Here is a 144,179-nt window from a genome sequence, read left to right on the forward strand (position 1 = left end):
CCCGCATGTATACGGCACCCCCGAGGGGGAGGACATCGCCCCTGGGGTGAGCCATCACCCCAGAGTCCAGCGACCAGTAAGGGGCTCACCGGTTCGGCGAGGCCTCGTCCATACAGCGGGCCCGGTCGGGCCGCATCGGGCCGGGCAGTCCGTTTTTTGTAAATTTCTGCAACTTTCGTCCAACTTTGAAAAGTCATATCTCCCTCGTTATAACTCTGATTTAGGTGATTCAAAAGCCATATTGAATCTTGATAAGTCTAGTTTATATAAAAATAAGTGAAAAATATAATAAAATAATTAATATAGTTAAATATAGGTCGTTGTGACAACTATCTGAAAATCATTAGTTTGGACAGCTGCTGCTTCTGGAATTATTAGACTTTTTTTACGACACGAAATCTAATAAAATTTGGTAGAGATGAATTGGACTTAATGATGAACTATTGAAAAAATAATTAAAATAATATACCAACTAAAAGTGTCAGAAATGGGCGTAGAACTACCCTAGGACCTTATTCTATCGTAATTAGGGCACGATTTAGTTAAGTGATAAACTGAACAATCAATGGAATTAGCTCAAACTACTTTAAATACGAATTACAAGACTCAAAATATATAGAATCATTAATGCTACATTATCTTGAAACTTAGGATCCATATCAAAACCCACTTGCTCTCGGGAACACCTTGAAACTCCGTATCGGACCTAGACCGCACGTCGAAAGTCCGATAACCGCAAAACTATATGGATATGACCGCATTATTAGACTTGAAAACTCCGTTGGAAATCAAGTCTTAATTGTGTCTAGAAATGCACAACTTGAGCCCGGAGCGAAGAGTGTGAGAAACGTGAAAATATTTAGAATAAAAATCTGAATTTAAGTCATTTGAGTCGTGTCGCTTGCGGCCAAATATAAGGATTCAGACCGTCAGAATCTGACCCAAATATTTAGAATCGGATCAGGAGAAATGTCTCACCCATGTCGATGTACTTGTGGCCCTGATCCAGTGACCGTGACCATTGAACTGAAACTAGTCCACCACGGATAATCTGTAAATCCGATCGGAATGAAAACTCAGTCTGACCTAGATCCATGGTCAGAGAGCTTAAGTCCAACCGCTCATAGAAAAGGGGCCACCAGAAGTGCTCCGTTGGACCGGAACGATTCGTATTTGGATATAACCTAAGTATACCTTGGCCCTAGGGCTATTCCCATCAAACCTGGGCCTATATAAGGACCTTAAACACTCCCTCTCTTATGTCATACGAATTTTGCAAACCCTAAGAGAAAGAAGAGAGAAAAGAGAAGAAGAAAGTGAGGAAGAGAGAGAGAGAGTGAGAGATAGATGTTGGGATCTTTCTTTGACGCTCCATGTGCTTAGCCACTACTCCTGTGTCGCTATACGGGCGATACCAATCCCGTTCTTAGGTAAGAAAACCTAACCCTAATCTGTTTTAAGGTTTCAGATGGTGTAAGTTATGAAATAGCTAACCTAATTTATGTTATAAGTTACCAATCTGCCGTAGACAAAGACTTAGCTTTAAAACTGAGTTTGTTACGAGTCTACCAGTGAAAGGTGCGGACTATAAACATATAGGTTATGGTTTTCAAGGCTTTCAATGTCGATTAATGGTTTATTACTGATGTGGGTGCAATTTCACATGGCAAATGCGATGTTTGTATCGCGTTTCTGATATATATGAACTATATTAAGTTTAGAGTATTCCATGTATAAGTAAAAAGTATCGTATACGTATAGAATTTGAACATGTGTTTACCATGATTAATTGTCGTATGTTTATGCTAGTTGTATGTGTAACAACTCCCTGGCGAAAGGATTTGCCCTAATACGTGCTATCACCAACATACGTCATATATGTTGAAATATGTAGTTTAAGTGTTTGTAGAAATGTCTGAATGAACAAGTGTGTAATAAATTGTACTTTATATGGGTGTTAAGAAGAGATTCTCAACCATCTTAACGATGTGTATGATTTCCTCCATGTAACTTACATTCTTTGTCTGTTTTACTTAGACACTGCCTATGTGTGAATTCATGTTTAAGTTGAAATCCATCAAATGCTCACATGTTTATATGATTGGAATTGTTGATCCATTACTATTCTGATTAGCTTGTTTGATTATCTGTTATAATTGAATGCGTTTGGGACTACGGAATAGTCCAGACAATCGGTAACAGGCTTGGAATAGGTGGTTGAGGTTGTCTCGCCACATAGGACGTGATCGATGAATCTGAGCTGTACTTGGGATGTTGGCAGTGGGTAGGCCACACAAAGTGCTTACGCACTTCATGTCGATTAACTCAACGTGCGCTCGTACTAGTCGAGCTCGTCAAGTAACCCGATTGACCCGATGTATGTTCACCTTGTATGGACGTTACTGCTTGAATCTAAGGTACCAAACTCACCAGTGAAAACCCTTTTAAACCTTGGTACCTCGATCCGCTAAGACTCATGAGCCGAGCATGGTGGTATGGGACACCATGATTAAGCTGTCGGCCTATGCTGGGGTGAGGAGCCTCCTCATAGTGACCAGTGAGCAACACAGTCTCATGAGTCGAATACGGTGGTATGAGACACTGTATTCGAGCTGTCGGCCTACACTGATAAGGTGACGAACCCTTAGTAGTGACCTCGAGCGTACGCTAAGATTGGGTAGAGGCGACGAGCTCTTACGTAGCAACAAGAGTACACTAGGCCTGCACTGATAAGGTGATGAGCCCTTTGTAGCGACCTAGAACTGCAATATCGTATAGGAATTGTTAGGACTGACGATCCTAGAATGGATCATTGTTTGGGAATTGATATAAGGGAGGTACCTTAGATTCTCAAACCTGCTGTATGAAAGGGACTAATAATAACTTGGTAATCACGCTCATTACATCACACTGCATATGCCCCGGGTTGAAGAGTACGGAGGGAAGAAAGCATGCCGCGACCGTAAGATGGTGTCGCACGAGGGAGTGTAGGCGAGGGCATGCATCATGCTTACATTTCATCCTTGTATTAATAAGAGTATCTAGGAATGTCTGATATATCTGTTTTATCATTACTGCTCAATTGAATTGATAACATGTTACCTTTGCTCTATGGTTCCACTGAGATGATCACTCACTCCCACGTTACGAGATGGTGTTTTAAATACCAACTAGACTCTGTCTTAGTTGCAGATGGAGACCCGACTGGCGAGGTAGAGGTAGATTTCGAAGACGAGGAAGATGTTTTCTTATATATGCAGCTATCAGGCGTGTCTATGTAGACCGTGTTCTGATCGACGGGGCTTACAGGGATACTGACTAAATATCATTACACTCGTTATGATTGTATTTTAGAGCACACATGTATATTCTTTTTATATATTTTGGGAGTATACATGTATATGTTTAACCTAGTAACCGGATCATACTTCGGAGACTTACTACAGTTCATATATCTCATACATCTAATACAGTCTTCCACTTACAAAATTCACTTGTCTTTAGAGTATGATGTACTGTTTTGGTATAATCTCACTCATGTTTAATGCACTAATATCAATAACATTCAATCATCATTATCTATGCTGCATAAGTAATGCGTTGGAACTCGGGAGTTGAGCTTCTGCTCGACCCCTGATTTTCAGGGCGTTACAAGGAGTATGACTCCATATGGGTGATCATGGACTAGTTGACGAAATCGGCTCATTTTCTCCCTATTAGAGTTTCGAACTCAGCAGACGATTTGACCAAGCTGTACATCAAGGAGATAGTACGCCTGTATGGAGTTACTATGGAGATCGTGTCGGACTGAGACATGCGATTCACATCTATCTTCTGGACTTATATCCAGGAAGCAATGGGTGTGAAACTGAAGTTCAGTACTGTGTTCCACTCACAGACTGACGGGCAGATGGAGCGGGTAAATTAGGTGTTGGAAGACATGCTGCGAGCTTTTGTACTTGATTTTAAGGACATTTGGGATAACTGTCTTCCTCATGCCGAGTTCACTTATAACAATAGTTTTCAGGCGAGTATTGGCATGGCTCCCTATGAGGCTTTGTATGGGCGTCCCTATCGAGCACTGCATTGCTGGGCAGAGGTTGGCGAGAAGAATTTAATTGGTCCTAGTATAGGCGACCTCAGAGAAGATCGACATTATCAAGCGTCGACTTCTTGCAGCGCAGAGCAGACAGAAGAGTTACGCCGATACGAGATGACGACCACTAGAATTTGAGGTAGGGGACCATGTGCTTCTAAAAGTTTCCCCCACGAAGGAAGTCACTCGATTTAAAAAGAAGAGAAAGCGTACGCCAAGATTCATTGGCCCATTCCAAATACTAGACCGAGTGGGTGTGATGGCCTACCGCCTTGCTTTGCCCACACCACTATAGGCGTACATAACGTATTGCTTGTATCTATGCTGAAGAAATACGTTCTTGAGCCTTCCCACATTATCAAATGGGAGTAAGTACAATTGAGTGAGGACGCTACTTATGTACTGCGACTGACGCGTATCTTAGACAGGAAGGAGCAGGTGTTGCACAGTAAGGTTATTCCGCTGGTGAAAGTATTATGGACGCATCACACTGAGGAAGAGTCTACTTGGGAGATAAAGGCCAAGGTTCATAAGAACTACCCTCAGATTCTTGAGGAGTACGAAAAGGTACTAATTTTGAGGATAAAATTTTTTCTTTAAGGGGGATAGATTATAACGCCTCAAAAAAATCCGTACCAAGACCCGAGTAACACCTCAGGCAGAAATCACTCAGGACCAAATCCTTTAGAAATTAGACGTGAATTAATTAAGTGTTAAATGAGATTATCTGTAAAATTAGCTTAAATTACTTTAAATATGATCTACAAGACCCAAAACTTGTAGAGTCATTTAGGCTATATTACTCTGAAATCTAGGATTAACCTCTAAACTCAGTTGCTCTCGGGAGCACATTGAAACTTCGTATCGGACCTGGACCGCGCGTCGAAAGTCCGACAACCGTGAAACTGTATGGTTATGATCGCCTTATTGGGCTTGAAGGCTATCTCGAAAATCAAGTCCTAATAGTATCCAGAAGCGCACAACTTGAACCCGGAGCGAAGTGTGTGAGAAACGCGAACATCTTTAGAAAATGAATTGAAACTTAAGCGAACTGAGTCGTTTGCTTATAGGAAAAATCTAAGGTTTCAGACCGTCAGATTCTGACCCAACTACACCCTCGGATCAGAAAAAATTTCTAACACATGTCAGTGTACTTGTGGTCCTGATCGAGTACCGGTGACCGTTGAACTGAAATTGGTCCTCCGCGGTCAATCTGTAAATCCGATCGGACCAAAAACTTAACTTGACCTGGATCCCATGTCAGGGAACTTATTCCTAACCGGATGTAAAATAAGGACCTCTAAATGTGCTCTGTTGGACCGAAACAGCCGAATTTTGGCTATAACCTAAGTATACCATGGCCCTGGGGCCAATCTCATCAGTTCTGGGCCTATATAAGCACCTAAACCCACCCCTCTCTCACTCCATACGAATTTGTAAACCCTAGGAGAGAGAAGAGAGCAAAGAGAGAAGGAAAGAGAGAGAAATTGTGTGAGAAAGTGGGGATCGTTCCTAGAATTTTTCCCTGCCACTCCACATGCTTAACCAACGTTACCATATCGCTATTTTCGGTGATTCTGATTCCATTCTTGGGTAAGAAATCCTAACCCTAATCTATTTTAGGGATTCAAGTAGAGAAAAGGGTGAAACAGCTAACCTATTTCATACTATAGGTTGCCGTTGTGCCGTAGACGACGAGTTAGTGTTCGAACTGAGTTCGTTACGAGTCTACCGGCGTAAGGTGCGGGCTATAAACATTTAGGTTATGGTTTTCAAGGCTTTCAATGTCAGCAATGATTTATGTCTGACTTGATTGCTATCACATATGCCTAGATATAATGTTTTCCGTATATCTCACATATATGTAAACTATGTTTATTTTAAATGCAGTCTATGTGTCTGGTGAAATGTCTGAATGGATATGGAATTATGATTTATGCTTGTTGTGATGGACGTTTGGGAACACATGATGGCTATACGTGTGACAACTCCAATGTGGAAGGATTTACTATAATGTGTTTTAACTAACTTATTACATGTATATAATATGTGTAGTCTAATGTTTGATAAAATGCCTGAATGAGAAAATGCTTTTTGTGATGTATTTAATGAGGGTGCGGAGATAGGTTTCTCAACTCCCTCATCTATAGTTACAGTTTCCTTTATGTAATCTATCTTGCTACTACGTGATTTATGTATGGAATGCCTAAATATGATAACATATATTCTATGTGTTTGTTAAAATGCTTATATGAGATTTATATCTGAATTGGTTGTCACGTGTTACCTTTGACGATCCTATGTGAATGTCATTGCTTGAAGTGTGATTGGGGTTACAATGTAGTCCAGGCAATCGGTAATGGTTCACTGTTGGTGGCCAAACTATTTTAGCCACGACGGATACGTCCGATGAATCTAAGTCATACGGTGATTACCGACAGTGGTTAGGCCACGAGGGGTGCATATGCGCTCCATGTCGACTAATTCAACGTATGCTCGTACTAGTCGAGCTTGTCAAGTAACCCGATTTGTCCAATGTATGTTCACAATGTATGGATGCTACTGCATGAATCTAAGGTACCAAACTTACCAGTGAAGAGCCCGTTTAACCTTAGTTCCTCGATCCGTTAGGACTCATGAGTCGGGCATGATGGTATGGGACACCGTGGTCGAGCTGTCGACCTACGTTTGGGCGACGAGCCTCCCCGTAGTGACGAGTGAGCAACCCAAACTCGTGAGTCGAATACGGTGGTATGGGACACTGTATTCGAGCTGTCGACCTACAATCAGGTGATGAGCCTGTAATGACCTCGAGTTTATACTAGGACTACGTTAAGGCGACGAGCCTTTCCATAATAATCCTTGAGTATAAATTAGGCCTGTGTTGATGGTGACGATCCTCTCTGTAGCGACCTAAAACTGCTATCGTATGTGATTTAACTAGGATTGATGACCCTAGATGGATCATTGTATGAGTAAATGATATAAATGGAGGTGCCTTAGCTTCCCAATCCTGCTGTATGAATATGCTTAATTAAGTATTAGCTAATATAATCATGCACCGCATTGCATGTGCTTTGGCAAGGAAGCGCATGTTTCGGGAGGATGCCATGCACAAACGTGAGATGAAGTCACTGAGGGAGTGTAGGCGAGGGCATGCATCATTATCATATACCATGCTTGCATTAACAAAAGTAATATAGGACATGATTGTTGTATTGCGTTATCATTACTGCTTGATTAAATTGATAACATGTTAACATTTGCCTTATAGCTCCACTGAGTTTATCAATCACTCCCACGTTTTGGGACGGTGTTTTAAAACACCAACTAGACTCTGTCTTAGTTGCAGATGATGCCGCAGCTTATGAAGCGGAGCCTGATTTTGATGTCGATGAGGAGTTCTCGTATATGCAGTATCCAGGCGGGTTCATGTAGGTCGCATTCTGATTGTCGAGGCTACATGGATTTCATGATGTAGACGGACCTACACATTTTGATATTTTGTAATTTGCATGTAATTGTTTAACCTGTAACATGATTATACTCTGGAGATGCACTACCACTTATATGCTTTATATATATCTATCACAGTCTTCCGCTTGCGAAATTTAACTGTCTCTGGAGTATGATATGCTATTTTGGTATAATCACACTCATGTCTAATGCACTAATACGGACAACATTAAATCATTCATTTCCATGTTGCATAAGTGATTCGTTGGAACTCGGGAGTTAGGCTCCTACGCGACCCCCCGATTTTTAGGGTGTTACAAGTTGGTATTAAAGAATGATTTAGATTAAACTGGACCTGGGTTATAGTAACATCCCATGCTTAAAGTGAGTCGCGTGGGCAACGCTCACTGGCTTTGCCTGGTCCATCCCATGCTTGATCAGCACCTTTTCAAGGTATTGTCTGTAATAATTAAAGCTGCTCCTCTTCATATTTTCGTGAATATCTATGCTGAGATTTCTCTTTGCAGCCTCCAGATCTTTCATCTCGAATGTCCCAGATAACTGAGTCTTCTGTACGTTGATTTCAGACATATTATGACTGGCGATCAACATATCATCAACATACAATATTAGGATCGTAAATTTTCCATCACTTAGTATCTTGTAATAGACATAGTGATCGTATTCACTCCGAGTAAATTTCTAACTCACCGTGAAAGAATCAAATTTTTTATACCACTGCCTTGGTAATTGTTTCAGGTCGTACAGTGACCTTATTAACCTACAAACTTTTTTCTCTACCCCTTTAAATTCGTAGCTCTCTGGTTGCTTCATGTAGATCTGCTTTTCCAACTCCCCGTGCAGAAATACAGTCTTGACATCCATTTGTTCAAACTCGAGATCATATTAGGCAACCATTGCTAACACAAATCTAATAGACACCTGCTTAATCACCGACGCGAATATCTCTATGAAGTTGATTCATTCTCTCTGAGCATAACCCTTCACCACCAATTTAGCTTTGTATTTATCTTATTTTCTTTTAAATATCCACTTGTATCCGATCGCTTTTCAGCCCACTGGAAGATCCACCAACTCCCATGTGTGATTCTTGTGCAACGAGTCCATCTCATCATACATAGCCGCCTTCTACTTTTCTACTTCAGGCTCATGAGAGCCTCCTAAATAGTGGACGGGTTCCCCTCATCTGTAATGAGGGCATATGCAATATTAGAATCGCCCATGTATCTTGCCAGTAACTTGTGATCACGCGGTGGGTTTCTGCTCAAAGGTGACTGCTCCACCCGATCCTGTCTCTGCCTGAGTATCATCTGTGTTAATATGGATGTCTATGATCAACTTTTCTAGTTCCTCTTACTCCTCTTGATCATTCTTGTAGAATAGGGAGCTTTCATCGAACCTGACGTCACGGCTAATGATGACCTTGCGTGTGACCTTGTCATATAACCTGTAATCTTTCACATCAACACCATAGTTAACAAAAATATACTTTTTGGCTCTATAGTCTAGCTTATCTCTCTCAACTGATGATACATGAGAGTAAGTCTCACAACCAAATATGCGCAAATCTGAGTAGTTCAGCTTATGACCACTCCATACTTCCTCTATAATTTTACATTCAATTACTATAAAAGGAGACCGGTTCACCAAATAGCAAGTTGTGTTAACAGCTTCAGTGCATAAGTCCTTGCCCAACGCAACACTACTAACATGCATCAGGCCTTCTCCAAGAGAGTTTGATTCATGCTCAGCCACACTATTTTGTTCGGGCATGTGGCGGATGTGTTGTGCTTAATGATCCATTCATCTTTACACTATTCATTAAAACTCTTATTCTTTGCCTTAACTACTTTTCGACCATTACCTTCTATTATTTGAATATAGTGAAAACTTCAGATTTACGTTTCATAAAGTAAACTCAAACTTTCTTATAGTAGTTGTCAATGAATGAAACAAACCATGACAACCCTCTAACGGAAATCTCTAGTGATGGCCCTCATACGTCAGAGTGCAGATAATCAAGCACTCCCTTATATGCATGTTTTCCATTTTTAAAAGATAATCTAAATTGTTTACCATATATACAATGCTTGCATATATCTAAATCAGAATTTTTAAAAGTTGGAATCAAACAACGATTAGATACTACCTTAATACCTCGCTCACTCATGTGGCCCAGACGAGCATGCCACATACGTGCAGGCATAGAATCTGTAACATTCATTGCCACTCTACCCTTTAAAGTGCTTCTGATCAACCTGTAAGGGTTTCCGTACCTTTGCGCTCTCATAACAAGTGCCCCTTTTGAAACTTTAAGGACTATCAATACCAGTGAACTTGAACCCTATAACCTCAAGTGCACCGAGAGAAATCAGACTTTTCTTCATATCAAGAATGTGTCTGACATTTGTCAAAGTACGCTCCATCACATCAAATATCTTGATGCTCACCGTACCAATAGCCACAACATTATAGGTATTGTCATTGCCCATAAGGACCTGTCCACCATCACATTCTTTGTAACTGGCGAACTAAGTCTAATGAGGAGTCATGTGATATAATGCTCATGTGTTGAGGATCCACTCATCTCCATGATTGTCGTGTAAGTGTCCGATCATGGACACAAACAATACGTCACCACAACTTGTCTCCTCATCAGATGTGACAACATTGGCCTCCTTAGAAGAAGCTACTGAATTTTCTTTTTTCACTTTAGGATTGGTACAATCCTTCTTCATGTGTCCAAACATCCCACAGTTCCAGCACTTTAGTTTTCTTTTGCCCTTGTCCTTGGATTTATATATAGGTCTTGAAGATTTTGTACCTCGCTTAGAATTTTTGCCATTCGTAATCAGTGCATTAGAAGATGTCTCTATGTCATCGTTTAACTTTCTCATGGCCTTTCTTTGAAAAACTGAGATAATAGCATGATACTCAGGGTTTTATTTATGCTGCACATTTTGTCATTAAATGACTCATGCAATGTCGGAAGAGAATTCAACAACATATATGCTTGTTCCTCATCTTTGATCACTTCCTCCATATCCAACAATTTGCAAACTAATTTATTAAAGTTGTTGATGTGAGCCTCTAGATCTCTACCCTCTACCATTTTGAAGTTATACCACTATTGCTTCAAGTGTAGGCGATTTTTAGAGAATTTTTTCGCATAGATATCTTCTAACTTTACCCATAAACTAACAACAGTTTTCTCCCTCAAAACATTATAAAAAACCTCATCCATGAGACATAAACGGACTGAGGATAAAGCTTTCTTATTAAGGCTATTTCATTCATCACTGGTCATAGTAGATTTTTCACCTCAAGAGCACTATCCTCGCCTTGCTTGGTTAAGGAGCTGATCATCTTAATCTTTTATAACTCAAAGTTATTTTCGCTTGAGTACTTCTCAATATCATACTTAATACTTCCCATTAATGTTAATCCTGCAAATTCAAATATGTGCCCCAACGTTAGCTCTAATACCACTTGTTAGAATTTGTGCTACGGAATCACACAAATATAGATCTAGTATAGCAATCCAGGAGCACCAAGCAATCACAAGAGAACATAAAAAATTTAACGTGGAAAACCCTTTTAGGAAAAAACCACAGCATAAAGTGACAGAAATCTACTATGAAAGCATAAATTACGAAGAGAAAAGACTTACCCAATTCAAACAACCTCGAATCGCACCCTTGCTATACCCTTTGCAAACCCTATAACCCTTTTAAGAATACTTAAAATACCTTTAGAAAGCCTTAGGATATCTTAAAATAGCCCTAGGGCCTCCTATTTATAGTTTAGGAAACCCTATTTACGCACCGACTTTGAATAATTCGAAAACCGCCTCAAATTTACGCAGTTTGCGTAGGCTTCGACTAGTCGAGACAAGGCTTCAACTAGTAGAAGGGCACCTTCGACTGGTTGAAGATAATGGGAATTCCTTACTGGACCTCGAGTCAAACTTTCCCTGGGCTAGTCAAACTTTGCAGATTTAAGACATCTTTTTAACTACAATTGGAGATAAATCTTCACGTAAAATTGACTTGTCTAAGGAAACATTGCAATTTCAGTTTGTTCCTTGGCAGGTGAGCATCTATGAATACTCGAGCCTTATTTTAGTCCACCTCGATCCCTTGCTGATGTACAAGGAATCCTATAAAAATATTGGTCGATACCTTAAAGGTGCATTTAAGGGGTTTCATTTTTAACTTGTGAAGCCTTATTCGCTCAAACGACTAACATAAATGAGCAAAATGGTCATTTACGTTAGCCAACTTAACTACTATGCCATCGATATAAACTTACATGAATTGGTCAATCATATCATAAAATATAGCATTCATTGCCCCTTGATACATAACCCCATGCGTTCTTAAGCCCAAACGGCATAACGACTCAACAATAGGTTCCCAAAGGCCTAGGGCACCTAAATGTCATTTTCAGCACATCATCGAGCGCAATGCATATCTGGTTATACCTAAGTCATTGTCCATGAAGGAAACCATCTGATGTTCAGCCGCTTAGTCGATCAACTTATCAGATACGGACATCAAATATTCATCATTGGGTGTGGCCAGATTTAAATTTCTAAAATAGATGCATACCCGTAACTTGCTGTTCGTTTTTATTATTGGGACCACTTTTGAGATCCATTTGGCGTTCTTAATAAGCCTGGTGAAACTAACCTTTAGTAACCACTCGATCTCTTTCTTTATTTTCTAAGTGACATTTGTTGTTATTCGCCTGTGTTGATGCTTGTACAGTTGACACCCTTCCTTTACTGGCAACATGTGCTCAACTAGGCTTCAATCTAGTTCTAGCATCTCATGATAGTCCAATGCAAAGCAATCAACAATTTCTCTAAGCAAACTAGTGAGTTTAGCTTTATTTCGTGGCTTCAACAATCCCTTGATAAAGGCTGACTTAGGGTCATGTTCGATTCCTAGGTTTACTTCGACCAAGGGTTCCTAAACTTGAGCCTGATGATCTTCTAACTTATTAGGGTCTTCTTTTAAGTCCACGTCTATTTTATCTCCATTTATTTTATCAGTCAGTTCAATCATATCGACAAAATTTACAAAACAACCATTGTCAACATCCTTTAAGCTCTCTTCGAGCCTCTTCATTCTGGCCATGAAGTCAGCCATTCGTTTCTCATCTATCGGTGTACTAGTCTTGGAGTTTCTTCAATGGTGTAGCATGGAACCGACTAAGAAGGTACAATGTCCCTCGGCATGTTATTAACTGGATGAATTACATCAATAATATCCTGCACAACACCGTCTTAATTCTTCTTGACAAATATCCCAGTTGGATATCTATGCTTGTTTCTTTCGTTGAAGTGAATTGGTCCTACTTCATTCCTGTAGTAGTAGGCATCATTTGCATTTGATGCAACCAATAATGGCTTGTTATCGACCAATAACGATTTGACTTTATCCTGGTTCTAAAATATTATGAATTGATGCAAGGACGATGAGATACATGCAAAAGAGTGGATCCAATCTCTTATGAGCAAAGCATTATAGCTAGACAAAGTATCGACTACGAAGAAAGGAGCCAATACTCTTTTACTTCCCACGGTCAAGTCGACCGGTAACACACCGTATGTATTGGTGACATGTCCAGCAAAGTTAGTGACTGTAACCTTGAATGAGATCAAATCAGCTGGGTTTTTTTTCCCCAATTTTAGCATTATTCTTATTGGGAGAAGATTAATGGCAACTCCCATTGTCGACCAAGATTGTAGTGACTATGCAACCCTTAAAGTAGGTGGATATATACAGATGTTTAAGTGCTGAGTCATATCATGAGTAGGCCTTTCTATGACTACTTTCTTAGATGATGCCATTGACTCCATGGTAATAGTATTTACATGTGGTGTTTTGCTCACTCTCGATATCCTTCAATTGCATCTTCTAGGGGAAAGAAGTGTGTTGTATCACTACAGGAGGACTGAGTTCCTCTATGTCACACACCATATAACTAGGCTGAGATGCTTGGCTTGAAAATTGGATGGGAGAGTAAATACCATATTGCAATTAAACACCACAGGTGGCAATGATCCAAAAACAATCTCTGAACCCAAACATTGCCCCCCCAAGTGTTTCCGAATCGTGTTGCTCATCAGAACCTACACCGGAACATTCGGTGTCCTTATTAGTCATTGAAGTCGCCCTTATCTGCTTGAAAGCTGGTGAGGAAACTTTTAATGCTTCTATTGTTGCCATTAGATCTTCAATCAACAAATCGTCACCTAAGAACCACTCACGCTGAGATAATCGAACAAGTTGTCCCAATTGTCAATGTTGCCCAATTCTATTGCATTATTAGGTTGGGTACCATCTTCCATGACTTAATCATATATGATGGGTTTCAAAATTGCTTCGAATGTGTTTACGGTCAATTGTTCCTCTGGTTCAGAAATTCTCCAGAATTGATGTGCTTGCACGTCTCCTGATCGAGATGCATTATCGGTATCTGCCAATTCTCTTCTTCTAACTGCTTGATGTTGCCGCAAATGGTGTTTCTGGGTTCCAGGCATTGCTTTAGGGGCGGTGGGGACTTTAGGATGCCTAAACCATTTCTAAACTTCTTATTGAGTTGGCGGAGGCTTGACCATTCTTTGACTTATAATGCTTCACTGAGGCTGGCGGTCATGAGATGAGAACGCTTTTCACTGTTGATAGGGCTCTCTCTTGTCAGTCCCTCTCGGGGTTGCATGTTTGGCCCGCATTGCTGGGTGTGGCGGAGCTTCTAACTCTTAATCATCTTGGCACATCAGTCGCATAATTGCGAGTCTCGGCCACTATGCTATATTACTCCAAATTATTATACAAAACACGAGGTCATTGCATAGGACTGATATTGTCCTAACCTCGATCGTCGTAATGCGCCATGTCAATTACCAGGACCAATATCAACCCTTTACATTGGTCAATCCAATTTTCATAGATTCACTGTGGCCATGTTGACGTCCAGATTAGGCGGGAACGGATCAATATCAACCGCCATTGCTTCTTTGTCATTCTCAAGGAATTTTAACAATTCATGATCAATGTTATCTTGGATGATGTTCTTGAATACAACGTACTTGTTAGTAGAATAAGAATGCATCCCATGCCATTTGCAATACTAAACTTTTTTCAATTCATCTACCGTGGGTATTTTGTGGTTATTGAAAACTTTAATAAACTTACTTGCTAGTAGTATTTCGAATATCTCATTGACTCGGGTAATATCAAAAGTATGTCTTACGAGCCTTTTACGTGATCAGTGTAGTTGTTTCAGCCTTGAGGAGCGCTGTACATATGAGTGGTTTTTTCGCTACTACTTCGACAATTGCAACCTCATAGTTATGGTCATGATAATATGCCTTAATTTTAGAGTTATTTTAGTTGACTCCTTCTTGAAGAAACTCCTCGTATATGGAAACTTTATTGGTTAGATCATACAAATCCACAAACTTTATTCTAATGAATTTCTTTTGGAGTTTGTATTATAGGCCGTCTTGTGAAAGTTGCAATAATTCAGCCTTAGTCGTGATGACTTTGCACCGACTCTTCACTCTTTTAAATTGGGTAATGTAACTCTTGCAAGATTCCCCTAATAATTGTTAGAAGCATGCGAGATCAGTCATGGTCATCTCCATATCCTTATAAAATAATTGAGCATGAAATTTTTCCTCAATCTCTTGCCAAGTATGAATTAAATTTGGTAGTAAGTTGTAGTACAACATTAAGGTCGATGCCATTAGTGAATGATTAAATAGTTGCAACTTGTGATGGTCATTGTTAGCCATTTCACTACACTGCATAGTGAATTGATTTAGGTGTTCGATGGTTAATTGACCAGTCTCGCCCGAGAATATGGTAAAATTCGGTCAATAATTCCTTAGCAACAGGTGTTGTCGGTCAATCTATTCGGGATATGGTTTATGGTAGACCGGGGTGGTATTGTGGCCGAGGACTTGGCCTGCTACTTCTTTGGATTATTTGCATGATCTGGTCATGATCCACTCATTGAGGTTCAATCATCAGCAGTGGATCAGGACATACCTGGTTATATCCCCTCACGAAACAAGGGGTTAATGGGAAAATGCTTGAAATATTGTCTTCCCTGCACACCCTGATTTTGAACTTAAATGAAAAAATTCCCAACCTCCTGCTTTGGTCGCTTGAACTTAGTGGACGGCATAACATTCCACCCATCCTAGATCAGAACAGGATGGGTGTTTCACTGCAAGGGAGGTATCGATGGCGATGGAGCCATGTTACCGACAAAACTTCCTTCGACACTATACTGAGTTGTCGTGGGTACTCTTTTGGTGATGACGACCATCAATTGATGCATGACTTCAGTCTGGTTAACCATCCATCTATTAACATTCTCATTTTGACACACAAAATTGTTTGGCTTGGGCGTGTGTCAACTATGCCTGAGCTCTTTCATATTCCTGAACATGTTGAATACTCAGTCTCATATCTCAAAGTTCAATTGTTCTCTTCAAGAGAAGCGGTCCGAAAGGTCGATGCCCCTTCCTGGTTGACGGGACTGAGTGTTAGACTGAAGTTTAAATTCAACAATTCGTGGACTGCTTGAACTTGCATGTCCTCGGTTGGAGGTGGTGCAGTTGGTGTTGAGGGTTTAACCCTAGCAATTCGATTGCTTCTTCTATTCCTACTTATGATTGGTTAATTGGCAATGTCACGCTGATAAGTAAACTATAGAAAGGGTCCCATCGGGAGTGACAAAATATGTGTCGTCCTTTTTATTTTTTTACCATATTAATTTCGATCACATGATTTGTGCGGCGTGCAAGAATAAAATGTGTGGCTCAATTCAAACCAAACTATGACTCTAAGTGCCAAGATAGACATATACGTCGGAAATTGACTGTATGTGGCCGAGATATAATAAGATTGATTACCTATTCAGCCACTTGCACAGTGTTGCTTAAGATGATTAAGCGATTATTAAATGGTGAGATTCGTCCACTGAAAATGGGTTATACCTTTGCCTTTCGTACAAAAGAACATTTTTTTTCTTTCAATACAGATAAAATAAAAAGGAAATTCTTATAGTTGAATGCAGAAAACAACTGTAGAGCACCTTTCTGCATGTCAAATCTGCTTGGTACTTGAATTAAATCCGGTGTATAAGCGTATACTTGAATATACAACTAAAGTTAACAACTATTTTATTATTGTTACGGATTACAATAAGAAATGTAAATGATAAATAATACTAAAGATCATAAGCTAATTGAAAGATAGATTTGATGTGAATTGGTTGGTATGAAACGTCTTCTTTTGATGAATTCCCTTATTGTTTACAGGATGCTTCCCACGTTTTGACGATTGCTACAACAATTTCACCATTATTGATCTTTTGGAGCCATCATTCCAATATTGCCATCCGTTCTATAACCACTCCAAGCTTTCTTATGGAATGTACCATGTTTCGCTTAGCCACCCTCACTTTGTGGCTGATGTGGTATCACTTGTACAGAATCCTCTTTGGATATCTCTGCATATCTCAAATGCGGATGCCTATTTCCTGCGAAAGCCATGCACGAAAACTTCCTACGCAAGGATGCCGGGTGGGGCCCACGGATATGTTTGTGTGAAATCCACCACGTCCATATGTTTTGAGAGCTCATTTTATAATGTGCTATCAAAAATTAGGTGTATCCAATACTTAAGTGGCCACATGAGAGGAAATAGTGGGCACTCAGTGGGTTTTTTCACTTAAACCCATTTGGAATAACCTTATAAACGGTTTTGACGGCTTATAAACATCAAGGTTGAGCCTAAGAAGGTTTTAATGGTGGAAATTTATTTCCCCAATTTTCCCTCGTATGACCCCCTTAGTTTTGTATCCGCCTTATTTTTTTTGTCTCACGTCCTGAAATTGGCTAGAAGAAAAACGGATGGACGGAATGAATCTCACCCATATATTTCAGTGAGCCCCACCCAGCATCCTCGGGCGGCTTTCGCAGGAAATCCGCGTCCCTCAAATCCGCGTCCCTCGAATACAACCCGTAACCCTCTTATAAAAGTACACCTGTCTTTCTTTGACTGGCTCGTGCAGGAATAAACAAAAATAAGGTACAACATATTTCTAATCATGATATCACAACCATATGATATTCTAATTTTCTTTTACGCCACTAACTTATTTTCACTACTTATCATCTATGCAAAGAATACTATACCATAGGGCTATGATATTCCAAAATCGATTATCAGGCAACGAAACCCATATCCACCGAAGGCGCATCGTATGAACGGTTTGGATCACTTAACATGGCCCTCACATTTACCAACCGAGCAACCGCAACCATTCCATAGATTTTGAGCAGCATCCCATAATCGCCACGTCACCGATCTGAAGTTACATGCAAGGCTGTTCCCTGGATACTTGTCCATCTGCTCGTCCCTTCTGCCCCACGATCTGATGATAGAGACAATCCATCTACGAGTCCCCACTTTAGATGCTCTATGTGGAAAAAAAGCAAAATCCAACTGTTCGTAGATCTCTCCATCTACAGAGAGTGAGTTCAAAAGAGCCGTCCAAAAGAACGAGTTTCTGTCTCGGCTTAGCATCAACGGTGATGATCCCCGATCAATGGGAATCGTTCCGTGTCGACCATTTACTGGAGGGGGACAGGACACGGTAGACCCGTAAGGACCCGAATGCAGATCTATCCATCATCAGTACACGTGGAAGAGATGCACAATCAGATCCGTCCGTTCATCAACTGGTCCCTTGCACGGATGGCATATATTTTAAAAAATCACATCCATTATCTTTCTGATGAGTGGAGTGAGGGATAGGGTGTTTAACAGGGCAGATCTTTGAAACACAAGCCGTCTATCATATGGCCCTGAAGGAAAAGGGACCCGGTTGATACATACTGCAGTTCTCACGGATCCACCTCCGCATCATCTGCCTTCGTATGGGACCTTCTGGATGAACGGTGTGGATCATCACGGGGTGGAGGTGTAGAAGGGGCGAGCAGATTGGGCAAGCCTCCTTTCGACATATCCCTCGCCCCACCCCTCCGACGAAGAGAGACGCCGTAATAAAGAGAGAATCCGCCGCTTGCCTTGCCTCGAGTACACTGAAGTAATCAGCAGCCGCAGCAGCACCATCTAACTTTGGTGCTCCGCTCTTCCTCCTTCCGTCTTATATATATCCATATATCCCCAAACCTGCACGAGGACAGACAGTTCTCTCTCTCTCTCTGTCTGTCCGTCTCTTTCTCCCGTTTGCTCTCTGTCACAGCAGCAGAAGCATCAGCAAACTTGAAGATGGCAGCAGCAACAGCAGCAGCGTCGCTGTGGCAGCCTCAGGAAGAGGGTCTGCGCGAGATCTGCGGGCTGCTGGAGCAGCACATCTCGCCCACATCCGATCAGGCGCGGATTTGGCAGCAGCTCCAGCACTACAGCCGCTTCCCCGATTTCAACAACTACCTTGCTTTCATTCTCGCCCGGGCAGACGTACGCTCTCTCTTTCTCTCTCTCACTTACATCGCCGATCTTGCTCAGTTTGATATTGTGATTTCTCATGAATATGATGGATTGTTCATATCGTTCATGGTCTTGACGTTTGCTCCAAAAAAGAAGAAGAAAGAATCCTTTCAATTTGTACTTGATTTTGGTTTATTTTCCATTTTGTAGGCCTTTTCAATCATATTCACGGTTAGTCAAATGCCCGCCAAGTGTTTGCTTCATGTTGTTGTGAATTATATTCGTTTTTATGTCTTTTTAATTGGAGAAACTATAAAATAGGAGTTGAAACGAGGAATTAGTTAGGACGGTAGACCAAGAAGTTTCCCAAAATGACTGCTTTCAATACATTTGGTTGATAATTCATGTGAGTGGAGAGATTGAGAAGGATGTTACCCATAGAATTCAAGCAGGGTGGAAGTAATGGAGATGTGCCTCAGAGTTTTATGTGATCGCTGTGTGCCAATCAAACTGAAAGGAAAACTTTATAGGATAGCTATAAGACCAACCATGCTTTATGGGATAGAATGTTGGGCAGTTAAGGAACAACTCTTCATAGGACGAGTGTAGCTGAAATGAGGATGTTGAGATGGATGAGTGGCAAGACAAGAAAGGATATAATTGTAAATGAATGCTCGGGGCAACTTAGGAGAAGCAACAATAGGTTATAAGATGAGAGAAAGTAGAATTAAATGACTTGTCATGTGCAACGGAGACCAAATGCTGATTTAGAGTTGGTACAAGTTGAAGGCTCTAAAAGGGCAAGGGGAAGGTCCAAAAGGACGGGGGTGGAGGCATTAAGAAAAGAGTCGATGACCTATGGTCTAATTGAAGTTATGGTCCTTGATAGAGTGGAATGGCAGAATAAGATTCATGTAGCCGATCTCAATTAGTTGGAATAAGGCTTAGATGATGATGATGATATAAACCATGACACGCTGGAAATAACTTCAAAAGATCTTGTTACATTAAAAAAAAAGGGGTATCTAAGTGTTGTTTTTAAGTATACCAAAGATACTGAAACCTTCTTTCACACTTTTATTTTTCAGGTTTTATATGTATAGAACATACCTTTGGAACTGATTTAGATGGTCTGGTCATGCTCTCTGAAAACTGGAAATGGACTTGGAAGTGGTGGAGTGTATATGTGTTTCAGTGTTTGTGTTGGTGGGGGTGTGAAAAAAGAAGAGCAATAATCTTCTCGTTCTCTCCGCTTCAAGTTGAGTGCTTAGAGGGAGTTACAAAAGCTTGCTTATGATAGTTTGATGGTGGATGGTGGCTTTTGTGTAGATATCAGGTAGCTGGTCATAGGATGATACACGAAGAAGAAAAATTTCCTGATCTTCATCCTCTTGTCTGATGAAATGATGAAAGCTCAAAATGCTCTGTGTCAGCTTGAAAGACGTCATCAAGGGAAAAATTCATGGCCCTCTTTTATACAAAGGGCATGAAGATAGACAGACCAATTTCTCCGTGATGGACTATTTCTTTTTCCTGCTTCACTCATAAACATCTTGATCTTCAATACTCAATATTTCTAATAATGATGAAACAAAATCTACTTTGCCCACAAAAGAAAAAGATCTTCAATAGTGTTGGTTTGTTTTTATTTATACCAGTTGTTGGGCATGGCCTTATATGGATAGATAAACTACTTGTTACTATGATAGCATTCCTACATTCTGAGTTAGCACCTGACTTCTGCTCTTAAAACAGGGAAAACCAGTGGAAATTCGACAAGCAGCTGGGCTACTTCTGAAAAATAATCTAAGAAGTGCTTTCAATTCTATGGCTCCTCCATACCAGCAATTTATAAAAGCAGAGTTGTTGCCCTGTTTAGGGGCTGCAGATAGACATATCAGGTCTACAGTTGGAACAGTTATCAGTGTGGTTGTTCAGCAGGGGCGAGTTTTTGGTTGGCCCGAGCTGTTGCAAGCCCTTGTCCATTGCTTGGATAGTAATGACCTGAATCATATGGAAGGTGCAATGGATGCTTTATCTAAGGTACGCACTGGTCTCTTTGGATCATTTAACTTGTTATTTTTTCAAATCTCTGTTCAATGAAATAGCTATTAACAACAAGGTATTCTATAATAATAACAGTGGCCGTAACGGCCAGCACCGTTACCTTTACGATACAGGCTGTAATGACCATTATGGCCTCTGTAACAGCCGTTATGGCTTTTACGACCCCGTAATGTGTAATGGTTGCCATTGTTACCCTTATGTAACGGCCTTTATGGCCTTGTAACGGCTGTTACGGCCCACCATGATTTATAATGACTACAAAGATCTATTCATGTGCTATGAATGCTTTATCCATGGTTTGCATTAACTAAAGGATGTTTCTTATTTTTATGTTTTCATTTTTTCATCTTGTTTGTTTGTTTGTTTTTTTTTTTTTTTTGGGCAAGATTCATACATATACACCTCAAGACCTATGTAATTTGAACCTTAGTTGCACAATCCTTCTAACTAACTATTGCTCCCACTTTGGACTAGCTCCTACTTCTGGCTAGCTTCTGCGAGTTATACTTGCTAACATTTTGAAATAGATACTTCCCTACTTCCGTACGTGAAGTTACTGTTGCTTTGACTTCGTGTACGATAATTTGAACATAGACAACACTTTATTAGAGACAAAATCATGTAAGAGATAAGATTTACAACCTCATTTTGTGTTTCATTATTCATTTATTTACTATTTGTGTATAGAAGTAAGCTTATAATCACAATTATTAATTGTCAAAAACCATAACCTACATAATTATATTAGTGGTATCTTTTCTTTGATTTAATAAAGTCTTTGTTGTTATTAAAAATGTGGTATTTTTATAGCTCATAAGTTGGTGCAAGAATTTTCCAACTCTATAGCTCATAAGTTGGTGCTCATAAGTGGTTTTGGTGAACTTCATTAGTTTGTCTCAAAAGGTATCTTAGTTTTCTCATCCTTGCATCTTCTTCCGCCCACCTTCTCCCTTCTTCCTTCTTGTTCTCCATAAACATTGAGAACTCTGACCTTCACACCTTACCTATACCTAAACCAACCTATAAATCTTTAAAATTTCCAAGAATCCTAATTGTGCAATGTAGGCATAGAATTGCACTTGTCGAAGGAGTCAGTTGAAGTCGAATGCTCTAAAGGGACAAGGGAAAGGCCCAAAAAGATGTGGGTGGAGGTAGTAAGAAAAGACTTGATGACCTATGTTTTAATTGAGGATATGGTCCCTGATAGAGTGGAATGGCGGAACAAGATTTGTGTAGCTAAACCTAGTTGGTGTAAGGCTTAGATGATGATGATGATACCACCTGAAACCCTAAGCTTTTCTGAAAATCCTAAGCACCAATCTTCTTCTTCTTCTTCAAGTTACAGTGCTCCTAGTTGCATTTGTCAACTTGGAGTTGGACAATACAATCAATAGTTCTGAACTGTCCATTAAGTACAAAACACATTTCATAGGCTCTTCTTCTTCTTCAATTTATAGTGCTCCTACTTGCATTTGTCAACTTGGACTGTACAATCAATAGTTCTGAAATGTTCATTAAGTAAAGAACACATTTCATAGGCTCCAATGAAATAATCACACTGATTTGATGATCCAGTCCATCCTTGATATGACTTATTTTATAGTTATTCTATACAGAACATATTTCATAGGCTCCCATGCATAATCGCACCGATCTGATAATCACGTCCATCCTCGTTGTGGACTTATTTTATAGCCATTCTATTTCGAATCCATGGATGGATGGTTATGATTGCATGACTACCTTAGAATCACAAGCAATCGATGATGATGATGGGCCCTAACAAATAGATGGATCAAATTGTTGATTGGACCTCTTTCTTTCTTTCTTTTTAATTGTAAATGGTCTTCGTCGTCCATATTAAAGGCCATTGATCAAATGGTTAATATTTGTGAGATTGAGTGATGCTTACATGGTAGCCCCTGAAATATGTGCTAGACCTAATAAACATTCTAGATTAATGGATTGGACGAAGTCCCTAGTGCAACTAGGAGCACTATGACTTGTGGTGCATTGAGAGTCACTAGAGCATTTCTCAAAAAGTAATGGTTTACCCCTTCTTCCTATATTTACCCCTTCATATATTTTCCAAAATAGTCGACTTTGCTTCGATTAATTGAATCCTACTTGAATTTTGTGTTTTGATACTCAATATAGGCCAAAATTTTATTTATAATAAGTTTCTAACTTTATTGATGGTTGAAATGAAGAATGAAGTGGAAAAACAAAAGAAATTGGAAATAAAAGTTTTCAAAATAGGCCCTTTAAGGCCGTATCTGCCCCGCATCGGTGCATATACAAGGCCCATAAGCTGTATCTGTTGTTATGGCCCATTTCTTTTCTACAGACTGATTCACCCTCGTATCACGTAATGGGGGTGACTGTTTTCTTTATGTATCAGGTGATATGTAACTTTTTCTGAATACCATGATCATCTATGTGCAAGGTCAGAGAACAAAATGGTTATTGTAGATTTCATCGAAGATAAACACCATTCACAATAGTTAAGAATGAATGCTGATTGGTTGCTCAACACATGAGATTGCTTGAATCTCTTAATACAATAAGGCCCTTTGAAAATGATGGGGTGAAGATGTTCAACCCCTTGTGGAGATCCGTAGTTTCCACTTAATAGTTTGACTTGTGATGCAAATCCTTGTCTATTCGCTATTAGAGACACTTTCATGGACCTTTCTTTCCTTTCCTTTTTCTCCTGAGTGACAACACTTCTTTTGAAAAGTAAGAAGGAAAACATCAAGGAAGCTGGATCTGATTCCCAATGACAAGACACTTCCTGCCTAGCTTCTTTTGTTAGTTATTGGAAATATGATTCAACTTTGTTCAAACTTGGGTGAATGAAGCGTTAATCCTAGAAGTGAAATTCTAAATTTTATTGGAAATAAGCACCAATTTCTACAGTTTGGAGTACAACATAACTGGAATCTCCTATGATGAGGCTCCTTGAAAATGATTAAGAGAGGATCCTCAATCCTTTCAGAGAACCTTGGCTTCCACTTCTTTGGAGTCTTCTCAGTTCTCACCCATCTGGTATGGAAATTGTTAAATTGGCTTCTCGTTTGCTGTCCTTAGTAATGCCACCTACCTAGGTTGGGCCCTTGTTACGCATTGAAGATTTATCAATTTTCAAGTTCCACTTAACTCGATTGGAGGACATTGACCTTCTTTTTCTAATTTTAAGCTCATAGATATTGACCTCCATTTGATACGTTGTGTAATTATTTCCTTACAGGCCCAATTAATGACTATATTTTTGATGATTTCAACAATCTTTCCTGCTGTGTCACTTTTCACTAAACATGAGATTGTTTTATCTTTCCTACTCCTCCAAAAAGATGCTAACGAAAGCATATTCTAAAGGTACCCTAACCCTTCCGCAACTTGTTTTGACTCACTAATGAGTAATGTCTTCTCTAAATGTCCAGGAGATTGTGAAGAGCCTTGGGCCTTGTTTGGATTCATGGAAAGCATAGGAAAGGAAATAGTGTTTCTTGGGTAACCTTATTTCTAGGAAATTGCAGGGAAGGAAACATTGTTTTCCTTGTTTGTTTTTTAATAAGATTTTCTTAGAAATTTAGGATCTATTTTAAAATTTGTTGTTTGGCAAAACAAAAATTTTTCTTGGATTTTTTTTTTTTTTTTTGTAGACAGTCACCAGCATGTAACAAATTAGCACATGTAGGATGCTCGGAGAGGGATAGTGGCATATGGGACATATGCAACATATGGGGGCACTTGAAGCTAAATTATGGCTTATGTGGTACATGTGAGGTGCTTGAAGCTGTACAATGGCACATGTGGCACAAGACATGCATTAGCACGTTTGACACATGGGCACTTGCGGCTAGATGCTAACAATTATGCACATTGGCACATTTGGCATATTTGGAGTGATTGAAGATGGACGATGGTGCATGTTGAGTGCTTTGCACGTGTAGAGTGGAAGAGAAGATGAATGGTGGTATATGTGGCATGTGTGGGGGGCACAACCGAACAAGAGAAGATATATGATGTCAGATGTGTCACATTAGCACATGTGGGACACTACATATGTGAGGCGCAAATGAAGATTGATGGTGGCACATGTGGGACATAACCGAAGATGGACAATGGCTCATTTGACACATTGGCACATGTGGCACATGTGAAGTGGTTGAAGATGGATGGCGGCGCATTTGGGCTTAACCCTTGAGAAATCTATTTTCCTTCCATTGTGGGAAAATGCCGTTCTTAGGGGTGAAGGTGGGAAAATAGATTTGTCTATTTTCTAACGAAGATAAAAAGTGGAAATGGTTTTTCCCACAAATTCCTACAAAGAAAGGTTTGACAAACAACGGAAAGTAAGTTTCATGGGAACCAATGTTTCCTTTCCTTTTCATGAATCCAAACAGGCCCTTAGAAAGTGATTTCCAATCTTAATGCAAGCATATGTGGTTAACTGTTTCTTTTGGCTATCATGCAGAAAGCATATCTTGGGGATGTTGTTCATGTTGGAACTAGCTGTCCAATTTGGAATTTTTTTTGCCATTGTTGACTAACAAAACACTTTCAACCTTGATATAATAGATTCCCCACAAACGTGAGCACAAAGATGGATTTTAGCTCTCTTGGCCATTAAGGCTTGGAAAAAAGATTTAGAGAAGAAGTTTCTTTTAGGGGGTGTTTGGTGCATTGTATTAGGACAGATTATAGATGGGATAGACTTTCTAATCCCACGTTTTGAGCCGAAGCTTGTGTTTGGTTAGGCAGTCCATCAGTGACAATTTGAAGCATTGGAAACTGTGCCAAAGCATTGAGGATTGATCAGCTATATCTATTTTGGATTTGCAATATCCAGCAACGGACGTTCAAAAAGAATTTCCGTGATGTATTGCATGGTGTGCTACCATGACGAATGTGTTATATCCATACCGTTCATCCATTTTACGAGATCATTTTAGGCCATGGGCCCAAAAAAGAGATAGATTCAATGCTCAAGTGGATCACACCTCAAAAGGCAGTGGGGATTGAACGTTTACCATTGAAACTGTCTTGGGGGCACAGAAGGTTTGGAATAATATGATATTTGTTTTTTCCCCCCTTCATCCATGTCTATGTGACCTCATGAACAAGTTGGATGACAAATAAACATCATGGTGGGACCTATTAAGGTTTCAACGGTAAGAATCGTTGTTCCAACTGTTTTTTTGTGGTTTGGTCCACTTGAGCTTTGGATCTGCCTCATTTTTGTGCTCATGACCTAAACTGATATCGTCAAATGGATGGACGGTGTATATATGACACAGATCATGGTGGGCCCTGTAGAACTTGGTGACGTAAACACACCACGGAGGTTGGTGGTGTGTGGCACTCCACGCAATCCGCTTTCAAAAGCTTCCTCTCTGTGAATGAAACATCCAAACATGTATTCCTATTATCCCTGGATCACGGCTTTGAAACTATACATTCCAAACACGGAGATGAGATTTGGTATATCACTCCTAATCCACTGACAATACCGGACACTCCATAATCATTACACTATGCCAAGTACAAAACACCCCCTTAGGAACCTCTTTCCAAATACTTCTATTGAAATTGGGTTATGAAATTTGATGAAACAAAGCCCAAGAGCATTTAACAAGAAAGTGCTACCCCATTACAACATCAAAGCCGATCACTTACCCAAAAAACATCTTACTTAACCCTTGGAATTTCTTTATCTTACTTAACCCTAGAAATTTCTTTAAAGCCAAAGCCAAGATCTAACGAAATGTCTAACTCTTTAAATTTGGGGAACCCTTTCAACTATGTTATTACCTTGTTCTCCATATGGCCCAAAGGGTAGCTAGGAAGCACATATTTAACATGAGCTTATGCTTTTAGCCCCTCAGATCAAGCTCCCAAGCCAACAAGAATGCCTCAGTAGAACTTGGCATCATCCAAAGCAATCCTAATTGACCAAAACACCAAAACGAACCAGATGCCGTGAGTAGGTAATGGATGAATACATGAGGCATGCTTTCAGTGTCTTTCAAACACATGCAATATCCTTTCTCTATAATTGATTCTTGCTTTTAAGACGATCAATAGTAAGATCTTTCTATTGACCTACTAGCCATCCAAAAGTAGCAACCCTAGGAGGAGATTTCGCTTTACCCCTGTTCCCCTCCAACTTCCAGTACAGGGGGACTTCACTGAAAATTTATGTGAGGGATCTCATTTCCACAAAAGCTTGTCCTAGAAATTACCGACCTTTAAGTCTTCCAACATCCTCATTAAGCTTCAAAGTCTCCTTTTTTCTTGTCTTTTAAGTTCCTCCTAAAAATGCTGTTCCCCACTAACTTCTTGCCCAGAAGCTCACAACATTCACAAGCATATTCGCCATTAAGATTTTCCTTTTCATGAGGCCAACCACTTCTCCAACTGATTTATCAAGATAGAGAAACACATGATGGGTAGATATTCCTTAATCCACCCGCTCTAGCTCTTCTTAAACCTGTTACTGTAACTAATATTTTAGTTCGCAGTATCCCACTCAACGTGGTTGCAAGACGTTTCCATGTCAATCTTGTGAAGAAGATTGGGTGTTGGATTCCTAAACGTGGACTGCATGCATTCATTCACAACTGAACAACATCATGGATTTGGCAATCATTGACAAAGGCACCTCGAATGACAAAAAAGATGACCTTGGCATCCTGATTCGGTTTCTCAAAAGCTTTGCAATAATTTAGTGAGCTGTTCTTGCGAGACTTATGAGTATTCAATTTTGATTGGTTCTTCCTTTTGTCTATAATAGTGAAGTGTAGCATAACGAATATTCTTTATTTAGTTCTGTGCTTCAAGAAGAGTGGGATGTTTGAAGACTGAAAAGTCTGTTCCAATTGTGCCCCTAGATAAGAGGAGATGGATTCCAGCGTATGTGGCATCTTATGGATGAAGTTGCCACAAAGGTATAAAAGAATGTGGTAATTTGGAGGGATGGCCATTGGTAAAATTTTCTAGGGTTTTCGGACAAGCAGGGCTTGTTATGGTGGTGGTAATCCCTCGCGACCGGAAGTCGGCGGCATCATGTGCTTTTGTGTTCTCTCGCATGAGCTCCAACGAAGAGGTGATTGATGGTGGCAGTGAAGTTGCTCCATGGGAAAAGCTTCGGTGGTAAGAAGCTAATGGTGCAAAAAGCTAGATTCAGCCTTGAAGTCAAAAACAAAGACAAAGGTAGAAAGTTGATTAGAAACAATGATGCTGATCGTCTACGTAAAACTTGTCAACTACAGTAAGGGGGAAGAGGCATAACTTAGCTTTTGAGGGGCTCTCCTTTAGAGATGCTGCAATGGGGCGTCAGGATCATCATCATCAACAAGAGGATAAGGAGCTCGGGATGTCTTAGGAGTGTCACGAGATGATTGGAAACTCGAAGGGGGAGCAGTAAGAAGAGCATAGCTCAGAGGGATAGAAATGGATTTGGGTAGAGTATATCAATGGTGTACGAGTGGTTTGATAGGCCACAGCTAATTTAGAAGGCATGGGAATCTCTCCAATATGTTGATGATACTTTGCTTTTCTGCGAAGCAGAGGTGAGATCGATTGATAATCTTCGGAAAATATTGTTTGCTTTGAGGTCGTGTCAGGGCTGAATGTTAATGTGTCAAAGTCAGAAATGCTGGGTATTCATATGGATTCTAAGGACCTCGATATGTTGGCATCCATCTTTGGTTGTAAGGTGGGATCGTTTCTGTCGACCTATTTGGGTTTGCCCCTTTGCATTGGGAAACCGACTGGACATCTTTGGGACAGAGTTGTTGAGAGAATTGAAAATAAGTTAGTTGGTTGGAGACATTGATATTTATCTTTGGGCAGTCGCATAACCCTCATCAAAGCTGCTTTCTCTAATATGTTGCTGTACTTTCTATCTTTATTAAAATGCCTTAAATATGTTTTGAATAGATTGGAAAAGATGAGAAGAGATTTTCTTTGGCAATGATTGAAGGAGAAACATAAGTTCCATCTTCTAAAATGGGATGAAGTTTGCAAGCCAATTTCTCAAGGTTGTGAGGGAGTTAGGAATCTTGGTCTTATGAACTTGGCTTTGCTTGGGAAATGGTTATGGCACTTTTCCACTGAAGAGGGAAGTTTGTGGAGAAGGATTATTGCTTGTAAGTATGGCGTGATCGTGAGGGGTTGAGAAGTGAAGGAGTCTTCATTATATCGTGCTTCAAATGTGTGGAAAATGATTTCGACGATCAGGCATCTTTTCATTAGTGCTATTTCCTTTTCCCTAGGTGGTGGGGATTAAATTTGTTTATGGACAGATGTTTGGTATGGTGATCGCCCTCTCCAAGAAGATTTTCCTTCCTTGGTTGGAGTTGACTTGGATAGATTTGTCTCTGTAGCAGGTTGCTACTCCATGGTTGGGAGGAATGTGGTGTGGGCTCCTCCATATCGTTGCAACCTTTTTGAAGGGGAGATGTGCAGCTTGTGGAGTTGTTGTCTCGTCTGGAGGAAGGTACTCCATTGGTTCAATTTGACGATTCTATGCTATGGAAAACTCACCCTTCGGGCCGATTCTCAGTTTGTTCCTTCTTTGATTTAATATCCAAATCCTCTCAACCCCACCTTTTCCCTTCCCACTTCGGGGCTGTTTGTTTTTTGAATTCTGGGAGTAAATACATGCAAACAAGTCATCATTACTTACACTGCAAATGAGAGTAAGATGTCAGATGAAATTGACTTCCCCGAATCTTGTTTGATTTTTTCACCATTTGGTGAAAAAGTAATAATTACTTGTTCTTCTGTTGTTTCCAGAATGCATATGTCAAGTCATAAATACACCACAACAGATGAGAGCCTGACATCTGACGAGTACAGGATGGCTGGTCCCACATAAAAAACACATATCTTCAATTGCCCCAAACAAGAACCGTGCATGCCACATGTGTGGGATCTGGATCATTCGTCACACACTCCCCATGCCACTGCATTTCTCAGGGGATCGGTGTGGCCACCAAGATGTATATATTTTATCCAAACCGTCCATCCATTTTGATGGATCTTTTTTGGGGACGTGGGTTGGCTATTGACGTTGCCACTAGTCATGTGGCTAGTGGTCGATGCTCTGTGGGCCTACCATGATGTATGTGTTTTATCCACACCATCCATCCATCTTTACAGATTATTTTAGGGATTAATCCCAAAAATGAGGCAGATCTTAATCTCAGGTGGACCACACCGTGGGAAAACAGTAATGATTGAATGTCCACCATTAAAAACCTCCTAGGGTCCACTGTAATGTTTATTTGACATCTAACCTGTTGATAAGGTCATAGAGACCTAGATGAAGGGAAAAAACAATTAGAAGCTCGATCTAAAACTCTTGTGGCCCCTAAGAAGTTGTTAATGGTGGGAATTTAATCACTAATGTGTGGTACACTTGAGATTTAGATCTACCTCATTTTTTTGGCTAATACCATAAAATGATCTGGAAAAATGAATGGACGGAAAGCATGGATGAAACATATACATCATGGTGGGGCCCATAGAGCAAATGGCCAGTGGCAAGGTCACTAGCCAACCAGTTTCCCATTTGGGCATGAGTAGAATCGGGTAGATTGAAGGAAATAAGGGTAGATTGAAGGCTCAACTGGTCCACATCACATGAAGCAGTGAGGATTGAATTCCTACTGTTGAAAACTTCCTATGACCCCCAGTGATGTTTATTTCACAGAATGATGTATAAATTGGATCCGTTCATCTAGTTATCTGATAGGGTCACATGAATGCCATGTGTCCACAATGTGTGCCCGGAATCATGTGGCACCCCAGCTGTGACTGTGAGGGCCCATCCTGATATCATCTTGATCCACTCCATCCATTAGTTGAGTCTTGTTTGGAGGTGATCCATGAATTAGGCCAATCCAATATTCTCCGTGAGCTGATTCCATCATTTGAGATTTTCCGCGTACAATTAATATGTTGTAGATGAACTGATAGACAGTGTGGATTTCACACATACAATGAGTATCCCCGTTGTCCATCCTTTCTCCAATATTATTTCTGAACATGATATACATCAGCACTTGAAGGCTATGCATTGAGGAAAATGTTGGTGCAGGTGTCACCCAACAACAAAATAGGACAAACAACACCCATCCACATAAAGCAAAATAATCCAAAAAGCTTACAAAAAAGCCAAACATTCTATCAATACATCCATATGTGTAGCCAAATAACCCAAAACCCCAAAAAACATGATTGAGATAAGCAGGTCAAAGGATACTGCCAGGGTGAAGTCGGTGTGTGGCTCCATTCATCCAAGCTTATTTGCAACGGTATAGCACCATGAGCTGGAAGGTCATCATCAGAACGACAACACCGACCACAAATAGCAACATTATTGTTGAGTCACAATAAGATTTGCGACATATTGTAGCGCAGTGGGGAGCCCTTACGTGTGGTGGTGCTGATCCTATGAAATATGGCGTACTAGAGGCAATTCAAAGGCATGGTCGGCGACTTCATCAATAGGCGGAATGATGAACCTGTTTATGTTGTCATTAGCAGAATTGGTCATGTGTAGATTTCGATCCAGGATCACACCCGTGAATGCTTCCCATGCTTTATTGGCCTTGTTTGCAGACTTGAAACTCTTGAAGTTTGCATGGCTGAATCCATCAACTTGTGCATGGCATTCCTCCCATATATAATATATTCCTGGTTCTTTTCCGTTGAATATTACGTATACCTTACTCATCTATACAAAAAAAAGCTATTACACAATAAGGACTACACCATAATCATAATTTCAATCGTCCACAAAGAAAGTAGTAAAGGCCAATATTATACATTCACGGATTGCGATAGTTAAGCTACAATTGTGACAGGAGATCACCTGTAATCGATTTATTAGTTATGTAAAACTGTTTGTAGGTCAGGAAGGACTACATCCTGTGAATAAGCTATTAAGGTGCAATATAGGATACTAGATACCAACTTCCCAACATATAATATTGTTTCAAGGGTCATTAGCATGTTCACCTGCAAGAAGTTACAAAAACATCCAACAAAATGACAACTACAATATTTAATATTTATCACCAATTTAATAGTTATCAAAGGTCTGATGGTCAGTCGACAATGGGAACATGGTATTGCGGAATTTTCACACTACTCGACGTTCCAATCTTTCTTTCACCACCATAAAATTTGGGAAGTAAATATTCCATACCTTTGGAACAACCCTACCCACTATATATAGGTGGGTCGACCCAAACCAAATGAAGATCGGTATGCCTGCCAAAATGTTGTGTGTCCAAACATACAAAAAGCTCATAACACAAACATGTAAAAAAAGGCAGAAGTTTTTAACCACAACAATCGAATGGTTGTGCCTTGTGCATACGTCCCCAAAAAAATAATATTGTAAACCACAACCTTCGCATGGTCCCAACCAGGACCTCCTAACCATTCATATTGACTGAGATCAATGAATGTCCCAGCTCCGATCTGCAACATCCTCATGACTTGAAGTTTCTTCTCTTTCGAAATATTAAGGCAACTCTATATGCTTCTTCTTTAGAAAGTAACTTTATTGCCCGCAACACCTCATCCCTGTCAGCCCATATAATTCCTCCAATGCTGGAATAATTTGAGACATCCGCCGAAAATCTTTACCTTGGTTGATCGTTTTTGCAATCGATTTCATCGTGTCGCTTATGTCGACCATTCCACTGCCCTTGAGTTCAACCGATCATACCATTTTCACTCTCTTCCTAGAATTAACTGTGTTGTTTGTGTTCCTATAAGCGTTTCCATTCTGGATGCGATATATTTTTCCCTTTATGACTGTCATATGACTAGTGGATATTTGACGCTGTGTCCCCGAGCTCATCAGATGAGAGAACGAAGGTGTCATCATTAAGATCGGCAATGTGATTTGTGGAATCCTCTGTATCTCTCCACCTCATAGTACTTGATCTTGGAGGTAGATTACCTGTTGCACGTGATCTACCTGTAGCCCTGTCGTTCCCAAATACGTACTCCAGATTGTCATACCTTGGCTAAGGTTTTCCGCGAAACCGTGTGGCATTCGGATGGGACTATTAAAGAGCATAAAAAAGCAATCCGTCATGTTTATAGATAAACACATAATCAAACAATATTAATATAGAATGTAAGCATAAATACTAGAAGTGAATCTCACCCTAATATAGTCATCCCATACTTCATCAGGAGCAATGACGATCTTTAAATCATCACCCTAGCCAAATCCTGAAGCATTACGCAAATCTCTCACAATGAAGTAAATTTTTTTTAAAAAAAAAAAAAAAAAAAAAAACTGTGCAAAGCTTGTTTGTAACATTGGTGGTGCTGATCACTAGCCCTAGTTTACTTAACATTTTCTCCACGATTGGCATATATGATTCTTTCTTAAATCTGGCCCCACTCATTCGTCTAGATATTGCTAACTCCATTAGACCATCGATTAAGATGTTATCCATGTCATCCGTCCAACGAAGTATACCTCCCAATGATGGGGCGTCGCCAACTGTCTTTGAGGTATACTTTCTCGGAGTTCTTCTTGGGGTAAATATTGCTTTGTAGTGGAATTACGGTTCAATCTAGAATTCCGAAAAGTGTGGACAATGATGAAGTGTGTAGATTGATTGATAACCAAAAAATTGCAACAAATGAGCAATTTACAGAAGGAACCCACCAAACAAAAACTCAACAGTTAAAAAGAAAAGAGAACATACACACACACACACACAAGCCAACAAGTATTTGTGATTCACTAAAGTGAACAAATAGAGATATGTTCCATAAACGTGTTCATGGGGTTTTTGGTTTCCAAGACCCACTGAAAATCTGCTCTAAAAACTCATAAAGTTTTTTCTTGGAAAAAGAAAGAGAATATACTTTGACCAAAATCTTATTTGGAAAAATAATCCTCAGTCTCCAAAATGTCCCCACTAAACATATTTTTTGGAAATAAGTCATGGACCATCTTTAACAGAAAATTTCCTTAAAAACATAACCTAGATGTGTTCCCGAACTACACGTTTTTATGGAAATGGCCAGTATGTCCTTCAATGAGAAAACTCAAATATTTCGAAATCGACACATTAGAATCCTTGATCATCCATAGTTTTGTCAAACATATAGATGCACATCCAACGGCCTATAGGAAAAAAAAAAAATCCAATCGTTACCCCCTTGTGAAGATGACCTAATGGAAGAAGCTCTCATTGTTACCCCCTTTTGCGTTGAGAAAATGTGTGACATCCCCGACCCTTTTTCTGATTGACGTGTGGAATCGGACCACTCTTCATGTTATAAAATTGGCAAACCTTTTAGAATCTCTGACGAGCAACTTAAATGGACCAAAGATGTTTTAGAGAGGGAAGTGGGGCAGTTGGGTATGTCATATGGGACCCGAGCTGAAGATGCATATGAATTCTTCCAATTTGTTTGGGCTAAGGCAGTTTGGGGATTGCAAGTCGATCTTAAGGCGAAATCCAGGAAATCCCCTAGAGGCTGGAGGGAGCTGGTGAATATGGAATGTACCATTAATTATGATTTGGTGATTAGAGTAGGTGGCTCTTCAAGGGTTAGATCGGGAAAGTGTTGTTCAATGATTATTCTATCATGGAATGTCAGAGGGCTGGGGAATGCATCAAAGAGGGCCATGTGAAGAAGATTGCAGAAGATCGAAGGTTGACATCATTGCCATCCACAAATCCAAGTTGTAGTCAACGAATAGAGGTACACTTGCTTCTATCTGGGGGGTAAAATCATCTGATTGGGCAGTTCTTGATGATGTGGGTACAACAGAGGGTATTTTGGTTGCATGGAAGTCACAAAGATGGAGGCAGATAGATTCTTCGTCTCCATCCTTCTTTGGGAGATATGTTCAGGGTTTCTATGGGTTTTTTCTACTGCTCACGATCCATGTTATTGCAATATGAGAGATCAGTCTTGGGCTGAACTCGACTACGTTAGATAGAGATGAGATGCCCCTTGGTATGTTGCGTAGGGGATTTTGATGTTGTCCTTTTTTCCTTTGAGAAATCTTGTGGCGGTAGGGTTACCAAGAGCATGTCCTCCTTCGATTGGGTGGCCCAACATGATCTGGTGGCCTGCCTTTGGGGGGGGGCAGGTTCACTTGGTCTAATGTTTAGGAAATCCCTATCATGTCGTGGTTGGACATATTTTTACTTTCAGTGGATTGGCTTGAACGAGTCCCATTGGCTATTCAACGTGCTCTCCCGAAGGTAGTATCTGATCATAGGCCTATTATTTTAAAAGTTGGTAATGATAATTGGGGACCTAGTCCATTTTAGGTTTGAATTAGCTTGGATGGAAGTGGACGGATTTGATCAGCTCGTTGCAGATTGGTGGGCCTCAATTGTAGTTGACAGTTTTGCTGTCTTCAGAATTAGTAGAAAACTCAAGATGCTAAAAGAGAAATTAAAGTTGTGGAAGAAAAAGGTTTTGGCCGGTGGAGAACAAAAGTTTGATAAAATGACGGAAGAAATTCCTTAGCTCGACCCCTTAGAAGAAAACATCTCTCTTTCCCCAGAAGGTAGATTGAAGAGGGTTGACTAGTCAAACTTGCATGCTAGCAAGGCCAGAGAGGAAGAAACTAAATGGCGGTAGAGATCGAGAGCGGTTTGGCTCAAGGAAGGTGATAAGAATACTTGCTTTTTTCACAACATCGCTAGTGCTCGAGCTCGGGGTGATAGAATTTCCTCTCTGGTGGTTAACAGGGTTAGTGTTACGAATAAGCACAAGATATGTGAGTCTATTGTTGCCTTCTACCAAAATATGCTTTCGAGTGAGAGATGGGGGCGTCTGAGATTGGATACCTCCAATTCTGTTAACTTTCTTCTGAGGATGTTGCCTGTTTAGAAAGACCTTTCTTGGAGGAAGAGGTGAAATTGGCCCTAGACTCCATGTGCAACGACAAGGCTCTGGGCCTCGATGTCTTTCCCATGGTCTTTCTAAAGAAATTTTGGCATATAGGGAAGAAAGACATCATGGACTTTATTGTGGAATTCTTAGAGTGGGGGCGCTTATGTAAGGTGCTTGGAGCTATGTTTATTGCACTAATTCTAAAAGTGGAAGGAGCTGAAATGTTAATTGACTTATGGCCATTTAGCCTCATTGGGGGCCCCAATAAGTTGCTTGCTAAAATTCTTGCCACCGGATTTAGTGTGGTTCTTTCCAAGGTGATCTCAGAAAATCAGGGTGCTTTCTTGGTAGGAAGACAGATATTGGACAATGTCATATAGCACATGAATGCATTGGTACTAAGCATAGAGAGAAGAAGAGCGGGCTAGTCTACAAGCTCGACGTCGAAAAGGCTTATGATCATGTTGAATGAGATTTTTTAGACTACATGCTTCACAGATTGGGGTACGGCCACAAGTGGAGGGCTTGGATAGGTGCCTGTCTGCAATATGCTCCCTTCTCAATACTCGTCAATGGATTGCCTAGAGGATTCTTCAGCGCAACTCGAGGTCTTAGGAAGGGTGACCCGATCTCCCCATGCCTATTTGTTGTAGTTGGGGAAGCCCTGAGTATGATGCTTCAAAAAGGTGAGGAGAACAGACTATTTAGTGGTTTTCAAGGCGCTAGAGAAGGGTAGTACTTAAGCCATCTTCAATATGCGGATGGCACGTTTTGTGACACGAAGGCACATTCTATGGACAACCTGCAGAAAATATTAGTGTTGTTTTCAAGCGGCTTCAGGATTGAAGATTAATGTGGCTAAATCGGAGATGTTGGGACTTGGGAGTGCATGATGAAAGGGAGGAATTGAGCCATTTTGTAGGCATTTTTGGTTGTCAATCAGGATCTTTTCCGTCATCATATCTTGGCCTTTCGCTTGTATTGGGAAGCGGCCCAAACACTTATGGGACAAAATTATCGAGAGGATTGAGTGGAAAGTCATCTTGTGGAAATGCCGATACTTTTCTTTGGGAGGCCGTCTCACTCTCATAAAGATTGCGTTTCCAACATGGCTGTGTGTTTTATGTTTCTCTTAAAGTATTTGGCAGCGGTGATGAAAATGCATGAAAAGCTAAGAATATGCTTTCTTTGGAAAGACAATAACGAGGGGAGGAAATTTCATCATCTAAAGTGGGAGGAGGCGTGTAGGCCGATCAAAGATGGTGGTGCCAGTTTGAAACCCCTAAACCGTGTTTTTTTTCCAATTCACCAAGGTAAATCTCAGTAAATGGGTAATAATTACTTACCAAGGTAATTCCCACACACTTTTCGATGCTGACATTGATGGTTTACTTTTTGAACACTAAAACTGAGGAATGAGTGAATTTCGTGTGCGGCCCACTATGATGTATGTGGCTTATCCACCCTGTCCATCCGTTTTGCGGGTTGATTTTATGGCGTGAGCCCAAAATTGAGGTAGATCCAAAGGTCAAGTGGACCACACCACACGAAACAGTGGGTTGAACTCCTACTGTTAAAAACCTTTTACGACCACGATTTCCTATGGTGTGGGCCACTTGAGCTTCAGATTTGCCTCATTTTTGGGCTCATGTCCTAAAATGTTCCGGTAAAATAGATGTATGGCTCGGATATGTTATAGATTTCATAGTGGGGCCCGTGAATGGACGTCGATCCTTTTCAAATGGCTTTTACAATGAGGAAAGTAGCATGTATTTACATTCTCCATCCAACAACTAACATTTGCAATAATTACTCATTGACGCCCTTTTACATGCATTTACAACAAAACAAACACGGCCCTATCAGTCATGAATTTGGCCTTATTAGGTAAATGGACCTGGAGATTTGGGACTGAAGAGGGCAGGAGGTGGAGGGACTTGGTAGCTCACAAATATGACACTTAGGGAGTAGTTTGGTCTGTCAGAACTTCTACTCTGTATAGAGCTCGGGGGTCTTGGAAAGCGATTGCGGCCATCGAGCATATCGTGCGTAGAGGCATTCTACTTGTTTTGGGAAGCAATAATTGTATTTGTTTTTAGGTCGATAAGTGGTGTGGAGACGGGACATTTCATGATTTGTTCCCTAGGGTTGCCCACTTGGGGCCCTACCGCGTTGTTGCTATTACAGATTATTATTCCGTTGATGGGAGGGATTGGCGGACAAGGAGAGATGTTTTTGTTAGTTTGCTGGACTTCCTAAAGAATTTCTTACCTAATTTTCGATTCGAGGATCGGTTCATATGGGGCAAACATCGATCTGGGAAGTTTTCCATCAAGTCTTTATGTAGCCTATTCGAAGAACTTGTTTGCGACCCGTCCATATCTCACCCTTTCACCACTGGTTCTACGATGCCCTTCCCAGGGTGGCGGTGTCTGTGTGGCTCGTGTGCAAGAAAATAATTCTAACTATCAATAATCTCCAGAGGAGCTCTAGGTCTTCCCAACGTCTGCTTGATGTGTTTGGCAAGAGGAGATGATTGACCACCTTTTTATCCATTGCTCGTCTGTAGCCAAAGTGTGGGATTTTTTCTTCTTCTTTCAACATTGATTGGGTGATGCCGGCATCGGTAGAAAATTTAACTTTGGGCATGGCACGACGGAGGAGTTGGTAGAGGGATTAAAGTGGTTTGGAGGCTGACTATCATGGCTATCTTTTGGGTCATTTGGGGGTCTAGAAATGGGCTTTGTTTTCAAAATGAGCAAGAGGGTCATGTAGAAGTCATAGATAGAGTTGAGGGCTTGGTGTCAAGCTGGGCAATGTACGTTAAATAAGCGACGTCGGCCTATCTTTGTTTTTGTAGTTTTCTCTCTTGTATGCTTTCTCTTTGCGTTTTGAGAGTTTCTAATAAATTGTTATCTTTCGAAAAAAATAAAAGTAAAAATCCAATCATTGCCTAATTCCCTATTTTGCCTTTGTTGTTGTTTATGTCAGTCAACGACCTTATCCCTTGATTTTTGCAGAAAAACTCAGAATGCCTTATAGAGTGCTTTTAGAAACTTTTCATATATCATGACCCATTTGACTCTCCTAGAGTTATTTGATCGCTATTGACTGGGTTGGACCATGGTTAATTGTTGCTTGCTTTTACTGTTTTTTTTTCTCCGAAAATTGCTTCGATACCCAGTGTTAACTAGTCTTGGGATTTTTCAAGATTGAAGTTGTCATCATCATCATCAGAGCCTTATCCCAACTAACTGAGGTCAACTACATGAATCCTATTAGGCCATTCCACTCTATCACGGAACACTTCTTCATGACCCATTTGACTCTCCTAGAGTTATTTGATCACTATTGATTGGGTTGGACCATGGTTAACTGTTGCTCACTTTTACTTTTTTTTTTTTTTGCTCCAAACAGTGCTTTGATACCCAGTGTTGACTAGTCTTGGGATTTTTCAAGATTAAAGTTGTCACCATCATCATTAGAGCATTATCCCAACTAATTGGGGTCAACTACATGTATCCTATTAGGCCATTCCACTATCATGGAACACTTCCTCATTTAAACCATAGGTCTTCAAGTCTTTTCTTATTACCTCCACTCACATCCTTCTGGGCCTTCTTTTGCCCTATTAGAGCCTTCAAGTTGAACTGACTCACTCCTAACTGGTGCAGTTCGTTGTCTCTATTGCACATGGCCAAACCATCTATGTCTAATTATAGTTGCACGAAGCATGAAATGCGGCGGCAATAGATTCGCGTGTAGAAGTGGGGAAGTGTTTGTTTCGAAATGTAAACAAATAGGTGGGGAAGAGGGAGCATGAGTGTGTCTGAAGCACGGTCCAAAGCAGGAGGGCACCTGGTTGGAAGGATCCTACAGCTAAGCTTTCCCCATCTTATCACCTATTGGTGCTACTCCTAAGTTTATCCTTCCTTTTCTTGTCACGTATCTCTCAACATCCTCATTTCCGATATGCTTATTTCATTCTATGAACGTGTTGTTCCTTTACTGTTCACATAAAACATGGTTGGTCTTATAGCTATCTAGAAAATTTCACCTCGAGTTTCATTTGTATGTTGCAATCACATAAAACTCTAGAGGCACGTGTCCACTTCATTCACCTAGGTCTAATTGTATGAGCAACATCCATTCAATCTCTCCGCTCTCTTGAAGTATTGATCGAAGACATTAAAAATGGTAATTTTCGAGTACCTCTTGGTCAACAATCTTAATGAATTCCTCATTTTCACTCGTTTTGTTATTAAAATTGTGCTGCATATACTTTGTTTTTGTCCGACTAATTTTGAAACCTTTAGATTGTAAAGCATCCTTCCATAGTTTATCCTTACTTTTCTTTCACTCATCTATCTCAGCATCCTCATTTCCGCAACGCTTATCTAATTCAATGAAAGTGCTGTTCCTTGACTGTTCCTGACATGTTGTTCCTTGACGGTTCACGTAAAACATGTCTGGTCTTACAACTATCTTGTAAAATTTCACCTTCAGCTTCATTTGTATGTTGCAACTTGCAATCACATAAAACTTGAGAGGTACATCTTCACTTCATTCAACTAGGTCTAATTCTATGAGCAACATCCATTTAATCTCTTTGATCTCTTGAATTATTGATCCAAGATATTGAAAATGGTCATTTTTGGGCACCTCTTGGTCAACAATCTTAACGAATTCCTCATTTTCACTCATTCTGTTACTAAAATTGCGTTGCATGTACTCTGCTTTTGTCCAGCTAATTTTGAAACCTTTAGATTCTAAAGCATCCTTCCATAGTTCTAGGCCCCGCCGGCCACACACACAAGCATCTCGTTAACCAAACTATGTCATCTGCAAACAATATACACCAAGGGATCTCTTCTTGTAGATGCTTATTTACCTCTCCCAAAAGGTACAGTCTCAATGCTGGACCCCTGTTGCATGACTACAGTAATTGGAAACTCACCTGTCTCTATTAGTCCTCACATTTGTTACTGCTCCCTCATACATATCGTTAGTTATGTCAATATATCCTCTTGAAACTCCTTTCCCAACACCCTCCAGATTAACTCTCTAGGGACTGTCAAATTGTCAGTATTCATGGTAAAAGTTGTGACAAAAGTTTTACGCCGACTGCCAACCTGACGGTACCTTCCTCCTTAATTTGGGCTTGGGACTGGCAATGAGAGCACAAAACTCCCACAGGAACTATGCAATAGACAAATACATAGATTGATTAAAATCAATGAATTTTCTTTGAGTTTGAAGTCCCATTTTTCTAAAAAATATAAATATAAAATTCTCAGAGACTAGATAATTTTGTGGCAAAGAGAATCTAAGTATTTTGCTTTAGAACTGTCCTGGGACATCAAGGCCATATTTTGATCTCTCTTCCAAGGAGAATGCTATATGATCTGGCTTCATTATTGTTGGACAACTTTGACCATGGCCTTGGTGATTTTTGTGTGTGTGTCTGCAGTGGTCTTTTTGTGAATCTGATTGGGCTTCCCTATCCTCTTTATCGTTATCAAAGTCCTTATTCACAATATCGTTGTCTTGACTTCAGCAGATGATTGCTTATCTTTCAAAATGCTCAAAAACTGTAAATACACATAATTTGAGATTTGTTCGATGGTGCAATATTGTTTTTTGTTTGATAATGCATAATTATCCAATGGACTTCTTGTGTAGCAAAAATTTGCTATTACTTGTATTTTAGAAATCTGGGCCATGTTTCATGATATGTATTTTAAGATGCTTGATGAATTGATTGCAACTGAATTGATCGAGCGGCATACTGTAGATTTGTGAGGACATTCCAGAAGAGCTCGATTCGGATGTGCCAGGATTAGCTGAACGTCCAATCAATGTATTCTTGCCCAGGCTCTTCCAGGTGAATAAGTTCTTAATTGCTAAAATTGCATTGTCAATTTCTGTGCTACCCTGGTTGATTTGAGGGCTGTATTGTTAGTCTTTGGAGATGAATTGTTATCTTAAGTTTTTATTTGTCTTTCTTGTTCAGTTTTTCCAGTCACCACATCCATCGCTCAGAAAACTTTCCTTGGGTTCTGTAAATCAGTTCATTGTGGTGATGCCAACGGTAAGTATATTTAGGATTCTATTGTCCTTTTACACAGACATTCTAAAGTTTGTTAGTGTTTTTAGGTGGAGGTGTTAGTTATCATATTACCATGATGCAGGCTTTACTGCTATCAATGGATCAATACCTCCAGGGTTTGTTTGTTCTCGCTCATGACCCGTCTGCAGATGTGCGAAAATTGGTAAGTAGCTTCTCAACGACTATTGGTACCTGGGCATGATATGAGATTTATATAAGTATATGACATAATTCTTTGTATCATGTTTCCCATGAACTGATGTCTAGATGAATGTTCCAAATAGATTCTTTGATATTTTTGTCTGCCAAAAAGATTTTCCAGGCATGTTATTTTTGTCTGCCAAAAAGATTTTCTAGGCATACTTAGCTAGTTTAGTTCTCCTATTTGAGTCTTAGAAACATTGTATTCGTTTCAGAAACTCATCTGAGATTTGAAAAGGGTTCTCTAGTTCCTAGTTTGATTGATTCAAGTTAATGAAAAACTCACCAAGATAATAAAATATCAGGCAACTCTTTTCTTTTCTTTTTTCTTTTTTGTTAAGCATGTAAAACAAAGTTGTGAAAGTTGATCCTTCACTCAACTGATATTTTATAAGATTATGGGTGGGAAGCTATACATGAGCCCGGTTGCCTAACTGAGTTTCATTTAGTTCTTGCAAATTCCATTTTGTTGTACAGTCCATGTTCAGTTTATCACTTGTCTACTGAATCACACATTTATTTTAGCTTGTGGTGTATTCTAATATTATGCGGTCTCTATTTCACTTGCAAGCGGTGTTTCTGTTATTTGTAGGAGTGTGATGCTAGAATTATGTTCAGGCTGTACACTTCTCATCTTTATCTATGATTAACACCCATCAGGTTATCAAGCTAACCTTCACATTTATATTTAATTCTTGAGTTGTGAACTAACTCCTTTATGGGGATCCAGGGACATTGTTGATTCTGAACTTAGGTTTCAGCTTGTGCTCATTTATCATTTTGGAATCAGACTCAACACTAGCTTGATGGATAGTTATACTTTCCTTTCAACAAAATCTAATTGTTGCTGATAAGAACAAAAGACTCGATGTTCACTTATTTTATTCGATCAGCAGCAAGAAATCTTATTAAGAAGTGGAAAGAAGAAACAGAGGTAGAGAAGAATGCATAGTGTGGAGTCAATCAAAGAGCTGGGAAACATTCATGACATTTTTTTGCCTACAGAAAATAAGATCCTGTTTGGATGCTTGCATCCGTCAATCTTGGAGTCATTAATCTAAGGATTTGCCTCAGATCCAATGTTTGGGGCCTCCAGGGTTTGACAAATCTCGGGATAGGTGCTGCTACCACTTTGAATCATGCTTCCAACTTCTCCTGCTTCTTCATTGTTTATACTTGCTAACATTTGAAATGGATGGTTCCCTGCTTCTACACTCAAATTTGTGCCACTTCCTTGAAATGAAAGAAAACAATAAAAAAAAAGGGAACCTAAAAAGAACATTCACATTGATCCTGTTAGGACCTACTACTAGTAGTCTACACTGACAAATAATTGATTGACAAAACATAAACAATCATGCAAGAATCATCTTGAGGCATAGTAATTTGTATCAGTATAACTGGCTTTCTTTAAAAAAAAAAAGAAAAGAAGATAAACATTCACATTGGTCTTACAAGGACCTATTACTAGTAGTGTAAACTGAAACAATTGATTAACAAAACCTAAACAATCATGCAAATTTTTTTTTTAGGAAGTAGTTTATTCGATTATGTATCTCCAATAGTTATACATCATTAAGATTTTTGGAAGATCTGAAACAAGTATGAACGACATTAGAACTCCGCCCCCCCAAATCTTCTTGAGGTGTAGCTGTTTGTGTTAATATCACTTGCTTTCTTAAAAATAAATAAATTATATAACCCCAATGAAATATCAGAGAAGCAAAAAGAACAAGCTAAAATCTAGAATGTGAGAGGAGTCCTGAATAGTGTGTCTAGGAGTCCCCAAGTGTCAGCATGACAAAAACCCAGAAAGTAGAAGTGTCTAGGTAACACTGATTTCATGTCCTGGTTGTCTACCAAACAACATATCTGTCAATTCCAGGATCAACAAATCCAGGATTGACTTTCCGAGGATTTGTAACTCCACCAAGACTAACAGCTTTAGATCTGAATGCCCTAATATGAAAGATGAGTTCTTGAATTGAGTGCCATCTTCTTCTTCATCTTTTTCCTTTCTTTTTTTTATGGGTATTAAGAAAAATTTTTAAGAAAGAAAAGGGGAAAAAACAGAGCCTCATGAGAAGGGAGCCAAACAAACAAGGATGCCTCAGAAAAACAGAAATAAAACTAAGCAGAATTCATGCAGTGAGAAGTTGCTTGAAACTAAAGATCTGCTCTCGGCAATGCGAAGATTTCTCTGGGACATGCCACCTTCCCTACGGTATGGACTCAAGAGAAAGTGACGTCATGACCAGCACATACATCACGTGCTTCCTCAGTGAGATTAGCCACTCTCCAAGGACAAGACGGATCACTGGCCCATGAAGTAGCATTGCCAGTGTTGCCTTTGATGATTACTGGCCCATGTACAAGCTTAGGAGCCAGCTTGCACGCTTTCAACAATGCTGTAGCTTCCACGCGATTCGAATTATGAATGCCAACTGCCCTCAAGAACTCAACCAAAATGTTCTCTCTGCTAACCTGAAGAATACCCCTGATACCAGCAGGCATGGGAATTTGCGATGAGCACCTGTCAAAGCACCTGTCAAAATTCATCTTATAGTATCTGGATGGATTCTTCTTCTTTCGACATGTCGTCAGATCTGGATGCAACATTTGCTGAGACAATACCCAAAAATTCTTCTTTCAACATGTTGCAGATCTGGAATTTTCTTCTTTCGACATGTTGTCAGGCATGGGAATTTGCAATGAGCACCTGTCAGGCTTTCACGCTTGAATCTTTCATGGAATCCAGCCTGTGAGCTGAGTTTCATGTGGATGTTAATAGCCAAAAATTGTTTAGGATTGCTTGCTGGATTGTTTCATATGGAGTAGATTTCTAAATTTTGGCTATCTTGTCTTTTCTGTCCATGTGATGAACAGGTTTGCACTGCACTGGTTCAGTTAATCGAAGTCCGTCCTTCCTTCCTGGAGGTATGCATCTCTTTATCATATTTGATGTATACTGATACACATTCCATGCCTGGTCCGTTGTAAACTATTCTTCTGTTTTCTGATATCGATTTTTCATGTATGTATTTGATAATTCTGTCTTGCATATTTGTCCATTGTTTGGGTTAGTGAATGAAACACCCTGTTGAAAATGATAATGATATATTATACAATGCTTGGGCCAAAATTTTCTTACAGTTTCAGTATTCAGTTTGTACAACTATGGCCAATAGTTCAGTGATCCTAAATGTTTGTGTTAGGGCTCACTGGTGATGGTCTATTCATCAAAATCCCCCAGTTTGGAAGATCCAAGCTGTAGAATTTTTGCTTTTTATGGGTTGAATGGGAAGCATTGCCATATTCCCTTATTAATAATTTCTGTGGCTGCTCATTCAAAGGTTCAGGATATTTCCATCTGCGAGATTTCTATACATGGACCATTGATGGAGTGACCGATTTTATTGTTTGGAGACCACTGAACAATGGACCCCACTTTTACAACTGAAAACCCAAACTGTACTGGCAATGCTCGGCCTGAGCATTGTATAACGTCTTAAGGATTATACCTTTTGTTCAAATACTAAACCTACACTGGTTAATAAGTACATTCTGAATATTTCATTTCTGCCCTCTAAATCGGAGAACTTTTTTTTTTTTTTAAAAATCTGTTTTCATTTTTTATCCCCTTCTTACTTTTCGTGGAAATTTGGCATCTTTATAAATAAAAGCTTATTTTGGCTCATTTCTAAAAAAAAAGCTTTAAGATTGTTTGGTAAATGTCTAAAATAAGCTCTAGTTTCATGAGCTGGGGAGGGTTTAGTGTTTTTTTTTTAAGAGCTTATTGAGCTTAAGCGGGTAGAGGTTAAGGCTTTTATTAATTTTAAAAATGCCAAAAATACCCTCATATATCTCTTTGCAGTCTCCCCCTCTCCCTCTCTCTCAAGTGGCCCACATGATGAATGACCCATAAGGAAGGAGGGGCCCCACAGGATGAATGGTCCACATCCAAGTGGGCCCACATAATGGATGCTTAACATTAAAGGGGGGCCCAACATGATGGATGGCTCGCATCAAAGTGGCTCTGCTTGATGGATGATCCATATCAAGTGGACCCCACCTGATGGACAGTCCACATCAAAGGTGGGATCCGCATGATGGATGGTGGACACTGAAGGTGGGAGTGCATGATGGAAAGTTGACATCAAAGGTGGCCCACATGATGGAAAGTTGACATCAAAAGTGGGCCCACATGATGAACGATGCATATTGAAGGTGGGGCCCCCATGATGAATGGTCGACATCAAGGTGAGCCCACACAATGCATGGTTGACATCAAAGGTGGGCCCCACATGATGGATGACCCACATCAAAGTGTGCCCCACATGATGGACAATCCACATCAAAGGTGGTACCCACATGATGAACGGTTGACATCGAAGGTGGGCCCATGTGATGAACAACCCATATAGGTGGGGCCCCACATGATGAATGGCCCACATTAAGGTGAGCCCACATAATGGACGGAGTGAACCTCACATAATGGATGGGCCACATCAAAGTGTGGCCCTGTGTGATAGAAGGTCCACATCAAGTGGGCCGCACCTGATTGTTGGTCCACATCTAAGGTCTTGCATGATGGACAACCCATATCCAAAGTAGTCTACTATGATGGATAATCCACATAGAAGGTGCGCCATACATGACGGGTGGTGGACATCAAAGGTGGGCCCCACATGATGTATGGCTCACATCAAAGGTGGGCCCCACACAATGGATGGCCCACATCAAAGTGTGGCCCCACATGATGGACAGCCCACATCAAGTGGGCCCCACCTGATGGACGACCCACATCATGTATGACCCCACATGAAGGGCAACTAACATTGAAGGTTGACCCCACACGATGGACGACCTACATCAAGGTGGGCCCCGCATAATGGACGGTCCACTGTCCACATCAAAGGTCGGTCGCTAATGATGAATGGTCCACATCCAATGTGGGCCTTGCATGATGGATGGCCCACTTCAAATGTTTGACCCACATGGACAGTCCACATCAAAGGTGGGCAGTGGGCTCCACATGATGTGTCCACATCCAATGTCCAACATGATGGACGGCCAACATCCAATGTGAGAGGCATGAAGGGGCGTGCTTATTTGAGATGGAGTTGTTGCAAATTTTAAAAATGACAGCAACTACCCCTGAAAAGGGCTCTTATTCCAATGTTTTACGAAACGTGCTTATTTTAAATATGAGCTTTTTTCAGGTCTGAAAAAGTGGTTTTACCAGGCGAGCTTATTGTACAATAAAGCTAGCACAAAAAGTCTTATTAGAGTAGCTCTTATTTGAAAAGCTCTTATTGGATTAGATAAGAGATGCCAAATGGGCCCTTCATTTCCAACTGCCATCAACATATGTATCTATTACTGCATGGCTGTCCTGCAAAGATGATTCTTTGCAACATAGTGAAGTAAAACCCCCAAAGGAGACCAAAACATCAAACATTTATTTCTAAACCTTTGTGTTTGAACTCAAGAAACTCCCACTTCTAGTATCTGTTGCTGCTTTTTTCCACAGAAGTAGATTGAAAGCTCTAATATTGCAACTTGAAAAATCTAACCATGAACAGTTTGCTGCCAATTTTATGTGGTGTATTTTCAGAACTCAAATAAGAAATAGAAGCTTTTCATTCTCTATAATGATATCCAGAACTCAAAATGGCAGAAATTTCCTATCTAGGATGGATTCCGATGGAACTAGTGGCTAGCTGAGCTATTTGGTTTATCCATGGGTGAAGGTCATTATTTAACAAAGAATGGAGCTAATGACCAGCTGTGATAATGGGATGGGGTAAAGGCATGTTTCGTTTTGGAGGTAATGTTATTTGGAAGATAGAAACCTCACTAGGGGGATCTGGAAAAATAGAAACCTCAGAATATTCAAGGTTAAAGAAGCTTTGCTGACATGGTTAATGTGGGAAATTCAATTCATGGCTAATTGAGAATTTAAGAGGGATTTCTTTTCTCAAGCTTATGTGGTACGGACATTCTACTGTGTTAGGGGGTGGTTAGGATGTATTGGTGCCTGGCTTGGTTTTCAGGTTTTTCTGTGTATGAAGGCTTGTTCCCTTTGTCATTTTTTTAAAAACTTTTTTGGGATGATGTCTTGTCTTTCTCCCTATTGTTTTGCTCTTGCTTTCAATAAAGTTGTTGAAAGCGATCATGTTTACGGAAAACTGTGTAATCGAAGAAAACGAATCCCACAAATGCAAAAAACAAGGAAAACCATATAATAATTCTTAGAAAGGATTTAGATTTATGGGAAAAGGGTTATGTATTTCCCATATACTTTATCAACCCATGTTTGTCTTCTATTATGTAAGCATATTTTTTATTATCAAATGGAGAGTTTAACTCATTTAGCTGCGTGGTTTCCCTGGGTACCATTAAATTTGTTGCATAATATGTTCTGCATATTTTTTAATGTTCTACACATTCCTGTTCTAAAGCAATGTTTAATGTGATGCTGAAGCCACATCTGGGAAATGTCATTGAATACATGTTGCAAGCCAATAAGGACACAGATGATGAAGTCTCGCTTGAAGCTTGTGAATTTTGGTAGGTTCTCCATTACCCAACTTCCGCTATATTTAAATGTTCATTGGCGTAACATGCTAGGTGTTAGAACATGATTACTCCATGTATTTGTCAAGAACATCATGTTATTAGGGCCAGTCTACCATGTTATGGAAATAATAGTTGAGAAATTTATTTGTTGTGTCCTCATCATTGTCATCATCATCTAAGCCTTATCTCAACTAATTGGGTCAGCCACATGAATCTTGTTCAACCGTTTCTCTATCACAGACAACATCCTCAGTTAAACCATAGTCCTCAATTCTTTTCTTACCACCTCCACCCACATCCTTTTGGGCCTTCCCTTTGCCCTTTTAGAGCCTTCAACGTGAACCAACTCACTCTTCTTATTACCTATGGATGCTAACTGTAAGTTTCCCTAGAATGCATTCATTTCTAACTCTGCCCTTCCTTGTCTTGCCACTCATCCATCTCAACATCCTCATTTCAGCACATGAGGATAGTGTTCATCTTATTTATCTGCATTGCTATATCCTATAAACCCCATTTGGGATCAATAATAGTGTTACTATTCCTCTTCTTGTTCCCCTGTTGACATATTTGAAGTAATTATCTAATGAAAATGTTGATATCATGGATGTGATTGTTGTGCCCTGCTCAAACTGAAAGGGAAATTTTATTGGATTGCTATAAGACTGGCCATGCTTTGTGGAACAGAATGTTGAGCAGTTAAGGACACCATGTTCATAGGATGAGTGTAGCTGAAATGAGGATGTTGAGATGGATATGTGGCAGGATGAGGAAGGATAGAATTAGAAATGAATGCATTCGAGGTAACTTAGGAGTAGCACCAATAGGTAGGTTAAGTAGACTTAGATGTTTGGTCATGTGCAATGGAGATTGAAGGCTCTAAAAGAGCAAGGGGAAGGCCCAAATGGACGTGGATGGATGTAGTAAGAAAAGACTTGACGCTGTATGGGCTAACTGAAGATCTGGCCCTTGATAGACTGGAATAGTGGAATGGGATTTATGTAGCCTACCCCAGTTAATTGGGATAAGCTTTAGATAATGATGATGATGGCAATTATTTTCTCGATAACATCTTCAATTATTCACAAAGATTTCATTTCAAAGATTTGAATAAATTACAAACTACACGATGCGTGATAAAAAAAATACAGATCATATTGTTCCTACTATCACATTTGCAATCATGGTTTTAAGACGTGGCAACTCAGCGTCTGATATTAAAAAATGATACCTAGGCTAAAGATAAAATCTAGTTAATATGTTGCCTAAAAATACTATAAATATCAATTTGTTGTGCTGAGTTGCATCTGATTCATAAATCTAATGTAATTCTATCTAATAGAGTCATAAAATGATCAAACATGAACCCAAGTGATAAGCAAATTGTTCAAAAAACAAGTTCATACTCATGAATCACCAGCTGCCAGTCATCACCAGAAGCTACGTGCCCACTTGTTGGCTGGTCAACAATTTGATCATGATCATTATCATCGTTACGGTAAGGCTGCCATGCAACATCACCACATAATGTAACATTCCAATAGCCAATGGGAAGTAACATAATAATGGACAAGGATGACTGATCATTTCTCTAGATCTGCTGTGTGACTATGTCAAATAGCCAGTAGTGTTAGAAACCCAGACTCTTTCTCATACTGTGAATGAGTTGGATTCTGTTATCCTTCATGTGATTCATACTATTGTCCCAGACTAGTCCAGCAAGGAAGTTCCTCAGCCCCAAGCATCTCTTGCCCATAATAATCATAGGGACCGTAATAATATCCATTAGTCATCTCAGCAACAGTTCTAGTGCCAATGCTAGTGGATGAGCCATCGGGTTGTGCAGCTCCCGCTCATCCAGCTTGACTTTGAGCCATGATGCTCCTGCTCCTGCTGGTATCATGACTCCTTATAGTCATATGAATCCCTTTTCCTTGTGTCTGATAGTTTCTGTGCTCACATTGCATCAAGGGTGGCACTTTATCCTGATTCATTGAGTGACTGACTGACCGTCAGTGCCACCACTACTACCATCACAATCAGACAGTCTAACTACAGCCATCACATTGACTGTTAACATACCAAACAGTCGGTTTGTCTGGTAGCCCTGACCATAAAGTGCATTGTTGCTAGCCTCCCTCTCACTTCACATGGGTCTACTTTGTTAAGATATCATATATAGCAGTGTTAAGCTCCTCATTCTACATCATTGGCTCTTCTGTCTCAACGAGCCATGGATCAAGTGGGTCTTCACCTTCAAAAATATAATCCAAATTTATTGGATCATATTCATGATCACCATTTGTATTTGATTGGGGACAATGGATAGATGATTTCAATATGGAAAACATAAATCTATAGCTAGACAATTTTTAACAAATAAAGAAAATTGCGGGTTTTTCAGAAAGGCCAAAATTTCTTTAAAAAACCCACTTTGATCTGCAAAATTTCTTCAAAAACCATTTTGATCGGTAAATATGTTGGATTTTTTTGATTGATGACAATGGAAGCTCCGAAATTGTCTCATAAGCCTTTAGTGAGCTAGATCTAACATTTGGGGGTGAAAAATGGCGAAAATTGGAAAAATGGGGCAAGGGTTGAGGGCAAGTTGCACAGGTTAACTCAGCCTGACTGCGCTGTATTGCCCGAGTTTGTACTCTGCAGTAACTTGGGCCAGTCGTAAAACCATGTTTGCAAGTTTTAGTTTTAGGTATGGAGTTTTGTCAATCAATCTTCAGAAAAAAAAGAAAAAAGAAAAGAAAAAGAAAACAAAGAAAAAAGAAGAAAAAAGAAGAAAAAGGAAAAAAAGAAGAAGAAGAAAGAAAAAGAAAGGAGTTTTGTTGATCAGGTCTGCACAAATTCCAAACAATAGCGGTTTGTGATGGTATAATGGTTTGGAATCAATCATTCAAAAAAAAAAAAGGTTTGGAATCAGATGCAACTTGTTATGTTGTATTCCATCTACGCAATGTTCTGCAGGCTGCCATTTTTCATCCTTTCAATGAAGTGGTCTCCCATTTGATGGAAGAAAGTTTCATTTTGGTAGTAGCAGTCAAAATGTAGTGTTTTTTGGCGGCTATGCCTTTCGTATCCAGGATACGTTTTCTGTTCACTGTAGGTTTATAGGCTTTGCTGAACCAAAATGACTTTGCTGAGTTGATTCTGTTTCAATTACTACAATATGAGTGATGTAACCTAGGAGGGACCATGCCAAAGTGTTAATGGAAGTCCAAAGGGTCCCATTATATGTCATAAATACGTTTTTCAAAGAAAAAGAGGAGATGCAAGAAAAAATTATCTAATTTTTAGTGGTTGTATCCAGTGAGTTAAATATCAATAACAACCACCAGTGATTTAAATATCGATATTATCGGCCAATACTATCGGTGTTGCATGCTGTCAATACAAAACCTGGGAGAGTTGTAAGACTCCCCCGCATGGCCCAATATATCACAATATATCGGAATGTATCAAAGATATATCGATACATTGCGATATTTTAAATATCTCCCAGTATAAGAGTCCTTGATTTCGTTGATACGTCCTATATGTATTGACGATATCAATAGAAACAACCATTTTTCAATAAAAACGAAAAATCAGAAAAAAGAAGGAAAATCCTCTCTTAAATTTTTTTTTTTTGGATCACATTCCTTTAAGGATTTTTGATGCAGGACAACTAACCACTTGCTCTAAAAGCTCGAACTGATAGAGCATGGCGAATTAATCCCTTTATCTCATAGCCCAAGCCCCACATCCCGTGGGTTAGGACCTAAGCCGAACCCCCCTTGTGGGCCCCACATCACATGGGTACCGCCTCACATGAGCCACCCGCCTCACATGGGTGGAGCTCACTTCACATGGGCCGCCCACCCCGAGTGTGCCCTTGCATCTCACAGGCGACCCCACTCGAGCCCGGTGTGAAAACACCCCTGCATTAATTTTGACCAGCCGTTTTGAGTTTTCGGGAGAATATGATTTGGGTGGGGAAATTGAGATCAGAGAGCGGAGACGGGCCGAAACACAATTTGTGGTTTTTTTTTTTAAAATAAAAATATAAAGTGTTTTTTCTTGTGTAAATTGCTTAAAATAAGTGGAACTAACTTAATAATCTACGATTTTGCATGTTTTGCATTCTCAATCACGGATTTTAGCTCCGATTTTTTTATTCCGGGGAAAATGTGTGAATTTGGAGAAAATTCAAAATTTTCCTGATTTCACCAATTTAACATGCATTTAGAGTGTGGAAAAATCACGTGAGAGTGCTTATAAGCTAATTTAATTGATGGAAGTTTGGATTTTTTGAAAAAAAGATTAATTAAAAATATTTCAAAAATAAATAAGAAAGTATTTTTCTTTTTTTAAAAATTACATTGACCGACCAAAATTTGTGTATTGATGAGTGTATATTTATGCGTGAGTGGCAAGAAATAGTGCTTGGAGCGTGTCTCAGCCGGGGAGTCCATAGAAGGTTAGTCCTGACAGTTTCTTCAAGAGGGAGGTGTGAGTAGGATGGTGGGGAATGAAGCTGGGGGGAGACAATCAATTGTAGAAAATTGGACCCGGAGAAGGTTGGTAGGAAGGCGAGCTTGTCCGAGTATTTGACACTATCATTGAAGGATTCCCGGATGGTTGCTTTTCGATTAATTTCTCCAAGGTGTTTGGGAGAGCAGAGGCTGTGATGGAGGTAGTGCTACCTAAGGATAGATATAAGACGGCTTAACAAGGTTTCACCTTTGTTCGGATGAGCTCGGAATGAGTTAGCTCGAGTAGTGAAGATGCTTCATTTGGGGGTGCTTTGGCCTCAAGGCTCAACGAGGTGTGGATCCGTTTGTTTGGAGGTCTGGCGCGGTTGAAGCAGGATGCGATAGGCAAGTCTTGGGAATGGGAATTACTTTAACACTTTGTTGTAGCGGTTACGAAGGAAGACTTTACCATTCCCCAAATTAGGAAATGGCTGGATGATTGTTGTCGTTTGTTGCCAGAAATGTATTTGATTAGACTGATTAGGCTCAACGAGGTGTGGATCCGTTTGTTTGGAGGTATGGCCCGGTTGAAGCAGGATGCGATAGGCAAGTCTTGGGAATGAGAATTACTTTACTATGTTGTAGCGGTTACGAAGGAAGACTTTACCGTTCCCCAAATTAGGAAATGGCTGGATGATTGTTGCCGTCTGCTGCCAGAAATGTATTTCGATTAAACCGATTAGGCTTAATGAGGTGTGGATCCGTTTGTTTGGAGGTGAACATGGATCCTTTTATTTATTTATTTATTTATGGCCAGAGCATTGAATAGGGACAAACCTATAGTTCACGCAGGGGGGGGGGGGGGGAGGGAATGATAGGGGGAGAGAGGGTTGGTAAAGGGAGGGCGTCCTTAGAGGTGATACACGTGGTGTTGTTTGGGCAGTGGGAGCTCCTTTCAACTCTTGCTCGAGCTTGAGCTTGGTTAGTGAAGGAGGCTTGAGAGACAAACTTCTTCGGGTTAGCTTTTCAGTGCCAAAACTAGTTTTCTTTTTCCCTTTCACTAGAGTATACTAAATACCTTGGAGGATGGCTTCAAGAATATCTCTTTCTTCCACGGAATCACTAGCACTCGGGCCAAGTATGTTTAGCAGTGGACTTCTATTTTAAACTTCTTTCAAGCAACGGTGGAACATATCACTATTGGATAATCCGTCCTTTCCTAGGCTCTTGACTGAGGAAGTGGAGTCATTGGATAAATCTATTGTGGAAGAAGTTTTGTGTGCCATCAACTCATTGGGGAGGGACAGGCCCAAGGCCTGATGGCTTTGCTATAGCTTTTTTTCAAGTTTTCTGGGACACGATTAGACCAGACATTGTGGAATTTGTTCAAGATTTCAGTGAAAAAGGCAGACTTGCCAAGGGTTTGGGGGCCTCTTCATAGCCTTAATTCCAAAGAAAGAGGGAACAGAATCACTCACACACTTTCAACCCATTAGCCTTATTGTAAGTCCCTACAAGATTTTGACAAAGGTGTTGGCTAATAGATTTAGACAGGTGCTCCTGTTGGTCATAACGGAATATCAGGGAGCCATTGCTGCAAATAGACAGATTCTGGACAGTGCATTACTTGCCTATGAATGCATTGATTCTAGACAGAGGTAAAGAAGTTAGGGTGTGGTTTGCAAACTGGACATAGAAAAGGCAAATGACTACGTCAAATGGGATTTCTTGGAATAGATGTTGAGTAGAATGGGTTGTAGTAGCAAATGGATTAGTTGGATGCGTGAATGTGTCTCGTTGGCCTCCTTTTTCGTATTGGTTAACAGTTCACCCAAAGTTTCTTTCAAGTCTCAAGGGGCTTAAGGCAGGGGGACCCACTAACTCCGTCTCTATTTATAGTGGTTGTGCTAGTTAAGGGGCATGAGGTGGGCCTCATATCAGGTTTTACCAGGGCAAGGAATGGGGTTATGATCACTTATCTACAATTTGTGAATGAGTCAAAAGCTCCTCCCACTACTGTCCATCGGGAACATGGAAGACTATCATTTCAATAGCTCCCCTAGCGAAATCTAATATGTCCTTCACTCTCTGCAATGACGTTCATATCCGGTTTTGGGAAGACTCATGGTGCGGTGATAGACCTCTGAAGTTGGAATTTCCATCTCTAGCTTTGTTGTCTCCCTTGTCGAATATATCGACTCAGCAACATCCATACAAAGAAGACATAAAAACTAAGAAAAACAAATAGGAACATTATGAATTGGCAGTCAGATCTTGCCTTGTAGATTTAAGTGTTGCACAATCAGTTTTGGGGGTGTAATAGTGGCTTTGGTTTGTTAAATTATTTGCTGCTTTGTATTTTTTCAAACAGTTCTTTAATAAAATATATTGTCCTTAAAAAAAAAAGGTTGGGTCGCATGTTGTGAGGAGGATGCTTCAGAATCCTTGCCTTGTTCTTTGCAATGACTTTTGAATTGGAATGGTTGGATGATGACCGGTGTCTGGAAGAGAATCACATCGGTGCAGATGAAGGGCCCCTTTGCGATACATGTGCGGATTTAAACTTGGATGATTCAACTATCATCCTTTCTAATTCTCCGGCATGTGTGATCAACTTAGGTGCCGTTTGGTAAACTGAAAAATAAGGTCTGAAAATTAATATAAGTTCTAAAAACTTGGAGTGTTGAATTTTAGTACTTATAAGTACTGAAAAATCTGTTTGGTAATTTGTCTGAAAAAAGTCATGATATATGAAATTAAGCACTTTTTTCATAAAAAAAAATAGCTTGGTAAATAGAGATCATAAATGTCCGAAAATTGACAATTTGTTATATTTGCCCCTATTGTCTCAATTTCCATATTCTTTAGAGTATGAGGCAAAACGTGTTATTGCCATGCCACCAAATTTGGCACACCCATGCCCAATTCATATACATCTCTCAAACGTAATCTTTCGATTGATGGACCATATATTATGTTCTTCTTAATAAAATAATCAAAACCCTTCGACTGGTGTACTTGAATTGGACAACTAAACATCTAATATTTAACTGATAAAGGCTGATTTGAAGGTTAAGATCATCTAATATTTATTTATTTATTTATTTATTTTTTTTATTACTATTTTTGCATAGTCCATCCATTGTGGGCCCCATGTTGACAGCATTGTTGTTCACGAAACCAATGGGCTCACCTGTATGAACAAAACCTGAGATTGACCCATACTTAGGTGGAGCATCATATAACTCTCGTTGTCGAGAGATGACTCACAACGCATGATGACGTGCCACATTAGCAGATATTGGGTCATTCATCTCTAGGGTCCCACTTACAATGCCTTTGGTTCGATGACCTTGAAAAAATGCTTTAGTTCGAAAAAAAAATTCCTTGTCCCGTCAAATAAGTGAGCCACACATGTACAAATATTTACCTGATGTGTGTCATGCTACTAATTTTTTTTTATCATCCATCATTTAACAACTACCAGGTTAGGCAATCATAACCATCCCATCGATGACGTTCAATTACCACTTTTCTTGTGTTGTGGTCCACCTAAGATTTGGATCAACCTCTTTTTTTGTCTCATGCCCAAAAATAAGTTGACACAATGGATGGACGTCATGGATAAAAGACATACATCATGGTGGGGTCCGCAGAACACTGTCATGTACAATCCATGTAACGTACGTGAGCATGTCATTCCCTCGGACATAGAAAAAAGATGGTCCACCTTGATTTCTATGTGAATTCCGTGTCATCCCACCATTTTGCCAACTTAATTTAGGGGATGGGCCTAAAAATGAGGTAGATCCAAATCTCGGGTGGATGGACGACGTGAATAAAATGGATGTATAGCGCGAATAAAGACATTATTGTGGGGCCCACAGAGCACTGCCATATTCAATCCATGTAATCTACATGTGTCATCCCCTCAAGATGCTTGTAGATTATATATGCCTCCTAGGCCAATCCAAAAGAATGAGATGACCCACCTTGATGTCTACTAGAAATCGACGCTGTCCCACCAATTTTTTAGCTTAATTCAGGGCATGAGCCCAAAAATGAAGTAGATCCAAATCCTAGGTGGACCATACCACAAGAAACAATGGTGATTGAATGCTCAATCATTGAAAACTACCTAGGGCCCACCGTATTATTTTCCATCCAACCTGTTGATTAGGTCAAACAGACCTGGATTAAGGTATAATACAAAAATCAGATTGATCCGAATTTTTTATGGCCCACAATGAGTTTTTAATGGTCAATTACCACATTTTTCAGTAGTGTGGTCCCCCTGAGATTTGGATCTGCTTAAGTTTTGGGATCAAGTTCTAAAATGAAATGTAAAAGCGGATGAACAACGTGGATATACAACACATTCAACAAGGTGGGCCCCATGTACTCAGGGTAACACCCACAAACGTGTTACCTAGGTAACACCTAATCTGCTACCCCCTCTTGCATTCCTCTTTTAGCTCACTATTGAGTTAACGTGGCAAAGTTCTGTGGGTACCACCATGATGTATGTTTTAGATCCACACTATCCATCTACTTATTCATGTCATTTTAGGTCTTGTGCTAAAAAATAGGCGGATCCAAAGCTCCATGGTAGGCAAAATGGTTCAATGGTATACATTTTTTTCCCCTACTTTTCCCTTTTGTATGGCCCACTTGAGTTTTGGATCAGCCTCATTTTTGGACTCATGTCTTAAAATGAGCTGTAAAAATGGATGAACGGAGTGGATTTCTCACAAACATCATGGTGGGCCCCACCTAGCTTCCTAGTGCAGGAACCCGCTGCGGGAGCCTTCAACATGCAATCCGCATCAACAATGTGTCAGAACGTGTTGGCTTGGGAAAGTGCTGTAGGCCCCACCATGATGTTTGTGTTATATCCACACCACCCATCCATTTTTTTAGATCATTTTAGATCATGTACTCAAAAATGAAGCATATCCAAAGCTCATGTGGACCATACCATAGGAAACAGTGGGGATTGAATGCCTAACATTGAAAACTTCTTGGGGGCCCCAAAAGTTTTAGATCAAGCTGATATTTTTGTTTTCCCATCATCTAGGTCTGTGTGACCTTATGAATAGATGTGATGGCAAATAAACATCATGGTGGACCCTAGGAAGGTTTCAACGGTGGGTGTCATCATCCCCACAGTTTTTGTGGTATGGTTCACTTGAGCTCTGGGTTTACCTCATTTTTTTGCTCTTGCCCTAAAATGATTTGAAAAAAATGGATGGACGGTGTAGATATAACACATACAACATGATGTGGCCCAAGAACTTGCGAAAGTGTATATATAACACATGCAACATGATGTGGCCTAAGAACTGTGGGAGATCTCTTCCGACTTCTAGTGGGTGTTCACTGCTGCATATGGTTCCTGTATATACAGCATGTGAGAGTAGTTTTGGTTGGAATTAGATAGCGTCAAGCAAAGGTGGGAGGCTCCCTGATTCATTGGCAGGGATTTCAACATTGTGCGTTTTTCTTTTGAAAAATAAGGAGGTAGGGTGACTAAGAGCATGCTAAGATTTTGTGGATCAGTGGGCCGCTACGATATGGTGGACCTTTCCTTTTGGGGGCATGGTCCAACGGTCAATAAAATGCAACTCTGTCATGTTTGGACAAATTCTTGGTTTCCATGGTCTAGCTCAAAAGATTTCCCTTGGTTAATCAGCATGGCCTTCCGAAGGTTGTATTTGAGCATCGACACATCGTTTTAGAAATAGATTAAGAAAACTGGGGGACCTCATCCTTTTAGGTTTGAATTGGCTTGGTTGGAGGTTGACGGTTTTGATCAGTTAATAGTAGATTGGTGGTCTTCCTTCTCGGTGGATGGTTATGCTAGCTTCACAATCAGTAGAAAGCTAAGGCTGTTGAAAGAAAAGCCCAAGTGGTGGAAGAAAGAGGTCCCGGGCAAGGGGGGTGGAAGAGTTCGATTAAATGGCAGAAGTGATTCATGAGCTTGATTTATTAGGAGAAGGTGAGGTCTGTCAGTGGAAGATAGATTGAAAAGGGTGAACTTAATTGTCAATTATGCCAACCGGGCTAAGGAAGAGGAAATTAAATGGCACCAAAGATCGAGAGTAGTGTGACTTAAAAAAGGGGACAAGAATACTTGCCTTTTCCACAACATTGCTAGTGTTCGAGCTTGAGGTAATAGAATCTCGCTAGAACTCCGGTCAAGAATAAGGTTTGTGATTCAATATTTGTATTTTACCAAAAGCTACTTTCTAGTTAAAAATGGGGGCCGAGGCTGGATGACCTTGAGTTCCATCATCTCTCCTTTGAGGATGCTTCCTCGCTTGAAAGGCCTGTTTTAGAGGAAGAAGTGAAAGCATCCTTAGGCTCTATGTTCGGGTATAAGGCCTCGGGTCTTGACGGATTTCCTATTGTATTTTATCAGAAGTTTTTCCATTTTGTGAAAAAGGTTGTTATTGATTACGTTGTGGAATTTTCAGGGCAGAGTTCTCAAGTGAACTTGGAGCCTCATAGGGGGTTCATTTAAAATATTGGCGAAGATTCTTGCCTTGAGATTTAGGGAGGTCCTCTCAAGGAGTTTTTGTGGTGGGTAGATAGAACTTGGACAACGCTCTCGTAGTTGACAAATGTATTAACATCAGGCACTGAGAGGAAAAGCGATTTAGTTTGCAAGTTGGTTATCAAGAAGGCTTATGATCGCGTCGATTAAGACTTTTTAGATTATATGCTCGATGGGTTGTGTTGTGACCGCAGTGGAGGGAGTGGATTAGATCCTGTGTGCAATCTTCGTCCTTTTCTATTTTGGTCAATGGGTTGCCTAAAGGGTATTTTAAAGCATCTAGAGGCCTTAGATAGGGGCCCACTCTCTCCTTATTTGTTTGTTGTCAATGGAGAGGCCCTTAGCATGATGCTTTGGAAAGGCGAGGACAATGGGCTGTTTAATAGGTTTTAAGGGTGCAGGGGACGAGAATCATATTAGCCATCTTCAGTATACGGATAATACGTTGCTCTTTTGCGAGGTAGTGGCAGAGTCACTGGACAATCTTCGGAAGATTACAGTTTGTTTCGAAGTGGCTTTGGGGTTGAAGATCAATGCGGCTAAATCTGAAATGTTGGAAGTTCGTGTTGAGGCAGGTGATGTTAACCGTTAATTGAGTATATTCGGATACAAGGCTGGGTCTTTTTCGTCGTCATATCTTGGGCTTCCTCTTTGTATTGGGGAGCCGGCCAAGCACCTTTGGGACAGGGTTATTGTGAGGATCGAACGGAAACTGGCTTCTTTGAAGTGTCACTATCTTTCTTTGGGAGGGTGCTTGACTCTTATCAAGGTGGCTTTTTCCAACATTCTGGTGTATTTCATGTCTTTGTTCAAATGCCCTTTGTCAATGCTGAATAGGCTTGAAAAGCTATGTGATTTCCTATGGAAAGGAGCTAGCAAAGGAATAAAATTTCATCTCCTTAAGTCACACCAAGAGTGTAAGCCAATTGGGGGGGTATGGATTTGGATCAGAAGGGACAGTTTGCGGAGGGAGTTGATTGCTTCCTAGTATGGAACGGGGGAAGGGGTTTGGTTTGTGAGGACCTCCTCTCTATAAAGCTTCTGGTGTTTGAAAAGTGATGGCAGCCACTAAGCATTTGGTTCATAGGGGTTTTTCCTTCGTGCTTGGAAACGGTTATTGTGTACATCTTTCGGTGGGCGCGTGGGGTAGAGACTGTGCACTTGAGGATTTGATTTAGAGAGTTGCCCCCCTTGCTCCTGTTCGCCATGTTTCTGTGATGGACTCTCTTTGTGAGGATCTCTTTTGTGGGCTTGGCATGGGGGAGGGATTGGAAAATCGGGTAAAGCATGGTGACGGCTGATCATCATGGTTGTGTTTTGGGCTCTTTGGGGAATTTGCATCGGTTTGTGGTTTCAGAATGAGTGCGCATTAGTTTCAGAGGTTATTAGGAAAAGTGAAGGGTCTCGTTCTAGGATGGGCTGTTTATGTAATGGTAGCTTTGACTGCTTCTCCTCTTTTCTCTTTTTTCTTTTTGTGTCAGTTGCATTATTTAGCGGGCTTCTTAATAAATTTTTGTCCCCCCCCACCACAAAAAAAAAAAAGAAAAAAAGAAAAAAAAAAAAAGAGAAGTCCTATTTAAATCCATAAATGTAATGTCCATGCATGACTAAGTGATAGCAGAGAGTACTTCTATTTTGCGCATCCAAATAATATCCCATATACGCATGTGCAAGGCAAAAGTATATACACTTGCGTTCTCTCTCTCTCTCTAAGATGATTATTGAAACAATTGTTACATAAACAAGTAGATTATCTTTCTTTATTTTCTTAAATAAAATTGCCCACTTTCTTCCCAAATTTGCTCATGGACTCAACACAAGGACACATGGATAGTTGAATTAGTGTAGGTGATGGCTGAGTCAGCCAACAACACCGTGCCTATAATTGGGGGGGTTGCAAAATGACCTTATCTTAAATGACTTGCCAAATACCCTTTCCTTTGTAATTAATTGCGTGGATACTTGACCCGACTTTATGATTCTTTAGTATCACTAATTGGGTTATAGCACTTACATTTTACTCTTGATTATGGTTGTTAGGTCGGCATATTGCGAAGCTCATTTACCACCTGAAAGCTTAAGAGAGTTCTTGCCACGCCTAATTCCAGTACCGCCATACCTATGCTTATGAATTTGAATTGTTCCCATTTATTTTTTGTTGGTTTCGAGAGAGGTCTTTGTTCTTTCTTCTTGGTAAGCAAGAACTCTTTGATATCATACTGTACCTCAAATGCTGTAGGTTTTGTTGTCAAACATGGTCTATGCTGAGGATGATGAGTCACTTGTTGATGCTGAGGTAAAAACTCCTGTTGATTGTTTTCATATTTGCTACATTTTGCTGAAGTGTAGTAAGAATCTTGATTACTTATTTTCATTACTTCACATTTTGGCATATGCCTGCAGGATGACGAGTCTTTTCCAGACAGGGAACAGGTTTTAATTTCCCATTGCTGTTTTCCTTGGTGGCTCTACTTCTCTCTATAAAAGTTAAAGTTTGTAATTTTTTTGGGATTGATATTTTTGTTACAGGATATAAAGCCTCGTTTCCATACATCACGATTTCATGGAGCAGATAATGCTGAAGAAGATGTATGTTCTGAATCCTATCATCTTGGTGCCCTTTGTGTTCTCTTTACCTTTCATTTCTTGCTCATAATTTTATCTTGCTATTGAACTTGCTTAACCTAGAAATGTTGCGGTTATGATGATTTCTTGGCTTTCTAACTTTGTAAAAAACTAACCTATTGGGATAAATTATGATAATCTTAGCCTTCTCCCAGCAATTTGGAGTGGGGTCAGCTTTTCATTGGTAGATTGGCAAAATATTAACAACTGGCTGCCTGCCAAACATCAACCTTCCCCCTTTACCTGGGCTCTGGAACTGACAATTGCAAAGGCTCACATGCCCATGTTTTATGATGGGCTGTGTTGCATGGACACCTGGCATGGGTGCCAAGTGTTGGAGTTTTGTAAAGTGTTCGTCATGGAAAACTCAACAGAACAAGGGTACAAAGACTTCTGTACACAAGTACACAATTTACTTTTGACAAATAAATAAATTGGGGATAAGGTAAAACCAGTGTTTTAAATGTCAACGATATCGGCCGATATATCCCACGATATATATCTTGTATCCCATCAGTGCGATACGAAATGCACAAGTAGTGCGATATATCCCACATGTTCGATCTGGTGAGCATTTTTGTATTTCAGTCCTTTTATTTTCTGTAAATCATGTTAAATTAGTGTCAAATTGTTACAAATCCATGATTTTTCATGTTTTGCATGAAAAATCATGGATTGGGAGCTTCGATTTCGAGATTTGGAGGAGATGGGCTGAGTTGCGGAAAATTGAAAAAAAAATCAAAATTTCCTAATTTCTTGCAAATCGTTTGCAATCTTTGTGTCCAAACATCAAATCAAACATGTATGTAACCTAATCTAGAGATTCTTCTTTTGCTTTTGAGTGTATTGCTTGTGTTTCCACACGTCTTTTTACATTTATAAATTATATGAATAGACATTGAATATACTTGCATCAATTCAGTTAGACAACGCATAGATTAGGACCCTAATACAAAGAAAACCTATTATATATACTTGTTTTTTGTAATGCTTTAATTTATAAATGTGTATTGATGTCTCCGAAGTTTCATTGAAAAATTCGACCAATTTCCCAATGTTTCCCCATGTTTCCAACAACAACGATACATTCCATGATACAACCGATATATCCCATGCGATAACCGATACGTATCCGTATCCCAAGAATGTGATATGTAACGTGATACCGATATTTCGAACACTGGGTAAAACAACTGAAGTAAAGTATCATAAGGAAATTTAAAATGAATATTCATATTTCATAGAATTCCAATCAAAATCAATTGGTAAAAGTGTAAACTGACAAAGAATCTATGAATATAATAGAAAAAATCGATAATCATTTCAAAAATAAATTGCTTATACGAACACTTCTGCGGACAACAATTGCTATATTAAAAACTGATAGAGAATTCAATTCATAAACAAAAAGCAAAATGAATAATGGGGCTTATGATTCTTTGCTATATTGGTTATAGGCTCATGTAATGTAGGGCCATTTTCACACTGGGCTCGAGTGGGGTAGCCTGTGGGATGTGGGGATACACTCGGGGTGGGTGACCCATGTGATTTGGGGCCCACGGGGGAGGTCTCCTGTTCGAGACTCCTCACCAGGGGTGATTAATGCGCATTTCACACCGGGCTCAAGTGGGATAGCCCATGGGATGCGGGGACACGCTGAAGGTGGGCGGCCCATGTGATTTGGGGCTCATGAGGGGGGTTCGGCCGAGGTCCTAACCCATGTGATGTGAGGCCTGGGCTATGAGATAAATGATTAATTCGCCATACTCTAACAGTTTGAGCTTTTAGAGCAAGTGGTTAATTGTCCTGCATCATCATGACATCTATAATGGAAAAATAAAAGAACTTGCAGCATGGGAAGTAGTACTTTTAATTAGTTTCTTCAACTATTTTTCCAAGTCAATTAATTTTGTTCAGCTTGGGGTTACTTACTGTGGGGGTATTGTAATTAACAGGATGATGACATCGTCAACGTTTGGAATTTAAGGAAATGCAGTGCAGCTGCTCTAGATATCCTTTCAAATGTATTTGGGGATGAGATTCTTCCAACCTTGATGCCTTTAATTCAGGTAATTATGCAATCGACTTATGAGTCATTATGACCATTGCAGAAGATATTTTTGCCTTCTCTTCTTTGGGATAAGCTGTTTTGCAACAATAATTTGTGGCACAATGTTTTTTTTTTTTTCCACTTATACAAACATTTGATTATTTTGTTTATTTATTTATTTACTTATTTTAATCAATGTTATATATATATATATATATATATTTGTGGTTTCATGTCTTTTTTTTTTTTTTCCTTCCTGTTTAACATAATGGATTTTATAATTGAGCATTTAATGGTTTAATGGTTTACCTATATTTGGTTGGGAACAAATGATACCTCCTTTAAAGATAGTTATCCACCTTACATAATTGCCTGCTGTTCAAACACCTTTTTGGTTCTTGTGGTCATTTGTTGCATAATAGCAATGGTTTGCCACTCTTGGTGACTTATCTATGTTGATGATATAATTGATTCACCTGAAGGTCATGATGAATTGCCGACGGCCATAATTCGGACTAGTATGCCTTCAAAACAGGTGTGAAGTTCTGTCTGATATTTGAGTATAAAGGACAGAACAGAGTAGTAACTCTCTGCAATCATCTTGTTCAACATACTATCTAGACATAATCAATTGCACTTGCAAATCATGTGCAGTTTCGATCGAGATGGAGTTATAAAAACTTTAGTTCTGCTGTTATTTATTAATCCTTATGTTGCATCAAGCAGAAGGGGTCATCCAGGATACTGGAACTCATTTTTGGTGAAGGTTCCTGTATTGTGTTCTTTAAGTTTGCAAACGTTTGGTTGTTTCCTTGCCTTTTCCTTGATGATCAGGATCGGCATCCACTTTAGTCCTTAATGCGGTTGAAGTTATTTGTAATCAGTTCTGTACCCTTGATTGGTGTAAAACTGAACATTACTTGATGCTATTTACTGGTTAGTTTCTAAAGCAGCAGTATGTTTCTATGTTGTTCCAATTGTTGCAGACCCAGCTGGCGACCACTGACGACAATGCCTGGAAGGAAAGGGAAGCTGCTGTTTTAGCATTTGGTGCCATAGCAGAGGGCTGCATTAGTGGTCTCTACCCTCATTTGCCTGAGGTATTCCTTTGATGCTTTCATTTTCTGTTGAAGAGTAAACACGTGTTTCCCAAATCTTTACAAGCGAAACTTACCTGTAGACCGACTGTAGTATGCCATTCCTTCTCTTTTTTAGCTGTTCCATCCAATGGCTCCTCTTAACCGAGGTCGATGGCTTGTGGAATTAGTGTCAACATCACGAGACACTGCACTACTCTCGTGTGATTATGGAAAACGTACCTGCATTCTTCTCCTTCAAAGTTTATATCAAGTTACAATCAGTGTAGTAAAAGGCTAGTAGGTGCACCACAGGCAAAAGGCCCAGTCATACCCGGGATGCACTGATATGCCTAGATAGAATGCCTGGAAACTCCAGGAACAAAATTTTAACGTATTTTATGTGTGATAAGTGATGCGTATAACAAAATTTTTTTCATTTATTTTTTTCGGTCTAGAACTAATTTCAACACGGCGAAATGGAACAAAATTTTAAGTTATTGTGGTGTTTGACACTAAGACTCCCATCTCCTGGAACTCATATCCATCAAATGTTCTAATGAACCAATTAATCATTCCAACTAACGCTACAAATTCGATGAAACCAATTGAAGGGAAATCAGGATTCAAAATCATTGAAATAACCTAATCATGATTAGGAGTCTATGGCCGTTCAATTGAATCAAATCTTTTTTTTTTTTGTTTTGTTTTTGAATGGTATCCAAAATTTGAGTAAAAGCAAAAACAGTACAAGATAATCCCACGACGATGAACTTTGAGGAAAAGATAATTAGATACTATCAAACCACTACAAAGAGAGCCCCTTCCTCCAACTTTCTTCAATTTGTTCTTGGCAAACTTCAATTTGTTCTTGGCACACCCCACAAAAGCTGATCCACAGTCCAGTTAACCACTCTACCTCTAGCCTTTATGAAGGTATCAATATATGATTCTGACTGGTTGCAGAACATCTTATTATTATGTTCCTTCCTAATTGACATGAACAGGCTGGAAAATTGAGGTGCTGCTAAATATTCTACCTCTTTCAGATACAACCTCCTTGTTATGCTTGAACCATGGCCTCGATATTCCCAAACACCACCTGGGCCATCCTAAATAGATCAAAGAATTCCCCCTGAACAGCCCTCATCCGAGAAACCACAATGCAAAAACAAGTGGTCCACTGGTTCCTTATTCCTAAGACAGAATACAAACGTTTCTACTGATCTTCCTGGTGCTTAAGATGACCGATAATGAGCACTTTATCCTTTACAACATGCCAACAAAAAGCGATCCCCAAGGTGGCCCTGGGTACTTTCAGATTTGGGCTGTTGAAGCTGTCTCCACCCCGCTACTATCCTCTGATATCAATATGTAAAATGATTTCGTAGAGGAAGTTCCCTCCTTTCCAACTTACCCCGTCCCAAGGGCACTGGCTTCCACCTATTTAAGAGTTCTAAAGCACTAGGGAGCTCAGTGAGCTCATCTTCAAAGGGTTTGTCATCAAGTGATCATACCACCTGCTTCCCAATAATGTTATAGCATTGAAAAACAGTAACCTCTCTCACAGGCATTACTTGGAGCAGATGCAAAGGCACATTGATATGACAGAGAGCCCTATTATCACACTACACGTCTTCTCAGGATTGCGTGTGTGAGCCATTGTTAATTTTATAGGCAAGACCATGTCCACTCTGAATACCGCTCTCCATGACCCTGGTGCCCCCATATCGGGACGATTCTTTGGTAAACCACCCCCTGCATGTACCCAATATTTCATCCCAATGACTTCTTTTTACCACATACTCCTTCCTTGACTTGGAAACATCCAGAGCCAGTTCCCTAATGATGCTATGTTCATAATTTCATCGATTCATCCCTGCCCTCTCTGATCTTCGAGCTTGCATACCTCTCCACAATTCTCAAGGTGAGACTTATGCCATTCTTCTCCACCTTGCCAAAGAAAGTCTCTTTTGGACTCTCTCCAGCCTGTGTTATGCTTGTCAGGCAATGAAACAGAGTCATCAAACAAATTGGCGTGTTTGATCACTGATTTAATCAGCATAGTTAGGGCTGTCTGTGGGCCAGGACTGGGCCCAAAATTCTAGCACGTTTATTAAAAGGGCTGGGCTTGGGTTGTGTGTAAAAACCCATCAGCTTGGCTTTGTCCATTTAGGGTTTCTAGGGCCTTATGTAATATACTGCACATATATGTAAAAGAATATGGTAACCTTCGGATCTATGATCGACGGTGTAGATTTAAGGGCTGGTTAATAAGAGGTTTTTATGCCTCCAAAAGGGTTGTTTGTCCGATTTCAAAAGGGAGGCACCTGTGTTGCTTGTTGTATGGTCTCTTGATTTCTCCTGAATTGAGCTTTGTTGAAGAAACCCCTACGAGAAAGAGATGGTTGTTTTTGGCATTCAAAACTCTAGCTATGAAGAAGAAACGCAATTTTCTTCATTGTCTTCGGAAGACTCTTTTGTGCCCTTACATAAGATTGAGATTGAACTGTGAATTTTTGAGATGGGTGTGGAAGGAAATGAGAGTGAGGAACAGAATGCATGGAATTTCAGCCTTGAAGTGGGGTGGACTTTCTTTTTATTTCTTTTGGGGTAGATTCCTGTGTTAATTTTGTACCATTTAAAAATAGTGGTAACTCTTTAAACGTATACATGACATAGTTGTATGCAATGATTTAAACACTGATAGTATTGGCCGATATATTTCCTGATACTATCAGTATTGCATGCCGTTGATACGAAACCAGGGGGGAGTTGTATAACTCCCCCGCATTGCCGAAAGTTTTACAAAGTGGTGGAATGTATCGACGATATGTCGATACATTGCAGTTTTTTCAATATCTCGCATTATAGAAAGTCTTTGATATCATTGATATGTATCAAAGATATCGATAGAAACAACCCTTGGTAAAAAAAGAAAAAATAGAAAAAAAAAAATCTTTCCTCTCAAATTTTTTTTTGGGGATTATTGGATTTCAACCAGTCTTTTTTGAGTCGTTTGGAAAGAAAAAGAGGATTTGGGTGGGAAATAGAGATCAGTGATTTTTTTTTTTTTTTAAAAATTGTAAAGTTTTGTTCCTTTTTAAATTGCTTAGAATTGGTGGAACCAACTCAGTAATCCATGGTTTTGCATGTTTTGCATGCTCAATCATGAATTTTGACCTTTGATTTTTTATTTTAGGGAAATGAGGGAGTTTGGAGAAAATATAAAAATTTCCCAATTTCGCACATTTTAAGTTGCAATTAGAGTGGAAAAATCATGTTAGAGTGATTTAAGGATGATCTACATATTGATGGAAGTTTTTTGGATTTTTTGAAAAAACTATTTTTAATTACAAATATTGAAAAAATAATAAAAGTATATATTTTTTAAAATAATTACACTGATCAACCAACATTTGTTCATAATATTTTTGATTGATGAGTGTATGCTGATCTTGATATCAACCACACTCATGCATTTATTTTCAAAAGTAGATTTATTTTTATTTTTAATTTTATATTTAAAAAATATATTTTTAATAAATCCACCATTATTGTAGGACAAATTTACTTCAACTAACTAATAAATTCATTGTGCTAATAAATTATCTGCATTTTTTTGAATATAATTGCATCACTTTTGTTATATAGTGCATTGTTTAGGACCTTATACAAAGGAAACTTATTTTGTGTACTTCTTTTTGTTATCTTTTGAGTTCTAAGTGTGTAATAATGTATTTTTTTTAACATCCCCGGAAGTTTCATTGAAAAATTCGATCAAATTTTCAATGTTTCCCAGTGTTTTCCAAAAACAACAATACATTCGGTGATGCATGTGATGTTTCCCATATGATATTGTATCCGTATCCCAAAGGTATGATACATGCATTGATACTAATATTTAAATCACAGCCGTTTATGAACATTTAGAACTAAAAATGAAATATGGTGGTTTCACTCAAGGATGTGGGTGTGGTACATATCGAGTCTACGTGTCAACTAGCATTAGAACCTACATGCAACTTTATGTAACAATGCTTATTTCTTAAGTCTAGGTACTTCTCAACTACTTTGGGACATCCTCTGAAAATGCCTTAGGTTTTCTTCATTTGGAATTGCTTTGTTTATATTTAGAATAATAATTTGTGGTTTTGTTCCTCTAGTTAATTCTTTAACATTGTATAGCTTGCAGAGATTCTGGTTATGTTTGACTCATGGACAATGGTTCAATATTGCTATGTGCAGATTGTAGCATTCCTCATACCACTTTTAGATGATAAATTTCCTCTTATAAGGAGTATTACTTGTTGGACGCTTTCACGTTATAGCAAATTCGTTGTTCAGGTATTATTATGTACTTTAGCTTGAAACTTCTAGTAATGGGGAAGTATTGCTATCATTATCTTTATGCTTGTTCCTTGTTTATGGGTAACTCGATGATATTTAATGAAATTACGTGCTACCCGCAAGTAGGGCTGAAAGTCGGATGGGTTCAACCCGACCGACCCGTGACCGACCCGACATTGGGTTGGGCTTGGGCAGGATGTATCGGGTTCGGTTTTGGGCTTGGGCTATAAAAACACCAACCCGATAAAACTTGGGTCGAGCTTGGGTTGAGGTCTCGGGTTGCCTGACCCAACCCGAACCCGATCAATATATAAGTTATAAATTATAATTGAATGCAGATAGTATGTGTTTAAGGCACAGGAAATTCTTGTGCCATTAGGTCTCATTGGTCCAAGTCATTTCCGATGACTCAAGCTAACAGGATACATTAGATTTCTCTCTCCCAGATAGATTGTGTGCTACACAACACGACTTTGAAAGGAGTAATTGTCCTATATATTTATCTTGTTTGTTTAGAAAAAATGAAATTCTTTACAATAAATAACTACATATATAATTAATAAAATCATAGGTACAAAAAATTAGATGTGTATTGAAATATAATAGACAATGTAATAACGAAAATATTAGCATATATCCACCCGACCAACCCAACCAACCCCGCTTGGGTTGGGCTTGGCTTGGGTTTGGGTTGAGGTATAGGAACCTTGGGTTGGGCTAGGGTTGAGCACCAACCCGACCCAACCCGCCCGACTTTCAGCGCTACCTGCAAGTAAAAAGTGCATAGACAGAATGAATTGTGCACAACAGAAACAATAAAGCATTTATATGTACAAATGGGAACTCAAGGATCTGGATGAGAATTGCATTGGAGATTTTTTTTTTTTGCATTGGATGAGAATTGTCTTTTTTATTTTTAGTAGTTGCATTTCATGGAGTGCTTACCACCCACCCTCTCACAATGTTGCCATCCAATATTCTCACTTCTTGGTTGGGTGGCTATTTTCTCTTGCATAGAATTCACAAATGAACACAACAACAAAAGTCCACAAGGACCACAACTCACAAGTCACTAGACTCACTACTCACTACAAGTCTATAGCAGTACAACTCCAATCCCCAAACTACTCTATAGTCTTAAAGTCTATAGTCTAAAAGAATCAAGCTCCTTGCCAAAATATAAACATATAATCATTATACATGAATTCCAAGTTCCAACTTTAAGACAGAATTTAAAAAAAAAACAGCAAAATTTACTCATATTTGTTTACAGTTTCTATTCATTCAAAATTAAAAAGTTCAGAAAAAAAAAAAAAAAAACATTAAAAGGAGTGATCTAAACAAGCATTTGTAGATTTTAATCATCCCACATGTATTCCAACCATCCACAATCAAAGTAAAATAAAAAGTAACAATTTATGCTCATTTTTTCATAGTCACTATTCATCCAAAATTAAAAATCCAAAAATTTTAAAAAATACATTAAAAAGAGTGATCTAAGGCATTCATCCATAGATTAAATCATCCTACATGTAAAAGGAAAAACAATTTTTTGTGATTTTTCTGCACTAGTAAGTATTCATACGAAATTAAAATATAAAAATACATAGTGATCTAAGGCATGCATATGTGGATTAAATCATTCTATATGTATTCCAACCATCCACACTCAAATGTTAAAGAAAAACAACAATATTTGGTGATTTTTCTTCACAGTGATTATTTGTCAGAAATAAAAAATAAAAAATTACAAAAATACATTAGATAGTGTGATCTAAGGCAGGCATTTCTAGATTAAATAATCCTAGTGTATTCCAACCATCCACACTCAATATTAAAGAAGAAACAACATGTTTCGGTGATTTTTCTTCACAGTCACTATTCATCCGAAACTAAAAATTCAAAATTAAAAAAAATACATTGGTGTGATCTAAGGCATGCATTGTAGGTTTATTCATTATTTTATGTATTTCAATCATCCACACTCAATATTAAACAAAAACAAAAACAATTTTGATTATTTTTCTTTACAGTCGCTATTCGTCCAGAATTCAGCCGAAAATTGAAAAAATTCATAAAAAAGGGGATTAGAAAGAGTGATGTAAGGCATGCATCTGTAGATCTATTCATTGTACATGTATTCCAACCAGCCACATTCAAAATCTAAAAAAAATGATTTTTTTTTTTTCTTCTGATTTTTATGTTAAAAAAGCATCATTATAAAAAATTGACAAATTCTAAAAACAACACCAAAGTGACCATGAACCTAGCAGGATATGGCCGATTTGGTGTTGTAATCTTGAAACTGGTTGTTTCCAGCAAGTTAATTTTTTTTTTTTGAAGACTTGCCTCTTTTTGTTTTTTCCAAATTTCCCCATAATGGCTTACCAGAGCTTCAGTTCGTCCAAATAGCTTCAATCTTGTGTTTTAATCCACATAATGTAGAGGACATGTCAAAATTGGTTTCCCCCCCCCCCCCCCTTCCCAACCAAAAAAAAACAGAGAAGAAAATGGGAAGAAAGGTGGAAAAAGAGCTCATGTGAGCTGCTCCAAAAAAATAGCTGTTTTATGACTGTTACGGTCAAAATTTTTTGGATACTCGTTATGCCTCCGTATTGGTGTAACGGGTACCCTTTATACCGTCATGTAACCGTTTCGGAACATCTTGGCAGGCATAGTCAGGTCATGGAGGACTCGTTGCCAGGTCAAAGGCTTAACACGAAGCACCTAAACAGATGAAAGGTCATGCTCAAATAGTTAGCTTAGCTGCATAAAATGGAAACTACTGGTACGTGAATGCCTATGTGATTCACGTGCCAACACGAACAGGCCCCACATTGTACCTTAGCACAACCATTGTGTGCTACCCACAAAGGGGAATGTGCGACAATCGATATCTAGAGCTTCCAGTGCTAGACGAGCTTGCCGAGGACTAGTAATTTTTCCTTCATAAATTCAAGAATATCTCTTTTGACTATAGAATACGAATGCCCCTAATTGTCCTTCCTAATCATTATTCCGAGCTTGAAGGCGAACTACTGAAATCTTGTGATGTTATCGCACTCCGTAACATCCTATCATGTATATAGAAACATCCCTCCATGCATCCATATATCCAAATACACACACATCATACTTTCATGCATGCATACATATATCAATGCATACATAGGTCTCATATTATAGATGAAACATTACTTTAAAATGCGTAATAGATGTAGGTCATGCAACATCATAAACTATGTGAAAAAAAACTGAACAAGATTTCTGTTTCTTTAGTGTGGGAAACTCTGTCCGTCTTTCAAAAACGGGTCTGCGTTCCTTGACACTTGTTTAGTTACCCAAGAAATTGGTTTCTATGTGCCTCAGAACTTTTTTTTTTTAGAATGGGAACCTGCTTCTAAAATCTCCTGGAATTCCTACTAGTTCTAGAAAACAATACAGCAGTGGAAGTAGTTTCTTAGGCAACTGTAGTCTGTGACTACATTTTAATAGCATCCATAGTATGAATAATATTTGGCCAGCAACATTCTGGAGCTTGTCAAGGCTGTCTCAGAGAACAATTCATTATCATTGCCATTTCCATCTTCAACTGTGCTTGCTTTAGGGACATGGGACAACTGAGAGTGGGAACACTTCTGTTTGAAGTTGGTCAGCGATTCTCATCTGCATCTCTGGTATACATAATTGCACATATCTCTTGTTTAGATGCAAATATGTTGCAGTTGTTTTGGATATTTAAAGCATGGCTGCCAATATATGTGAAATCATGTTCCTCTGGAACGTAAACATGTTTGTATCTTTTGACTTTTATTCAAAGTTGTCCTGTTTATCTCATTTATCCTTTGTTAAATCATTAAAATGCCCTAGTTTCTCATATTTCTCTTATTTTAAATCTATCTTACACCTTTCCTTTCTGATTTAGGGCATTGGCCATCCAAAAGGTCATGAACAATTCGATAAAGTTCTTATGGGTCTCCTAAGAAGAGTATTAGACACTAACAAGCGGGTGCAAGAAGCCGCTTGTTCAGCCTTTGCGACACTCGAAGAGGTTTTGTTTTATAAAATGGTGTAATGGTACCTTTCAGTTTTGATTTCGTGTACAACTCAACTTTGACTTGTTTCAATGGCAGGAGGCAGCAGAGGAGTTGGCACCACGCTTAGAAATTATTCTGCAGCACCTTTTGTGTGCTTTTGGAAAATATCAGGTTTCTGATAGATCTTTCATGCATCGAATTTAATATTCCGTCATCAATGTGAACATGACCATTGAAGTTTTAATTTACTGTGTCAAGTACTACATGTTTAAGGCATTGTCTTATGTTATTGTATGCTAACATGCTTTTCTGCATTCTTTCCCTTGCGATGTTTAATTATCTTCAGAAGCGTAACCTCCGAATTGTGTATGACGCTATTGGTACTCTGGCAGATGCAGTTGGGAGAGAGCTCAATCAGGTAATGTTTTCTCTTGCTTTAATAGCTATGGAGCTATTTTCTTTTCATGATGTGGAAAGGTGGGCCTTACACCGGAATCATATTGCATCTAGTTTTCATATTATGCAACAACTCTAATGCTGATTCTCATATTTCAATGATTTACAGCCCAAATATCTTGACATTTTGATGCCTCCACTAATCTCCAAGTGGCAACAACTTTCAAATTCTGATAAGGATCTATTTCCGTTACTAGAGTGTTTTACATCTATAGCACAGGTATTGTTTGTCAACAATGTTGTTGCATAATCTGTAAGCTTCCTCCTTCACCTCATGAGTAGTTTAGCAGTAAGCTTCCTTGTTCACCTCATGATTAGTTAGCAGAAAGTTCCTATGTATATTGTTATTGAATTGATTCATGCCAACAAATGTATGAATTAATTTTGTAATGCTCCTTAAGTCTCTTATGTTGTAAATTAGTTTCATCTATAATTTTAGAAAATGGATTTCTGATTGGAAGTAATCTTTATCATTGCTTGATGTTATCTTTAGAAAATGGAATTCTGATTGGAAGTAATCTTTATCATTGCTCGATGTTATCTGACTCTCCTTCTCCTAGCTGAAAGGCTAACAAGTATTTCATTCCCAAAGAATTTCACATTGAATAAATTTTAGAAAGTTCCATACGAACTGTTTTTTATTTTTTATTTTTAAAATTTGGATACTTGTCCATTTGAAATTGGAGTAAAGCTACTGAGTATTTTGTCAAAATTATTTCCTAATGTGAAATGGAGATTTTGGTTTTGAGAAGTAATGTGAAAATGGAGATTGGTTATGGTTAACCATAAAGTTGAAAATTCTTGGTTAACTCTATATTTTTGCTTAAATTTTGTTTTAGCTGTAGATTATTTTGGTGTAGATGTGATTTTTGGGTTCACTGAAAATGTAAGATTGTTGTGTTATGGACCTTTTCAGTGGACGCACAAGCATTCACGATCTGTTTGTTGATAAAATCCATCAAATACTGAGAAAATTGATGCTAAAACTTTGTTCCGCATTTGTTAGATAATTCTACTGTAAAATCTTGACTGCATTGATGTTAAATGATGAATTTTGTATTTAGGTTTCCTAGTTGGTTTTTTTTTTTCAATAAAATCATTAAGTCGTCGACACTTCCTCTATTTGTCTCCCTAATATTGGATGTTGTATGTTTTTGAAGTTTCAGCAAACAACAAGAAGATCAACCACAAATTGCTTTTATGTGTTGCAGGCATTAGGTCCAGGATTTTCTCAGTTTGCAGAACCTGTATTCCAGAGGTGCATCAACATCATCCAAACCCAGCAATTGGCAAAGGTTTCTAGAAATCATCTTATAAGCATCACTCACTAGTTATTTCATTCATAGGCTAATGAATAGCAATCTCTCATTTTTTTTTTCTTTCTGTAATTCAAGTCTTCTTTGCATTGAGTTCCTTTCTCCATTAGCACTTCAATGAAATTATCATATGTAAAGTCCAATTCTTCATGGTATTATGGTACATAAAAAAATCAATTGACTTCTTTTACCATTTTCTTAAATATGCTGGACCATGTTTTAAGTATTTAGAATTAAATAATCATTTGTAAGAAAGCATTCGATGCATTGTATAATCCAGTGTAATATTCTAAATTGAGCTAATGTTAAAGAAAGGTTGTAGGTTCATTGTGTGATTTGGTTTAGTTCAATCTAAGTTTATTTCATTTGTATAAGAAAGCCGCTGTTTGGTCCTTGCTGTTAATTTTCTCTTTGGAATGGTGTCCTCGCTGTTAATTGCTTTTATAATGCATCTACATGCAATGTGAATATCACCCACCTTCACTTTTGTAGCCATAAAAAGTGTTTAGTTATCTTCTCTATCTGAACACCATTAGCGGTGAAGCTTCAGATGATGCTATAATAAGAGTATCACTAGATTGTATGCTTAACAAAGATGTTTGGCTGTAATCTTGTTTAACTCAATACTTATAGTTCAGGGCATAAGTATTCTTGTATGGATGTACTATGATGTTAATTGTATCAGTATGTACAGACAGATGTGTATAATATAAAATTGGATGCTATGAAGGGTTAATATTTGAATTATTGCTTGAGAGGAAAAGCAACCCTGATAGAGGTTGGGTCCAATCGGTGGAAGGCTATAAGCAAATTTGGACATCATGTCTAATAGAGAGCAGTGTTCTTAGTATCAGTACCATTACATGTATGTTGACCGACGATATGGAAACATGTATCGATATCACTCGTTAGATGTATGTTGACTGGCTATACAGAAACATGTATCGATATCTCTGATAATATCATTGACACCCAAAAATGTATTGCTGATAGATGAAAACATAGAGAAAAAGGTATAATTATCAGTTGAACTCTAGGAGATGCTAAAAGACACACGTTTACATATTTACAAATAAAAAAATTGCAAAAAGAACCATACATAATAAGTTTCCATTTAATAGGGGCCTAAACCATGTGCTAATGTAAAAAACCAGTGTAGTAGTAACAAAAAACTATCCATACATACATACATATATAGATGCATTATCCATCATTCATCCAACCATCCATCCATTCACACATGCGTTCATAAACACATATCAATCCATTCATGCATGATGCTTCCATACATGAATAAAACATCCATTCATCCATCCATCAATGCACACATCCACACATATATCATTCATCCAACCATATATGCATGCATAATTATGAAATAGAAATATCGTAATTATTTTTAAAAAGTAAACATATATTTTTTATATTTTTCATAATCTTTAAAACTATGAAAATATTTTTTATTAAAAAAATGCAAACCATCACTCATCAATATCCATCCATAAATAGAAAAAAATTGTAAGTTTTTCATGAAAACAGTAGCATTATTTTGTAAAATAAAACATTTTTTTTTCATTTTTGAAACTTTAAATAAATTTGTTTTTTTCCAAAATTGAAGAGTGGTCGAAGTCCACTCTCCAACCAGAATTTAAAAAAATCCCACTTTTTCTGATTTTCGCAGTATTTATGCATGTTTCCCCCTTCTTGAATTTTCCCTTAGATGAGAGATTTGATTTATAAAAATTGAAGAGGTTGAAATCCATTCTCCTAATTGAAGAGGTCGAAATGCCCCCCCAACAATAACAAAAGGAATATCTATTTTTTCTGAATTTTTTTATTTATGTTGTAGTTATGCACATTTTCCCCCTTTGTGATCTATTTTGATAATAATATCAGTATAAGTGAGATTTTATAAAGAGAAACTTGTTTTTTTTTTTTTTGACGTGGTATCAATACATTAGCGACCTATCACTGATATTTCATCAATACCTGGAAAAATCGGCATTTATAGTGGGTATTTGTATTGCCAGCTTGGCGATGCCACTATTATCGATAATATCGGCGATAACTAGAATATTGGTGGAGAGGAATGTTTTGTTTATAGGTATATAATATTGGGTCGGTGTCGGGGACTGTCTAAAATTTTGGGATTGTATGTTTGTGGATGTTGTGGAATGTCTGTAGTCTCTAATAAAGCTAGGGGCTTCAAATGACAATCTTGGAGGTGAGGGCACTGCTGAAAAGTGAATTAGATGCTGTGAAGGTGCCAGAGATGAAATCTGACTTTGCTGACTATGTCCGAAATGTACTCTGGTGCTCCTAGTGGTGTCATGGGGTCAATCTTGTGCTACTAGTGGTGCCTAGGTGAGATTTAACGCACCTGATGTGGCTTGAAATGACGTTTGGCGCTGCTGGAGACACCAGAGATGGCCTCTGATTGTGCTTGTGTTTCCAGAAATGTGATCAGGTGCTGCTGATGACACTGGAAGGGAGATTAGTTGCCGGAAATGGGTTCTGATGATCCTAGTGGCATCAAATGTGGGTCCTACCTATCCTAGAGGTTGGAGATGTGTTCTAACAGGCCTGATGCAGTTGGGAATGAATCCTGATGCTGCTGGGATCATCGAAAACAAGATCTGTTGAGATGCGAGATCTCGGGGAGCAAGAGTTGCACAAATCTGAAGACAGACAAATCTGGTGGACTGGAACTCTTGTGGAAGGGATTAATGGCTGTACTGACTCACATATATCCCCAAATGAGGAGAGGCTTACCCTTCGTGAAGGTGATGGGAGATAAATCACTCTTCTTTCACCATCATGTGTAGGTGGAAAAGTTGGAAGGGATGATGGAACCTCAACATAGATAAAAGAAGAAGAACAATGATAGGAAAAGATGGTAGGATGAAAGAAGAGGAGAGAAGATTAGAACTTTTGCTCTGATACCATTAGAAAGGAGAGAATGAGAAAAAGAGGACATGTGGAGAATGAATTTGGGGAGAAAACTTCATTCAAGCCCTCCAGCCAAATAACTTTATCCACTTTCATGGGGTACAAAAGTTAATCTTAGGATAAGATCGCACGATACATTACATTCTCTAATATTCTCCCTAATCTACTCAAAATATGGTATTCTGTAGTACCACACAATAATATGCGCACTATGCTTATTCCATGCTCCGCATGTACGTACAAAATATTGTACTCATCTACTTTGACAAAGGCAATAAAACAGATGTTAATTTTGGAAAGTTCAATTTAAGGGATGTTGGTAGTCCCAACTCCCAAGTATATAGGACTTCCATGTTCATTACATTTATAATAGTCCTTGTTTTCTAGTTGAGTTTGAAGTCCAACAAAGTAGCGATACCTGGGAACTAATTTTAGTATAGGAATCGTTGTTTTGGGTTGAGTTTATATATATGTGTAGATCCAAAATCATCTTTACATATGCAATGTGAGTATTCATATGCACTCCCATTCTATCTTCCAGAATGCATTATCCATTGGTAGTGTAAATCTTTGTGATATGTGCATTGTGGTTTGTCAAAGCGGGCAAGGGATCTGAGCATTGGGTCTAAGAGGACCTACATGGTTAAAAACCCTATGTTCTCTCACAAAGCACTGGAACTATAAATTCCCTTGTTATCTTTTCTTTCTTATCTTATCTCATATTTTCTTTCTTTTCTATTGTATATTATCCTCGTCAGTTGTTTTTCTAAAGAGGATATAAGTTGTATTTCTGACTACATGGGCCTTGAATTCTGTTATATTCTTTCTCATTATTTTGTAGGAGCGCGAACCCTCGAATATGAAGCATTTATGTCTCATGCAGCTCAAAAACGAAATGGATTTTATTTGCTGGTCTCCTTCCTGCAAAATGAGAATGAAAAGTTTGATGTGGAATGCTGGTCTCCACATCAACAGATAACCGTTGGCTTTTGAATCCCGAATGGGCTTTTTTATGGAAACCAAGGTATTCCAAATCGGTTATGTTTCGGCCGTAACAGATGATACGTAACGGTAACGGTTGATACCGTTACGCGTTACGAGGTCGTAACGGCCACCCCCTCTTTTTTGTGCCCGTAGCAGCCGTTACAATACCGTAACAACTGTTACAGGCCTAAAGAAAATAGGAAAAAAAGGAAAAAAAAGAAAAAAGAATTTAAAAAAAAACGTACATTTTTTTTTTCCTTCTTCCTCTTCTTCTTCTTCTTCTCTCTCTCTCTCTCTCTCTCTCTCTCTCTTCTTTCCCTCTTTTTCTTTTCGGTTTCCCTCTCTTCTTTTTCATTTCGGTATTGGAAAAAGGAATGGATTGCGTGGCTGTTTCTCTCTCACTTCTTTTCCTCTTCTTCTTCTTCTCATCTCCATCAGCCGACCAACATCTCTATGACTTTGTCTCTGTTAGGGTTTCAAAATCGGAGAACCATCTCTCTCTCTACTAGGGTTTCGAGCATAGAGCTATGCGCATCTCTCCCTGCTAGGGTTTCGTGCACAGATCTCTTGCATCTCTCTCCATTTGAAATCGCAGCGAAGTCGAAGAGCCCTCGCGTCTCTCTCCATTTGAAATCGCAGCAAAGTTGAAGAGCCCTCTCTCGCTCTCTTTTCATTCAAAAGGAAATCGGACTGCATAAGAGTTACGCAACACTCTTTTATCGTACCGAGTAAACTCTGTTGGGCCCATCGTGAATGTATGTGGTTTATCCACACCGTCCATCCGTTTTTCCAGCTCTTTTAAGGGGTTGATACCAAAATTAAAACGTATACAGAGCTCACGTGGACGATACCACAGGAAACCGTGGGAATAATGATTTCCACCGTTGAAACCTTGCTAGGCCCCACAGTGATATTTATTTGTCATCCAAGTTGTTCATAAGATCACAAAAACATGGATGAAGGGCAAACACACACATAAGCTTTACCCAAAACTTCAGTGGTCCTCAATAAATTTTCAACGGTAGAAATTCAATTCACACTATTTCCCGTGGTGTGGCCCATTTGAGATTTGGTTATGCTTCATTTTTGGGCTCAAGCACTAAAATTATCTGGTAAAATGGATGGTAGAAGTGGATAAAATATCTAAATCACGTGGACCCTATAGAGTTTACTTGGTATGCAATCAGCTTCCATTCCAAAGAGGCTACGTGAGCCACCAAGTTTTCTTTTTAATAAAAGGTCCACGTGCCGCGTGGGCCCCACCATGATGTATGTATTTTATCCATGCCGTCCATCCATTTTGCCACATCATTTTAGGTCATGATCCAAAAAATTAGTAAGATCCAAATCTCAGGTGGACCACACCATAGGAAACAGTGGTTATAGAATGCTCACCATTAAAATTTTCTTAGGGTCCACAGTAATGTTTATTTTCCATCTAACCAGTTAATTGGGTCACACTAACGTGGATGAAGGGAAAACACATGTCAGCTTGATCTAAAACTTTTGTAGCCCCTAATAAATTTTTAATGGTGGACGTTTAATTATTGTTGTTTCTTATGGTGCGGTCCACCTGACCTTTGGATCTGCCTCATTTTTGGGCTCATGCCCTAAAATTATTTGGCAAAATGGGTGGACCGTGTGGATATAACACATTCATCACGGTGGGGCCCAAAAAACTTTGACACTCGTGTGCTACACTTCACAATCCGAGTCCCGCCTAATTCGGGCCCTTAAAAAATTGTACACGAGACATGTATTAACTTAAAATTTACCAATTTAATTATGGATTGTAGTTGCTAACTCCCAATGCCAAAATCACGTTGTTTGAATAGTTTTAATTGTTAATTTGTGGACGCTTATTTTTTAAACTAGGGCCTTTTGATTTTTTTTTTTTTAATGATTCACTATCCAATAAATGTCCACCAATTCATAAGTGGGATGATGCCAATAAATTGCATGAATTTGTGGCTGATTTGGGGCATGGATTGGTCCTCTAAGTCAGGCCCAAATTGGCAACTCCATCTACCTGAATTTAATTTCATTTTTTTAAAGAACTATTGGGAGAAACAATATCAAATTGTTAAGTATATAAATTAGATATTTAGAAAATTAAATATATAAATTTTGTTGTCAAATCTAGGTTATCTGGTTCATAAATTCATCAGACAGTCTGATACAACTCCTCACCAAAGAGTGGACTGTTACACCACCATAAACATGTTCCAATTTATAAATGAATGCATATTTGGAATGCTTAGAATATTCCGGATTTAATCCATATTTTTTCATATTTTTTTGGTCAAAAAAAAAAAATTGCACCGTTACAGGCCGTTACGCCCCCATATCACCGTTACACCCCCGTATCCGTATCGGTATCGGAGGGCACTGTTACGCCAACCGATACCGATACGGGATACCTTGATGCAAACAGGCCCTAAAAGCATAACAAAGTTGAAATATAGAGGTTTGCTGAGCCAACTCACGTGTATAAGACGGCCATCTATGTGCCACCCATGTGCCCATGTTGCTGACATCTTTGAGATCTAAGCCATGACATTGGGTGGGTCCCAACACTTAGATGCTCTTGTCGAAATAAATCCAGGCAGTCCACTCATTGAACAGGCCACTGTGCTAGAAACGAAAGGAAACAAAACGGATGGCTTGGAAAATCTTGGCTATTTTATTTTTATTTTTATTTTTATTTTTATCCATCTATTGGTTTTGTAAAATTTAGCTCAATTGATTAGTGTACATGCCCAATTTTTAGTCAAGAGCATAAGCATGTTTGGACCCATCCGATGGATGTCTTGTTTCTTGAACACGTGCCACTATGGCACTTGGGGTGGCATTCACATGGGATCCCTTGTACATGTATGTGGGCTTGGTCAAACTCTTGAATAGACGTGTTTTTGTGCATGTGTATTTATGAAATTGTTATGAGATGAATTCTGTGGCATTGTCATAGCCTTCTCCCACCTATTTGTGGTCCATGTTTCCTGCTTCGCCATTGTTTTTTATCTTTTATTTTGGGATATCCTACATTAACAAATATCTTTACTATACACACACCCACGTATTCTCATGCTCTCATGTGCTTCTAGCATCTTTGCACTTCTGCTCGTATTCCTTACACTGCTTCCATTCTTGTTCTTGCTTGGTTCCAAGCTTTTCAGTTAAGTGATCTGGATATGCATTCCCCTGTAGTTGATTACTGCAAATATCTCAGTGTATTGTTTTTTGAATGATGATGAATTTTGTTATAAAGAAGCAAATAGAGCAGAATGAGAAGCACACATAAACAAAGAAATATCTCAGTGTAAAAGAAATTCTAATTTGTGGTTCGTGTACTTGATTTTGTAGAGTTTTTGTACAAAAAGCTATGCCTAGAAATGAATAGAAGTCTCTGCACTCGTATGCACATTTTCCTCATAAAGCATATATTGATTCTGTCCAAACTATATCTTTAGATTTTCGTACCACTACCTATTCCATAATAGATACACAGCCATGACATATTTCTTCAAATCAATTTACATGAGTTGTGAGTTGTGACTTGTCCTAAATGTTTTTGACAAGCAGTTTATTGAGAGAGAAATATATATTTAGAACAACAAGAAAAAGTTCCTGAAGGTTAAAGGCTCAAAGCCTTCCTAGATGCACCTTTGTATTCTGCTTAATTAAAAAGTTTTGTCCTCTTCCAAACATTTCAGTTGGTATCTTGATTTTTTTCCCAATTTTGTATCCACCTTGACAATTAGTTCTTGCTTTGCAGGTTGATCCTGTTAGAGCGGGGGTTCAATATGATAAAGAATTTATTGTTTGCTCTTTGGATTTGCTCTCAGGGCTTGCAGAAGGTCTTGGCAGTGGGGTAGAGAGTCTGGTACGCAGTGACAGTCTTACTTAAAATTTTTTGGCCTTCCATTGTATATGTTTGTTTTAAAATGTTCTAACTTTTTGCAGCTATTTAAAATCCACATAAGTTGTCATTAACAATTTCTACTGAGGGATTTTTTTTTCTTGTTTTCCTCCAAACTTAATGTAGAACATCACTACCTAATTAGCCATTAAAAATTATGCTCACAGCTCATTTGTTTTTGAATGTATCACTTGAACAAGCTTATGTTGGGGTGGATTGTCTGAGCCTCTATGGTCTCCAAGTAAGTTTTTGCAAGATGTCACAATTGTCAAAGGTCAACTGTAATGCAAGCTAAAAAGAAAAGAAGCAGGATGAGGTAGTGAGAGGCTTGCTTGTTGATGATGAACTGTAGTCTGTGAGGACAAACAACTTTTGTAAGCATATTGGCTAACTAGTTTGATGATTTGACACATGGTGCTAAAATTTCATTATCGGCCACTTTCTGTTAACAAAATGACAGTCTACTTCTATGTGCTTTGTCTCATGACAGCCTGGATTAGAGGCGATATGCATCATTACTTGATTGGAGATCCATGTGCAAGCATGGCGTAACCAAGTTTAGAGGAATTCGGTAAGGAAAATGGAGGTTTTACCTGTCATGTGGTTAGTAGGTGGATGAGAGGAAGCAATAAAGATAAAACTGGATGTACCTGTTTGATGAGCAGAACAAACATGCATGGCCAGGGCCTCATTTGAGCTTTGGCCTTCTTCTCTGAAGAGATTTTTGTTCTCTTCTAATGGAACTTATGTCATGTTCTGATGGGGACGTGCCGACAAGTGTATCACAACTGATATAACTAAAGATGCTTTCAGTAACTTGAGCTTGGCACAACGTTGACATCGGTGTATAAATGAGGAAGATTTGGAGAAGCACGAGTTTTGGCACAAACTGGACTTCATAGTATGAAAATGGGATCTTCTATGTTGCGTTGAAGGTGATTTCAATGTAATATGGTTCGAGAAAAGCGAGGGAGTGGGTGTTAGAGTTGTGCCCTGGAAAACCAATGTGAATCTTATCCATTGATGGCATGGATGGTTTCCAGTGATATATATGATTTTGATCATAAATCATGTTGACCATGGGTCCTAGATGGATATGTGGTTATGGCATAGTTAAACGTGTGGGACTTGGGAGTATCATATATGTACATGACATGGGTTAAAGGAGAGGGATTCTCTTGGTTGTCCTTGGGTACTTGAGATTGGACACATCAGTCATTGACTAGGGGAGAGTTGTGGGTTGTGTTTCTCAATACCTTGTTGTACCATGACCACCTAGCAGGTTGTAGGACAAACGTATGATTATTACATTATTACGTTATATGTGGTCATCCCGTGTGAGGGGCCAATGGTGAGTCTGTATGGAAGCTCTCTACCATTGGGCACAATTAGGAGTCGGTGTGCCTTTGCCCTACCCCACATAGGAGTGTGAGTTTGCCATGAAAATAGGCTCCTAGTTTGGACTTGTTAGTCACTTGCATTGGTGGATCGAGGTAAAGTCCCTAGACTGAGAGGCCCATTATGCTTGGACTATAATTTACTTGAGGATGTACTAGATTTGATTAATCCTTAGACCTGAGGACATGGTGAACTCAAGGTCTCGATTACAAATGCTTTCGCTTACTTTACGAGGTTATCATGTGGCTAATAAAAGTGGTTGTAGCTTGGCCCATCCATCAAGGTCCATTGAGATTCATATGGGTCAACAAGGGATCCTTTGGTTTCCTAAGAACTCACTTATAGCTTGGATCTTGGGGATCTAATGTTCATGGTTTTTGGTCAACATTTAAAAGGTTTTAAAAGGTTCAACAAATGTTTTTAACCATTAAAATGGTTTTGATTGCACTTGATGATGATCTGATGGTTTAGATTTGGGAGTCCACTACTTGATCTCCATGGGCATTGGTCTATGGTGGATGGCCATGGCGGTGGAGGGATTTGATTAGAAATGGGTACATGGGATAAGGCAAAATCACAGGATTCTCATGGGTAGGCAATGTAATCAAAATCATTATTGTATCGTAAATTGTAATAGGGATTGAATCGCAAATCATATCGAAAATAATTAGATTTTTTTTTTTTTTAAATAATTTTCTTAGAAAATTGAAAGAATATGAAAAATATAAATAAATCAGAAAAAAAAACCCATCAATCATCCTTTTGCCATCAATATGCACCAAGCAATACCATGTCATGAAATGTTAAAGGATTCTTATTTTTCCATTATTTTTGTCTTTCAAGAAACTTCCCTTCAAAAACACACTAGGATCCTTTAATAATTTATGTTCTTATTATCTTTCATGAATTTAGAATCATGTTGGAAAAGTGGCATTTGATACTATAGACCGATGAAAAAAGATAATTTGATTTTTAAACATCATTCCACAATACATTAAGTCAACATGATCATAACCATCCATAAAAAAACATTTCAGATAAGTCAGACATCAATTTGGTGTTTCGGTCAGTTAAGAAGTAAGAAATCATAGAAAAAGCTCCATGATTTAACATTAAAGAGATGGCATTTAATCTCTTATACATAACAAATAAAATAATTTACCTTTTCTAAATGATTCTTAAAGCCCCCACTAGGAAAACATAAAATGAAAGCCAAGTGAAGCCTAAAATAGAAGAGAACAAGTATAATTTGAATTGTGAATCATAGGATTCATATAAAAGGGATTCAAGGTGGGATTCAAATCATTTTGCATAAGATTTGACTCAAATTATATATCGTAAATTGGAGGATTTTGACTACACTGATAGCAGGGCATATGGAAACTTGTAGGGTGGTAGAGTACCATAACTGTTGTTATCTTTGAAATCCTAACTCCTTATAAATAGATCCTATCCCAGAGGGAGATGTGATGAGGACATCACGCGTACACGCACACGCACGCCGCCCCCCTACGCACGTACGCAATGAGGGCCCCACTGTCGATCTGGATTGATGACGACGTCTACGGAGGGCCTCCTAGCTAGAAGACAGAGTTTTGGTTCGTTGGAGTGGGCCTGATAGTCAAGTAAAGCTCATCATGGGATCTCATGATCGTGGCCCACTAGTCTGATTAATCTTATATTTTAGGTTTTGCTTATTAATGTTATTTAGAGTATCATGTACGGTTTAGATTTCTTTGATTAGTTTTTATTTTTGTTTGCTTCATCGCTAAATAATAGGTTGCGCACATAGCGCGAATTATGGGGTATAGGGTTTTCCTATAAATAGGCATCCCTTGTAGGTTTTTTTTTTTCCTCATTGAAGTTTAATTAAAAAATTCTGCTTTTTTCTACTCATTTGATTTCTTGAGTTGTGGAAATCCAATTGGGTGCAAAGCCTTCCCTTCATCGAAGGGCTAACTACCGTGGTGCGAACCCACATCTATCCCGATTCGCCCCCATCCTCTACCATCTCTATTTCTCATCTCCTACCACCATCCGCGCTTCAAATTTGTCCTTTATTGCAACAAATTTTCTTTTTACAGTATAATTCCAGATTCTGGCCCTGCAGGAGGGCTGAAACTTCGGCGGAGCACCACGCACAGATCGCGCATCCGATCGACATGAGACTTGGGGGTTTTGAAGCCCTCCCCTGGCCGACCAGAGCCAAGGAGGCGCTTTTCACGTTCAACGCCCCCTCGCACATGCAGCCAGACCCCTGTGCACGTGCAACAGACCTGGCCTACTGTTCGCGCGTGGGGACTATCTCTAGGTTCAGATTTCTGTCTATTTTGCTCCTTTCATACCTATTCTCCCTAACCCTAACCCTAAATTGCATTACTTTCAATTTATTTGCCTCTTTTCTTACCCTAGGGTTCTCTGAATTGGAATTGGTGAATCCCTTGGATTAGAGACTGATTGCTGTGCATGTGTGGATGATTTTTACTTCCCTTTGAGTATCGTTCGGTCCGTAATTTTACTGATTCGGCCCTAGCCTGTTTAGGTCTGCACCTGCACAGATTCCCCTTGCTTGCATGTTTGAACTTTTGTGTGGGATGTGGAATTTATGTGATTGTTTCTGAATTAGTATAATCTAAAGCCTGAGATCTTGCATATCATATTTAATTTTCATGTCCTGCATCAAGATGAGCCTTAGACAATAGAGAGATTTGGACATCTCTCAGAGAGAGAGAGAGAGAGAGAGAGAGAGATTCCATCCTTCCTTCCCCATCACAGGTTCACATGTGTGGGTCCACTCCCATTGATGGTTCCGTGCATTCTCCATCAGCCCTACCCTTTGCTGTTCGTGTTGGCTCTCATCCTTTCCTTCATTTGGGATAGACTTGGGGAGAGACTTGCTAGTTTGGAAGAGTAGCATTGATAAATCGACGGTTTCTTTGATCAGGTAATTCAAATTCCTGAATTATTTGATTTTTGTCCTTCTAGAAACTTGTCAATATCTAGATGGTGATCCTTAGGGCTTAATCAACAAATATGGACCTTTAAAAACTTTTACCTTTTCTGCATTTTGAAAAGCCTAATAGTGGGATCATGACAAGCATGAGAAGTTTCTTAGATAGGGCCCAAGCTCTCTTTTTTCCACTTCAATTCAATAATGAAGCTTAGAAACTAATTTGAGACTAGATCTAGGCCTATTTTGAGGATTAAAACATAAGATTTAAGTAGGATTCGTTAATTGAGGTGGAATGGTCTATTTTGGGAAATATTAGAAGGGGTAAACCATCACCTTTATTTATTTTTCCCTTCTTTTTTCATCGTTTTTGTATACATATGCATTGTTTGAAATATCGGTATCGCGTTACATATCGCACCCTTGGGATATGGACACATATTGGTTATCGCATGAGATACATCAGTTGTATCACTATTGTTGGAAACATGGGGAAACATTGAGAAATTGGTCGAATTTTTCAATGAAATTTCAGTGATTGTTAAAAAAGACATCAATACACACTTATAAATCAAAACATTACAAAAATCAAGTGCACGTAATAGGTTTTCTTTGTATGGGGTCCTAATTTATGCGCTGTCTAACTAAATTGATGATAGTATATTCATATAATTTATAAATGTAAGAAGACATGTGGATACATAAGAAATACATTCAAAAGCAAAAGAAGAATCACTAGATCAAGTTACATACATGTTTGATTTTATGTTTGGATGCAAAGATTGCAACCGATTTGTGAGATATTGGAAATTTTGATTTTTTTTTTTTCAATTTTCTGCAACTCAGCCCATCTCCTCCAAATCTCGAAATCGAAGCTCCCAATCCAGGATTTTTCATGCAAAACATGAAAAATCATGGATTTGTAACAATTTGACACTGATTTAACATGATTTACAGAAAAAAGGATCGAAAATTGAAAATGCCCACCGGATCGAGCATGTGGGATATATCCCACTACCGTTGCATTTCGTATCGCATAATTGGGATGCAAGATGTATCGTGGGATATATCAGCCGATATCGTCGATACTTAAAACTCTGTTCATATGTAATGGGCCCTAATCTACCAACTCATTCTTGATTTGTGTTTGATTAGGACCTATTTTGTTGATTTTTAGCAGGTCAAGCTGCCATACGTCATTCTTATCAAAGAATGGTCTGATACACCATTAAATACGTAAACACTTAATGATAGATTCCAATGTTTTACATATTTTCATATATTTCATTATTATTTCCATATATATATATATTTTGGTGATAAAAAGATTTCGTGCAATACAGGTCAGATTCGCCCTGTATTGTATCTCTTTTGGACCCAGCCAATACGGCCACTGATACCATTATTCAAAACCTCGATGACTAGTGCCCACAGAAGAATAGTGTGCTTGTAGAGAATCTGCAAGAAAGTTTTCAATCTCTTATGGTGTACTATTGCAATCTTTTTACAAAAGAGTAGTTGTGCTGCTTCACCTTGGAAAATGTTACTTTTAGCCAAAACAGTGAGGAAGATGTTTATCTCCTCAAAAGAGCAATTGAAGGTGAGGTGTGGCTAGCTATGGAGCAACTTGGCTCGAATATGGCCATGGGTTCGGGTGGCTTCCTGACTGCATTCTTTCAATCTTTCTGGGCTGTGGCGAAGGTTATTGTGATAGCCTTTGTTAATGAATTTTATGATAGTGGAAGACTTACAAAGGACGTGGAGCATCCTTTATTGTTCTCATTCCAATGAAAGAAGACACAAAAGGCTAATCATGCTTTAGGCCAATTAGTTTAGTTGGAAGTACATGCAAAATTTGTGTAATTGTTGGTGAAAAGTATCAGAAGAGTGCCGGAATCAATCATCTCATTCTCTAAAGGTTCTTTAGTTATGGGTAGACAGATTAAGGACACCATCCTCACTGCTCATGAATGCATGCCAAACACAGAGAAGGTAAGCCTTGTATTGTTTGGATAATCGACATGGAAAAAGTGACTAGGATTTATTTTATATTTATAGGCTTCGGAGGATGGGCTTATGATATGGTGGAGAGGAAGGATTTAAGAATGTGCTAATTTGTTAAAAATAGTGTTGTGTTGGTTAATGGTTCTCGGAAGGGCTACTTTGTCTATTCTAAAGGGATTAGATTAGGTTATTCACTGTCGCTGTTCCACTTTGTGAATTTTTTTTTTGAAAGATGACGAATACTTTATTAAAAGCCAAAAAAAGAGTACACAATGAGAGCCGAGCCGCTGAGATAGTGAACCAGCTACACTCCTAAAATGTGCAGATTATGGCCCTTTAATTTTTCTACATTAGAAGCCCACTCGACCATTAACTGCCTCACCCTATGAACTATGGACTCCGCTGAGTTGGAAACACCATTGAAGCATCTCCCATTCCTTTCTTTCCACACGGACCACCAGACAGCCAGGAGGGACATTCTCCATAACACAGTCATATGTTTGCCTAATCTAGCATCATGCCAGGCGTTTAGGAGCCGTCCTGCTGAATCTGGGAAGGACCAGATAATATCGAAAGGAGTTAAAATTTCTAGCCAGATCTGATTAATAAAAGAGCAATGTACAAAGAGGTGGTCCACCGATTCTTCGTCTGCCATATAGCATAGACACGTTTGTGATAATCATTCCCCCTTTTCTTAGATTGTCGACTGTAAGAACCTTCTTCTTGCCAACTAGCCATCCAAAGGCCGCTATCTTAGGCGGGACTTGGTATTTCCATATGTGATTTGTCAATGTCTCTTCTCTTGTAGAAAGATTGCTGCCAAAAAAATTGTTGAAAGATTTTACTGAGAATTTGCTAGATTTGTCGATTCTCCAAGCTAATTTGTTTGCGTTGAGCTAGTCCAGCTTGCTATTATAAATGTGACTAAGGAGAGCCACATATTCTTCAATCTCCCGATTTTGGAGATTTCTTCTGCACACAGGATTCCACACAACTTCACCCCTGAGAACGGAGTAGCATCCAGCTACTGCAATGGACTGATTTGGGGCGAGGCGGAAGATGCTTTTGAAGTCCTCTTTAATGCTACATCTCCCACCCAAATGTCTTCCCAGAAGCGACTGTTTTGCCATTCCTTATAGCAATTCCAATACCTTTGAGGACCTCCTATATGGATAACACACCTCTCCAAAGAGCTAATGCTCTATAATTTGAAGAATCCTTGGTCCACCAACCTCCCTCTGAGCGCCCATACTTGCTCTTGACTAACGTATTCCAAAGAGTCCCATTTTCGGTCCCTAGCCTATAGGTCCACTTGCCTAAGAGAGCCCGATTCATACTTTTGAGGTCTTTTATGCCTACACACCTCCTTCCAATCGACCAAGTGGAATTTCTTCTTCTCTTCCTTCCCATGCCATAGGAAGTCTCGTCTTAACTTTTCTAGTGTTGCCAATATTGACGCCGGGCATTTGAACAGAGACATGAAGTACAAAGGGAGATTCAAAAGCGTCGCCTTTATTAGAGTGTGGCACCCGCCGAGAGATAAGTATTTGCATTTCCATCTTGCTAGGTACATCTCGAACCTGTCAATGACCTTATTCCAATTTGTGATTATTGCCGATGCCTTAACCAGAATATTGTGAATGGCAAGGAGGTTTAACTAATGGCATTAAAATTGGCCAGGCTGATTTTGAACAGTCTTATTTGCAGTTTGTTGATGATATGCACATCTTCTGTGAAGCCAGTAGGAAGCAAGTGCTAAATCTTAGGTGCATATTTAGGTGCCTCAAAGCTATCTCAAGACAGAGCATGAACTCATCTAAGTGTGAAATGCTTGGAGTCATTATGGTTACGATGAACATGATCTATGTGGAAAAGCTTGCTTTGACTTTGGGTTGCAGGAAGGATCTCTTATATCAACTTATCTTGGTCCTCCCTCTGTGAGGGCTCCTTGTTTGAGTGACTATTGGATCTTGTCATTGAAAGGATGGAGAGAAGGCTAGCTGCTCTGTAAGGTAAGTACCTTTGTGGTAGGTTAACTCCCATAAAAGCGGCTGGCTGGTGGCCGCTACAGTAGTACTTTATGTTACCCTTCTGTTGTTCTACAAATGTGTTGCGTAGATTGGAAAAAAATCCAAAGGAAATTTCTTAGGTGAAGTTTGGAAGGGAAGATCAAATTTCCTGTAATTTGTTGGAAGTGTGCAAAACTACTTCTAAAGGTGGTGCTGGGATGAAGTCCTTGAAAGTTGTGAATGAAGCTCTATTGGGCAAATGGTTTCCATGATTTGGTGAGGAAAGCACAGCTTTGTGAAGAAGAGTGCTAGTGGGAAAGTACGAAATTTGGGATAATGAGAGTTACACCCCTGTATCATTGACAGTGTTCGCTTTGTCGACGAAATGTCGATAATATCGCCGATAATATCGGTGTCGCTAGACTAGCGACATCGAAACCCCCATTTTTCGTTTCTCTCTGGATTATCGGCGAAATATCGGCGATATCTTCGATAATATTGGATTTTTTCCGACAAAATAGGTCAAAGGCGAAAAAAATCGAAAAAAATCCTTTGATTTCGGTAATACCTGGTTGATGGTTGATCGGAACTCGGAAGAAAAGAATCTCGTCGGCAGCAATCGACAGCGCTCGTCTCGTGTGACTCACAAATACATGATTTCGGCGAAAAATCAGGGATTTCGGGAGATTCTTCGAAACCCTCGGTCGAAAATCGCCCGTCCTCGCCGAAAACCCCTCTTCGCAGACGAAAACCCTTTTTTGTTTTGTTTTTTTTTTTTAATGCTTCAGAACTACGGAAGCAAACTGGCGTATGGTGCGCTTCAGCGTACTGAGTAAAGTTTCTGGGCCCACCGTGAATGTATGTGATTTATCCACGCTGTCAATTCATTTTTCTAGTTTATTTTAGGGTAAATCCCAAAATTAAATTATATCCACATCTCCAGTGGACCACACCACAAGAAAAAATAAGAATAATGGCTTTCACCGTTGAAACCTTCTTAGGCCCCACAGTGATGTTTATTTGTCATCAAACCTTTTGTAAATATAAAAAGGCATGGATGGAGGGTTAAAATAAATATCAGCTTGATTCAAAATTTCTGTGGCCACCAAGAAGTTTTTAATGATATGCGTTCAATTCACACCGTTCCTGTGATGTGGTCCATTGAAGATTTGAATGTGGTTTAATTTTCGGATCACATACTAAAATAAACCTTCATATATAATGGACGGTGCAGATATAAGGTACATACTTTATAATGGGTCCCACAGTTAGGAATCCACCAGAAGCGGATTGGCTGCTGTACCTCACATCAGCTAGATGGCTGCTGTGGGAACGTGTCGTGCGAAGGTGAGCACTGACGCTCCTTGAGCTCCGAGTTGTACGAATGGTTAAAAGGAGATCAAAGTTACATTGGCCCCACAGTGATGTATTTATTATATCTACACCGTTCATCTGTATTTAGAGTTCATTTTAGAGCATTAACCAAAAAATGAATCATATCCAAAGATTATATGGACCACACCATAGATAGCAGCGGAGATGATGATTTTCACTGTTAAACAATTTGTAGGGCCCATCATAACGTTCATTTTACATCCAATCTGTTCATAAAAACACAAATATCTAAATGTAGAGGAAAATCAATTTTCATATTAATCCAAAACTTCCCTGACCCCAAAAAGGGTTTCAATGGTAAACCTTCAATCGCCCACTGGTTTTTGCAGTGTGGTCCACTTGATAGTTATATCTATCTTATTTTTCGTCTAAAGGCTTAAGACGAGCTCTTCAAATGGATGAACAGTTTGGATATAACACATACCTCAGGATTAGACCCACATAACTTGATGACGTCTACACCAACCAATCCGCTTCCGGACTGCACCAGAACGGAAGTGAACTGCGTACTGAGTTAAACTCAGTGGGCCCGTTATAATTGCGTATTTTATCTACTCAGTCCATCCATTTCATTAGATGATTTTAAGGCACAAGCCAAAAATTGAAGCATATCCAAAGCTTAGGTGGACCACACCACATAAAACTATGTGAATTGAATGTTTACCATTGAAAAATTCTTGGGGCCACAAAAGTTTTGTATCAACTGATATTTTTGTTTTTTATTCATCCACATCCCTATGATCTTATGAACTGTTTGGATGACAAATAAATATCATTGGCCCTGTGAAGATTTCAATGGTGGAAATTATTATTACCACTGTTTCATATAGTGTGGTCAACATGAAACTGAGATAAATTTATTTTGGTTATTATTAGAGTAATTTTTTATGGAAATATATATTTTTTTGGCCCCATTAAATGAAAACTTATTATTTAATGCATTTTTTTTTACAAATTTTTAATTTCTAAATATGCAAATATATGTATTTAGGCATGTCCTAAAGTTTCATTAAAAAATTTTACCGTTATCTCCATGTTTTCGCATTTTTCTCCGAATTTCGGGTTATCGGCGATATTATCGGCGATAACGATATTATATCTTTATCTCTGGCCAGCGAAACTTGTAGCGATACCGACAACTCGAACACTGATCGTTGACAAACATGAGCTTTGGAAAGCAATCATTTCCTTGGTAGGTTGTCTTTTAAGGGTTGCTTTTTTATGTAGGCAACAGCTTGCAATCAGGTTTTGGGATAATAGATGGTGTGGAGATATTCCAATATGAATTTTGTATAGAAGGCTCTATAATGTGGCAGTACATAAGGAGGTGAGAGCCATTGAATGATTTGGTAGATCAGGTGGTCAAGTTGTTTGGACTTTTATCTTTAGACTTGATTTTCATTAGGATGAGGACAATGAGTTTCTATGCCTTATAGGGGTTGCTTCATTATGTGGTGATTGATCATCTTCGGAAGGATAGGAGGTTTTGGTTTTCAGACCAATCCCGGAACATCTCGTTTAGACCCCTGTACTTTAGGCTATTTGGATATTGGACTTGATATTGCTTCTACATGACCTGGATTTGGAAGTCGAAGGTCCTTGAGGGTTAATATATTTGGATGGCTGTTTTGTCATAACAAAGTATAACTGTTGTCCTGTTGATCATCTCGTTCAGATCCCTGTACTTTAGGCTTTTTGGATATTGAAATCGATATTGTCCCATATGACCTGGATTTGGAAGTCGAAGGCTCTTCGAGGGTTAATATGTTTGGATGGCTGGTGGGTAATAACATAGTACTAACTGTTGATTATCTTCAGTGGATGAATATTGTCCTCATCAAGGGATGATGTTTATGCATGAGTGCTGAAAATGTCAATCACTTAGTCATCCATTGTTCTGTTGCATCTGAATTATGGGAATGGTGTCTTATTGAATTCACTATCACATAGTCAAGGCCGGGGTCTATCGGTATCTTCTTTGCAGGATGGGGATTAGGGCCCAGTGGTCATTAGGGAAAGGTTTTATGGAGGTTCTGCTTCTTAACAATTCTTTTGTCTGCTCGTAAGGACAGGGACAATTGAACCTTCAATAATAAATATCAATTGGCTCCCCAAACTATAGAATTATATGCATTTTTGGTTCTTGTGTGTCAGTATTGGAGTGTTAGGGTATAGGATACGTATGTACAGCTGGAGAGATAGGATTGAGAGAGATGTATGGTTAGGATCACTGCCACATGGCTCTGATACCATGTTAATCCAAAGAGACTAAATGGTGGTAACTGCAATGCTATGATACTTCCACTGAGAATGGAATGAATATATAGAAGAGGAGAGAGATCTGTAGAGATAGAGAAATCCTAGCAGATATACATGAATCCATTAACATAGCTATCTATAGTATGTAACATGGCGGAATTTGCTAGTGCCTGAAATGTGGGTCTTTTTATCAATTGGTTGGGTTTCCTTTGCAATGATTTGGCTCTGTAATTTCCCTTGGGACTTTTCCCTCTCCTATAAATTAACTGCATACAGATTTTAAAAAAGAAAGGAAAAGAAAAATGAAAAAAAAACTTGTTTTAGACCTGCTAACAACTGAAGCAGACATTGACAATTCATGCATTCTTCAAGCTTCTGCTGGGAACCCACAAGTGCATATGCTGACACACTGTTAGATTGGAGAATAATGGGATAACTCAACCGAAAGAGATTGGAGTTGACCATGATGGGAACCATGAGCGAGATTGTCTTTTCTTGGATGATCTCGTCATCCTCCCTCTTGTATGCTTTTGTTCTCATCAAAATTGCTGTTACTATTCAAGGAAAAGGAAAGGAACACCTTACAAATCCATCGGGAATTCCATGAGTCATCCACATTTTTTTAGCATTAGCCACTCTGTATGCATGATAGGTTCTGGAGATGTACAGTGTTGTCAACCTTGTGGACTAAATTGCACTACATAAATGTTCACCATATTAAGACAAGGCCCAAGAATTATATTTTATTGTTTCTACTTTTACCCAGTGTTTTAAATAGCCAGTAGTGTGTAGCATAGCATTCACTCCTTTGAAGCGTGAGGCATAAGCTACATAGCATGTAGCCTACTAAATTTTTAATCAAGGTGCTTGGTTGCACCGATGTCATGATATTCTGTACCAAATTAGACTGATCAATTATGAAATTCAACAAAATTTCATGATTTGTTATGCAACAAAATGGAACCTTAAGTAATAGGAAAGGGCAATGATTAAGTTTAAAGGTAAAGAAAGAGCAATGAAAATGATTTAATATTGTTTTTTAATATTATTTTACTAAAAGCATTAAAAAGGTTAACTGATTTTTATTGGAAATGGAAAAATGTAACAAATCACAGAAAATATTATGTGAGCTACATAGTGTGTAGTGTATGCAAATTATCATGTAGCGTAGGCTACATGCGACTTAAGCTATTTTCATGAGCTACGTAGTGTTAAGGCCATGCTATGCTACATAGCGTAAGACATAGTGTCGCTATTTAAAACACTGCTTTTACCAATTTTTATTTATATATTTATTTTATTATTATTATTTTTAATAGATACAATTTTTGGTGCAAGGTGATTCTTCTCGTGTTTAATTTCTAATATGCAATTTGAGAAAAGTTAACTTGCATCTAGTGTATTTGAACCTAGTGAATGCCCCTAGACAAATGTGCTTACAGAGCCATATAAATAACTTTTTTTTTGGGTAAATTTGAATATTTGTCTGATGGATTCATCCAATGGACATCAATGGATTTCTCCATAATTATTCAAATGTAGGGAATGTAGTTAGAATCAACCATAAATATATAATTCGCACGCTTATAAGCGATTTCTTTTAGCATATGTTTCAGACGAATGCTCATCCATTTTGATGCTTCTTCCTTTGTAGGTTTCACAAAGCAATTTAAGGGACTTGCTCCTGCAATGTTGTATGGATGATGCTGCTGATGTACGGCAAAGTGCCCTTGCACTTCTTGGGGATCTTGCAAGGGTGAGTTGAAAACATTGCCCCATTTGAAATTTTAATAATCTTATGCTTAGGTGCTCTTTTTTGTATATCATATTAAGGTATATCAAAGCTTTGTGGTGATTAATGACCAGGTCTGTCCTGTACATTTGGGTCCTCGCCTTTCTGAATTTCTCACTGTTGCAGCCAAACAGCTGGTGAGCAAAGTCATTTTTAAAATTCAGCACGATACTTGTTTATTAATCTGATTTTGTACATATTTCCCTTCTAGGATACTCCTGAGTTAAAGGAGACCGTTTCTGTGGCAAACAATGCATGTTGGGCAATTGGAGAACTGGCAGTTAAGGTCTGTTATCTTGCATTATGAAATTGCCAGTTAACTGTTAATAAACTCTCTTGTAAATTCTACAACTCTCTCTACCTTCATTTTTTGGTGGTAATGAGTTCTGTTTGTAGAGTTAACTATGCCTTGGCATATCATACTATCATATTGGAACTTGAAATGGATATGATCCTTAGTTGCAGGAATTTTCTACACACTGTGCCACTTCCACTCCCGCTCTCACTTCTGCTCCTAGGTGTTGACACTAGCAGACATTTTGAACCAGATTTTATTTTATTTTTTTGGCCACTTTCACTGCCAAATTTGCTCGCATTTCTTCCCATATTTCGTGCCACAAAGAATGGTCCATGGATTTAAGTGTCAGGCACAGTTGGTTCAGATAAAAGATCTGGTTTATCTTGGCAGTCGTGGGAGCTGATGTAAATTTACTACCATGCCAATGTTTCTAAGGTGCAAATGTCTCGGTCACCATAATCATGCTATGGGTTATGCCATAGTCCAGAAATTTCTTCATGATTTAGGGAAGTGTGCCCAAAGTTATGGCCTATGGTCTAACTGAAGTTATGGCCCTTGAATGATAGTGGAATGGCAGAAAGGATTCATGTAGCCTATCCCATTTAGTTGGGATAAGGCTTTAGATGATGATGATAATGATTTAGAGAACCATGCCTGAGACATTGCTGGAAGGGTGATTCTGCCACGTGGCCCAAATTCTCATGAGTTGGAACCCTGTACATGAATGCACATATGATGTATATTTTGTTTGTTGCATTCATCGAGAATATTAACATGTTGCACCCTATATTGTGCTTATACTGGAAAGTGAAGGATAACACGTCAAAAAGACATGGGATCATGACCATGTATCATTTATCATATGCATAATTATAGAAGTGAATCGATTTAGTGATGCTAGAGCACTGTAGTTAATCCCTCTTGACAGTCCTTACGTCTAACAGGTTTTTTTTTTTTTTTTTTTTTTTTTTTTAAATTTTCATTTTAAATTATTATTATTTTTGATATTTTCTTTATTTTTAATCAACATTGGGTCCAACACTTCTCTTTTTTTATCAACATTGGGTCGATTGGGTCCGACACTTCTCTTTTTATCAACATTGGGTCGATTGGGTCCAACGCATTAGACGGGCTACCAATCGACACACACACTTATGGGATGATTCTGACCATCTGGTAAGTAGTCTATAAAATTGATGGTCAAAATTGTTGATTGAAAAATAAGTCTGACTATTTAAACTACCCATTTACTGATGCCTGATGGCTTGTGGTTTTTATTAATCACTTCTAGTAGACAATCCTAACCATCCGATCCATGGATTAGAAATGGATGCCTTTAAAAAAAGGCCAACTTGTGGATGTATCCAAGCGTGATGTCTGGGTTATAGGACGTAATGGAAAATACGTATTGTTCAGTTGTACTGTCCAAGTTTCCTGACTCAATATAACCTATTGCTCTAAGAGCATTGGACCCCCATACACCCCCCCTCCCCCTGCGCGCTCTCTATCTCTCTGGTCTGTTGTCTGTGAATGTGTGTGGATGCATGCATATGCCTGTTTGCATGTCTGGTGTAGTCGTAGATATCTATCCTTTCAGTACACGGTATCGAGGAATCAAGCCCGCATCAAAGATTTGATTTCTGAAGAGTTTCCTAGTTTTATCCCAACTTTGCACAATTGTGGATTTCCTGCAGCTTTTTTTCCACCCATTTATTTATTTTTATTATTTTTCTTTGCTCTCAATCACAGAAATCCCAGCTTTTCTCTTTTTCCATTTATTCCCTCTTCTAGTGTTTAGGGATTTAACTTTACTATTTTAGAGAAAGTAATATTTGAAGTCCCATGTCAATAATGCCTGGTTAGGAAACTTGACCCTGCTTAATGCTGATTTTATGCTTTTGAATTGTTGTTCTTTCTTGAGTGTATAATAATTGGTCTTGTTTTGATAAAAAAAAGCATATTTTTTCTGTTTTTTAATTGATAAAAAAACATTAGCTGTTGTATAATACTCTGTAATTAGGTTGTATGCATTTTCCATTCTTCTTGTGTCCATATGAAAATAACATCTGAATTCTATGAAGTTTCCGGCTTGATGTTGTTCATTCATTTATTCTCTAGTTACGAAGATCGAAACATGTAGATGCAGTTATTCTCATTGTCCTAACTGTAAGTTTTGATGTGACTGTGAAATTTGACTTCAAAAATTTCAGGTTCGCCAAGATGTTTCTCCAGTTGCGTTGACTGTTATCTCATGCCTTGTCCCAATCCTTCAAAATGCGGAGGTGATTTGTCACTTCGGTCATTGCAATCAGTTCATATTTCATTTGTTTCAGCCTATTCTTTATCTTGTTTTCTCAAATGGTGAACAGGGTCTCAATAAATCACTCTTGGAAAATAGTGCCATCACTTTGGGGAGGCTTGCTTGGGTCTGTCCAGATCTTGTCTCACCACATATGGAACATTTCATGCAATCATGGTGCACTGCTTTATGCATGTAAGCTAAATTCACGTCTTCCCCTGTGGATGGGGAGTTTTTTTCTTTTTCTTTTTAAAATTATTATTATTATTATTTTGACATCGTTTATGCATGTGAACAAGTTAATAAAGAAGTGCTTAGTTATGATATTAGTCTAAGTTAGCCTTGACACCAAGGTATTCAATATTGTTGACAGTGGCCTTAATGGCGAGCTTTATGGCTATTATGATACAGCCTACAAGCCTTAATGGCTGTTACAGTCCTGTAACAGATTTTTTTTTTTGGAAAAAATGTATTGCCCCCTTATTGGCTTGTTACCGTCCCATAACATCCATTACAAGCCCATTATGGGCCATTTTTTTACAGAATGGCTGTTGTGGCCCTGTATCATGTTATGGCTCCCACCATTACGTAATGGGCGTTAGTTACGTAACTGTTTTCGAATACCATGCTTGACACCCTAACCTGCACAATGATCTTCTACTTTGAGGCTAGAGCTCCCTCTCAGATGGTACCTATAGGTTACTTCTTAGAGATTAATGATAAAATCTACTTGATGATGTACTTGACACTTTTATGGTGATATATTGAGATAGTTTAAAAAACCAAAAACTAAGACTCTACTCAAATGTCAGTGGGGAAGTTAACTCGAAGACTTGGAAGTAGTCTTTAGTTGACTCAACTCGACTAATAATAATTGAATTAATTAATTGGAAAAAATTGGAGTAATATTTAGATATGTTGACATAAGCAACATAAAATGTCTAAACACAGAATGACAGAAAGCTTTCTGCGCCTAGTGCACTGGAGGGCTTTACTTGTAGCAGAAGTGGGGAGTTCAAATTGCCCTATTCTTCATTCATTCTTCTTCCTACTGAAGTTCTAAGCTTGGGTTTAGTCTATAGCTCTAGGCTTGGTAAGCCAACACATGTGTCTATTCTTGCTCTTCTGCATGACTGGACACATGCCGGGATAACACATTTATGCAAGATCTGAGCTGTCTACAATGTTGGCCACATTCTTTAGATCCTATGGCTGAAAAATTGGGGGAGTTCACTCATGTAGGCGAGAGTGTCCAGAACATATTTCTTTTCCTAGCTGTCCATGTCTTGTATACTGTGGCCAACATTAGGAATGAATTGGACTGATTTTGGCATGATCAGATGGTGTATTCCACATTGTGGAAAGCTCCGATCTGTCACAAATGTGCCATATAGGCACATATGCTGGCTTGTAGATGAGCAGGGTAGCAAACCTCGGTTATATTTAACTGTCCTTGGGGAAAAGCTCTGACAATCAGCCCTTCTGGGTCCTGTATTGACTGAGGAACACAAATGGAAATCCTTCAAACTGACTGCTTGTCACTTTTACTCGTGACTTGGAAATTGGCCAAACCATAGGAAAAACTTAACTAGCCTCAGACTCTCTTTCAGGCGCTTGAGTACACAAACCTCTACACTCTGTCATCCGCCAACATTCACCTCAACACGTGGGCATACGCCAACCTGGGGAGTCTGGTGGAACATCTAGACTGGTATCAGATGGTCTTTATTGTGACGTTGGTTAACTCATCAGGTGAGCTACACATGTACATCCCCGTGTGGACCTTGGCATTTTCTAATCTATTGTTTTTGTACGTGTTACCCACCTGATGGGTTGATTGGCCTGATACTTTGGCAAGGTCGCTGAATAGTGGGGCCCACTTGGTTTTCAGCCACGCATACGAGGTTGGTAGGAGAGGTCATATGTAGAGGTTGTCTGGGCTTAGCAAATGATCATATCTTGAATAGTTGAACATTTGTGTCACATATACCACTGTATCTATTCATAAATATGATTTTACCAGTCAGCTTTCGCTTGATAAACATGAGTTCCCTATGCAGGATCCGTGATGATGTCGAGAAGGAGGATGCATTTCGAGGTCTTTGTGCAATGGTATGCCGAGACTCTTTCTGTATATGCCCCAGTACACCCAAGTCGGTATATTTTCAAATGCTTATATCTTGTCTGTATTTTTTCACAGGTGAGAGCAAACCCATCTGGTGCACTGAGCTCGCTTGTGTACATGTGCAAGGCTATAGCTAGTTGGCATGTAAGAGAAGCATTCCTTCAACACCATCTACAGTCTTTTTGGAAGTCTATTCGGGTTCTTGTTTCCATTTTGGCCAACTTTATGGTAAATTTTTTTCAGGAAATAAGGAGCGAGGATCTTCACAACGAAGTTTGCCAGGTGTTGAATGGATATAAACAGGTGCAGCTGCATTCCCTTGACAGTCTCTGTACATTGTTTCTATTCCACAGCTGTTTCTGTGATTTGAAATTACAGTGTCATGATGCATCGGGATGCGAAGTGAAACAGCGTCCTGATTCTCCCAGTCTGTATGAGTGAGGTCCAAAGTCCTGTGATCCAGATTGTTGATCTGATGGGTCCCACTGTTTATGGGAGAGACCGGAATCATCGAGTTCTTCCAATCTCGGACATGTGCCCATTGTATCAATGACCTGGATCACTGAAACATGCCCCCCCTGGGCATAATGGGGCACATTGGGACACTATTCCTCTAAAATTCATATTGTCGAAGACTGCTAGGTTAACAGTTCAATGTCTGAATCAGATGCTTAGGAATGGAGCGTGGGAACAGTGCATGTCTTCATTGGAGCCGTCTGTGAAGGCGAGGCTGTCTAAATATCAAGTATAGTTACATATCTGAAGAAAAGAGAATATCCTGTTCTTTGTGGCGGTCTACTCCAGCCTCTGTGCCTCTCATCTTCTTCTACAACAATGTATACCTATGTCATCACATCAAGTGCAGTACCATTGGGCATTTCTGTTTGTGTCTCGAAATGAAGGTAGGCAGAGCCATCATTTCGTCGGGGCAAAAGGTGATAGTTGTGAAATTTCTTCTTGATTGTGGTTGTGTAATGCCCGAAGCAATTTCACCCTCTGCAAGTGGACACTGCCAAAAAGCTGGACTGATTTTAAGAGGCAAGGAAGTAAGTTAATATTACGGGGGTTGGATACAGGTCCCAGGGGTGCGGCTTTTCAAGCACTGCTGATCGAGACGGTTGATCCGAATTTCGTGTTTGTTTTGTACTCTTATATAAGAAAACCCCATTTCTGCTGTGAATTCTCATTGGTTCCCATTTCGGCTTTCACATGTTACACTGCGTCAGTGGATTTGTTTTGTTTCCGATCCGATTTCCGCTGATTTCTTTTTCCCATTTGTTTTATTTTTTAGAAGGGTGGAGGGGGTTATTCTTTGTTTTTATCTCTTTAGCTGGTTAGTTGAAGGTGGAGCTATGTTGCTCCAAATGTTGTGAATTGTGGGGTGTGGATTTGTTGGATTCATGGTCATGTAGCTGTGGATGCCATCAAATATAAGATTCATATTGACCTTTGTTTGATTCTTAATCTGTCACATCTACTAGAAGAAATATACAATGATGGAAGCAACTTGCTTTGTCCAACAAACTGTATGTGTGAAGCCCACCCATTTGGTCATGGAAATGGTTCGTTAGGTGCTGCCCTTTCATCTATCTGACAATCCTAACCATCAAAATGGCTTGAATAACAGGCTCATGACTTTCATCATTGTGTATGCCTCATCATCCCCTGCGAATCTTAAAATGGTGGAAATCAAAATCTATCATGAAATTTTTGCATCATCAGGCCTTGTAGGTCTGAGTTTGCTCTGGCCACGGGAGTGGTGGTTCAGACCATTTTGATCACTGTTATATCCAGGACTTAGTGGTAATGAACTAGTGCATTTGATTTACAAAGTCACCTGTTGGAAGTAAATGGTACTGAGCAAATGCAAGTATGTCATCTCATGTTATAGTTTTCAAAACCAGTAGTTGGCTTGGGTGGCTCAGTGAGTCAGCTGCTGGGTCTGACTGACATGGAACCCAGTTGGGTCGATTCAATCACATCATAGTTGTTAACCGGGTCTACTCAAATCACATTGTAGTACATCTCGTCGCATCATAGTTTTGCTTCCATCTTCATTCATCTTTGTTCTCACAAGCAGGGATTGCCAACTTGGGCAAGCCATACCTGATGACTCCTAGGGATGAAAGTCGGTTGGGTTGGGTTGGGTTGGTGCTCAACCTTAGCCCAACCCAAGGTTCCTATACCTCAACCCTAACCCAACCCAACCTCAGGTTGGGAATTCTCAACCCAAGCCCAACCCAAGATGGCTTGGTCGGGTGGATATATGCTAATATTTTTGTTATTACATTAGTCTATTATATTTTCAATGTCTTGTTTTTTATACCTATGACTTTATTAATTATATACGTAGTTATTTATCATAAAGAAGTTCATTTTTTTTCTAAACAAACAAGTTAAAATATAGGACTACTTTAAAACTTGTGTTGTGAAGCACACAATCTATTTGGGAGAGAAATCTGACGTATCTTGTTAGCTTGATTCATCGGAAATGATGTGGACCAATGAAACCGGACGGCATTGAAATTTCCTGTGCCTTCAACAAAGATGATCCGCACTCAATTATAATTTATAAGGAACTTATAATCGATCGGGTTTGGGTTGGGTCGGGCAACCCGAGACCTCAACCCGAGCCCTACCCAAGTTTTATCAGGTTGTTATTTGTATAGCCCAAGCGTATAGCCCAAGCCCGAGACCGAACCCGATACATCCTGCCCAAGCCCAACCCAATGTCGGGTCAGTCACGGATCGGTCGGGTGAACCTGTCCGACTTTCAGTCCTAATGCCTCCAAGTTGGGTTGGACTCATTCGGGATCAGTATGGGTTGCTACCACGAGTCATCTCCATTCCCTCTTGACTCCGGCAAGTTGCAATCCAACTTGAACCTGAACGAGTTGAGATGAGCCGTTCAAGACCATGTTCACAGGGGACCGCATCCTGATCATGGTCCACCTGGTTTTCCTGACTCGGTGTTGTTAAATATGAGACTTGCCAAAACTCTTTTATTTGTCTTCTTTTCGCGGTTCTAGCAGTAAATAAAGTCAAACGAAGTTTCAGTTTGATGTGGGGTTTGTGGTTCCTTGTGAAGGTTAACAAAATGGCTGCGTGATGACTTGTCGAGCCATCCCATCATTTCCATAAACATGCCGACTATGTAGGACATCCATACCATGCAAACATTAATCCTAATCATGAAGGTTACCGGTCCAGAAAATCAGGCTCATAACACCTCTATGTTGAGCTAGACCATTGGTTGTCCATTGATTCGAACTGTGGCTCACCTGATGAGTGGAACGGCTTGATTTTCGTGGCAGGTGATCTTCATGGCGGGCCCATGGTTTGCGTGGTACAACTGTCCAGTGCAAATGGCATTTTGGACAAAAGATGGGACAGCATGACGAGCTATCAATGAGGTAGCTTGTACGTAGAGCTGGGCAGGGGATGACTCAATTCGGCTGACTTGACTCGTCCAACTCTTCGGACACGACTTGACTTGAACCGAATGGGTGAGTCGGACTCGGTTCGAGTTATCCAGTAACTTGACCCGACTCGACCTGAAACTTGACTCGATCTGAAACCCGACTTGACTTGGGTTTGGGTATATATATATATATATATATATATATATATATATATATATATATATATATATATATATATATATATATATATATATATATAAACCTAATTTCTAACTATCTCTAACCCTCCCTACCACACCCGTTCCCAAACTCTCTCTCCGTCGCTCATCCTCCTCCTCCTCCTCTCTCTCTCTCTCTCTCTCTCTCTCTCTCTCTCTCTCTCCACTCCCTCTCTCTCTCTCTCATCTCTCGATCCGATTCGGTGCTAACTTGACCCGACTTGGTACTTCTGACTGGGTCAGATTCAGTCCAGATCAGTCCAGGCCAGAGCTGGACTCAGATCGGGTCAGGCATGCTGGACTCGGTACCGAGTCGGATCGAGTTTGGGTCAGGCCTATTTCAAAACCGGATTGAGTCGGGTCAACCCTAACTTAGTCTGACTTGACTCGATGCCCAACTCTACTTGTAAGTGATCAGTTCTCTTATCTTAATAGATGACGGGTGGTGATGGTAGGGCTGCAACTTGGGCTCGGGTAAACCAAAACGTGATTGATCCCACATGAGATTTGGTCGAGTTATTAGGTCCTTGGGTTAGGTTTGATTGTGTTAGGAATCAATTACTTTGAAGTGATTTCATGGAATTAACGGCAATGGAAGATAGAGCTTCGAATATTGGATCTTCCTGGATGCATCTCACATCGCCAAAGGAAGGTTACATTGTTTTCATTGGTGTAAGAATAGGTATGAAAGGAAGAGGTCTAAAGGAACATCTTTCTTTGTGCAAAAATCCACATTGTAAATCATGTGGCAGTGATGGAACCTGACTTCTTTCTTGCAGTTGATTTCTCTACACTCTTGAATTGGTGTTCGAAATCTATCAGTTTCAGTATTTGGTCATGAGTCCTTCCTGTATTTTATAAAAAATGTAGCTACTATGATTATAAAAATCATAAGAGAAAACTGCTCATGTAGTTTGGAAACAACCAGAGTAATAGGTAGTCGGTTACCCTATAACCGCCACAACCCATCTTTATATATCCTAGTGGGTGGGATCCACTTGGACGATACATGTTGTGGTTACATCTCCTACTAGGACAAGTAGGGCATCGACCCAATTAATGATCAAAACTGTACCTGCATTGGAAGTCCTCATACTATGAAATACAACGTGCGACTGTGAAGCACATAACCCTAGGAGAGAATAAATATACAAAGTTTTCATCAACTGGCATAATGTATCTTATCTTCTGTAACACTAACCTGCCCTAGACTTGCCTCGATTACACCAATAAAGGATACTCACTAACCTCTCATGGGTACTTGTAACCTGAGTGGTTGTCTATTTACTTCGCAACCATGAGTCCAAACATGCTGAGGGACACGTTGGAAAACCATGAACTTATCTTGCTCGTGGACATAAACACGTAAGGTACATAACTAGACAGTCTTCCCATAGTGTTCATACCTATCTATCTTGGCCTAACCGCTTTCTCACACACGCTCTGTTATACCCTTTCTTTTATGGTATTTGGAAATGAGCTATAGTGGCATCAATAAGCCTCCATTTCAAGGCATAACCTATAGTCATAAGGGCACAAGGGTCACCTACATACTAGTTTTCTCACATAGGAGAAACTCATATCCATTCTCCATCCACTGTAGGTGTTTTCAGTCGTCTCTAGCACATACTGTATGAAATACATGTTATGGTAGAGCTTCTAAGGAGGAGTACGTCAACCTAGCTACCATCTAGGCGCTTACTTTGAGCCACTCAACTCAGATGCTCTCATAAGTGCCTAGATGAAATCTCATATCTGGCTTTTTCAGGCTGCATGACCCTAGTGGGAACAGTCATGCTCGATCCCTAAAGGACCTCATCTTGAACCTAATTCGAGGTGATGTGTAAGTTGAAAAATAATCACAGCAACTCCATGATCACACATCTCATCTCACTCTCAACCAACGTGCTAAGGTGGTTATCATGTGAGATGCATATTACTTGGTGAAGTATATATCTTGATCCACGTCTCACAAAAAGGACCCAGTGAATGTGTGTGTTATTAATATCTCCATAGAAGAAAAATCAATGTATAAAGGTCCAAATATAAGTAATTTGACAAAGAAGAAACACTAAAATGTCCATGTCACAAAATCACATCCTATGAAAATCCAAACTCCTGATATGAGTTTGAAGAGCATCTCAAGTGATCGGTTTGGTCAACGGATTAACAACCATCTCATGAGTAGGTACATACGTCAGGACAATCTTTTTCTTTGCCACCATTCCATTGAGCATAGTGATAGCAAATCTGAATGTGTTTCGACTTGCCATGATTTTGGGATTCGTCGTATAAGCAATAACTGCCATGCTATCACAATACAATGTGAAAGGGTCATCAGTATGTGGTATACATATCAAATGCGAATGGAATCTCCTCAACCTTATACTTTTTGAATGGCAGAGCAACCTGCAATATACTCTGACTCCATGGTAGAAAGCGTGATACATGGCTGCTTTTTACTGCTGCAAGAGATGGCCCCACCATCGAGTAAGAATACGTATCTAGAAGTAGATTTACGCTCGTCTAAATTGCTACCATAGTCTGCATATCAGTATCCTCATAGATGGCATAACATGTAATTTGCAATCCCGCGCATGTATCAGAATATTCTCTTGACGACCCTCCAATGAGTCATTTTTGGATTACTTTGACAGCAACTCACTAAGCCCACTATAAAACTGAAATCTAATTGAGTGCGTATCATGGCATACATCAGATTGTGAAATTGCTATGTTGGAAACCCTAAGTTTAGTCAAATTTTGGTGTGCCAAACAAATTCGAGTTTGTATCATGCTTATGTGTTTTATGTATTAAGCTTGTGCTTTGATTTGTTTTGAATCTTTGACGATTGTGCTGAATCAATCTTGCTGATATCTACGACGAACTTGCCGAAATCTTCAAGCTGAAGAAAGTGTATGAGTTTCAAGTGTTGGTTGAAGACTCAACTTTTAAGAACCCAATCGCAATATTGTGGTTTAAGTTCTGTAACCGGAAACGTCCAAGAACTCAAGTCCTAATGGAAGACTAAGTTCGATACGCTGAGTTCAAGCTTCGAATATCGGAAGAATTAAAGTTGCCGATGTGATCGATAGTTTGATGGATCACATGTTCTATCCCCCAAGTAAGGTATGAATGACCTAGATTAACCTTAGGGCATGTTACATTTATTTCATACTTGGCATCGGTCATTTTATAGGTTAATAGGTTGTTTGTTCAACTAGCCCTAGCACTGGCTCGACTAGTCCTAGAATTTTCTCGACCAGTTCATGATTTGTTACAATTTTTCAAAAATTTTCTGTTGGTCCTTGACCAATCCTTGAAACTGCTTGACCAGTCAAGTGAATAGTCCTCGATCGGTCGTGCAGGGCTCGATTCAAATTATAGTAAGCAATCTGGCCCCACTTGACTAGTCGTGTGTACTCCACGACCAGTCGAGTAGGCCACTTGACCAATCGTGGGACCCACAAGGCCAGTCGAGCAGTTGTCAAATCTTATTGCGCCAGAATTTTTAAAAATTTGTTGGACTTAAGGCCAGTCAAGTAAATAGATTTTTCACCTATTAATAGCACTCGAATTTCAGAGTTTTCTGTTCAATTCTAATTATTTTTAAGTAATCACTCTGAGATAAGTTTGTGTTCATTCTAAGCTATTTTGTGCATATTTTAGATTCTTTATAAGTAGCTCTTGTTATTTGATTTTAGATCTCTATTCCAATCTGATTTTGAAAAGGGACAGTTGATTTACCCTTTCTCGAGATCGAAATTAAATCAAGCTAGCCCAAGTTGATTTAAATTAAAAATCATCTAGACCTAGAGCCCTATACACTTATGGGACTGAACGTTGAACATCTACGTCGTCATCAAGTTGGTTCTACCGGGCTACTTCAGAATCTTCATATAGATAAGTGTTTCCTTTTATGTAATTCCTTTTTGTTTAGTTTATGAGTTAAGCTAGAAAATCTCATTTGGTTTTTTCTGAGATCAACCAGAAAATCTCGGAGTGTAGGGTTGTGATTGTGTGAGCCCATTTAGAATACAATTGTGAAGGTTTTAGGTGAACCTTGAAAAACCTATTTGATTAGTGAACGCTAATATCTCGAGGGAGTGGATATTAGGAGTGGAGTAGTTGTGTGGCTGTTTTCAGACAGTTGGTATACACACACAAACAACTATAATTCTCAGGTGTTTAGTGGATGTTTGATTTATTTCTTTATCATTTTGTGGTTTAAGATTGTAGGATGTATTTGTGGATGTGAATGTTGTAATCTTTAATTTTCAAGCATTGTGTGGTGAATGTTGTAATAGATTTGTTCTTATTTCTTTCACCTCCATTTAAGTTTGAGTCTTTGATACTCACCCGCGTTCTAGTAAGGTTGTCCTACCATAAACTGTAGGTTTTTCGTGTCAGGTTGTCCTTAGAACCAAGTTTGTGTCAACCTCTTAATACTTGATTTTAGAGGTTGCTTTCTATTGTGCTATCATTTGTTTATTAAGTATTTATTTTCGTGCTTTATTTTTAAATTTGGCATTGTCCTATTGACCCCCCCCTCTAGGACATTTAGCTCGGCCTTTTCAGACTGCCAATCGCACTAGGATATAGAAACCGTGCCATTTTAGTTTTTTCTACATCTGTCTTAAGGTAGAGATTTATACTAAGCCCATGATCCTTCTCGATAGGAGTGTTAATGGGTTTGCAACCATGCATCCGAAAGTGCTCGAGCATCTTCTTGATATAAGACTCTTAAGAGAGATCAAGAAGTCTTCTAAAGTGATCCCTATGGATTTAATTTCAAACACAAAAGATGCTTTGCCCATGTCCTTCATTTCAAAATTGGAGGACAACCACTTTTGAGTGGCGACTAGCATCTCCTTGTTTGGCCAATAGAATGTCGTTAACATGTAGACACATGATTAGAAAACTTTACCCAGACTATGTGACATACACACAATGGTCTTCCTTGATCATCGTAAACCCATATGATGCGATGGCTCGATGGAATCTTAAATACCACTTCCTAGAAGATTGTTTCAGGGCATATATGAACTTTTTAAGGCGCAGATTTGCACTCTTGTCTCTTGACCTTGAAGCCAGTAGGCCGATCCATGTAGATCTTCTCATCTAGGTCTCCATTGCGAAATGTCATCTTGACATACGTTTGATAGAATTTTAAATTCAAATGTGTGCCAATACCCAAAATAAGGTGGATCGAGACGAGTTTTACCACCAAAGAAAATGTCTCCTCATAATCCATGCCCTTAGCTACTAGTCAGGCCTTGAACTTATCTATTGTTCCATCTGCCTTTCGCTTGACTTTCATGACCTATTTGGCCCCTATAATCTTACGTCCAGACAGAAGATCAACAAGCTCTCAGACTTGGTTCTTTTTCATGGAGTGAATTTCATCCTCCATAGCTTCTATCTACTCTTTTATAGCACAAAATGACAATGCCTCCTGGTATAAGCCAGGCACATCGTCATCTAAGGAAGTAACCATGAATGATTTCCCTTTAATATTAAAACGATGACGGGGTTTTGGTCCACAAGTGCTTGTCCTTAATTTAGGCCCATGATTTGAGTCAGTCTCGGCCTGACGTGGTATACTTCCACTAGGCAAAGGATCCCTCCCACTTTCATGAGACTTCTTCCTGCTCGAAAAATCATCCTTGATGAAATCGACACATTGTGACTCCATTTTAAACGTTCTGTCATTTTCTCGTTCATGGATCATAACAAACCCGTAAGAGTGCTCAAGATATTGGATGAAAATGCACTCCTGGGATCTCGAATTTAAATTTTTAGTTTTTTTAAGATGGGGTGTGAACGAAATCAGTTGATCCCTAGGAGTGTAGATGAGTTAAGTTTGGTTTTCTACTGCACCACAACTCATAAGAAGTCGTCGGAACATACTTAGAAGGTACTCGATTAAGGATGTAGGCAGTAGTAGCAATGCATCCCCTAAAATTTGAGGGGAAGGTTGGCTTGTGCCATCGTCGATCTCAACATATTAAGCAACATTCTATTCCTTCTCTCTGGAACACCATTTTTGTTATAGAGTGTAAGGAGCAGTTGGGTGTCTATGGATACATTTTTCTTCACTGAGCCTTGAAAAATGCTTTGACAAATATTCGCGTTACTGTCTGTTTGTAAGGTCTTAATCTTTTTATTGGACTAGTTCTCGACTTCAAGCATGTACTTTCTTAAGCATTCTAATCCCTCAAATCTATGCGATATCAAGTACACATGACCGTACTATGTGTAATCGTTTATAACTATGATGAAATAGGACTGTCCATAGTGGGTTCTGACATTAAGGGGTCCACGGATGTCAGAGTGGATCGGCTATAAAAGGAGTTGAAGCATGTACTACATTTTCGAATGGTTTCCTAATCGACTTCCTAATCAGATAATACTCACAGGTAGTAAGAACTACATTTGCGATTGGATCTAAGAGGAATTCTCTAGCAAGTTTATGCATTCTCTCCTGATTTATATGATCTCTTGTATGCCAAATGCATGGATCAATTTCTACTGAAGTAAAAAAGGTATGTGCAACATAATCATATGAATAGTCATAATTAAGCATAAATAAACCATCACAAACTACACTCTATCTATAAAAGAAGTATCTAAATATATGTCCATAGAAATTGATAGAAAAATAAAAGAAAAACCAAGTTCTGCTAACAAAAGCATAGAAAGTAAATTACACTTAATAGTGGTTGTATGCCAACTCTCACTACGTCCTCCTCTGAGAAACTATTTCCATATAGATCATTCGGCTTTTAACTGGGCACTTTTGGTACTCCACAAACTTCGCTCGATCCCGAGCTATGTGCTGCATTGCTCCTGAACCCACAACCCAATTATAAACATTTACATGAGCAACCAGAGCCTTAGTCCATACAAAAGCATGAGTGAAAGGATCAACGTTAGTTCATACCTTCTTCGGCTTATAACATACTTGAGCGAAGTGATCGAGATTTCTACAGTTGTAGCACTTTACTTTCAACTGATCTTTTTTTTTTTCCATCTCTTTTTCCTTGCTTACATTTGCCATCATTTCATTTTTCAGTATACGCTTCTCCTTCCTGATTGTTCTTTTGGAAGTTGTTGCCTTTACGCTTACATCAGGGTCCTTTCCCCTTATGCACGGTAGGCTCTACTAAGAATGCGACGTTGTACTTATCCGTAGATTGGCATTCAGCTTCCAACTGAAGATGATGCAACAATTGGGCAAAATTTTTGATACTATCATTATATGTGTCATTGTGAGCTTCATCTGTTCCCAAGAGTCTGGAAGAGAGCACAATACTGTCAGGATCAGCTACTCATCTGTAAGCACATTTCCCCCTGCTTTCAGGTTAGTATCATTGCTGACATCCTTCTAAGATGCTCGACTATCGACATGTTGGGAACCATCTTATAGGTGTCGAATTTGAGAGTTAAAGCTCTTAATCTATTAGCGATGGTGCCAACATATGCAAGAGTCAAGGCGTTCCACATTTCTCGGGTAGTGGAATATCCTTCAAACTTGCCTATTAGATCATTGTGCATGCTAGCATAGTAAAGTGCACGTACCGATCCCTCTTAAGCCAGTTTTGTAATTTTTCCTAATGACATTGGTGATGAGCAGTATTGCCCTCTTCAGGCGGGTCCATGCTCACGATTAGGGTTTTCAAAACCCCTTGCTCATCCAAAAGATACTTTATTTTACAGTACCACATATCATAATTATTTCCATCTAGTTTCTCACCATTTTTCAGGTCAACTACGATGTTCTTGGATCCATTATCACTACATTTAGAGATATAACTTGTTACATTTAAGGTCCAAGCACTACACATTTGTGGCTCGCAACATCGCAAGATGATATCACCTTGATCCGCTGTGTATCGTTGGATCAAAAGACAAAAAATGTAGCAATCATCTCCTTTGGTGTACTCAAGATTGATGTTTCTTCATTGATGTAGAGCGGGTCGCGGACATTTCCATGTCGAAGATGGATCAGAGAAGGCCCAATCAGAGGCAGAAGTCATCAAGACCGTCAGAACCTTAAAACAGACATCTCGCAAACCAGAATGAGTTACTCGACGTAACATATATGATTTTGGGGTAGGACGAGTTATGTTAGCCAACCAACCTGTCTATCCCAGGTTGCCCACGTCGAATTTGCGAGATTCCATCATATCGATGGTCGAATTCCATGTTTAATTATGTTGTTACTATAAATAGTAAGTTTTAGTTTGATTATAACTCTTCATCCGTTGGGCTTTAGGAGTTGCACCCAACATGAAAGTGTTTAGAAAAATTATGAGAATAAAGTGGTTAAGCCACATGGGACACTTACTGTAAATAAAAAATTTACTATTTATAGTAAGTTATGAATTTTAGGGAGTTTTAGTTATAGTTTAATTCCTAAACTTATTCTAAGTCTTGGTATCCCTATTTAAAGGGTTGTAGACTTATTTATTTCATCGATCAATATTCAACAAATTTATTTTGATATTTTAGAATTATTTCTAGTTTCTATTTTTCCTCGTGGATTCGAGAAGTCTCTGTGAGGAGTCTAGAGAAGTTTCGTGGATTCGAAGTAGTTACTCCCCTGAGGAAGACGGTGATTAACCTCATCACGTCCATCCCCGCGTTAATTGGTATTAGAGCGAGGACTCCCCTTGGGCCGATGACAAACAATGAAGGTATGAACCAAAATCTTATGGATGGTGATTTATGGATTCATTATCTTTTGGAAAGAATGAAAGATTTTCACCGGGAGAGTCAGTTGACCATGCAAGGGATGCAGGTAACCTTCGAACATCTTGCGGATGCGCTAATTTCTTCTTGAGTCCTAGGATATGCTCAACCGATCGTGGTTGCTGTAGACACAACCCCAATTTCCGTAGAGCACTACCAGTGGTGAATCGTAGGGCTATACCAGATAATGCGAGTTCTAGCGACGAGGACCTTGATGACGACTTTGTCCAACGACTAGTCAATGGAGGACATCATCTAGATCATGTTGAAAGAGACTATCAAAGTAAGGTCGAACTTCCTAGTTTTAATGGATTATTATGTATAGAAGATTTCCTTGACTGGCTTACTGAAGTAGAACGATATTTTGATTACATGGATATGTCAGAGCATAAAAAAGTGAAGTTGGTAGCCTTCAAATTAAAATCTGGTGCTTCTGTATGGTAGAGCAATTACAAGTATCATGTGCCCAACAGAACAAGGCACCCATTTTATTATGGTCATGGATGAGATGCCTTCTTCGATCACGATTCCTCCCTAGTGATTACGAGCAGGTATTATTCCAGCGATACCAAAATTGTCGATAGGGGAATTGAACCCTCACAGATATTACTGAAGAATTCCAACAGTTAGTAACATGAAACAATCAGTCAAAAAAAGAATCACAGAAGGTAGTACGATTTTGTCACGCCCCGAACTCGGAAACCGGGCTTACAAAATTCTCGATCGCCAAATCCGGCGCCGATAGCCTCCGTAGAACCCCATTTTCGGATCCCGACACCCATTCACCAGGTTCCGATCCTGGGATACTACAAGGAGGATTTCAAGTCATCAGTCTGATTCATAATGAGCATAACAAAAGCATAACCCACAAACAATAACCACAAGAACACCACCACAAAATCCACTATGATAAAAAACTTTTGAGTACAATGCGGCAGAAAGGGGAAATACAATGCAACAAAAGAAACAAAACTCCAGAAGCTCGGCTGCACGCTCCAACTACAGCGAGACTATGGCTGCGACTGCGTCCTGGCGTCACCTGCACGCATCAATCGTGCATAAGCTTATGGAAAGCTTAGAGGGTGGTGTAAGTGTGTGCGCAATATAAACGTGCTCAAAATGTAAGGTCAGAGTGATGTGGAATCATGGTGATGAGCACATGAATGCAATCAGCCGTACCAAGGCTATGCGGTGCAAGATATGAATGCTATCGGCCATAACACAGCCATGCGATGCGAGATGCAACTCAAGCATGCCAATCCTCATCATGTATCAGTACAGTTCTCATTCTGGATAATCATCGGGGTTCAATACACTCCAAATGGCACTGTCGCTCTCCTAGCCGCACAGTCCAAGTGAGCGTAAGAAACCTCACTATCCGCCTAACCAATAGTCTGCCAATACCTATCCGGCACGTCGATAGCGGAACCATTCGCGAGCTGGTCAAACTCAGCCTAGTATTGCCCCCTACCCTCGGGCGAGTAAGGCCACACCCCTTTCCAACCGACCACGACACAGTGGGAGACGCGGCCTCCTGGTATTCGGCCCTCGTGCGCTCATATATCCACTCGGTCTCGACATTGGAGTCATCCTCTGGTACCATCGGGTTTAGGAATTTTCACCCAGGGACATCTATGGTGCCCGTATGCTAGAATCAAATATTTCCGGTTTCCAATCCTGCCATCCACGATGTGTCTGTGGGACTTTGTTCAATTAGTAAAACTTATAAAGATCAGATACTTTGTGATGTGGTAGACATGGAAGCATGCCATATGTTACGCGATCGACCAAGGCAATCAGACCGTGATACAACCCACCAAGGATGAGACACTATTTACGTCTTTATTAAGGATGGTCGAAAGATAATCCTTACCCTTACGACACAAGAGAAACACCCTGAAGCTTCTAAAGTGGAGGAGAGCTCCCTCTTGACCATTTGAGGTTTCGTAGAGGAATCCAAGGAAGATGACGAGGTATACGCCGTAGTGGTAAAGGGCAAGAAATCGTAACTCTTAGACATTCCTCCAAGTTTAAGGCCTTTCCTAAATGAATTTAAAGACGTCTGGCCTGAATATTTACTTGGTGGATTGTCCCCCATAAGAGACATCCAACATCACATAGGCCTTGTCCTTAGGGCTAGCTTGCCCAACCGCCCTCACTGTCAGGTGAGTCAGAAAGAATGTCAAATCTTGAAAGCAGGAGTGAAGGAATCGATCGATACTAGTCAAGCCAAGGAAATCATGAGTACATGTATTGTGTCAACTTAAGAGCCTAATGCCAAGCACAAGAAAAGGGATAATAAACATCGGCGTAAGAAGTTATCTCCGAACCATGAACCAAGTTCCTTGAGTAACTCGTGGATGAATTTTTTTTTCAGTTGAGGGGTCTACTGATGTAGAATGTGTCACAGATACATTCTTAGCATGGTTAGACCAAAAGAAGGTGGACTGTAAATTAATCATAACTTTTGATCCGGGTATCGTTATGGTGCCCCAGACCAAGTATCAAGAATCGAAGCAGCATGAGAACTTAAGGATAAGTTCTTTTGAAGCAGAGGGGACTAATGTAGAGCGGATCGCGGACACTTTCCTGTCTAAGATGGATCAGAGAAGGCATGATTGGAGGCAGAAGTCATCAAGACCATCAGAACCTTAAAACAGACATATCTCGCAAACCAGAATGAGTTACTCGATGTACCATAGATGATTTTGGGGTAGGGTGAGCTACTTTAGCCAACCAACCTGAATTTGCGAGATTCCATCATATCGATGGTCAAATTCCATGTTTAATTATGTTTTTACTATAAATAGTAAATTTTAGTTTGATTATAACTCTTCATCTGTTGGGCTTTAGGAGTTGTACCCAACATGAAAAGTGTTTAGAAAAATTAGGAGAATAACGTGGTTAAGCCATGTAGGACAATTACTATAAATAAAAAATTTATTATTTATAGTAAGTTATGAATTTTAGGAAGTTTTAGTTATAGTTTAATTCCTAAACTTATTCCAAGTCTTGGTATCCCCATTTAAAGGGTTGTGGACTCATTTATTTCATCGATCAATATTCAAAAAATTTATTTCGACTTTCTAGAATTGTTTATAGTTTATATTTTTTCTTGTGGATTCGAGAAGCTCTGTGAGGAGTCCAGAGAAGCTTTGTGGATTCGAAGTAGTTATCCCCCCTAAGGAAGACGGTGATTGACCTCATCACGTTCATCCCTGCATCATTCATCTTCTGTTTTTGCATGCTTATGATGAAGAGCCTTAAAGCTACCATTCATCTCCCACTAGTTAGATTTATATAGGAGGTATTGAAGGTCAAAATGTATTATACATTAAATGCCATCTCACGGTCGAAATCAACTTTTATCAAATTTGGCAATTTTGGTCGAAATCAGCCACTTTGGTAAAAGCCAACTATGTTTGAAATCAACCCCTTTGGTTGAAATGAACCACTTTGACTACAACATAATTTTATCACGGGATGGTTTGGCCGATTGGACTATTGGCATTATGAGATGTTAGTTTGATCACGTTAAAAAATTTTAAGGCATCAAACTAGTCCATCTATTATGAGAGGGCAAGTAATTGATGTTCTGCTTGGACCCATAAAAAAATGGTAGAAATTTACTATATAAATGGATGAGGGTTGCAAGATAGATATGATGCATCCTCGACTATAAAAAAATAATATGTTTCTCTCTTAATCTCCTTATATGCATCTTTTTTAATCTAACTCTGTCTCTCTTTCTCAATCTACTACCAAATGGTGATGCACTATATATTGCCATGAATACAATCGGCAGTCATGACCGCTAGCTGCAGTCGGTTATGGAAAAAACTTAAATTCATCTATCTAGTTAGGGATGTCAATCCTTTCTTAATTAAGCAAAAAGAGAACTTTTATCAAAATCAACAATTTTGGTCACTTTGGTTGAAATCATCCACTTTGATCAAAATCACACCCGCTTTGGTTGAAATAAATCACTTTGGTCGAAATCACTCACTTTGGTCAAAATCACCCATTTTGGTTGATATGAACCACTTTGGTCGAAATTGGCCACTTTGATAACAATACAGATTTATTGCCGGATGGTTAGGCAAATTGCACCGTTGGCATTATGAGATGTCAGTTCGATCACATCCGAAATATTTTAGGCATCAAACTAGTCCATCTATCATGAGAGGGCAAATAATTGATACTCTATCATATAAAACTAGTTCTCTGTGCCCATCAGAAAAATATGGTAGAGATTCACCATATAAATTGATTAGAGTTTCAAGAGAGAGATGATGCATCCCTGACTATCGAAAAATAATATGGTTTCTTTTAAATCTCCACCCCTCCTTTTCAATCTACCTCTATCTGTCTTTCTCTATCAACTACCAACTAGTGATGTTCTGTTGCCATAACTGTAGTCGACAGCCATGGCCGCTGGCTGCAGTCAGTTATGGAAAAAAAAACTCAAATTCGCCCATCTAGTTAGGGATGTCAATACTTTATCGATTAAGCAGAAAGAGAGATGGAATTCATCTATTATGAAAATCAAATAGAAAGCGATGAATGTGCACCTCTTTATTCCTTTAATCAATACAACAAAAATATACTAAATCGATAAAATTTTCCACCATTATACATGTGAAAATCCTCCGATATAACCTATAACAGAGGATCAACGACAAAGCATCGGCCATTGTTGGCACCATCGCTATATATTTAGCGGCAGCTAGATCATCTAACACTGTTTGTATGATTATTGTGGTAGATATATCTTCTGCCTAGATTGACACAATGGCAGAAAATGAATTTAAGCCATTGTTGTGCTAAAAACGATGGCCCATAACCGTCGCTTTTTCCGTTGCTATCTTGGGGATTAGTGACAGCCGGAAGCTGTCGCTAAATTTCTCACCTTAAACAAATAGCACTAAATTTCTTGTGTTAAAAGAATGGAATGAAAATACATACTGAATGGACATGGTTTTAAGAAAGAAAATGTTGAATTGTAATAAAAAATGGAGAAGAAAGTTAAAAAATAAAGCCCTTGCAATAGTAGGATTCATGTGACACAAATTGAGAAACGTCACCTTAGCTAACAAATACACCACACCAGGATTCATGTAGAAATAATAAAGAAAACAAGTCTTGAAGTTTATCTTCCTAGGAACTGTTTGTGGTTTCATTTTTCTCAGTTTCAAATATTTACATGCACTTTAATGTCACCTTGGTTGCGGGGCTCTGGCTCTACGTTGTTCAGACTTCAACCATCATTGAGAAAGACTCTGCATAATGAACTGGAACCTTGCAAGTGTTCCACCAAAAGAGGAAGTTGATTATGATGTTGTGTCGATGGTAGGGATAGGGGGAATTATCAAATAGAAGGAAGATAAGAGTTTATACACCTCAACGTCTTATAGCGGTGGATATGTGGATGGGAATGACAGTGATAAATCCTTCATGGTAGTATGTAGATGTGTGGTGCCCAGAAAACCTCCTTCATGGGTATGACAATAATAAATCCTTCATGTTGGCTTCTAAATGCACAGTTAATGAAAATGCATCAAGGGCCGACATTTGACGGGAACAAAACTAGACATTGAGTGGATATGATCTTCTAGCCTAGGTGATTTTTAACATGGTCCATTATCTACGACAGGACTGATTATATCAATAATGTGAATCATTAAAAGGGGTATGGTTGATGTTGAAAATGGGAAAAAGAGGAGTGGTGAGGTGGAAAGATGGTAGACTTTTGAAAAAGGTGGAGATGGGTTATTGTACTTGATGTATGGGATGCATTTATGGTTGATTGATGGGACTACTTGTAGAGATTCCCTCGAAATCCGCAACGCGCGGTGTTTCTTCGGAATAAACGCTGATCGGCATCTTCTTGCCTGGGTATCGGTTTGGTGCGCAAGTCATGGCGTTGGAACCGCGGCGACGACGCGGTCGCTATGATACAACTTTCGGATCAAGCCGACGTCGGTGCGCGGGACCTGGCTTCGGATCACGCGCAAACGTCGGATATGGTGCGAAGGTTGCCGGAATTTGACCGGAAGGACCGCAGAAGCCAACGGAACAGTACGGATTAGGACACGGGTCTTACAGATTTATAGGTGGCTTATGATCGGTGATTCAGGATCAAGTTTAGATGTACCCAAGAAGGACCGTGGATGAAGTAGTTTAGTTGGCAAGTAGGGCAGAAACACAACTTGTAAGAGTTCCTATTCAGCCTTACCTTCAACTCGGCCACCCATGACGGGTCCAACTCAAGATTCAGAACTGATCACACGAGGAAAAGAACTAGTAGCAGGACATCCTCAACCTTTTACAACCAGTGGGAGCGTCCCATCTAGGCTTCAACGCCCCACAACCTTGACCATTAACAAAGGGGGCACTGAAGGTGAGGTCGCAGAAGAAGACCCTGACTTTGATGAAGATGAACAAGCCATTGAGGAAGGAGCACATAGCGAAGAATTGATGGGTAAGGATCGTGATGAATCTCTAGTCGTGAGGCGATTAAGTGCACCCCAAAGAAAGAATTACATCCACAGCGACATAATATATTCTGTACACGGTGCGCCGTCAACGACAAGGTCTATGATGTGATCATAGATAGTGGTAGTAGCGAGAACATTGTCTCGAAAGTGATGGTGGACAAGTTGCAGCTACCTATGACAAAACATCATTCCCCTTACTCAATTGGCTAGATTAAAAGAGTGAACGAGACCAAGGTAACTGAACAATGCACTGTCTCATTTTCAATTAGTAAAACTTATAAAGATCAGATACTTTGTGATGTGGTAGACATGGAAGCATGCCATATGTTACGCGATCGACCAAGGCAGTCGGACCGTGATGCAACCCACCAAGGATGAGACACTATTTACGTCTTTATTAAGGATGGTCGAAAGATAATCCTTACCCTTACGACACAAGAGAAACACCCTGAAGCTTCTAAAGTGGAGGAGAGCTCCCTCTTGACCATTTGAGGTTTCGTAGAGGAATCCAAGGAAGATGACGAGGTATACACCGTAGTGGTAAAGGGCAAGAAATCATAACTCTTAGACATTCCTCCAAGTTTAAGGCCTTTCCTAAATGAATTTAAAGAAGTCTGGCCTGAATATTTACTCGGTGGATTGTCCCCCATAAGGGACATCCAACATCACATAGGCCTTGTCCTTAGGGCTAGCTTGCCCAACCGCCCTCACTGTCAGGTGAGTCAGAAAGAATGTCAAATCTTGAAAGCAGGAGTGAAGGAATCGATCGATACTAGTCAAGCCAAGGAAATCATGAGTACATGTATTGTGTCAACTTAAGAGCCTAATGCCAAGCACAAGAAAAGGGCTAATAAACATCGGCGTAAGAAGTTATCTCCGAACCATGAACCAAGTTCCTTGAGTAACTCGTGGATGAATTTTTTTTCAGTTGAGGGGTCTACTGATGTAGAATGTGTCACAGATACATTCTTAGCATGGTTAGACCAAAAGAAGGTGGACTGTAAATTAATCATAACTTTTGATCCGGGTATCGTTATGGTGCACCAGACCAAGTATCAAGAATCGAAGCAGCATGAGAACTTAAGGATAAGTTCTTTTGAAGCAGAGGGGACTGATGTAGAGCGGATTGCGGACACTTTCCTGTCTAAGATGGATCAGAGAAGGCATGATTGGAGGCAGAAGTCATCAAGACCATCAGAACCTTAAAACAGACATATCTCGCAAACCAGAATGAGTTACTCGATGTACCATAGATGATTTTGGGGTAGGGCGAGCTACTTTAGCCAACCAACTTGAATTTGCGAGATTCCATCATATCGACGGTCAAATTCCATGTTTAATTATGTTTTTACTATAAATAGTAAATTTTAGTTTGATTATAACTCTTCATCTGTTGGGCTTTAGGAGTTGTACCCAACATGAAAAGTGTTTAGAAAAATTAGGAGAATAACGTGGTTAAGCCATGTAGGACAATTACTATAAATAAAAAATTTATTATTTATAGTAAGTTATGAATTTTAGGAAGTTTTAGTTATAGTTTAATTCCTAAACTTATTCCAAGTCTTGGTATCCCCATTTAAAGGGTTGTGGACTCATTTATTTCATCGATCAATATTCAAAAAATTTATTTCGACTTTCTAGAATTGTTTCTAGTTTATATTTTTTCTTGTGGATTCGAGAAGTTCTGTGAGGAGTCCAGAGAAGCTTTGTGGATTCGAAGTAGTTATCCCCCCTAAGGAAGACGGTGATTGACCTCATCACGTTCATCCCTGCATCATTCATCTTCTGTTTTTGCATGCTTATGATGAAGAGCCTTAAAGCTACTATTCATCTCCCACTAGTTAGATTTATATAGGAGGTATTGAAGGTCAAAATGTATTATACATTAAATGCCATCTCACGGTCGAAATCAAATTTTATCAAATTTGGCAATTTTGGTCGAAATCAGCCACTTTGGTAAAAGCCAACTATGTTTGAAATCAACCCATTTGGTTGAAATGAACCACTTTGACTACAACATAATTTTATCACGGGATGGTTTGGCCGATTGGACTATTGGCATTATGAGATGTTAGTTTGATCACGTTAAAAAATTTTAAGGCATCAAACTAGTCCGTCTATTATGAGAGGGCAAGTAATTGATGTTCTGCCATGTGAAACTAGTTCTTTGGACCCATAAAAAAATGGTAGAAATTTACTATATAAATGGATGAGGGTTGCAAGATAGATATGATGCATCCTCGACTATAAAAAAATAATATGTTTCTCTCTTAATCTCCTTATATGCATCTTTTTTAATCTAACTCTGTCTCTCTTTCTCAATCTACTACCAAATGGTGATGCACTATATATTGCCATGAATACAATCGGTAGTCATGACCGCTGGCTGCAGTCGGTTATGGAAAAAACTTAAATTCATCTATCTAGTTAGGGATGTCAATCCTTTCTTAATTAAGCAAAAAGAGAACTTTTATCAAAATCAACAATTTTGGTCACTTTGGTTGAAATCATCCACTTTGATCAAAATCACACCCGCTTTGGTTGAAATAAATCACTTTGGTCGAAATCACTCACTTTGGTCAAAATCACCCATTTTGGTTGATATGAACCACTTTGGTCGAAATTGGCCACTTTGATAACAATACAGATTTATTGCCGGATGGTTAGGCAAATTGCACCGTTGGCATTATGAGATGTCAGTTCGATCACATCCGAAATATTTTAGGCATCAAACTAGTCCATCTATCATGAGAGGGCAAATAATTGATACTCTATCATATAAACTAGTTCTCTGTGCCCATCAGAAAAATATGGTAGAGATTCACCATATAAATTGATTAGAGTTTCAAGAGAGAAATGATGCATCCCTGACTATCGAAAAATAATATGGTTTCTTTTAAATCTCCACCCCTCCTTTTCAATCTACCTCTATCTGTCTTTCTTTATCAACTACCAACTAGTGATGTTCTGTTGCCATAACTGTAGTCGACAGCCATGGCCGCTGGCTGCAGTCAGTTATGGAAAAAAAAACTCAAATTTGCCCATCTAGTTAGGGATGTCAATACTTTATCGATTAAGCAGAAAGAGAGATGGAATTCATCTATTATGAAAATCAAATAGAAAGCGATGAATGTGCACCTCTTTATTCCTTTAATCAATACAACAAAAATATACTAAATCGATAAAATTTTCCACCATTATACATGTGAAAATCCTCCGATATAACCTATAACAGAGGATCAACGACAAAGCATCGGCCATTGTTGGCACCGTCGCTATATATTTAGCGGCAGCTAGATCATCTAACACTGTTTGTATGATTATTGTGGTAGATATATCTTCTGCCTAGGTTGACACAATGGCAGAAAATGAATTTAAGCCATTGTTGTGCTAAAAACGATGGCCCATAACCGTTGCTTTTTCCGTTGCTATCTTGGGGATTAGTGACGGCCGGAAGCTGTCGCTAAATTTCTCACCTTAAACAAATAGCACTAAATTTCTTGTGTTAAAAGAATGGAATGAAAATACATACTGAATGGACATGGTTTTAAGAAAGAAAATGTTGAATTGTAATAAAAAATGGAGAAGAAAGTTAAAAAATAAAGCCCTTGCAATAGTAGGATTCATGTGACACAAATTGAGAAACATCACCTTAGCTAACAAATACACCACACCAGGATTCATGTAGAAATAATAAAGAAAACAAGTCTTGAAGTTTATCTTCCTAGGAACTGTTTGTGGTTTCATTTTTCTCAGTTTCAAATATTTACATGCACTTTAATGTCACCTTGGTTGCGGGGCTCTGGCTTTACGTTGTTCAGACTTCAACCATCATTGAGAAAGACTGCATAATGAACTGGAACCTTGCAAGTGTTCCACCAAAAGAGGAAGTTGATTATGATGTTGTGTCGATGGTAGGGATAGGGGGAATTATCAAATAGAAGGAAGATAAGAGTTTATACACCTCAATGTCTTATAGCGGCGGATATGTGGATGGGAATGACAGTGATAAATCCTTCATGGTAGTATGTAGATGTGTGGTGCCCAGAAAACCTCCTTCATGGGTATGACAATAATAAATCCTTCATGTTGGCTTCTAAATGCACAGTTAATGAAAATGCATCAAGGGCCGACATTTGACGGGAACAAAACTAGACATTGAGTGGATATGATCTTCTAGCCTAGGTGATTTTTAACATGGTCCATTATCTACGACAGGACTGATTATATCAATAATGTGAATCATTAAACCATGTTCTCACTTATACAAAATCAAGGACCTAGTGACATTATATTATCCCAAGGAAGAATAACGAAATTCCTTTAAAACTAGAACTAATGAAAAATCAATACATACTCTTGTTCTCATCTAATTCAATCTGCCATTTGGCATGGGTAAGAATATAACCATTTGAAACCCTTATCCCTGAGAAAAGAAATTACTAAAACAATAAAAAAAGGCTCAATCAACATTCATGCAGTGTGAAAAGCATGCTAGATCAAAGAAAAAAAAATGCGTAACATACTTATATCATTCCTCAATCGAGCAATACATTTATAGAAATTATTGCTATTTGGTTCGTATTTGGTTTCTTTCATATTTCGAGAATCTGTGTAGACAGTAAAATAGACAAGATTAAGCACATTCTCTATATTATAATCCAAGAAAACATAACAAACTGAAAGTTGGAGGTATTTAGATCATATCAAATATATTAACATAACAATATCATGATAATGCACTCGATTCTAAGTATGCATTCAGTCTCAGACCCAATTGAACCTTTTTTTTTTCTTTTTCTTTTTGATAGGTAAGGTATTCACAATTGTGACTTCTCTATTATATTGTTCAATACGTTCACGGATAATATTACTAATTTCGTCAGCTTGAATGGTTACCATTAGTCTCTTAATTCTTTTTCGGAAACAAAGGGAGAAAAAAAAATGCCTACAATAAAAGGGCTAATCAATTATTTCTTTCATGGCCCCAAGCATGCCAATATTAGCATGGATGGTCTCAAACCTGAGAGAATGTGGAAATGCACCAGTTGAACTACAATGACATTCAAACCTATCTAAATTTTAAAATACCAGAGTCAATGCCTGCCTACTGAATGTTTTAGGGTGCATTTGGATGCAATATTGAAATTTAATAACAATTATGATTCTAAAAGATTGAAAATAAATAAATTTTAATTTCCATTGTCAATTCTTGTAATGAGGATCATGGGCTCCAAACAAATTGCAATTACATTATACTCTGAAGTTGGACTTGGAAAGAAAATGTAACTACAATTTGAAGGGTACTTTTTAATCATGACTATTATAAAACATCATTAACTTTTGTAATTTCCATATGATAAAAGTGATTTTTCAAAATTACTTCACTTGTGATTTCAAATGCAGCGTTAGTCTTTAATTGGTGTAAAATATGTCCACAACCTTAAAGTAAAGCGGGGATTCCAGATATAAAGTAGGGTCAATTTAGAATCAAAATTGAAAATAATTGCACTCTTGTTTGTTTTAGAAATCACCCAAAAATAGAAATAGACCTTTCAACAGTTTTGATTGAGAATATCAACAGAATATAACAAAAAAAAATAAAATCCAAGAACATTTTTATCTAATCACCATTTGCAGAATAAAGACCTATATACCATTGAAGTGCTTGCATCAATATGAAATGAGAAATTAGCACCTAACAATTTAATACTAGCCAAAATCATAGAAGAAATAAGAAAATAATTTTTTTTTCCAAAGAGCAGGTTACTAATCAAGAAAAACATTGATTCAAAAGCTAATGAGATGAGTAACATGAGCTAAAAGAACTAAAATCAAAAGTGTGCAAATGTGGAACCGAAGTCCATCCGCAGACTATTGCATGTTCAACGATGCCTATACTACTTTAAGATCGCAAACCATGAACCTTTGTAATTTAAATATGTAATGACCTGGATAAAATGTAACCAACCTATGCATGCATGCACGTACCAAATCAAAACCACACACACCATACACCCTTCACATGTTGCACACTTGTGACACACATGCGAAAGAGTAGAAGAAATGAATTGATATAAATATACGTAAAGTAAAAAAAGGAAAAAAATGTGTGAAACGAGGGAGGTCTAGCATTTCAAACACTCTACCCATGTGGACCATTCAAATCTCATGGTACTCACATTTATCAACTAGTCAATATATCCTCACATCAATCTAAACCGTTCAAAAAGTTCAATCCTTGACCTACTTCCCAATAGATAGTCTAACCAATCAAAACCATCCAGTGACAAATTTTATCGTTTGGATTGTTGAAATGGAATCTGCCATGTGGAGTGCCCATCTAGAAATCTAAACCATTCATTATCTGAACCATCTAAGCACACATCTAATGAATAGTATTCTAACTCCTCATCTTGCTTATGTGCACATTATTTTAAATAGAAGTAGATGTATTAGCATGAGATATGTTTATGTATGTAGAAACTTTTTAGTTTTAGTATTAAATATAGTAATGAAATTAGTAATTAATATAAGAGTTTTAAAAATTCATTTTTCATGCATGAAACACTAGGGCACATATTTTGCTTCACATATGAAGCACGCGCATGCACATTTATAGCATAGGTCCTATAAGTAGGGCGTAGCCATGAGCTTACGACATAATTGTGGGTCCAGTAGAGTTTGAGTATTGGCCACCCTTAGAATCATAAAAAAATAGTCAATGTGCGCATGGTGCATAGGTGTGAGTCAGTCACTTCAAATCCGGTAGGTGATTTTAACTTGAAGTTTAAAATTTTCAGTTAATTGTTATGTTCTTTTATTCTAAAATTTTAATAGTAATATTGCTTAAATTATTTATTTATGTGATTGATATTTTTATTTAAAATTTATTTAATTATTTAGCTTAATTGTTGAAATTTTGAAATATACTTTGAAACAATTGTTGAATTAAATTGGTTTGATTCATAGTTAAATTTTAATTTAATATTCAAATTATATATAAAAAATGAATCTTAATTAGCTTAGAATATAATATATATTAGTTAATAAATTATTAAAAGTATAATTTCATTTAAAAAAATCTAATTTTAATGCTAAACTTTTAGAAATTAATAATTTAAATAAAATTTGTTATTAAAATAATCAAATTCATCGGCTTTGGAATTTATTTAATAAATTAGATTATAATTTGATTGGTTTAAATCAATGTAACGCCTTGAAAATTGGCACTTGAGTATATAGACTCCGGTCTCGAGTTCCAAGGTGTTAACTTAATAAAATGCACATGCGACTTCATTCTAATTCACATTAAGTCCGCACATAAATAATTAGAGTTGCGCAATTCAACTTAGCGGAATTAAAGCGAGGCAGAGATAACAAAAAATTAATAAATATAGGGCTAAGGGTCAAAAATACAATTTTAGTAGTGATGATCGCCCAAAATAGGATTATACAAGCCACAATATACATATCCAAGATGATTAAAGTGTAAAGCTTTCAGTTTACGCCCAATTCTTCCAGAATATAATAGTGGTGGCGCAAGCCAATCTAAGCCTACCCGCCGGAGGCCTCAAAAGAGCCTACATCAATAATATGCCTGGTTGGTGTTTTAAAACACCGTCCCAGGTGGGAGTGAGTAGCTAACTCAGTGGTTCCATTAGTTTTAAGTTACACATGTTATCAACACAATAAGCGCAGTTAATAATAAACAAGAAATCAAACAATTCTTAAATACTCTTTTTAAATGTGTATATGAAGATATGATATGATGCATGCCCTTTCCAAACAACACTCCCTCACACCGACCACCTACTTCACAAATGACAACACTCCCTCAAACGTGAGACTTCAATGCCTGTTTTGCTACATTCTAACTAATGTAATGCGGTGCATGATCATGTTAGCCGAGTAATTATTAAGTTCAATTCACCCACCATATTGGCGAAGCTAGGATAACAATGTTATATCACGAGTCCTAATTCAGATCACATGGCTCATTGCCTCATGTAGCGACTCCTTACCAGTGTCTCTTGATCCAAATTTAGGTGTCACCCGTTTATATCATAAATCAACAATTTTAAAGGTACGGTATGATACCTAAATGTATGAGGATCAACCCGATATGGGTCGTCACCCAAACCGAGTATGATCACTTAGTTCCGAGGAGCGGACTTGTCATATAAAATAAAAAACACATAAAGGAAAGGGCTCGTCACCCAATTCCATTCACGCTCAGGTCGTTCGAACGGTACTCTAGCACGCAACCATCGGCCGGGTAATTTGACAGGGGTTGTTTGAACAATGGTCTATTACCTCCATCAGTACTCACTGGTCACTATGGGGAAGCTCGTCGCCCCAGTATAGGCTGACAGCTCGGACACGGTGTCCCATACCACCATGCCCATCTCATGAGTCTTAGTGGGATCGTATCGCATTAACGGTTATGAATGGACACATCCATTGGGAACGGGGTATCCTAGATTTCATTTAGTCATATCATACATTGTGAACATACATAATCAGTCAGCTAGTGGACTAATTTGATTGACTTAGGAGAAAAACATCACAACTGGTATTGGGTGTAAGCAGCTCATGTAGTCCAACTACTGTCAGTTGTTTGTGTTCAACCCGAGTCAATCAAACAAGCCTAGGGTGGCCGCTCCAACTCGGGCCACCCCTTTAGTTCGGATGGTTAGCCAACTGACCTAACATTGTAGCAATCATAAGTATCGCTATGGACTAAGCACTACATTCCATAATTACAACATATGTTCTACTGCACAACTACTTAAGCATTTCATCGAACATGTGGGCATCAATAGAAGCAACACCTACTTAGGCATTTTATCGAACATGTAAGCATCAATGAAACAACACATCTACTTAGGCATTTTATCAAACATATGGGCATTAACAAAATAGCACATTCAATTGAGCATTCAATCAAGCATGTGAGCATCCATAAAAATAACACATTCGATCACCTAGACATTCTATCAAACATGTAAGCATTTGTATCCAACCAATAACATATATTATAGACAAATTGAAATGTTGACACATTAGCATGCATAAATTCATCTACAAATATCTAATCATTAACCGAGACCCTCAAGGGTCGATAAATAATAACCTAGAGATAATGGTCCACACCTTAAGAAGGAATATCCGATTTTGAGCTCATAGGGTTAAGGATTTGGGGAAAATCATAAATTCCTATATAAACACCAAGAACTATATGAGATTCATGCAATTCATTTTAGAAAAAACTGAGTTAGGAAGAAGGATTTGTTTCTTACCTCCCAATCACAAGTAGGGTGGATTCGGTGGAGAAAAATGATCGAGGCGAGGGCCTTGGTTGGAGGAGACCGATGAAAGGAAGTACCAAAACCTCCAACTCCTCTCACTTTTCTTCTTCTTCTTCTTCTTTCTCTTCTTTAAAAAATGTAAATTCGTATGGAGAGATGGGGTGCCTAAATGAAGCCCTTATATAGTGTCAGATTTGGTGTAAATGTCCTCAAGGGTTGGGTTTTTACTATACTAGTCCTATGGGGGGTTTTTTTAACCTCTAGGGCCTACTATGGGGTGTACATATGCATATACATCATAGGATAGTTAGCTTTGATGACGATCTACGTATGGATATGATCGGCCCACCATTTGGATGCGCTGATCGATAGATATGATTAGAAGTTTGTTCAACGGTCACCAAACGCACAACTCTGGGATGTCATCGGGGTCTATTATACTCTACGCCAGCTTGCCGCCCCTATCTGAACGCACAGCTGGGTAAGTGGAAGAGACCTTACTATCTGCCTGCCAATATTGGGCCCGGCTCGTCGATAGCAGACCCATTCCTCAAGCTGGTCAAACTCAACCTAGATATTGCCCCCTCACTCAGGCGAGTAAGGTCACACCCCCTTCCAATCGACCATGACACAGTGGGAGATGTGACTTCCTAGTATTCAACCCTCATGCGGTCATACGTCCACTTGGTCTAGGCATTAGAGCATCCTCTATGGTACCATAAGGGTTTAGGGACTTTTACCCAGGATATCCTATGCGCCCCCGTGCTTAAATAGAATTTTCAGTATCTAATCCTGTCATCCGTGCTATAACTGTGGAGGCTTCAACCCGGATGTCGCTAGGGCGAACAGTAGTCACAATCACACAATGCAAGATGCATGAGTTACACAGTCCAGTCATGCATTAATCCTATGCATGTCGTGCGCTTATGTGGGACAACTTCGCCTATCAGGGAGTCCTATGAACAACTTACCCAATGTCATATGCAATGGTCAACCACGTCTCATATCAAGCATGCAGATGATGCGTATGGGCATATATCATGATGTTTTGCTATCACATACTCATAATTGGCATCAATGATCGGCCTAAATGCAAGGCGAGATCCATAGATGAACCACTGATCTAAACTATAATATAAAGATCGGCCCTCGGCCGTGGATATACCAAATCCGATAGCACGGATCCATTCGTTTACGGTGATGATGGGCTATGCAACATCGAAGGGGCCTAATGATTTGGGTTAACCCATTAAGAGAATGATGAGAATGGGCTTAACAAGGCCTGAGGGAAGGTCACAATGTGGACATTTAACCATCATTGCCATCAATGTGGACATTTAACCAATATTACTCCCTAGGAGTGGCCCACGTAAAGCCTAACATATAGTGGGCCCATGGCCTCACACAAGGGCCTAATGTACATTACGATGGGCCTCACTCATGGGCCACATATGCAACACTTTGGGCCTTACCAAATGGGCCTCATACACCACATCGAGCCTCATCATATGGGCCTCATACATCGCATCGGGCTTCATCATATGGGCCTCATACACATCAAATTGGGCCTCACATATGGGCTGGAAATACATCTCATTGGGCCTCATTCAAAGGCCATAAATACATCACATGGGGCCTAATGGTGTAGCCCATGATCCAATAAAATGGATGGGCAGCATGGTTAAGACACATGCATTAAAGTGGGTTCTACACAAACAGTAGGTGGATCCACATGAGTGGTCCACCACAGTTTGAATCAAACTGATATTTGCATTTTTACTTCGTCCAGGCTTGCCCAAACGGATAGGTAGAGTGGATACATTATACATTGTGGTGGGCTGCACAAGTGGACGACATAGATATACAATACATACTTAAGGTGGGCCTCACGTCCAAGGGACGGATGGAGGGGATAAAACAGATACATCATGGTGGGTTACACATGGATGGTGTGGATACAAGACACATCCATCAAGGTGGGTCCCACCCATGCGTGTGGGGTGGGCATGTCCTGGACGGACGGTTTGGATGTCACGCCCCAAACTCGGAAACCGGGCTCACAAAATTTTCGATCGCCGAATCCAGTGCTGATAGCCTCCGTAGTACCCCATTCTTGGCTCCCAGTGTCCATACGTTAGATTCCAATCTTGGGATCTTACAAGGAGGATTTTCTAATATACATTTAACTTGTAATAAACATAACCACAAGTTTACCCAAATCACAAAGGCAACATCATCATCACATATCCACTAATATAAACAGTTGAATACAATACTGAAAGGGAAATACATATATCAGAAATCAAAGCTCCAGAAGACAGCTGCACGCTCTAAGCTCAACTCTACTGCAACCTAACGCCACCTGCACGCATCTATCGTGCATAGGCTTATAAAAAGCTTAGAGGGTGGTGAAAGTGTGTGCACAAGATAAGTGCCAAGTATTCAATGCAATGCCATAATCATACAATGTCAAAAATATTGGCAAGATCATGAATCATACGATAACAGAGTAAGTGAAAATACTGACAAGTCTATGAGTCATACAATATTAGAGTACGCGATACAAATCAGCTATGTAAATGAGGAGTCTTAGAGAACCAAATATCAGATTTCAAGGGTACAATGCAATATGTAAATCCTTCTAAGTCCGTCTAGGCTATATAAGTATAGAAAACATAACAACCAAAAATGCCATATGCCTGCGGAGGCAATATGCGATGCGAATGAAATAACCAAGCTGGAGTGTGAGGTCGGGTGATGGTACGTAGTATCGCAGGCTACGGGGTCCATCACACGGGACTTCTATCCAAACCAGTCCCATACTTAAATTTAGATAGTTAGACTCAATGTGGTAAACTCCTGATCTCAGGTTAGTCAGTGCCTAACCGAAATCCTGGCCATGCGTAGTACATGTAACAAATAGTTGTGTACCACTAGCCCGAGTAGATAGTGAATGAATGAATGAATGAGTATGCAATTCCTGCTCAATAAGTCCACATATCAGTATGGTTCCTCTCTGGAGAATTACCGGGGTCTATTACACTCCAAACCAGATTGCCGCCCCATTGCGCTCAACAAGGTGGGTAGAAGAGACCTCACTATCCGCCTGCCAATATCGGGTCTGGCTTGTCGATAACGGATCCATTCCTCGAGCTGGTCAGACTCAGCCTAGTATTGCCCCCTCTTCTCGGACAAGTAAGGCCGTACCCCCTTCCAATTAACCATGATACAGTGGGAGACGCGGCCTAATGGTATACGGCCCTCATGCGCTCATGCATACACTCGGTTTAGACGTTGGAGCAACCTCTGGAGCCAAGAAGGTTTTGGGACTTTCACCCAAGGATATCTATAACACCCCATGTAGAACAGATTTTCTGTGTCCCATCTGGCCATCCACGATATGCCTGTGGAGGCTACGACCTTGATGTCGCTAGGGCGTACGGTAGTCATATCACAAAATATGAGATGCATGAGTCATACCATCCAGTAATGCATTAAACCTGCGTGTATCGCGTGCTCATGTGGGGTAACTCCGTCTATCAGGGAGTCTCATAAACAACCGGCACTATGGCATATACAATAGTCAAGCATATCTCATAATAAACATGCAGAGGATGCGTATGGGCATGTATCATGATGCTATGCTGTCACATACTCATAATTAGTATCAATAATCGGTATCGACAATCGACCTCAACAATGTGGACATTTAATCAACATTGCCCCCAAGGAATGACCCACATAGAGCCTAACATATAGTGGACCCATGGCCTCACACAAGGGCCAAATATACAACACCATGGGCCTCACTCAAGAGCTTAATACACATCACGATGGGCCTTTCACATGGGCCTAACATACATCACAATGGACTCCATCGCCTAGCCCTTAAAGGCATCATAATGGGCCTCATCACATAGGCCTCATATACATCACATTGGGCCTTAAACACGGGCTGAATACACATCACAATGAGACTCAAATACGGGCTGCATATATATCACATTGGGCCTTAAACATGGGCCGAATGCACATCACAATGGGCCTCAAATACAAGCCGTATATACATCACATTGGGCCTCGATAATCGGCCTTGACAATCGGAATTGGCCTCGATAATTGGCCTGGACAATTGGAATCAGAATCGGCTTCAACAATTAGCCTCGACAATCAGAATCAGGCTCGATAATCGGAATCGGAATCGACCTCGACAATCAGCATCAGAATTAATAATCAGAATCAGAATCGTTCTCAACAATCGGCCTCGACAATTAGAATTGGCCTCGAATTTGAAATCAGAATCGACCTCAACAATCGGCCTCGACAATCGGAATCGGAATCGGCCTCAACAATCGGCCTCGATAATCAGAATCAGAATCGGCCTCAAGAATCGGTGTCGACAATCGAAATCGGAATTGACCTCAACAATAGGCCTCGATAATCGAAATCGAAATCAGCCTCAACAATCGGTCTCGACAATCGAAATCGGCATCAATAATTGGCTTCGACAATCAAAATTGAAATCAGCCTCAACAATCGAAATCAGAATTGGCCTCGACAAATGTAATCGGCCTCGATAATATGAATCGAATCGGCCTCAACAATCGGAATCGGCCTCAACAATCGGCCTCGACAATCGAAATCGGAATCAGCCTCAATACCTTGACAATCAGAATCGGCCTCGATAATTCGAATCGGAATCGGCTTCAACAATCATCTTGGATAATCGGAATCAGCCTCGATAATTGGAATCGAAATCAGCCTCAATAATCGTCCTCGACAATCAGAATCGGCCTTGACAATCAGAATCAGAATTGGCCTCAACAATCGGCCTCGACAAATCAGAATCAGAATTAATAATTAGAATCAGAATCGGCCTCAACAAGCAGTCTCGACAATGGAAATTGACCTCGATAATCGTATTGATAATTAGAATCAAAATTGGCATCGACAATCGGAATCAGAATTAGACTCAACAATCGGCCTCGACAATCGGAATCGAAATCGGCCTCAATAATCGGCTTCGATAATCGGAATCGACCTTGACAATCGACCTCGACAATTGGAATCGGAATCGGCCTTAACAATCGGCCTCGACAATCGAAATTAGCCTCGACAATCGGAATTGGCCTTGATAGTTGGCCTCGACAATAGGAATCGAAATCGGCCTCAACAATAAGAATCAAAATCGACCTCGACAATCAAAATCAGAATCGAAATCGGCCTTAACAATCAGCCTCGACAATCGGAATCGGCCTCGATAATCGGAATCAGAATCGGCCTCGACAATCAGAATCGGAATCGGCCTCGACAATCAGAATCAGAATCGGCCTTAACAATCAGCCTTGACAATTGAAATAGGCCTCGATAATCAGAATCGGAATCGACATCAACGATCGGCCTCGTTAATCGGCACATAAACAAGGCAGGGTCCATAGATGGATGGCCGATCAACCATAATATAAAGATCAACCCACGGCCGTGGTTATATCAAATCTGATGGCATGGAGCCATCTATTTATGGCGAATGGGGCCCACTTATTTGGATTAACTCACTAAGAGAATGATAAGAATGGGCTTAACAAGGCCTAAAGGAAGGTCACAATGAGAACATTCAACCATCATTGCCCATCAATGTGGACATTTAACCAACATCGCTCCCAAGGAGTGGTCCGCATAGAGCCATGCGTATAGTGGGCCCATGGCCCCACACAAGGGCCTAACATACATTGCCATGGGCCTCACTCATGGGCCACATATGCATCACATTGGGCCATGCCCATGGGCCTCGAATACATCACAATGGGCCTTGAATACATCATAATGGGCCTCATCCATGGGCCTTAAAATACATCATAATGGGCCTCACCCATGGGCCTCGATGCTGGGCCTCATATATAACGAGTGGGCCGCATCATATGGGCCGCACCAATGGGCCTCATATACATCAAGTCGGGCCCACCCTTATGTATTTTGAGATCCGACCTATTCATAAGTTAACATAGATATAGATGAAGTGAAAACCAAATATCAGCTTGAGTGGGAACCACTGTGGCTCTTAAGAAGTTTGAACGGTGGATGTCATTGTGCCCCACTATTATTACAAATGGTGGAGTCCACTTGAACTTTGGATCTGACTCACTCATTTATCCCATGCCATAAAATGATCTCACAAATGGTTAAACGGTTTGGATACAACACATGCATCATGGTGGGTCCCATAGATAGACGGCGTGGATGAAATAGGTGGGACCCACGGAACTTGCTGCCGTTTGTGCAGCAGCTAGCGGTGGGGTCCACATAGCTGGATGGTGTGGATTAAATCCACACGTGCAGCAGGTCCCGCAGACCTTGCTGTCGTCAATACAGTGCGGCGTTACTATTTTAAAAAGAAAGGGGCAGAGGTGGGTCCCACGTAGGGCCCACCATCAAATACATTATCAATAATATATATATATATTATATTAATAAACAATAACGTCCAGGCCCTGAACGGCCTGGACATGTGCATATATCAAGGCGTAGCCCCCACACGTGGGGTAGGTCCCACTGTCCAAGGACGGTGGATAAAATACGTGAGGTGGGTCCCATGTGATGAGCCACCCTCCATGATATAACAATATTATATTATATATTATAATAATATTATATATATTTCTCTTTTTTTTAGTTGATAGTACACCCCACTGTCAGTTCACACTACACACTGCAATACGTCTAGCGTCCAAGGACACTGGATGGACGGTGTGGATATACATTTCATCAAGGTGGGTTCCATGTGTGGATACACCACATCATCACGGTGGGTCCACATCAGTGTAGCCCACCCATTTAGGGATCAAGTTTATATTTATGTTTTCCCATCACATATTAAGGTAGGGCCCACATGACTTGGACGGTATGGATCCAACATGTCCATCAAGTGGGTCCCGAGGAAGTGGACAACATGGATAAGTTACATACATCATGGGGTCATCAACAAGGGAAAAAGAGAGAGAGGGAAAGAGAGGCGAGTGATGGAGGGACCTCGACACTATGGGCCCTCCTTCCCATGCTTTACAACATACATCAAGTGGGTCCCATTACATGTGGCCCATCGATTTATATCAATGGTGGAGATCCCTTCTCCACCAACAGGGCAAGGTCTAGATGACCCTTAATCATATAAGAGAATTAAACATCACGATGGGGTCCATGGAGAATGGCCCCATCATGGCATGATTGTGAATCATGGTGGGCCATCGGCCACACCTAGGGTCCAAAGTGGGATCCATACCATCAATCGGTAGGCCTCACTTGGCCTCTCATCAAAAATATAAAAATCTAAGCCTACGGAACACCCACCGTTGATCTTCTTGGTCTGATGGAAAGGTAGTCTTCTTGGCTTCGATCTTAACGGAAGATGATGAAGAATGAAAGGTTGAGATGGGAGATGAGAGGGTTAGGAAGTGGGCCACACACAAAACTCTCTCATGGAGGTTGGGAGGGCTTGGACGTGGGATTCTTTGGTTGCTTGGAAATGGGTTTGAAAAATGAGAGAGTGGGTTGTAAGGAGAGAGAGGGATGGGTGATGGAGTGATGGGTGAAGTGAGTGATGGGTGTACTTGATAGGGGATGAGTTGTGTAAGGGATTGTAGACTTTTGGGGTTGCTTGGGGATGGGGTGTGAGGTGATGTGTACTTGACATGTACTTGACCCTTGATAGGATTGATTGATTAATTGAGGTGGCATTTGGGTAGAGATTCTCTTGAGTTTTGCAACGCGCAACGTTTTCCTCGAATTGGACGTGGGCCCACATCTCCTGGCCTGGGTATCGCCTCTGCGCGTGAGACGGGGCATCGGAACCGTAGCAACGGCACGATCGCTAGGGTACAGGTATCGGGTTGAGTTGAGTCGGGTTGACAACGTGTGACTTAGGGTCATATGTAAATGCTAGTTACAGGTCGCGGGTCACCGAAATTCGACAAGGAGGATTGTGGGAATCTACATAATGGTACGGGTTAGGATACAGGCCTTACATTGTATATTATATACATCACAGTTGGCCTCACCTGCATGTCTAGACGGACGACTTAGATATCATATACATACATGAGGTGGGGTCCACCGTCCTTGGCCATCCGGACTGACAGATGAAGAATAAATACATCAAGGTGGCTCCCATCCCACATGTACAACATGTGTGGGGTGGGCCCCACACGGCTATTGGAAGAACAGTGTGTATAGACACATACAGCACAAGGGTCCCACCGTCCTGGCAATTAGACAGTGTGGATGTAGAATAATACATCAAGGTGGGTCCCACCCACACGTGTCACACGTGTGGGGTGGGCCCACGTCCAGATAGATGGACGTCTCTAATAAAATACATAAAACATGGTGTGTCCCACAGCACACCGTCCAAACAAACGGTGTGGATATAAAATACTTGCATCCAGGTGGGGTCCACCGTCTTGGACCAGACGAAGTGGATATAGAATAAATACAGCAAGGTGGGTCCCATCCCACACGCGCAGCACATGTGGGATGGGCCCCACATGGCTGAAATGAATGGACAATTTAAGATATAGAACTCACACATTAAGGTGGGGTCCACGGATGGGGGTCCACACGGCTGGAAATCCAGTCTCTATTGGTGTTTTCCCCACCATCCAATCCTACCCAAAAATGAGTAGCAAGGCTGTCCCACTCGTGGGCAGCGTGGATCTCACATGCACATCAATGGTGGGCCACCAAACCAGGGAAAAAGAGAGAGAAAAGAGAGAGAGAGAGAGAGAGAGAGAGAGAGAGAGAGAGAGAGAGAGAGATGTATGATGGAGGGACCTCGCCACTATGGGTCCCTTATTACATGCATCATAAACCATACAATAACATAAAAAGGGAAAATCTAGATAGCAATATAACATGAAAATCTGAGGTGGGGACACCATCCATACCATGCAAATCAGGAGTCTAGATGACCCTTAAAGGTATGGTTTCAAAGAGAAAACATTATGATGGGGTCCATGGAGAATGGACCCATCATGGATCATGCATGCACCAAGGATGGGCCATCGGCCACATCCAAAGGGTCAAGTAGGATCTCCACCATTGATTGATGGGTCCTACATGATCCTATGCAAGAAGATTAAAGAAAGGATGGAAGAACTACTCTAAAAACGGCACCCATCTCCAAATCTTGATCTCCTTCTTGTCTTTTTACCACCAATGGGTCTTCTTATCTTTAAGGGAGGGATTGAAGGGTTGAGATTAATTTTTGAGGGTTAGATTTGGGGGTGGAGAGTTTGCAAAGGGCTGAAATTTTAGAGCTCTCATGGAGGGTTGGAGGTTGCTAGCAATGGAGAAATGAGAAGGAAAGGAGAGGGAGAGAGAGAGATAAGAGAGAGAGAGAGATAGGTAGTTTCTAGGCAATGATGATGGTAGGGCCATCATGACTTATAAGAGGCTTGCTCATGGGGGAAGAAAAATAATCATTTACGGGCTAGGGACTAGGGTGGCTATGAGAGGGTAGGTAGGGTTGATGTCATCCTCATGATGACCTAGGGAAGTGTGCAAATCAGGATAGGTGGGTCCCGCAACGTACGGTCCACGACCATGATCATGCACAGCCCACATCTCATGATCTAGACGTCAGATTGGCGCACGAGATGCGGTGTCGGAACCGCGACGACGGCGCGGTCGCAATGGTGTAGGTCTTGGGCTGAATCGGCTTGGGTTTACAGGATAGGACTCAGGGTCACGCGCAAATACAATAAAAAAGTCGTGGGTCAACAAAATTTGACCGGGAGGACCGCGGGACCCTACGGAATGGAACAGTCACTAGGATATGGCCTGACATTATATCTCAGTAATTCTTAAATTTAATAATAGTTAAAAAATATACTTTATTTAAGTATTTTAATTATTAAAATTTTGACAAAATTATATCTAGAATTATTAATTAGAAATAAAAATTTATATTGTTGATATTTTGATAATTCAATAATTATTGATTGTTATAATAATTTTTAAAAGTAATAAAAACACGTAAATAAATCCATGATAGCTTTATGTTAATATTTGCGATTGTGAAACAATGTTTCATCTTACGTACATGTTTAACATTAATTAAGTATCGATATTAATATGTTGGATGTAACCTAAGCAAGTTAGGCGATTGTGTCCCTTGAGTGGAAGACCCTAAAGTGAAAGACCCTAGAACCCTCTGGATCCTTTGAAGTCTCTTTTGTGTATGGCAAATGAGTACAATTGTGCGCGCAGACATACATCGGAGGTACAACTGGAGCAATAGTTTGACCAGCTAACGTATAAATGGGTCCATCACTACGAGGTACCGGTGCGTGGGAGTTAATGAAACTTGGTCATCTACTTGGGTACGGTGTTGTAAGAGATGACATATATTGTTTATGAGAATTTATGGAAAGTATTACATGCATAACATTTTTATAATTCTATTGCTTAAATTCATGTTCTCTTATTATCCATATTCTATTTTTTTCTCTTGTTTATAAAAATTTGATATAATCTGAATATTTTAAATTTTGAGTAAGAAATGACCCTACTGGGCTGTTATGCTCACCCTAATACAAAAATGCACAGGTGCAAAAACTGGAATACTACGAGCAAGTGACCCTCCACTATTAGTTATATATATATAATATTTAGTTTAGTTTGAATTTTAATTCAGTTTTTGTTATTTAGATTTAATTTAAATTTTAAATTTCGATGTAGAAAAAAAACTATCAAGAGAGTTGAATTTAGTAGACATTATATTATTTCAGCAATATTTGATTGAATCATGTGGATTATAATAAATATTGATATATTAAAACTCATGAACTTAGAATTCGGGTCCCGAATACCCTATTTGGATACCCGAATGGCGGGGCGTGACAAAATATGAGAGATTTTTATAACCAAAATGATAGACATTAATTTAAAAAAAAGCTATTTAGTATAGTCCATTTTTCTATGGGGTTGAAACAAAAATTTCAAGCTAGTTAGACAATTCTAACCACGGTGAAAGTTGTTTTTCCAATACCTGTTTTTTGCATTGAGAAGCAATTGGGAATTTGCATATATAACCAAAACAAAGAAATGAAAAATATCTAACATACTGATTTTGAGCACCTTGTGAAGACCTTGGATGGAAAACCTTGTCAAAACTGTATTGCTTTCTCTTATTCTCTGCGAATTTTAGAAGTACTGTACTTGAATAGAAAGCTACCATTGGTACTTCAAACTTCATAGATGAATAATCATTAATCCTATCAATCACAAGCTACTTAAAACCTTCAATATTCCAAATTGGCCACAATATTAGTCACATATATTTGGTCATATTTTGAAGCCAAAAACAAATAAATACTTGCAAAATGCGTACAAGTACTGATTGCATTTCTAAAAAAGAAAGTAAAAAAAAAAAACTAAAGATTCCCTAATAGGGCCTCCAACCACAAAGTTAGGCTTCCTTGCATCAAGGAAACAATGTTGGGTCCCTTCGAAGTTCAATGTAAATCGTCGCTTTCTCAATATCCATTTATAGAACCTTTGATTGAGTCTTTCTTTTTTTACATTGCACTTGCCCAGTACTTACAGATCAGTCTTCATATCCTTGGTTTGAGATCCTATCACTTCGAATCATATGCTTTCTCATACTAAGTGACTCGTGGAAGTGAAGCATTCATAAATGAAACTAATCCATAATTTTACTTGGGGAAAAACAAAAAAGCTTAAAAAGAAAAACTTGTCATGCTAGTAGCCAGCAAACTAAGGAAAAAGATGAATGACGCTTGTATGGTCCAAAAGTTTGTCCTACATCAGATTGTTTCAATGCCGAAAACCAAATTAGGCAAAATTAGATGCCAAAAATCAAATTAGAGATTAAAGAGGTTTTCCTAAGTACTAGAATCTAGATTGATACTAATTTAAAAAATGTGCCTTGTAATTCTATTATTTAGATAATTGAAGGATCATATGAATCAATAGAAACTATTTTTTTAAAGAACTTTTTAATCTTAGATTTTGAAAATTTTCACATGTTTTGCTTGGAATTAGCAAAATACTGGTTGGAGGGTATGTTGAGTGCTAAATATTACATATTTACCCCTAATTTTGCATCCTTTTCCCATGCATTCTAAAATGGCCTACTTAGACTAATTTTCAATGTGCAGAAGGATTTCGAGATCTAAGAGAAATGCGAGCTAAAATAGAGATTTAAAGCCTGAAAGAAGTGAAGATGGAGCAATGGAGGAACTAAATAACCAAAGGAAGAGAGGAATTGAAGATTAAAAGAGCTTAAGTACTTGAGAAGGAAGATCGAAGATCAAGTGCAGTTAAATTGAAGAGAATAACAAAATTTTGATGCATCAATTAGAGCTTTCGAATGATCGAGAGACCTTCTATTGATGTTGATTGGTCGGGAGATGAATAAAAAATACTCTGATTTATAGCTAAACTTGCTAGACACTTTTCGACACTTTTGATTGAAAAAAGGAGGAAGATCGATCGATTGAGAAAATACCTAAAATTTGAATCTGGTCGCTAGACAATTTTAGAGATTTCGATCAATCGAAGATGGGTTTTGATTCGATCGAAGGTGCGTCGATTGATGTCAATCGTTGAAGATTCCAATCGATAATGGTGGTTGGTGTGAAAGTTTGCAAATTTCTCAAAGTCAATGGAGTGAAAGATATATAAAGGAGAGTCTATTCATGTTCTAGGGTACTAGTGCCCCCAAATTTTAGGGGTCGAGCACACAATCAAACTCTAATATTCCGGGTGTGAACTTTTGCTTCGTGGAAACATGATTTCTCATTTACAGTTATAGTGACATCAAAACAATATTAAGAGCTAAGTTAAGTAGTATATAAAAGTCTAAAAACAAGTGTAGCCGAGCTAATAATCCAAAATACACATACATCTATCCAATCAACGGAGTCCACTTATCTGAGAACTCTAATATACAAGTCCAAAATGAATAAAGAGTAAAGTGTAAAATCTCCACCCAACACTCCAAAAATACCATGGCGATGAAACGTGCCGATCTATATCTGTCCATCTAAAACCTTGGTGGTACTTGCATCAATAACATTGTCTAGTTGGTGTTTTTTTAAAAATTGTTACATGTGGAAGTGAGTGATCAACTCAGTGGTTCTATTTTCCTAAGTTACACATGTTATTAACACAATCAAATGTAGGTAATGATAACATAACAAACAAATAGTTTTCTAAACTGGTTTGCATTTATGACATGAATGCAAATGCATGTCCCGAGAATAAACAACAACTTCAATACTTCTCATCATCACATCATCTACAAAATATATATCCTATTATAATGCGGCTTGTCTCTTTACCAGCATTATCAATAAGTTCCATGACATGCATGATTACTAAATCTTTATTAGTCCATATTCAAAAAGCATATTGGCGAAGATAGGATACTGTTATTATATCACAAGTCGCTAATTGGATCACGTGGCTTATTGTGGTACGTAGGGGCTCCTCACTAGTGTCCCTTGAACTAATTTAGGGTTTGTAACCCAAGTTTCCAATTCATATAAACATTCCAATGGTAAGAGCTCATCACCCAAGGAGAATCACAAATAAGGTAGGGGCTCATTAGCCAACACAAATCAATGCGAAAAGGCTCGTGACCCAATTCTTATAATGGCATGGTAGACTCGTCACCAATATCACCAACAACTAAATATTCTATTGTAATATAAATCGTCAATAAA

General features: G+C 39.2%; 1 protein-coding gene and 1 long non-coding RNA gene across 3 annotated transcripts; both read left to right on the forward strand.

Annotated features, from left to right (window-relative positions):
- The first annotated feature begins 18,451 nt into the window (after positions 1–18,451).
- On the forward strand, positions 18,452–103,692 carry LOC131237475 (transportin-1). Of its 2 annotated transcripts, none has more exons than XM_058235265.1 (29): positions 18,452–19,083; positions 20,809–21,096; positions 41,825–41,914; positions 42,044–42,121; positions 42,222–42,302; positions 45,227–45,277; positions 48,828–48,913; positions 61,985–62,051; positions 62,184–62,240; positions 62,348–62,377; positions 62,474–62,533; positions 64,525–64,638; positions 65,606–65,719; positions 69,944–70,042; positions 73,971–74,096; positions 74,179–74,253; positions 74,429–74,500; positions 74,648–74,758; positions 75,699–75,833; positions 83,563–83,670; positions 97,376–97,477; positions 97,588–97,650; positions 97,725–97,799; positions 100,022–100,093; positions 100,181–100,305; positions 102,171–102,222; positions 102,311–102,379; positions 102,479–102,538; positions 102,903–103,692. In XM_058235265.1, exons 1-29 carry the CDS (start codon positions 18,895–18,897, stop codon positions 102,984–102,986), a joined length of 2,733 nt encoding a protein of 910 aa, XP_058091248.1. In that variant the 5' UTR covers positions 18,452–18,894; the 3' UTR covers positions 102,987–103,692. The 2 variants fall into 2 exon arrangements, with proteins under 2 accessions (XP_058091248.1, XP_058091249.1); XM_058235266.1 differs by having other exon boundaries at positions 18,458–19,083; positions 75,750–75,833.
- Positions 83,678–85,779, forward strand: LOC131237476 (uncharacterized). The gene is made up of 2 exons (XR_009167259.1): positions 83,678–84,080; positions 84,197–85,779. It is a non-coding gene; the product is annotated as an uncharacterized LOC131237476 (long non-coding RNA).
- Positions 103,693–144,179: the final 40,487 nt, after the last annotated feature.

This window comes from Magnolia sinica, chromosome 2 (genome assembly GCF_029962835.1).
Source record: "Magnolia sinica isolate HGM2019 chromosome 2, MsV1, whole genome shotgun sequence".
Lineage (NCBI taxonomy): Eukaryota > Viridiplantae > Streptophyta > Magnoliopsida > Magnoliales > Magnoliaceae > Magnolia > Magnolia sinica.

Bases quoted from the DNA above. Each gene is read 5' to 3' on its own strand.
- LOC131237475 (XM_058235265.1), top strand. From the start codon at position 18,895: ATGGCAGCAGCAACAGCAGCAGCGTCGCTGTGGCAGCCTCAGGAAGAG. The intron at 19,084-20,808 runs GTACGCTCTCTC...CTCTTAAAACAG, and splicing joins TCATTCTCGCCCGGGCAGAC to GGAAAACCAGTGGAAATTCG. The intron at 42,303-45,226 runs GTAAGTAGCTTC...TGTGATGAACAG, and splicing joins CTGCAGATGTGCGAAAATTG to GTTTGCACTGCACTGGTTCA.